The 121,429-nt window shown below is 37.8% G+C and overlaps 3 protein-coding genes across 8 annotated transcripts; 2 read left to right on the top strand and 1 right to left on the bottom strand.

The window, feature by feature from the left end:
* The first annotated feature begins 5,033 nt into the window (after nt 1–5,033).
* On the top strand, nt 5,034–23,808 carry RNF8 (ring finger protein 8). Of its 4 annotated transcripts, none has more exons than XM_087965636.1 (8): nt 5,034–5,130; nt 8,876–9,004; nt 11,838–12,572; nt 15,441–15,503; nt 16,748–16,837; nt 17,146–17,253; nt 20,001–20,205; nt 22,480–23,808. In XM_087965636.1, exons 1-8 carry the CDS (start codon nt 5,050–5,052, stop codon nt 22,686–22,688), a joined length of 1,620 nt encoding a protein of 539 aa, XP_087821762.1. In that variant the 5' UTR covers nt 5,034–5,049; the 3' UTR covers nt 22,689–23,808. The 4 variants fall into 4 exon arrangements, with proteins under 4 accessions (XP_087821762.1, XP_087821773.1, XP_026537083.1 ...); XM_087965647.1 differs by having other exon boundaries at nt 20,001–20,212; XM_026681298.2 differs by having other exon boundaries at nt 5,034–5,179.
* Nucleotides 23,809–31,684: 7,876 nt separating this feature from the next.
* On the top strand, nt 31,685–72,488 carry CMTR1 (cap methyltransferase 1). Its single transcript, XM_026681328.2, has 24 exons — nt 31,685–31,870; nt 34,157–34,294; nt 37,312–37,466; nt 40,700–40,858; nt 41,199–41,291; nt 46,079–46,150; nt 49,866–49,960; nt 50,042–50,114; nt 50,319–50,517; nt 50,789–50,907; nt 52,320–52,416; nt 53,173–53,305; nt 54,268–54,447; nt 55,867–55,923; nt 56,744–56,801; nt 58,251–58,319; nt 58,868–59,002; nt 59,488–59,610; nt 60,881–60,972; nt 61,311–61,379; nt 62,563–62,610; nt 63,675–63,787; nt 64,465–64,573; nt 70,007–72,488. The coding sequence occupies exons 2-24, from the start codon at nt 34,162–34,164 to the stop codon at nt 70,137–70,139; spliced, it is 2,514 nt and encodes an 837-aa protein (XP_026537113.1). The 5' UTR covers nt 31,685–31,870; nt 34,157–34,161; the 3' UTR covers nt 70,140–72,488.
* CCDC167 (coiled-coil domain containing 167) lies at nt 57,070–99,431 on the bottom strand. 3 transcript variants are annotated; one of them, XM_087965609.1, is made up of 4 exons: nt 99,216–99,424; nt 84,239–84,333; nt 80,679–80,731; nt 57,070–57,422 (listed from the first exon to the last, which is right to left on the bottom strand). In XM_087965609.1, exons 1-4 carry the CDS (start codon nt 99,285–99,287, stop codon nt 57,163–57,165), a joined length of 480 nt encoding a protein of 159 aa, XP_087821735.1. In that variant the 5' UTR covers nt 99,288–99,424; the 3' UTR covers nt 57,070–57,162. The 3 variants fall into 3 exon arrangements, with proteins under 3 accessions (XP_087821735.1, XP_087821740.1, XP_026537132.1); XM_087965614.1 differs by lacking the exon at nt 57,070–57,422 and adding an exon at nt 68,241–72,635; XM_026681347.2 differs by lacking the exon at nt 57,070–57,422 and adding an exon at nt 72,937–74,658 and having other exon boundaries at nt 99,216–99,431.
* Between the last annotated feature and the right edge of the window lie 21,998 nt (nt 99,432–121,429).

Raw genomic sequence — 121,429 nt, 5'->3', positions numbered from 1 at the left:
GGCAGTTTGAATTGCTTTCATTGCATTTCAGATTCCCAGAGGTTGTTGGGAAGAGCTGCTGGCTGCTTGTGAGGGAGGCAGATAGTGAGTACAAAGGAGAAAAATAGTGGCCCATGTGCCGTATAACTATAAACCAGAAATACCAATAATACATTCAGGGTTAGTGCGCTTGAGATTGTGATTTTGTTTTATTTCAAAATGACCGGATTAGTTCAGTGTAATACTGATTTTACAGCTGTCTTTTGCAGTACTCTTTTCAAATCTGTATACTGTCCTCTTTGTAAAAAAATTACCAGTCTACATGGACAGATTACTTAGCTAGAATCTCTAATCTGTGCTCTCCAAGCAGAAATTAGGTGCCCAATCCAGCCATCTATTGAGCTGCCGTGCTATTAGCTCCCACTACCACAAAGATCCTACAGGAAAAGGGCAGTATGGACAACTATGGGATCTGGCAGGGTGAGATCTGTGGACCATAAACACAAAGCTTTTGCTGTGTCCCAGCATAACAGATACAGTGCCCTTGCTGACCTTAATAGGGACACTAAAGTGACAGGTCAAGGTAGTTGTGATAATGATAACTCAAATAAGCTGGGGATCATGGTCCTAGAAGAAGAACTTACTTTGGAAAGGAGAAAGTGTGAATCAGGTATTACGCACCAGTCACACAAGAAGAGCAAGGCATCCATAAAGAGAAGCCACCTTCTGGTTGGGGACTCAGTTGTAAGGGATGTAAATTTAGGAAAGGATATGGAGGTTTTGAAAGAGGTCAGGTGTCTACCAGGTGCTACTGCCAGCAGGGACAAGAAGCGTATTCTTAAGATAGTCAAGAATGCCAGCAAGGGCTGTGATGTTGATGCTATTATACATCTTGGTACAAATGATCTCTCCCAGAAGGATGTACTTTCTGTTCAAAAAGATTTCCAGAGCTTGGGATATTAGTAATATGGGCTATAGGCTTATCTTTTCAGTTTCTACCAGTATACAAGGAACAAAAAGGGAAAGGGCAGAGTGTAGTGGAGTTTAATGTGTGGCTAAAGGAGTGGTGTAAAAGGGAAGGCTTTGGTTTTATTAGTCATGATGTCTGCAGCTGGTCCAATGAAAAACTGTACAAAAGAGATGGTTTGCATCCATCAAAGAAAGGGACTGAGTTACTTGGCATTAAATTCACAGATTTCCTGGATAAACATTTAAATTGAACAACAGGGACAGAGAATTAATGGATATAGAACACTTCTGTCCCCAGCAACCTAAAATTAATAAGGATACCAGTGCATGCAAAATAGATATTTGTGCAGGTAAGATTATCAACGTTGCTGTCAACCAAAACCAAGCATTTAATAGTGAGTGCCATACCATGTGCATTAATCAAACAGGTGGCAAGAAAGTAGGGGCAGGCAGGCACAACACAGGTTATGTAGACAGTAAACACAGCGTCCGACATAAAGATCTCAAGTGCCTATATACAAATGCAGTCTGGGGAACAAACAGGGTGAACTTGAACTACAAATACATGAAGGTAGATATGATATAGTTGGAATAACAGAAACTTGGTGGGATGAAACCCATGATTGGAACATACTGGTAGAAGGATACAAACTATTCAAAAAACCCAGACCCCATAAAAGAGGAGGTGGAGTTGCATTGTATGTAAAGGACCACTATATTGCTAGAGAAATGCATGAAACCAAAGATGAAAACCTCCTAGAATGCATATGGGTCAATATAAAAGAACAAAAAGAATGACTTGGCCATAGGTGTATGTTATAAGCCATCCAATCAAGCAGAAACAATAGATGTTCTTTTTGCCAACCAACTAACAAACATATGCAGGAAACACACAACAATAGTAATGGGGGAGTTCAATTATCCTGATATCAATTGGAAAACTAATTCTGCACTAAGTGAGAAATCAAATAAATTCCTAACCAACCTAACTGACAACTTTGTTGTCCAAAAGGTAGAGGATGGAATTAGAGGGACAGCCATATTGGACTTAATTCTTACAAACAGAGAAGAAGTGATAGAGGGAGTTGAAACTGCAGGAACCTTGGGTGAGAGTAACCATGTCATACTAGAATTCAGCATAACACAAACACAAGCAACAGAACATAATGACACCAGAGTCTTGGATTTTAAAAGAGCTGATTTCAATAAACTCAGAGAGAACTTGGGAAAGATTCCATGGATGAAAATCCTAAAGGGGAAAACAACTCAAGAATCTTGGGAAACTCCAAAAAGTACTATCATAAAAGCTCAGACCAGCACAATATCACTGAGAAAGAAAAACAAGAAACCCAAGAAGAAACCAGCATGGCTACACAAAGATCTCTCTGGTAAATTGAAAGAAAAAAAAAGACAAGTACAAAAAATGGATAGCCAGAATCTGCAAAAACGAAGTCAGGAAAGCAAAGGCTCAGAATGAAGAAAGACTTGCAACTAAAGTCAAAGATAATAAAAAAAGTTTCTTCCAACATATAAATAACAAGAAAAAATAATCAAGGAAATAGTTGGTCCACTAAAGAGAGAAGACGGCAAGGAAGTAACAGGCAACAGAGAGAAAGCAGAACTGCTTAACTCATTTTTGCATCGGTCTTCACGCAAAAAGAAACTATAGTTCAACCCACCAAAAACATAACTCTAAAAGACAGACCAGAAATAAAGTTAAAATAAGCAAAAATAATAATAATAAGAGAACACCTGTCTGATCTTGATGAAAACAAATCACCGGGGCCTGATGGATTACATCCCAGAGTTTTAAAGGAGCTGGCAGAGGTCATCACAGAACCACTGCACCATATCTTTAGAAAATCCTGGAGCACCGAGGAACTACCAGAGGACTGGAAAAGAGCTGATGTGGTTCCCATCTTCAAAAAAGGAAAAAAACCAAAACAAACCCAGGAAACTATAGACCAATCAACCTAACATTAATACTAGGAAGATACTGGAAAAGATAATAAAAAACCAGATCTGCTAACATCTAGAAAGAAGTAAAGTAATAATTAGCAGTCAGTACAGGTTTGTTAAGAACAGATCATGCCAAACCAATCTTATTTCATTCTTCAACAAAGTGACTAAATTAGTAGACTAGCTACAAAAAAGTGGAATAGATAGCACCACCACTAGATGGACTTGCAACTGGCTGACAAACCGTACTCAACGAGTAGTCCTTAATGCATCCAAGTCTACATGGAGGGGGGTAAGCAGTGGGAATAGTCAACAAGTGTGTGTACATGCAGCTCAATTTGTGCAAGCAGTGTGCACGCATGTCCATCACTCACGCAAATGGAGCGTGCTTGCATATGCTTGCCCATTGTGCAAGCGGGGATGAGCATGTGTGCACATGCTCACCATATCTGCAGCTTGGTTGCAAATAATTCATGGCTCATTAGTGGGCTGCAACCCCGTGACCCAGAGGTTGGGCCCCCTTGCTGTGAACCACTTAGAGAGGGCATACATCTAAGTGCTATTGCCTATTCTGTTGTATTCTCTACTCTATCCTCATTATTGGAAGAATATTATTGTTGAAGTAGAACTGCACTGTTTAATCAATTAAAAATGCTAACAGAAAGCTCCAATTATTCAGAAATTTTCTTCTCTTTTGTCAATTCTATATTCAAGATGCAGAATCAAAGAATGTCTTCTATAAAGCTATAATTACTATAAAAGCTATAAACCACAAAATGTGGTTTGGTTGGCTATGGCTTCACATACTATACAAATCCAACCAATATATTTTCATTTATAGCTTATTTTATTCATTGAAACTTAGCCAATGGTAAGTACTCAGTATTCAGTACTGAATAGACAAGACAAACTAGGATTTAGCATGGATGTAGCATGAACAGTGTCTTTCACACAAATAAATGGTTCTTTTAAAATTACCAGCTGCTAGTTAAAGTATGGTAGGTGTGCAAAGAATTTGAGTGTCCTGATCCAAGTTGGGGTGTCTCTGCATGGAAAGCAGTTGGTGTATTTAGGAGCAAAAAATCTGCTCCTTAAAGGTAGCTTCAAATGGGGTACACAACTCATACATTTTTAAAGAAAAGGTGGAGCTTTGGTGAAAGTGTGGTGTTTGAGTGTGTTCTTTATTCTGGTGATTGTGGGGTTCCTCTGTGAATCAGGTTTAATTAACTCTATTTGCATTTACAGACCTTCTTTGGTGTGTGTATTAAGTCTGGGTAACTTATTTGGTGGTTCAAGGAAGTTTGAGTAAATGAATTTCTCCTGTTTGCTATAAAACTCTCCATATAGGCATAGTATTTCAAAATAAGGAAGAAGCATCTCTTTCAAAAATATTGTTTTTTATGCAGACATGCTTAACTGATGTCAAATGTTCAATTTTGTGACTCTGCTATCTAAAATAAAGAAACCCCAAACAGGAAAAAATAATTTTTGAGCGCTTTTGAATATAATGAACACAAGGTGCTTCATCGGTTAAAATTAATTTAATTACGTGAACTTCAGCTTATGATGAAATTGTCAAATATGTTACTGAAGGAATTTGGGTATCTTTGGAAGGGGGTGGTCTGGAGTCTGGACTAAATATACTTCTTTTCATACCCGCTGAATTCCGAGTCTGTTTTCATACGTGCCTGGAGGACAAAGAGATTTCTTGCAGGCATTGTCTTAATCCTACGTTAACTTCAGCAAGAAAAGTAAATAAAAGGCAACAATTTTTAAATCCACTCGAAAGGATAAAAGTAAGAAAGTTTGCGATTGTTTGCAAAAGCGTTATTGCGCCCAAAGACCAGCAATTGCGGCAAAAATGCCCCCTTCCCGGTAAAAACGCAGCGCCCAATCAGCCCACCAGGGGTCAATTGGCTTTGTGATATACGGCTGACGAATCAGCTAAACGCAACAACAGCGCTCGCGGCTGTTTCCGGATATCGATTAATCCGGCCTGCCAACTTTTGCCGCTTTGGGTACCATCTTTGTGGGGGGCGGCTGAAGGCGGCGAGACGTTGATTTCTCTGCCCGACGTTAGGAGGAGCAGGGCCCGTTCGGCTCAAATCGAGCGATTGCTTCTGCCTGTAAGTGGCGCGGGCCATGAAAGATGGCGGAGTGTTTTGGCGGCGACGACGAGATTTCTCGTCCCTCAGGATGGCTGGGGCAAGCTTGGTGCCTGAGGCGAGTTGGCATGAATGAAGAGTGGCTGCTGCTGGAGGATGGGAGCGAGGTGAGAGGGCCAAAAGCCTTTTCTCTCGACCAGGGCTTGAGGGTCGAGGGGGGGACGGCGAAAAGAGGCAGAAAAAGGCCCTCCCGCGCCCCCTGGCAGCGGCTTAGGAATTACATCCGTGGGGTGTCTGTGCTCCCGGGAACCTGCTAGCTTTTTCTTTTTTAAAAAAATATATATTAAGTGGTCCGCGTTGAGGATCAGTGCGTGAAAACCCACCTGGCTGCGTTAAGCGAATTTTACAATCTGGAACAGCTAGCGGGGATCTTGGGGGAGGGGGGGGAAACCCCTGTGCCAGAGTAACCTATGACAGTGACTACTATTGAGAGGATGCTGCAAATAAGTGTTTTTTGAAACCTGGCAACTTTAAGATGTGTGGACTTCAAGTTCCAGAATTCTCCAGCCAGCAGGTATGGAAGTTGTCAAGTTGACATCATGGAAGTTGTCAAGTTTCAAAAACACCTCTCCTCGATTTCAAGCAAGCCTTTGGTAAGGTCTTTCATAAATTTACAGTGACCAAATGCTCTTTATTGTAAAGGACAGTGCTCTCTTATTTCTGAGAGCTGTCCTTTCAATTCATTTAATTACATTCTTGGTTTTGATCTTGGATTTTCTCTTGTAAAGCAAAGTTTGAGGCATAAAACATTACTTTTTTTTAAAATCCTCATAAACAGTTTTCAGATTTGCCACCTTCCCCACCACCTTTTTTTTTTTTTTAAGGTTTGCCCCTTTAGTTTGGGCAAGAAAATGTGTCACATCACTCATAATGTATCCTTGTGGGCAGGATGATAAAAATGGGGGTTGGATGGTACTGCTGTCCCAATGGATTTACAGATGGTGGGACAGCTGGTATCCAAAGGGTGTCCACAAATGTTTCTGCCCTGTATCTTCATAAATGACCTAGAAGATGGAGTGGTGGGGTTGTTTATTGCATACACATTATACTCAACTTTGAGGGAAGAAGACGTTGTAGAGCACTGCACACCAGAACATAAGAACAGTTTCCCCCTGAAAGCTATCATTCTGCTAAGCAAATAATTCCCTCAACATTGTGCAACTATTTACAAAGTCTGCACTACTATTACTGTTAATGTTCTCATCACTCCACCCATCCCCTCTCACTTGTGATCGTAGGACTGTAACTTTGTCGCTTGTATCCTTACATTTATATTGACTGTTTCCTGGTATGATTTGATTGCTGATTGTACCCTATGACTATCATTAAGTGTTGTACCTTATGATTCTTGATTTTTAACTAATGTATCTTTTCTTTTATGTATACTGAGAGTATTTACACCAAGACAAATTTCTTGTGTGTCCAGTCACATTTGGCCAATAAAGAATTCTATTCTATTCTATTCTATTCTATTCTATTCTATTCTATTCTATTCTATTCTATTCTATTCTATACAAGGATAGGAGGATTTCCTAATACAGGTGGTCCTCAACTTACAACCATTCATTTAGTGATTGTTCGAAGTTATAACGGCACTGAAAAAAGTGACTTATGACTGTTTTTCACACTTAACAACCGTTGCAGCATCCCCTGATCACATGATCAGAATTTGGACACTTGGCAACACTTCTATAATGTATTTATGATGGTTGTAGTGATCACTTTTTGCACTTTCTGATGAGCAGAGTCAATGGGGAGGCCAGGTTCATTTAATAACTGTGGCCAGAAAGGGCATAAAATGGAGCAAAGCTCAATAACTGTCTTGCTTAGCAATGGAAATGTTGAGCTCAATTGTGGTCGTAATTTGAGGACTACCTGTATCTTCCAGGACAAAAATCACACTTTGAAACGATACTAAAAGATTTCATATTTAGCCTATGGAAAGATAAAATGCATAAGTATAGGAATATGGGATCCTAATCTGATCCTTCTTCTAGGGGTGTACTCATCATCAGTGGAACCGAGTCCATCCATGTTACTTGTGATCACCATCATCTCTTTCCTTCCACCTTTCCCAGCATTAGAGTCTTCTCCAGGAAGTTAGGCTTTCATATTCACGAGAGACTTTAAGCGCATGCGTAACACAAACAAAGCACATACAAACACAAACAAGGCTCACTTGAACATAGCCAGCTTTCTAAGCCCTGTTTCTTGATCAGAGATTCATGAAATTTCTTTTTTTAGCTATCAGGATCCATGACTTAAAACAAAAAAGGACAACCCTACTGAATTTGTATCTGTCTATGAGGCTAACTGTTTATTGTAAAACATCTCTCTCTCTCTCGCTAAACAAACAGATGTTGTTTCATGTAAGGGCAGCCAGTGTTACTTTTCAAATTATGTTAATAATTACACAATGCAGTACTTTTTGGCTGCTTCAGGTATGATGAGTAGAGATCATTTGTATGGTAGCTTAAGTTGGATGAGTAACACGTACACCATGTGGGATTCTTCAACACCATTTTTTATAACCCAAAGAATTCCCATATCAATAAAATTATTATTTTGCATAAAAAAGACGTTTAAGGTTCTATATATCTCCTCATAGCTAAGCAGAACTGAAAATGACTCCTCAGTCTCCTGCTAGCCACTCAGGAGTTGGAAATCTCGGCATAGCCAGTTTTTGTATACTGGTTATGAAGGAGTGCAAATAACTGCTTCAAATGGGGTGAAATTAATTATTTTATTTTACTCAAAATAATTTTATGCATGTTTTATTAATTAATTTACTTATTTATTAAATGTATTTGCTGCCCATCTTTCAAACAACTCTGGGTGGCTTACAGCTTAATAAACATTAAAAATATTAAAATCATCAAATATAAAATGACAAAATAGACAAAATAAAACCATTAACGCAAGATGGAAAAGGAGGGAACTGGATATACAGGGGGCGGGGGAAGGTTGGATTAGTTTTTAATTAGTCAATCACCTCCAATGTAAACTCCCATTGGGACTCTGGCCATCTGGCAGAAGCAAGTTTTAACGCTCTTATAAAAATTAGGAGGGTGGGAGCCAATCTCACCTCGGGGTAAAATATTCCAAAGGCAGGAGCCAAAGCAGAGAAGTGTATATAAAGAATATCTCTTTTGGTATTCCATTTAGCTAAATTAAGGTTTCATTTTGAGATATGCATATAATTATCTTACTTTTAAAGTTCTTCTAAACTATGATTATAATTAAAGTAGAAATGATTCGTAAAAGTGTGATTTTTAATTTTTTTTTGTTTTGGAATATATATATATATATATATATATATATATATATATATACATACATACATACATACATACATACATACATACACATATACATATATACATACATACATACATACATACATACATACATACATACATATATATCATCAAAGTGAGCAGAATCAAATTTTTCAGTCCTTTTGCTGAGCAATATTTGTTAAGTGTAATATATATATATATATATATATATATATATATATATATATATATATATATATATATATATATATATATATATATATATATATATATATATATACATACATACATACATACATACATACAGGGGACTGAAAAATTTGATTCTGCTCACTTTGATGATATAATCACATTACTAGCCATGCCCCCTGTAACCTTGTAAAGGGTGCATTTTTAAAAGTGAAAATGTCCCATATCCTTAAAAAAAAAAGTTGTCCCCTTTCTGGTTTACAATAATTAATTAAATTACAATTTAAAAAACATCTTGTCTATTTCTTTGCTTAGGTAACTTTAGGTCGAGGAGGTGGTGTCACTTACCAGCTGTCCTCAAAATCCTGTCCACTGATGATCTCTCGGAATCATTGCATTTTCAAGCAAAATGCCAATGGCCAGTGGACCGTGATGGATAACAAGGTAAATTAATCAGAAATGAAAGATGCTGAATGTGGAAACCAGTTTGAAAAAATGACCTGGGAAGCCATATGTTTTAATGATAGAAATATATATTCATTTTGTAGGCAATTTTTGAAAATGAAGCAGTTTTTGGAACCTAGCCTGCTGAAAGTTTTAAAAAAACCCACAGATTCAGGAACTTTGTGAAAATGTCATCCAGAATGCAATATTATTATGTTTTACAGTATACTTTAAATTTATCGTCTGAATTGGGGATTGGCAAGATGGTAAGGGCATTTTAAATTTCATCAATTTTAGTTAGTATGGTCAATGATAACAGACGGTGGCAACTGCAGTCTGTTAACCTCTGAAGGGCTATTTGTAGCTCACTTGTTAGCTGAAGAATTGATGAAGGTATTTAATAGACAATAACTAAAGGTTGATGTGAATGGAAGGCCCCTTATTACTTAATTTCTTTGCTTGGTTGGATCATACTCCCAGCTGACACATGATTAAATTTCATGTTGTTTAGGAGACCCCTGTTGTCTTATAAAATGTTGGGGAACAATCAGGGGAATTGGGAAGGTCTAATGCACAAGAGATCATTCCTATCTTATGTATTATCTAGTAACATTCTTCAAATAAACCTGAGTGTCAGCTGTTTTTCCCACCTTAGAGCTTGGGGATATAGCTGAAAATAAGTTGATAAACACAGTTGGGGTTTCACTTAGCAACTGCGTCTTTTAAAGACAAATGTCTGTTTAATAAAAACCAAAACAGTCCCAATTTCTTTGCTAAACGAGGACTACTTATATATGAATCTAGCCTTTAGGAGATTTTTTTTTTCAAATTGTTATGGCAGTACCATATTTTTTCCATATAAAAGAATATGTTTAAAGTCATCAACAATAAAAACCACCCATGCATTGTTTAATAGAATATTATACTAAACATTATGATGAAGGCAATAAAATAAAAACATACAATGGGATGAACTGTTTTGATTTCACTAATAAATTTTGGCCACTTCCTCTTGAAGTGGACGTGGAGTTTTCCTGTGTACTATTTTGTGTTATAAGTCGCCTCGGCACTGATATCTAAAACAGATATTCTATAATCTTTTTAAAGATTTATACTATACCGAATGATTTTTTTAAAAAAAGAAATTATTTTGTCATCCATTAACTCAGCCATAGTATTTTCCAGATAATGGAAGCAATTTGATAGCCAGTTTACTGTAGAGATGGTGACTTTAGGAACAATTAATCAATTATAATGTATTTTGCTGGGCTTCTGCTTTCTATTAAGTACTACTTCAACCCAAGTAATTAATGTTTTGCTGCATTCACTGCCTAGAATATTTGTTGGCTAGTGGGTTTTTGGTCACCTCCAGATATTATACAACAGGCATTTCCACTGAACTGTTTTTGAAACCATTTTGCAGAAATTTGCTAGAATTTTTTTTTTATCTCAGAGCTAATGTTCAGATTTTGTAATAGTTATAAGACAATCTCCTGTATTTTCAAAGCAAAAAGGGTGCTCACATTGCAGCACTGGTCAAAAGGGCTCCGCAGAGATTATACTACCCGAGACTTCTCAGAAAACAACTACTGAATGAAAAACTGCTGGTGACCTTCTACCGCTGCACCATAGAGAGTATTTTAGCATATTGCACCTCTGTATGGTTTGCCAATTGCACAGTGGCAGATAGGAAAGCACTCCAGAGGGTTAACGTCATTACCCAGAAGATCATTGGTTGCCCTCTCCCCTCTTTGGAAGCGCTTTATAGCTCCCACTGCCTAAAGAAAGTTCAAAACATTCTCAAAGATCCATCTCATCCTGGGAAACCTTTTTTTTAATTATTACCATCTGGTGGACGGTACAGAATAATAAAAACAAGGACAAATAGGTTGAAAAACAGCTTCTATCCCAGGGCAGTAGCTCTTTTGAATTCTGCTGTATAGTGTAGTATTGGTGTGGTTTCAGGGATTTTCGGTTCAATGTGTGGAGGATGAAGGATGTGTGTTTGTGTTTATCTTCATGGTCATGGTCATGATGTGCACTGAAGATGGTGTTTGATTTCATTGTACGAGGTGCAATGACAATAAAGTAAACTAACTAACTAACTAACTATCTCTGTAACTGTGATGTTATAGTAGACAGAAGTCACGTCTACATATTTGAAGCACCCTATGTATAGAATCAAACTTGTAAATTAACTGTATTTTGTCTTGCAGTGAAGATGCCTATATGTTAACACTGCCTTCCTCTGAAGCCGCACTCATTGCGAGTGGGAATGATCCAGTATGATTTCCTTGACCAAATAGTTAAGATTCCCAAGACATTAGATGCAATAGCTGTTAAAACAGCTTGCATTACATAATCAGAACCTGATGCTAGAATTTTTTTGAGATTTCAATCTTGGTAGCAGATTTCTGTTAGGCACTTTTGCTTCTAGTAGAAGTATACAGTATTGACAACTCACGGCAGACAACTTCTTGTTGCCAACTCGCCACGGCCATCTCATCATGGCCTATTTGCTGTGGCCAACTTACCAAGTTGGCTGTGGCAAGTTGACTGTGGCAAGTTGGCTGTGGCGAATTGTCATAAACCTATACAAGAGGCTGGTAAAGAGTATTATACTGCATCTGGTTATTAATTAGCTAATTAGAAGCTATGCTAAATAAATCACTTTATTAAATAAATAAATACATTCCTTAATAGCCATATTAAATCTGCTTATCCACTGGATTACTTTTAGTTTGGATCACTTTTTTTCATTTTTTTTTCTGTTTTTCTCCATAAATTCTCCATATTTCTTTTTTTTTAAATGTTTTTTTTTAATTTGTTATAGAGCCTAAATGGTGTCTGGCTGAACTGTGAACGCATTGACCCTTCAAGGGCCTATATTTTACAAGAGGGGGACTTTATCCAATTAGGTGTGCCTTTAAAACACAAAGAAACTGCTGAGTATGAATATGCACTGATAAAGGAAGAAAGGAAGATAATTAGCCCATTTTTGGCACAGAAACATGAACAGGTGACAGAGAAAGTAAAAGACAGAAGTAAACGAAAAATTAGCTTGGAGGAATCAGAGATATCTGGAGCCGAAGGGCCTTCCCATTCTAGATCCAAGAGAGATCGAATATCCTCTGATAATGACTCTTTGGGAAAATCTCAGAAAGGCAGTATCGATCTGTCTAAACCACCCACGGAAAACACAGAAACCATAGTACTGCTGTCATCAAAACCAAGTAAAAAGGAGAAGAAGAAAAACCACTGTAACTCTGTTCAGCCTGATCAAGTATTTCTCATCTCTAAGGAACAAAACACACCAAGTCTGGAACAGTCTTGGAACAGTTTGGAACAAGTAATAAAAACTCTGGAAGACATGACAAAGCTCAAAGCCAAAGTGCAGGAGAAACAGAGAGCAGTCTTGACTGTAAAACAAAAACCCAAATTTGCTCCAAAAGAGATTCAAGTATTGGAGCAGGAGCTGCAACAACTGCAAGAACAGTTATGTACGGAGCAGCAGCAGCAGCAGCAACAAGTAGATCAGTTGGAGAAAACTTTCTGTAATGAACTACAGGTAGGTATAACCATGATAAGCTTTCATTTATCTTTTAAAATAGTCAAGCTTTAGGTGAACCTAAACTAGGGGGGGCACTGCAATGTACTTGGAAAATGCCAGTATTTAGGGTAGAGTATTCTAATAAAGGTAACATTTGTGGACTTCTGAAAAAGGTAACTTTTTGGTAAAGTTAGTTACATCTTCTATAATTTTTAACTTTTTAAACCTATTTTATGCATAACCTGCTGTCTTTTGTGGTGCAGTACCAGCACTTCATTCAAAGAAAGAATACATCCTTTGGCTTCCTAAAAAATGATCATCCCTAACATGAATGACCAGAGGGAGGGAAAGGTCAGCCTTTTTAATATTGGCAAATCTTTTCAGATTTTTAGTCACTGTCACACAATTTCAGTGATCCTCTCCTTTCTCCACAGAAATTGAAAATGTGAAAAGTTTCCTCTCTCCATAGGTTTTGCAAATTTCAGTCTTGGGCAATATGACGATCCTAAGGAATTCTAGTATGCTTAGTTTTAAAAATTAGAATTTGAGGGACTAATGGGTGCCACTATGGGAAATGATGTAGTTCCCTGGGGTGTTTTTCAAGAATAAAACAGCATTTTTATTTTTTATCTTTTATTCTTGTTTAAAATATAGTTTTAAATTACAAAGAACCCTCCTTTAAAATAAAAGAGTAATTTCATTTGATGAAAAATAAATATTTAATAAATATTTAATATTAATGGAATATATATTCTGATTACTGGCTTTAGTTCTCCAGGGTAGTTCTACCTGTTACTTCTTGGGGGAGAAATTTTGTAACATATTTTAAATTGCATGTTTTCAATAAACAACACTTTAAAAACACTTTTGGAAAAGGTAACATATATTAATATACACTGCTCAAAAAAAAAAGGGAACACTTAAACAACACAATGTAACTCCAAGTCAATCACACTTCTGTGAAATCAAACTGTCCACTTAGGTAGCAACACTGATTGACAATCAATTTCACATGCTGTTGTGCAAATGGAATAGACAACAGATGGAAAGCATAGGCAGTTAGCAAGACACCCCCAATAAAGGAGTGGTTCTGCAGGTGGTGACCACAGACCACTTCTCAGTTGCTTTCTGGCTGATGGTTTGGTCACTTTTGAATGCTGGCGATGCTTTCACTCTAGTGGTAGCATGAGATGGAGTCTACTATCCACACAAGTGGCTCAGGTAGTGCAGCTCATCCAGGATGGCACATCAATGCGAGCTGCTGTGTCTGTCAGCGTAGTGTCCAGAGCATGGAGGCACTACCAGGAGACAGGCCAGTACATCAGGAGACGTGGAGGAGGGTGTAGGAGGGCAACAACCCAGCATAAGGACCGCTACCTCCGCCTTTGTGCAAAGAGGGACATTAGGAGCACTGCCAGAGTCCTGCAAAATGACCTCCAGAGGGCCACAAATGTGCATGTGGCTGCTCAAATGGTCAGAAACAGACTCCATGAGGGTAGTATGAGGGCCCGATGTCCACAGGTGGGGGTTGTGCTTACAGCCCAACACGGTGCAGGACGTTTGACATTTGTCAGAGAACACCAAGATTGGCAAATTCACCACTGGAGCCCTGTGCTCTTCACAGATGAAAGCAGGTTCACACTGAGCACATGTGACAGACATGACAGGGTCTGGAGACGCCGTGGAGAACGTTCTGCTGTCTGCAACATCCTCCAGCATGACCGGTTTGGCAGTGGGTCAGTAATAGTGTGGGGTGGCATTTCTTTAGGGGGCCGCACAGCCCTCCATGTGCTCGCCAGAGGTAACCTGACTGCCATTAGGTACTGAGATGAGATCCTCAGACCCCTTGTGCGGTTGGCCCTGGGTTCCTCCTAATGCACAACAATGCTAGACCTCATGTGGCTGGAGTGTGTCAGCAGTTCCTGCAAGACAACGACATTGATGCTATGGACTGGCCCGCCCGTTCCCCAGACCTGAATCCAATTGAGCACATCTGGGACATCATGTCTCGCTCCATCCACCAACACCACGTTGCACCACAGACTGTCCAGGAGTTGGGGGATGCTTTAGTCCAGGTGTGGGAGGAGATCCCTCAGGAGACCATCTGCCACCTCATCAGGAGCATGCCCAGGCACTGTAGGGAGGTCATACAGGCACGTGGAGGCCACACACACTACTGAGCCTCATTTTGACTTGTTTTAAGGACATTACATCAAAGTTGGATCAGCCTGTAGTGTTTTTTTCCACTTTAATTTTGAGTGTAACTCCAAATCCAGACCTCCATGGGTTGCTAAATTTGATTTCCATTGATAATTTTTGCCTGATTTTGTTGTCAGCGCATTCAACTATGTAATGAACAAAGTATTTAATAAGAATATTTCATTCATTCAGATCTAGGATGTCTTATTTTTGTGTTCCCTTTATTTTTTTGAGCAGTGTAGAAAAAATCAATAGCAGCTATTAGGTTCAAGTGTTTTCAGCTGAAGATGTTTTTTTTTTTTCCTTCTGGTATGATAAAAACTATTGATGTTTCACTGCTTTATCTGTTTCTTTAAATTTGTTATTTGGAGGGTGGAAGAGAGAGGGTTAGGATTAGGGTTAGCCTTAAAAGAGAACAAAAGAGCATTCTGAACATTCAACAATAGAGGCATTCACGTTAAAAGTACAGTATAGTGTTTAATAGGATATACACTTGATTGCCAAAAATGAAGATAATTTTTCAGAATTTATTTATATTTTAAAATTTTAGTTTTCACAACCTGTAATGATCCTCTGTTGCATTTTTTAAGTATATGGAGAAAAAACTTTGTACATGATATCCAGCAAACTGACATTCGTTTTTTAAATATTTTTTTCTGCTCGTGATTCATATTGTGATTCATGTAGAAAGCAAACAAAGAACATGGAGAAGAAAGACTGAAAGACCAACTTGCTCAGATTCTACTACAGGTAATTTTGGAGATTTTTATGTTTTTAATCACTTAAAAGAGAAAACCTAGTTATTAGATTCATAGAAATCTTTTCATTTCCCCATGGAGCTGGTTTTATTTTGTTCTATTTTATGTTCTGTTTATCCCTTCTGTATTTACTCAGGATTTTGCTTTCTTTGTGGCCAGCTCCATCTTTTCCCTGGGCCAATCTAACTGAATTTGGCATTCCTATGCTATTTGTATCCTTAAAAGGATTTTTGGCCTTATTTTCATAAAAATATTCATATATCTCCACCACATGATTATGGGCCTTAGTTTGTTGATCAAAAATTGAAAATATAATTAAATACCTTTGTTTTGCCACAAATTCATTTCTGAAGCTACTATGGTCACTTGTAGTTTCTCCAGGGAGCGACTGCATCTTGTAGTTATAGTTGCTTCATCCACCTGATATCCAGACCAATTATCTTGCCCTACTAAAGAAACTAGTTCCTGATATCTATAATTCTGTGTTGAAGTTTTAATACTGTATTTCATAGGCCTGACTGTCAACAAGTTGTGAATTTTCCATTGTTTTGACAGCCTATTTGATAGTTGTCCAGAATTCATCCTGTTTTGTTTTTTATATTTATTTCTTTTCCATCTCCATATTGCCTCCTGTTGGTTTCCTATCAAGTTTGTGTTTTTCCTGAACTTTATATAATTAAGAGATAACAGCGATGTGACCACTGATAAATTGCTAGGACATTAGTTGTGTATCTTGGTGTAGTGTAAGTCATTATAGTGTTGGCTTCTCCTTTAGATGAAGGTAGCCAACTTCTTGTTGTTCTTGCTTAAAATTTATATTCTATATTTTATTTATTCATCGTTCATCTTTTAACAACTTTTTACATGAAGACTTCTTAAATAAAGAATATATATACATAGATGGCAAGGAGGGCAGAATGATGAAAGCAAAGGGACCTAGCCCTTTTGTGTGTGTGTCTTGTGGCATTACTTACATATACAAAAAGGGTGGCGGTTTGCAACACAACACTGCAATAATATTTTCATCATTTTGTCTAGTGCGTATTTTTAAAGTTAATAGCTCTGTGTTATCATAGACTTCTACTTTTTTAGTGTTTTATAGTTTGATAATCGTGTATAGGTGAATATTTGTACATTTTATGGAACACATTCAGAAGAGTTGAATTTTCATGGCAACCAGCTTCAGAGATATTAATTTGAATGCCAATACTGTTTTTGTTTGCTTTTAATTTTTAGCATCAGGCCCTGATGGAAGAACTGAATCGTAATAAGAAAGATTTTGAAGAAATAATTAAAGCCAAGGATAGGGAATTGAAAGAAACCAAGGTATGAGTAGACCCTATGAACATATGGAAAATGGATAGTGCAGACATTCTACAATCCTCTTTTAAATGCCTATAAAATTTCTTCAGGAAGCTCCTGTCTTCCTTTTCACTGACACAGTGTTAACTACCCTCATTTTTTCCTTTCTATGTTTAAATATGGTTGTGGATTGAAAAGCAGTATTTTAACTTACCATATTGGCAAAATTTATATTTCTGAATACACGATATTTCATCGTAAGAAGCATGTTGTCCCTTTCCTAGTTTCAGCAATGGCATTCCTAGTGTTTTTATATTCTGTCTTGGCCATAGGAGGAGAAGGAGAAAGCAAGGGCACAAAAAGAGGAGGCACTGAGCCATATGAACGATGTGTTGGAGAATGAGCTGCAGTGTACAATTTGCTCTGAACACTTTATTGAGGTAAGATAAATATTATTGTTTTGTTCAAAAGAGAAAATTTTAGAGCAAAGTGCAGATTTGTTCTTCGTATTTTTAGGAAAACCATGGGGGAAGATTAAAGCTTAAAACTTTCTGTGGAGAAAGCTTAAATAAGTTACAAAAGATTTTATAAAAAGATTTTTTAAAATGTAGACTAGGGCTACTGGAGCATATCCGATCAATTTATTTAGCAACAGTCAATGAAAAAGTCAATTGAGGCAAACATGAAGAATATCAGAAATAGATAAAACATTTTTTTGAGGTGCCTTTCTTTGCTTTGCCCTGTCTTTCCAGGTTAGACACATGGATACTTGTGAGTGTGTTTTTCAGGTGGTGACATACAGATCATTGAATCTCCATTTCCCTATTGCTACCCCCTCTAGTAATCATACTTATCTGTATAATCCTTCTAGATTATTTTCTTTTGGGATTTTAATGACTTGGCTGAGATACCTGTTTCCTCCTCAGTATTAATTATTTCAGATTTTTTTAAAGTTCTGGTTTATCAAGAGAAAAATGTGTGGGACATAATAGCTGTCTGTCAAGGCAGAATTGTTCCAGAAAACAAGACAAGAAAAAGTGGATTTCAGTTTTTTAAAAAATATTTTTTTGTTGAACATCAAAAAGAATCCTCTTGGAAAGAAACCTGGAAAGGTTGGGACAGAGCCTGAACAGTTATTTGACAGAGATACTTAGTAGTTTGTATACTGGGCAAGGGGGTGGCTAAATGATTTCTAAGGCTCTTTCCAATGCTTACATTCTATGATTTAGAACTTAACATATTAATACATATAATATATATTACATATATAATATAATTTTGGGGTCTAAATGATAGGAGAATAGCAGCCAGTTCAGACTTGACCTCTGTGAGGTGCATCATACAAAAAGCATATCAGTGAGGAGATCTGTCCAATGACTTCTGCCAAGGACTGGTTTCAAGGACAGGCCCACATCTAGTGGTATCCAATCCAAGGAAGTAAATTTAAGCTAGACATTAGGAGGTAGTTCCTCATAAGCCTTTGGAAGTGATTCCAAACTAAGTGGTGATTTCTGCTTTACTGGAGGTTTTCAAATGGAGGCTGTTGCCCTTTTGAGACCTGTCTGTTTTCCCAGGCATGGGGGATAGATAATTAGCTGAGCCTAGGTTGGTTGGTTATTGGCCTTCTTGGATGCCATATATTATGTTTCTTTTATTTTTGATTATTGTTTTTACCTTGTTGGTTTCATATTGTTTTAATTTGTTAACCATCCAGAGTCACGTTTGTGAGGGGAATTGCTATTTATTTATTCAGTTTATATAGTCATCCATCTCACTTTTATATGACTCAAGCAGCTTAAAATAAAACAACTAAAACAATAATATAAAATGCACAATATAAAAGCAAATAAAAACAAAACCACATACCAGAAGGCATCCACACGGCCAGGAGATGGGCTTTAACCTACCTCGAGGGCCTCAGGCCTAGGGAGAAAGCCAAGTTTTTAAGGCCTTACAAAAGATCTGCAAGGATGGCACGAATACTAATCTCAAGGAGGAGGATGTTCCAAAGGGCAGATGTCACAGCAGAGAAGCCAGTTAATCATATGCCCTTCCTGCCAGCTCTGGTAGAACAGATACAAACAACTAGGGAGAAATGGTTCCACAAATAACCTAATCCTAGGCCATGAGGGGCTTTAAAGGTGATAACCAGCACCTTCAATTGCATCCGGAAGCATACCAGAAGCCAATGCAGCTCGTGAAGTAGTGGTATCCCATGCACCGAATGACTGGAACCAACAACTGCCCACGTTGCTGCATTTTGCTCTAATTGAATACTCTTCAAGGGCAGCTCCATGTCAACTGAATTGCAGTAGTCTGATCTGGAGGTTACGGGAGCATGAGTGTCTGTGATTAGGGTCCCCTAGTCCAGGAACAGGAGCAACTAACACACAACCCTAAGCTGTGAAAAGATCTTCCAAGCCATGGCTGCCATCTGTTCTTTGAGCAGGAGCCGTGAGTCCAGGAGAACCCCAGATTGCACAGTGAATCTGTCTGGGCAATGCCATCCATCCAAACCCAAAGATGGAAGATCCCTGGAACCAGAAGGTCCAAAAACATAGTCCTACTTGGTCTTTCTTGAATTGAAGTAAAGATTGTTGTGCCCAATCCAGGCCCTCAGCGCTTCTAGAATCCCTTAGAAAGTAAATTAAGCTGGAAGTGATTTAATACTATATGATGCTGTTTTTAAAACACTGCCCCGTTTTATAACTTTTCTTGCCACATTTATTAAATGAACCACTGTAGTTGTTAAATTAGCAACATGGTTGTTAAGTGAATCTGGTTTCCCCAATGACTTTGCTTGTCAGAAGGTTGCAAAGGGGGATCACGTCATCCCAGGACACTGCAACTGTCATAAATGAGAGTCAGTTGTCAAGTATCTGAATGTAAATCACATGACCATGGGGATGCTGCAGAGGTCATAAGTCACTTTTTTTTAATGCTGTTGAAACTTTGAACGGTCAGTAAATGAACTTTTGTAAGTCAAGGCCCATCTGTACTGTGGAAGAAATGTGACAAAATCTGTTATACTGCACAGTGGAAATATGCAGAATTACCTTGGTAAGTGCCGGGTTTATATTTAAACAGTTCTGTTTTATACAATTAATTCTTCCCTGAGATAAACTGATGAGCAAAAGAAGGGCCTTCTATAAAGTGGCACTTTTCTTGTGTTCTTGTTTTTATACAGGCTGTTACTCTGAATTGTGCACATAGCTTCTGCTCCCATTGCATTGATGAATGGATGAAACGTAAGGTGGAGTGTCCAATATGTAGAGGGACAATATTATCCAAGACTCGGTCACTGGTTCTGGACAACTGTATTGACAGGATGGTGGAAAACTTGGATGCTGAGACAAAGCACCGGCGCCTGTCCCTTATCCAAGAGAGAAAAGGTGAGAGGTGGGTCCTCCATTCTTAGCAATTGAAATTTTTTTGACAGTAGCTTATTTTAGGGAGTAATTTAGAAATGTATCAGTAGCAAGCGAAACGTACTTCTATAGTTTAATTTTATTCCTGATGAAATCTCTTTACCTGCTTTTCTACTAGAGTTTCAGGATTGAATTGTGCTCAGATTTGAAAGGAGAACAATACAGCAAATTTGCCAGATATTTTACAAGTTGTACAGTTGCATAGGTTAACCCCCTATTCAATCCATATTGTTTAATACTAATGTGTGTGTTTGTGTGCGTGCCTGTGTGTGTATGTATGTATGTTTCTATCTCACTTTCTTCCATTATGGAATTAGAATATATAGCAATAGCACTTGGACTTATATACCACTTCACAGTGCTTTATAGCCCTCTAAGCAGTTTACAGAGTCAGCATGTTGCCCCCAACAATTTGGGTCCTCATTTTACCCACCTCAGACGGATGGAAGGTTGAGTCAACCTTGAGCCACTCAGAATTGAACTCTTGGAATGAGCAGTGAGTTAGCCTGCAATACTGCATTCTAACCACTGTGCCACCACGGCTCTTATATATGGTCTTCCATTACAAGGACTGACCAGATACAGTTCTGCTTTGCTGCAATAAGCTTGGGCTTCCAAGTGAACCAGGTCCTCAGGATCAGCTGATTGAAGTATCATGTTGCAAGTAAAGAAATGGTGTCTGTCGAGGAATCCAGTTTGCAGCTAAAATTTAGTGGTCTCTTTATTTTGGCCACTTTTTTGGGATATACAGTGATGAGATAATGGGTAGGCACATTTTGTAATAACTGATCTCTTTCCTTAATAGTCTCTTTGGAACAGTTGTGCCATTAAGTAGGATACATACATACATAAGTGTGTGTGTGTATGTGTGTGTGTTTGTGTATGTTTATGTTTATGTATATGTAGGGCAGTGAGCCCCAACCTAGTGTCTGAAGACCATTCACTGTCTGTGAGATTACTGAAAATGGTCCCTGATATAGGTGTTGGGCAGCTAGGATAAATAGTATATTGCTTGAAATGTTTAAAATCTTGACAATAGTTGACTTTTAGGAAACAAAGATGGTTCTAATTTTCCTGCCTTATATTAACATCAGGGTTTTCAGACTTTGTCCTTGTGCATTTAAAACAAAACTTCAAAAAATTATTGATCAAACATTATCAGTGTAGGGCAGGAAAAGTAGCACAAATGCTGTAGAACCATGAATACTGATATATTCATTAGGGAAGGGGTTTTAGCTGTGGGCTGTCAGACTCCTGAATGGAAAATAACCTTACAACATAGTATATGTAACTTGCAAGGCCGACACGACATGCAATAAGTTCACATGGTGCAATAGGGTTGTGTGTTTGTTGGTAGGATTCACTAGGTTAGGGATTTTCTGTCTTCACAGTGAATTGTATTGGGTTGGGGGGTTTCACGAAGGGAGGCTCAGCCAATCTCATTGTACACATGTTGTACTCTGATAATAAAGGTTTGAACTTTGGGTGTCAAACTCATGTTGGCATGGTGGCGTCACGTGATGTATCAGGACTCTTTTCCCCTTTGCTAAACGAGGCGTGGGCATGACCAGTGTGTGATGCATCCAGCTCGCAGGCTGGGAGTTTGACAGCCCTGCATTAAGGTATAAAATGTTATCAGCTGTAGGTTATAAAATATTAAAATTGGAATAAGCCCATAGGTATCTACATAGAAACATGAAACCTGTGCATATCTGAATACGTTTATTCATGAGATTAATAGATTTCTACTCTGATGTCTATATGTGACTTGAAATCCTAGTAGGACCCACCTCATCCTACAAATTTATCTACCTATGACTAGTGATTCTCAATCTGTGGTCTGAAGACCCCTTGAAAGCCATGTCACCATAAGAAGACTTGCAGAAATGTTATGATTTAAATCTTGAGTTAAATCTTGGGGGTCTATAGCAATAGTCCACGGCCACAAAAGGTATTTAAAGGAAGTCCTTTGTGAAGAAAAGGTTAAGAACCACTGGCTTTGACTATGGAAGTTCTCCAATTGGTATCTCTACAACATTGATTTAAGACGGCTGATGATGAAATGGCCTTGTGCAAAACTTCACTAGATATTTTTGTATGTAAGCTTGTGACAGAGATTTATTTGAAATAAGTTTTTAAAATTATATATAATTTTTGTATATTAAGGTATCTATATCAGCCTAAGTCATACAAACATTGTATATACTAATTACTGTATTTTTGTGTGTTTTATTGCAGGAAAGCAGATTGTTCCACCAAGCCCACCATCAGACAGTGAGAGCAGTAGTCTTACCTCTTCTTCAGACAGTGAGAGCAGTAGTCTTACCTCAACAATAGATAGTGAGAGTAGTAGCCTTCCATCTATGCATTCCCTTAGTAGTACTTTCACAAGCAGCTCTGAAAGTGATGATTATGAGGGTGACTACGATAGTCCCCATGTGATATGAAAATCTGCTCTGCATGCGTGCAGCTTTTTGGAATCTCCTCAAGACGGTTTCTGTGGGGGAAAAGGGTATTTGGAACAAAGAAGATGTCAAATTTTAAATTGTGGATTAAAGGAGCTTTGCAGGATCCTGTTCTTTTCTTCGTTGCATATATGGGTATCTTAACCTCCAAAAGTCCAAATTTTCAATTGTATGACCCATTTGTCACACTGGACTCATGGTGATTAACCCTTGTCTGTTCTTGCTATGAAAACTAGGGCTATGCAAACCTATTTGAAAGATGCTTCACAGCATAAAGGAATGTGTATTGAAAAAGTCCTGTTCTGAATCAGTCAAGCTGCTAATGTATTTTTCTCCACGCTCTTTCTTTTCTACAGTCAAGTGAAAAGAACAGGAACAGCTTCCAGAGCAAATGCATGAACCTGGCAAAACATAGCTGTTTATTGATTAGAAGAGTAGGGCTTCATACATGCTTCTCTGTGTTAATGAAGCAGATTTCTTTCAAAGGTTTTCATAGCTTGAATAAAAATTGTGAATGAGAATGCACAAGCTTGAATATCACAAATTTGAATGTTCTCTCAGTAACTTTAACAATGACAGTTGGTCAATTGAAATGTATACTATGATGTGACAGCAGTTTATATATATATCTAATGGTTCATAAGAAGAATAAGAATGGTAGCATCAGTTATAACTTTAAAACATGTTAATTTAACATGATAATTGTTAAAGTTTGCAGGAAGTGTACTGTGTTTTTCATAAAAGGATCTAAATTGTTTTCCTCAATTTCTGTTGCCAGAATAAAGTGAAATTTATTCAAAACTTTGTGGGAGGGGAAAGTAACTACTCAGGATACCTTGAGATTACAGTGAAGAAAATCACCTGAAAAAGCAGAGTGAAGAAAGGAAGATGGAAGATCACACAATATCAGTGTTCTATCAGTGTTCTAGAATTTTATTGTTATAAGTGTAAAAGACCCATGTTCCAGGCTTTGCATTCAATCCATCAAGCAATTGACTATGCCTTCTTTTTTGTTTTGGTATTACTTGAAGATATTGTTTTATTTATTAATTAAGGTGCAAGATATAAAAAAGAAATAATCTTTTATTTCTTTGTTTATGAATTTTTGTACAGTCAATGCAGTCTATCTATTTTGGTTTTAACAAGAATGATTAATTTTACACTTTAATAACGACTTTGCAAATGTAAATGTTAAGTATCATTACAAGCAATGGTAAGCAGCCTTAATAGTTGTCAATACATTACTGCAGCAAAACTCTTATGTGACAAGGTCCTATTCAGACTATTCAGCCCAGAATTTATTGGTGGAGTTACAGCCAAGTGAAAAAAGTTAAGTACACCCCCTTTGAAATGTTTGACTTTTTCAACATATTTCAATATTTAATCTTCATTTTAACAATATTGATAAAGTAAGTATACTTGTACATTTGTCACCTCAAATACCTAAAATTAGGTTTAGGTTACCAGATCTGGTGCAAATGATTAGAATACTGTTAGAGAAGATTTGGGAGGAACTTGCCTTATTAAAACCTGAGACATTTGGTTTGCTTTACTCTTAGTTGCTGAAGTGTGTGATATCACAGGTCTATTTCAAAAGATATCCCTGAAACCTTCAGAAAGAAAAAGATAATTGTCTATGACTCTGGAAAGAGATTTAGAAAGCTTGCCAGAAAATTGGATTTTAATCACTGCACTTTATAGAACAGGGCTGTCAAACTCCCGGCTTGCGGGCCAGTTAAGTCATGCACTCCTGGTTTAGCAAAGGGGAAAAATGTCCTGATACGTCATGTGGCGCTGCCATGATGTGAGTTTAACATCCCTGGTATAGAAGATCATCTACTAATGGAGAAGATTTCAAACAAGTGCCAACTTACCCAGACGAGGCTGTCCCATCAAGTTCAGCCCAAGAGTAGAACACAAGTTGCTGAAAGAAGTTTCTAAGAACCTAAAATTTCTACTGCTGATATCAAAATGCACAAGCTGCACAAATTAGATCTATATGGAAGGTGCATCAATAGGAAACCTTTGCTGTTCAGAATGAACATCAAGGCAAGATTAAAGTTTGCTCATGAACATCTAGGCAAAGACCAGGACTTCTGGAACAATCTTCTGAACAGAAGAGGTAAAGATAGATATTTGGTCACAGTACCCGAAAACATGTTTAGTGAAAACCTAATGTATCACCAAAAGTACCTATACCAACTGTAAAGCATGATGGTGGAAATTTAATTAGAGTTAGGGTGTGATTTGCTGGATCAGGGCCTGGGTAATTCACCATCATAGAATCTACTATAAATTCTTTATTGCATCAATGGGCCTTTAAGGATAATGTAATGTTTGAAGCGTAAGCCTCAACTAGAAGTGAACCTGCAACATGATAATGAACATATCAAGGAATAGCTGAAGGGAAAATAGAGGGTTCTGGGATGGTCAAGACAAAAGTTGGACCTGAGGTGCTGTGGGGCAATTTGAGATGCATGCAAGAAGCCCCTCAAACATTGTGTAGCTGAAAAAATTCTGAATGGAAGAATGGGAAAATATTCCTCCCAGATATCAGAGCTGCTAGGCAGTTATAAGAAATATATATTTGAGGTTGTTTCTGCAAATGGGGGAAGAACCAGGTATTAGAGCCAAAGGAGTGCTTTTTCCACAGAAGGAAATTGTATTTTTTGTGGAATAATTATAGTCAAATTTTCATAGTTTTTTTGTTCATCACCTTTATTGTTTGAAGATAAAATATCAATATGTCAATATAAGTAGTATTTAAAAGTTTATAAATCATTTTTGAATTTTCAATAGTTCTGCATAAATATTACCTAAAATTTAATATGTTCTCCACACAAGTCCTAATACTAGATAGAAGCAACCTAGTTAAATGAGTAAAAATATTATATATGCTCAAAGGTCCTTTTTCAAGAGGCAATTAGATTTTCTTTGTTTTTCCTTGAAGATATTTCGCTTTTTATCCAAGAAACTTCTTTAGTCCAATTATTTTTATGATGGTTTTTAGTGTTAATTCTTGGTCAGAAGAGTGTTCTGCAAACAAATTTTTAGAAGGAAGTTCCATCTATCAAACTTTGAAAGGATGTTATTTATTGTTACCATCATACTTGATCTAAGAGTGGGATCTATACTTTGCCATTAAAGTTGGTGTTCTATACTTTTTCTCTTTAAGTTTTTCTATCTGACCATTATGTCCCAAAGTAGGTAAGGTAAGAATTCCTTTCTTAATGCAAATACTGAAAATAAAAAATTGTGCTGTACAAAGGACATTTCCAATTTAGAACACCTCATAATGCTCAACCAGATATATTTTGTTACTGATGCTGCATTTCCATTCAGTTTTCAGCCCCAGAAAGCAGGGTAGATGGCTGCCATGCATGTTTAATGAAAAAGGGTACAATGCAAATAGAATGATAAGTAATAAGCAAATGGAATAAGGAAATAACAGGAAAAGAGATGAAAACCCATGTGACAACTTCAGTAGTACATTTCCATTCTAACTAGTAGATTTATGTGAACATTCTAATATGAATGACAAAATCTTAAATGAAGCATTTGAAAAACAATTATTTTCTCTCTGACCTCTATCCAAATTTAATATACCGTATATACTCGAGTATAAGTCGACCCGAATATAAGCCGAGGCACCTAATTTTACACAAAAAAACTGGGAAAACTTATTGACTCGAGTATAAGCCGAGGGTGGGAAATGCAGCAGCTACTGGTAAATTTCAAAAATATAAATAATTAATTTGGGAAACGATCTCACTATCATGAAAGGTTTAATTGATTCACTAACCCAAAAGAAGAAGATGATGATGACAGCGGGAGGCAGGAGTCACTCTCTTCCCCTCCCTCGGAGGCCCCCTGAGTCAGGAGTCGCTACCGCCGGCGCGGCCCCAGTCCCGCGTCGCCTCTGGAAGGGAAAGGCAAAAAGGAAGAGCCGCGGCAGTGCTTTGCAATAGCAGCAGCGGCACCGGAGGCTCAGGCTCAGCGGCTCCTGGTTTTGCCCCACCCTTCCCAAGGCAACGCGGGACCGGAGCCGCACTGGCGGCAGCAACTCCCGACAGGCTGGGGCTCAGCTGGACACCTGAGCGGAGATGTAGGGAGAAGGCAAAAGCGACGGAAGATCCTTCAGGGAAACTGAGGGGAGACTCACCCTTGGTCCAGATGAGCCCCTTCCCGCCCTAAGGAAGCAGAGGCAGCCAGCAAGGGCAGGCAAGCCCTGCTTCACAGACTCCGTCCGTCCTCACTCCCAACCACCAAAAGCCACGAAGTCCCCAATCGCGCAGCCCAGAATTGCCCTCCCTCAGGGGCAGCAACGACGCCCGGTTTTCCCGAGACAGGAAGCTCCGCCGTGCAATGAAAGCGCCCTGGCTCTAGGCTCAGAAAACAACGCGAGCCAAGGTCGCTTCGGCTCCGCTCGGCTTCTCCAACATCCGGCACCGCCCTGTTCTATGTGCCGGGCCCGGCAAGTCCGAGCAGCCAGCGCGTGGAGCAGGGCGGTGCCGGAGATCGTTGGCTGCCTCTTTCGCAGCACGGGAGGCCTCCCCCGGCTGGCCAGCTGCTCTCCTCCTTCTCTGCCTGTTTGTTCTGTGTGACCGAGGAGGAGGAGACCGGCCGGCTGGTTGGGGAGGCTTTCTGCGCCCGAAGGAGGCGGCTGCTGGTGTCCGGCTTTGCTCCGTTTCTCCGATGGTCCGGCGCGGCCCTGTTCTTTACTTGGGCAGCCAGCGCCCGCAACGGCGCCACGGCGGCAACAGGCAGTTCTGCCCGGGCTCCGCTCAGGTGTCGGCTGGGGCTGTTGGGAGTTGCTGCCGCCGGTCGCGCCCCAGTCCCGTGTCGCCTCGGGGAAGGGAAAGGCAAAAAGCGCTTTGCCTTTCCCTTCCCGGCGCGGACGGGCGGGCACCGCGAGCTCCCGCGCAACATCCCAAGCCGGAAGAAGGCAAAAAGCGCTTTGCCTTTCCCTTCCCGAGGCGGCGGGACTGGGGCCGCACCGGCGGCAGCAACTCCCAACAGCGCTTTGCCTTTCCCTTTCCGTTGCGGGTGCCCGGCTGCCCAAGTAAAGAACAGGGCCGCGCCGGAGAAGCGGAGCAAAGCCGGACACCAACAGCCGCCTCCTCGGCGCAGAAAGCCTCCCCAACCAGCCAGCCGGTTTCCTCCTCCTCGGTCACAGAGAACAAACAGGCAGAGAAGGAGGAGAGCAGCTGGCCAGCCGGGGAGGCCTCTGTGCTGCGAAAGAGGCAGCCAGCGATCTCCGGCCTGCCCTGCTCCACGCGCTGGCTGCTCGGACTTGCCGGGCCCGGCACATAGAACAGGGCGGTGCCGGATGTTGGAGAAGCCGAGCGGGCAGGCGACCTCGGCTCGCGTTGTTTTCTGAGCCTAGAGCCAGGGCGCTTTCATTGCACGGCGGAGCTTCTTGTCTCGGGAAAACCGGGCGTCGTTGCTGCCCCCTGAGGGAGGGCGATTCTGGCTGCGCGATTGGGGGACTTCGTGGCTTTGGGTGGGTGGGAGTGAGGACGGACGGAGTCTGTGAAGCGGGCTTGCCTGCCCTTGCTGGCTGCCTCTGCTTCCTTAGGGGTGGGGAAGGGGCTCATCTGGATCAAGGGTGAGTCTCCCCTCAGTTTCCCCTGAAGGATCTTCCGTCGCTTTTGCCTTCTCCCTACATCTTCCCTCTGTTAAATCCCCCACACACACACACTTATTTTCGGGCGGATAGATTTCGTGTCTGAGCATTCTCACATGACGGTGGGTCTTTCCCCCCCCTAAAAACAGTTAAAAAAAGAAAAAATATATCCTCATGCAAGAACTTTTCTGCTTCCGATTACCCCCATGCTTAAAAGTTGCAAAGGAAACACGGAAGCAGGGAAGCGCCTGCCCAGCTCCGGAGCTCCACACCATTTTTTTTTTTCAGAGGGGAATCTGACTCGAGTATAAGCCGAGGGGGATTTTTTCAGCACAAAAAATGGGCTGAAAAACTCGGCTTATACTCGAGTATATACGGTACTTTGTATTTATGATTCAACTTTACTTAATATCTTTGCTTATATGAATTATGTTATACTCTGCAAACTTTAGTTGCTTCATAGCATTTTAAAATGTTTTTAAACAATATTTTTATGATTGTGGTCCAGAAAACCTTAATCCAGAGCAATTTAGAGTTCACTTTAAAAGTAGAAGAAATAGCTTATAGTCAGAAAAAGGTGTGTACTGCTATCAGAATCAATAAAATAGAAAAGCAACAAAGGAAAAATTACAATCACTTAAAATGTCCCGATGTTTGAAAGTGTAAAATGTTTTCAAAACAGTATAAGAACTATTTCCAAGCCAGGGGCTATGCTTAAGAGTTTTGTTGGGCTAAGAATGGCAGGGCAAGGGTGATCATGTAAGCAGGCAAGGCTATATCACAGTGATTTAAAGAAATGAGAAAAATGGGGTATAAAGTGGTTAATATTTGTATTACATTGTTCTGAGTACACTGTTTTCATATACTGTACTTTTTTTTAAATGACAGGAAACTATTTCACTGATTTTTGGCAACTCAAGAAATGATTGCTAAATTCTGGTAATATAGATAAAAGGGGTTGTTAGTGGCCTAAGTGCTGACTGAAAGGACCTTCTATAAATATCTTGAGCAAGGTGGTTCTTTATTAAAAGACCACTGATATGGGAAAACTCTTCTTTGCTGCTATGTACTGTATCTCTGTTCTAAAGATGGGAGTATTTTAGTTTAAGAAGGGCTCTTAGTGAAAACTGTTTAGAAGCAGGCAACTTGATAGAAAAGCAGGGGATCCCCAAGACAGGCTGGAAAGGGCTCTAAAGAACAAAAATGGCACCTTAAATTGGATTTGGAAGCAGACTTGAGCATAAACCCATGAAGACGTAAAATTGTTAAAAGTATGGCCCTAGTGAATTGTCCCATCAGCATCCTCCTGTCTTTTGCTTTGCTTTGAATCAGCTGTAGCTTCCAAAGTGTCTTTGGTGTCCTCACATACAACATACTAAGGCAATATATTATAATATATAATATATATAATATATATAAATGAATATAATTCAGATGCTATCAGAACAGTTCACTGTTGCCATAGTACCTCTTGTTGCCTTGAAACTCAAGCACCCTGAATTTATGTGGAGCTGAAGACTTACTCCCCAAATCTGGGAGAGAAAAACTTTTATTTTTGCAAAGGGGCTTTATTTGACCACCGAAAAATACAAATCACCAAGTAAACCAGATACAGCTAAAATCATGTAAGGGGGATGTCAAGTAGTTATTATAGGGGACAGAAGCAAATGATACCTACAAACAATGTATGTGCTACTTTAGAAAGCAGATGATCAGACATCGATTACATGTGAGAACTGAACACACTGACTCTAGACAAAATTTCACAAGTAGCAAATTTATATGAGTGATGTTACTTCCCTGCAAGGTTTGTATGTTTCTTAAAACTTGTAAGAGTATTCAAGGGCTTCCAGAATCTGCTCCCTCTGGTTAGTTGCTGAAAAGGCTAATGTAAAAGATAGAAATGGTGTCAGGTGTCAAATGGTGTCAAAGGAGAAAAAAAATATTTCCTGAACTTCAAAATGAGATATGGATGCCATGCTAAAATGCTAATATCACCTTTATTAAAAAGTTAATATGCCTAAACTTCCAAGTAACAATATGATGGGTACCTATAATTTCAGTTTGATTAATTATCATACCCTCTGAATGTTAGAGAATATAATTCTTTATTGGCCAAGTGTGATTGGACACACAAGGAGTTTGTCTTTGGTGCATATGCTCTCAGTGTATATAAAAAGAAAAAAACCACATTCATCAAGAATCATAAGATACAACAGTGATAGTCATAGGTTACTAAATAAGCAATCAAAAGAATATAAATCAAAGATACAAGCAACAAGGTTATAATCATAAGTAGGAGGAGATAGGTAATAGGAAGGATGAGAATAATAATAATAGCAATACAGTCTTAGTAAATAGTTTGAAATAAATAGTTGTGGAAATTAGTTGTTGATGGCAGAGTGATGGCATTCAGGAAAACATAGCAGAATGATGGCATTCAGGAAAACGTGGCAGAGTGATGGCATTTGGGGAAAAACACACTTGTGTCTAGTTCTGGTGTGCCCTTAGCATCGTTTTGAGGGTAGAAGTTGAAACAATTTATGTCCAGGATGTGAGGGGTCTGTAGATATTTTCACAGCCCTGTTTGACTCGTGCAGTATACAATGAAAGGCAGGTTGATAACAATTTTTCTGCAGTTCTAATTATCCCTTGAAATCTGCATCTGTCTTGTTTGGTTGCAGAATCAAACCAGAGTTATAGAGGTGGAGATGACAGACTCAATAATTCCTCTGTAGAACTGTATCAGCAGCTCCTTGGGCAGTTTAAGCTTTCTGAGTTAGCGCAGAAAGCACATTCTTTGTTATGCTTTTTTGATGACCTTTTTGATATTAGGTGTCCATTTTAAGTCTTGATATATGATAGAACCTAGAAACTTGAAGGTCTGTACAATTTTTTTCCAAGGCGATGGATGGTGTTTTTTTTAAAAACCCCAATGTTACTATTTAATTACTTGAATTATTTATCTATTACAATGGAACACCCCACACAGTGATTCCCATCCATATAGTTACATCTAAATCCCCAAGTTTAAAATTAATGCCTCGCTCGGTGTCATAAAACGGAGAGAATTAGTAGCTGTTGGAAAACAGAGAAAAATGCCCTAACTTGCCTCATCCGTAGACTACAGAAATTGACAAGTATACCGACAGTAACTTAACAAAATAAAGCTATTAGTTTTCGCTCGCCAACTCGGCTGCCTCCGGAAACTGGAATAAAGCTCGGGCTCAGTTCTAACCGCCCGCCAGTAGGGGCGCCACTTCCAGCCGCGCCTGCCCCAACCTCCGTTTTTTTCCCTCGTCCTTGCTTTGCGTCATCAGTTCGCGCTTGCTCAGAGGAAGAACCCGCCCCAGAGAAGCTGCCGGGAAACGAAAGTGAATTGTGGCGGAGTATATAGAGTTGGAGCGGAGGGGTGGGGGGTGTTAGGCTGCCGTTCCTCCTACCAAGCCCAGCCGCACCTGTGGACAGCTCCGAGCCCTGTTCTTCCTTGCTCTTCCTCTTTGTTCCGGCCTGAGGCAGAGCCCCCTTCCCCACCCTTGTGAGTGTCGCAGACAAAGGCCCGGGGAGGAAAAGCGAGCGAGTGAGCGAGGCAGCCAGCCGAGGAAGGCGAGGGCTGGCGGCGCACGGCCGGTTCCTCCGGTCGCCCTTCTTGTTTTCTCTCCCAAGGCGCTGGTCGGTTCGTTCCCGCCACACAAGAGGATCCCTCGCCTCTGCGTGCTTCTATGCCCGTTATAAGCATGGCGATGACCTTTTCCCACCGCAGTCGCCCCGCATGTTTGCCCCTCGTCTCTCCCTCCTCTTTAGTTTGCCTTCATCGCCTCGCCTTTCTCTTCGCCTCCACCCGAGCTTTTGGGGCCTCTCTTGTTAAATTAGCCTGGGATCTAAACTTGTACTTCCCAAAAAAATTAGATTATTTTGGACTCATTGGTGTTTTGTTGTTGAGGCTCACCTGCTTTCAAGATTGCCCATTTTGAGTTTGCCTGTAAAACTTTTTTTCAGCCACGTTTTGCTCCCGAAGTTTCACCCTGTGGCTTCCCTATTCCATTTTTGCTCTGTGTATAAAGTGCTGCTTATTTGTTTATTCTTTTATGTCTGATTTCTTCAGTAAAGGCATTCCTTCCCTCTCTTCTTGCAAAATTGTCTTAAATATTTTTTATACCTCAGGAACTGATATCCCAATTAAAATTATTTCTTTATAATTCTGAGTATATTTAAAAAAAAATGACTGTCCCTCCAGTTTACACTTTAATGTTTCTATTGGGAGGTTAGGTGTGGCGTTGAGGTCAAACAGCATCAGAATAAAGTTTTGATATTATATTCCATTATTCTGGAAAATACAGCAATGTATTCTAGCAAATTTTTATATGTTTCAAAGTTAATAAAAGTCAGATCTCTCTTGCTCATTTTTTCTATTATATTGTACTGAAATAAGGCCTTTTGAATGAAATGAGACTTGAATTTGTTATATAAAACTGGACTACAGAGGAGTTAAATGTTGAGCCATTCTCTGAATTGACCCTAACTCTAACCCTAACCAGACTACATACTGTAATTGGCAGGTGTTCATCTGATTCTCACTGTAATTGGATTTTTTTTCTTTTAAGAGTCTTATGTAATTTATTTCTGTGTGGATGAATATAATGGAATTCATCTTCTTTAATAAGAAAATACAATAGTTTGTTTCACCTCTCTTGTATCTAGGAATGTATATAATGTAGGAGATACTAAACTTTTCCTAGATATTGTTACCAAAAGAATAAAAATGTAAGAATTCTTCACTTAGTATCCAGCTGCAACAGGCAGCTGTAAATTTCATGCAAAAATATTTTTGGATACCTCTATTGGCATTAATGTGTCTTTGTGTTTATGAAATCAGCCTTTTAATATTTAGGTTTTTTTAATGCTTCAACTTTTTTTTAGAAACTAGTTTTTTTGGTACAAGTTTTTAATTGACTAATTTTTAGTCAATTCCATTGTATAAATGAGGCACGTGAAAATATGTATGATTCTAGTCTCAAATGTACTGTTTTTATTTAATTTTTAATTATGATACAATACGATCAGAGAAAGAAAAAAAATAGGTGTTGTATATCAGTTTGAAAGCTGGATTCAATATTAAAGTAAACCAGTATTAATTTAAATATTGGACAGCTGTGTCCTATGATTCAATTTATAAATCATAAAAATACTCTGATGTTAGGATACATTTACTAAATTTTGTGTATGATATGAACTCACTTTTTAGATTACAATCTAAAGATAGTTTTCAGACTTACCTGAATTTTCCATCAAATTCAGTTAGTTTTGATAATTTATGCTTTCCAATAAAAAGCATACTATAATGAATTTTAAAGGGTCTTAACATGTACATGTTGAATTCAGTATATTTTGTAAGAAAGTAAGTTTTAATCATTTAGTAAAAAATGAAAATGATTATGATTAGAAAGAAACAAAGTGGTGGCATCTGACTAAATAGGCTTACTATTTTAACGTTTTACCTTGTTAAAATACTCAGAAGAAGTAACATTTTATTGAAATAAGTGAAATATTTTTTAAAAGATAACTAATGTGTTAAAAGGAAACAAAAATGTTTTGGAAGGTAATTGTGAAGCCTATTCAGACCTGTTTTATTTGAAAACAGACAGTGGGTAAAGCTTTATTTTTCCTTTTCTACTCTCTTTCAAATGAATTTAAAATGCACAGAGGCACTCCAATTTTCTATGTAAAATATTTACAAAAAGATTGGAAACTAGAATATTCTATTGTCTTAGAATTATGTGATCTATATGAATTTGTTGGTAAAATATAGTCTATTTTCTGACAGTAAAAATGAAGAGAAGAACAGACCCTGAATATGGCAGCCCACAGAAAAGGCAGAAAAAAAGGATAGAAGAGTTGGGTCTGACTCTCAGTTCCACATCAGATGATGAAACCCAACTTAATAGTAACCATGCAACTCAAGGTACTCATTGAAGCAATCATTACATAAATTCCTGAAGCTTTCAATCATCTTGGGAACGTTGTATGATGGAAAATGCAACTATGATAATTTTAAAACTCCCATGCTCAAACATTTATCTCTAACTTTGTTGCATTGAATTTATAGCAATCTCTCTGTACTGTTCTTAGTTGAATTGTTATTAATGAGAACACTGTAATAAAAACTATGAAGTATCAGGGTTGTGAATCAGAAGGTAGTGGAATGTTTTAGCCTAGCCCAGCATCCAGTCACAGCTAACTGCACAAACGCGAGAAAACCGACTGACAGGTTCCAAAAATCAAGACATGCTGAGCTTCCTCTAAGCGGTTTCCTTTATTATTCGTTGCCTATATACAGAAATCTTGCCAAACTAAAATAGATTACTTGCACCATTAAACATATACTCTGAGAATTCCTAGGGAAGAGCTGTGTTAATTCTTTCCCCCTACACTAAGTATTTAAACTTCACTGCCTTTTGCTCCTCTGAAATCAATTCCCTTCAAACTAAAATAGTGTAAAATAGATGTTTTTAGCTTGTGCAATCTAAGGATATTGACAGATATATGGAAAAATGAGGCCAGCTACGTATTCTTTGGATCCTTGTGCAGTCTGAATTTAGCAATCAGTTAAGTCTTTGCTGTCTGTATATACCTTAATCCAGGGATGTCAAACTCTATTTCATTGAGGGCCGCATCAGGGTTGTGTTTGACCTTGGGGGGCCGGGGTGTGTGTGGCCATCATTCATGTTGGAGTCGCCTGCAGTGGCCTGAGCACTGTGCCAGTGAAAATGGACTTCGGAGCTCTGTTTTCAGCTGGCACGGTCTCCTGCAATCCTCTGCCAGTGAAAACGGAGCTCTGTTTTCACTGGCAGAGGCACCGTGGGCTGGTCCTTCACTGTTTTCAAGGCGGTCCCGTGGGCCAGATCTAAGCACCCTTTGGGCTGGATCCAGCCCCTGGGCCTTCAGTTTGACACCCTGTCTTAAAAGAATAGATTGTAAAAAATAGATCATAAATATATAAGTGAGGGGTAATATTGTCCCATTGGCTTTAAAGGAGATGAAGACAAATTCAGTGGCTTTGAAAAACTAGTTTGATATCTGATTTGTAATTTTAAGCCAGACTCAGAATGAATAGTTGCTTATAAATCTCAAGCTGTCTGGAAAGGATTTATCCATTTATTTATCTTAATTCCAATTTGACTTTCGAGTTGGATTTGGGAATGAAAGCTATTTTGGTGGATAATATTGCTGTTATTGTATCACTCTTGGCTGCAAAGATGCTGTGCAAAAGAGAACAGTTAAAAAGAATTGATATACAACTAAAACCTTCAAGTCTGAGTGATTGTTTATAAGCTTCAATTGAGTGAAACGGCATCACAGGGCAACAATTTTGAAATGGCATACCTCAAATGGACTAACTTATAGAAGGCATCCAAAATCCAGGATCTAAGACTCTTATGGGATTGAAATTTGGCAAAATATATCAGCTTCACTGCTACTACATGGCTGTGTCACTGTGGTCAGTTACAGTCATGTGCTTGTCTTATCCAATGCTCCTTTTCTACAAGGAAAGTCAATGGGAAAGCTGGTAGGAAGTCATAAGTCGTTCCAGCTGCCATTGCTTTTTTACCTTTGGTCAGTCTGATTCTGTTTAGATAAGAAAATATACAATAACCTGACAGGTCACGAGTTGTCTAGTCAATCATAAAATGACTAAATCCCAAAGACATTAAAAGTACAGACATCTAAAGCAAAGTTCATTTTTAAACGGTCACCTGAAATGGTAGTTGTTTTGTCCTACATCTATCTGTTTTTAGTTGCTGAAAACAGCCTGGAATTAGGAGCTGTCACCATGTCAGCTTTCTTTCTGCCCATCACATGTTAATATTTAGACTAGGAACAGGACTGTTATGTACTGAATGGATTGGATGGTTTTGAGGAGAAAAAACATTTTAAAATATTTAAATTATTAAAAACATTAAGACTAATAGACATCAACACCTTAAGCTGGGATGCTTGGACATGGATAAGTTCTCTTGACATATCAATGGTTTCCCATACTGTTTGTTATTGTATTCTGTGGTACCTCTCTTAGCTTTTGGAATGCCTAAAGGTTATTCATTAGCAATACCCACTGTTGTTAAACATCTACATGAAACAACTAAGGAGAGTAATGAGAAATATGAATGTTAAGTTAATTTGGGAGAAAAATCTGAGGAATAGCAGGGAATGGGAATGTTTGTAAATAGCTAGAATTCTGACTCAATAGTAATGCTAGTTTAAGTCGCTCATTTGTTTTTGCTTAACTTGTACTAGTAATAAAAAGGTAAACCCAAATCAGGATAGCCTTCTGAACCAGAACACTTAATTTGCTCTCAGTTTAGTCCTTCTCCTAAAAAGTTAGGTCATTACTAACCATGGCTTGTTAGATTTGTACATAATGCTAAACCATGACTGAAACTGGCTACCCCCTCTAGCAGAAGGACTAACAGTGAGAGCACTCAGACATGCACCACCATAAAATCCATACGTTATCAATATATTACTTGATGTGATTTTGTAATCAACTAATTTTTAGTATTGTTTTATTATAATACAGTTCCACTACAGAAATTAGCTGTTATGTGATCCTGTTTCAAAAGGAGACTGTGGCTAAAGAGTCACTTTCTCACATTTTCTCTATTCAAAAAGATCATTCCTGGTTGATGATTCTTAATCTTCAAGTGTTTGGAAACAGAGAAAAGATGTATCCTAAGATGTGCATGTTCCAGATTCCATAGCTATGTATTAGGGCACCTAGTGTGAATGCAGTTGATATCAACTTCAGAATATGACATTTTGGAAATCTAAAATTTCAGAGAACTGCTGCCCAATATTGGGACAGTATTTGATAAATGATTTTATAAATTTGATAAATGATAGCCTATGTTCCTAGATTATGACTAATATATGTTGTGGTGCTGATTCTTGAAGCTTTTATTTCTTCTGTTTGGTTTTCAGATTCTTCCGCCACAAGCAGCAGCGAATCTGATAGTGAGAACAGTGGGAGGCGACCTGCTCTTAGCACTTTCAGCAATAAATTCAGTGCAGATTCCCTTGTGGAGGGCACATCTTCCCGCTACGCTATGTACAACAGTGTGTCCCAGAAGCTCATGGTGGGTCAGAGTACCTCTTACTGTGTAGGATCTGTCAGCTTGGTCCTGAGAGTACAACTAGAGTGTATCATTCTTCATTTGTTAGGGTATCTTTGGATCCATTGATTCCTGATTTTCAACACTACTAAGACACATGTTTATATTCTTGGAATGTCACAGTAACGTAATAGCCTCTTAATGGAGCTTCCTTAATCTTCTGTCATTTAGTTATATGTTGCTGGTCTTTCCCTGATTTTCTTACATCTTCAACCACCACAGAGTCTGCAATCGGTAGCATATCAGGACTAAAATATTTTAAGCTTCTATTATTCAGAACCTAGTAGTTATCCTTTTCTGATTATCTCCAGGAACTAGCAGTTTGATATGAGCGCATTTGTTTTCACATTCAAGCATTTTGAGACTTGGTGCAATCCCTGTGGAATAAGCTTCTAGTTCCATTATACAGATAGTCCTCAATTTATGACCACATTTGAACCCAAAATTTACGTTGCTAAGTGAGAACTTTGTTAAGTGAGTTGTGCCCTGTTTTCTGACTTTTCTGGCCATGTTTATTAAGTGAATCACTACAGTTGCTAAGTTAGTAACATGGTTGTTAAATGAATTAAACTTTCCCATTGACTTTGCTTGTCAGAAGGTCACAAAAGGGGGATCACATGACTCTGGGACACAGCAATCGTCATAAATGTGAGTCAGTTGTCAAGCATCCGAATGTAAATCACGTAACCCTGGGGATGCTGCAATGGTCATAAGTGTGAAAAAAATGGTCATAAATCACTTTTCCAGTGCTGTTGTAATTTCAAACAGTTATTAAGTGAACTGTTATAAGTCAAGGGCTACCTGTACTTGAAGTGTAATAAGGGGATTTCTAATGAATTCAGAATTTTCTTTTTTCAGTTCAGCACACTGAACTGGCTTCCCTTTCATATTTTTTTGCCCTAATTTTCAAATATTTTAAATTGATTTGTTGCTTAATTTGTTGGGTTGTTTTATAATATTTAAATTAATTTTTGAAAATTATATTTTTTAGATATTATAGAACTTATTTATCTTTTACATAGACTGTACGTCATCCTTTAAAAGGATGCCTTATAACCAAAATATGTGCATTAAAAAAGTTTTTAAAAGCAAAGCATAATTGAGGGCTTAGGAGCAAGATTACTTTGGATAGGATTTTTAGTAGCTCAGGAGAAAATTAAGTGATAATCTTGAACATCTATGTGCTACGTACATTATCAGTATGTATTTAACTCTGTATATTAATATTCAAGGGAGCATGGATTAGACACGAACTGAGTTTAGCTGTATGATTTTAATATTTTAATTAGTAGTGTCGTCTTTTACAAACTAAACGATTACAGAACAATCTGAATGATAGAAGTACAGATGCATTCCTAGTTCAGCGAATCCTTGAAGATAAATGAAATACCTTATTTTAGGACCTTTGGCAATGTATTTCCTATAAATATGCATGCCTGTATGTAACACATTTTTATATATGTATGTGGTGCCTGAAAATATGTGTATTTACATGACCTTTTTGAAATATAGGATATTTCCTTTTAGGCAAGTACTAAAAACCTTAAGTGCAAAACAAGTCTGTTTTATGAGAAAGTCAGATGTGATATTTCAAACATTACAAAAAGTAATATTTTCATACTAAATGTAGTATATTTTTAATAAATATTTTAGTGTGTTAGGCACGTCTGTGTTGATAATTGGTAGAAAATGAGCCCTGAACTTCCGAAAAGCCATAGTTACTTTGCATCTTCGATATAATCACTGTGTTTAAAAAGCTAGGGTTTAGTCAGGGGAACAGCTTTATTAGGATGCTTTATGCAAATTGGGATTTGTACAGTCATGGTTGCTTAAACAAACTAGAATGAGTCTTTGAAGATGAACAAAGAAATAATAGTTTTCTTTTATTTTTTTCTCTCCTGGTAGTATCAAAGTGTTTTCGTTAACTGTAAATGATGGTTTTACTTGTCTTTGTGAATATTTTCTTGTTATGGTATAATTTTGTTAAAAAATATATATATTAAAAATATTGATCCAAGGAAGTACATCAGATTTCCAGTGTTTTAATGTAGTAAATCTGGCAGCTAACAGCACACATGTACATAAGAAATTAGGTTTTACTATTATCTTGAGAAAAATGGGCAACAAAGCAATAAAGCTACATTAGTAGTAGTTGTTAAATACTGTTTTATAATGTTTCCAATTTCCTCAGAAAATTATCATTGGAGATGACAAACGTAGCATTGATTTCATATGTACTATTTGATTACAACCTTGCCAACATAATGTTTGATGAACATAGTGCAGTTTAAATATGGATAGAGTTAGAGATTTGGATTTTCTGGAAGATTTTGAATTGGAAAATTTGAATCTGGAAAATGTTCTTACTGAAATGACTATGATTTAAATTAGCACATTCATTTTCAGTTTCATAATCGGCAAAAATATTTGAGCTACATTATTTGATGTAAAAAATTAGCATTAGCTTATTTCACTGAGGTGTGACTGTTACAGTTCGAGAAACGAAAAGCTTTAATATAGGAAGAAAATATATTTTTCATTGAAACTAAGGTTGGACAATAGGCAAATCAAATAGAATGCAATAAATTCACCTGAAATGGAAAGTCACCCTATTTGTATCTCTCTGGACCATAGCATTATTTGTTTTAATTATTTCTTGATTACTTTTTGAAATAGATTTAAAAGGATTTTTCAGTTTGCGAAACACTCATTTGTGAGTATGTTTATAGGGTGGTAGCTGAGTCTGTGTATTTGTTAGGGTTTTAGAAGATAGTTCTGGATTTTATATAGGATGTGGGTCTTTATGGTCCCTTACACAAAATGGCCATTTTGTTCTTTATGTGTGATTTGACATATGGAAGTCATATTGTCATCTCTCTGGATAAAAATATTGTGTTCAAGAAGAAACTCAGCACTGAAGGAAGACAAGTGAACATAGTTAAATGAAGATGCCTCACAAATATAGTAAGAAATAACTTATGTGTTCTCTGCAGGTTGCTTATTTGTAATAGATTTATTTCATCAATTTTTTTCCTGCTTCATTTTCTAGATACTATTTTCCTCTTGGTTAATTTGAATATATTTGAAAGGAGAATCTGGAAATCTTCTGTAAAATACATATTTTTAATCAGGCAGACCAGTGCTCTTTGCTGAAAAGTAGCAGAAGGATATAAACTAACTTTTCTATTATCTTGTAGGCTAAAATGGGCTTTCGAGAAGGTGAAGGTCTTGGCAAATATGGCCAGGGAAGGCAAGAGATTGTGGAGACCTCACAGCAAAAAGGAAGACGTGGATTGGGACTCATTCTGAAAGGATTTGATGGAGAGATGAACATCAACTGGCAAGATGAGCCAGAGGTAATTACATTTCCTTTCAGTCTCCTGATATTCTGTTCTCAGAATGTCCTATTGTGAAGAGGTGTGATAGATATTTTCCTTTGCACTACTGACTCAGGTAAGGTTCATTTTAAAAGTCCTCATTGAAGGATTTACTGTCTGAAATCAGACACTAATTTCTATTCTTGCATGAGAAGAATGTTTCGATACCTATAATAATAGTAAGAAATTACTCTGATTCTCTCCGAGCATTTTAGTAAAAATTGGATTGCGGTTGGTTTTCTGATATATGAGTGTACACTGAGCCAGATTTATTATACTTATAGGCTCTCTTTTGAAACCACCTTTCTCTTGTGCACAGGCTAGTGCTTATGAGCAAGTGGACTGGTGCCCAGAATGTACCACAGAAATTCCAGATGCTGAAGAAATGAAGGATTGGATGACGATCGGAAAGGTATTGTACAACAAAGGAAATAATCCCCGCCAAATCTTTATTGTTGATGTCTACTGAAAGACAAAGTAAAAATATTGTAGATAAAGAGATTTATAATAGATAACAGATAATCAGAGTTGGAAGGGACCTTATAGATCATCTAGTCCAACCTCCCGCCCAAGCGGGAGACCCTACACCATTTCTGACAAATGGCAGTCCAATCTCTTCTTGAAAGTCTCAAGTGATGGCGCTCCCACAATTTCCAAGGGCAAGCTGTTCCATTGGTTGATTGTTCTCACTGTCAGAAAGTTTCTCCTTATTTCCAGGTTAAATCTCTCCTTGTTCAGTTTCCATCCATTATTCCTTGTCTGGCCTACAGGCGCTTTAGAAAATAGCTTGACCCCTTCCTTCCTGTTGCAGCCCCTCAAATATTGGAAGACTGCTATCATGTCTCCCCTGGTCCTTCTCTTCACTAGACTAGCCAAGCCCAGTTCCTGTAACCGTTCTTCATATGCCTCAGTCTCCAATCCCTAATCATCCTGGTTGATCTTCTCTGTACTTTTTTTAGAGTCTCAACATCTTTTTTATAATGTGGTGACCAAAACTGGATATGTACTCTAGGTGTGGTCTTACTAAGGCTTTATAGAATGGTATTAGTACCTCACTTGATCTCGATTGTATTCCTTTGTTAATGCAATTTAACAGTAGGATTGCATTAGCTTTTTTTTGGCTGCTGCTGCACACTGCTGGCTCATATTTAGCTGGTTGTCCACTAAGACTGCCAAGATCCTTCTCACAGTTATAAATCAGAAGTAATAAAAAAGTTCTAAGAAAGAGAAAATATGTTAATGTATTATGAAGATTGTTGAATAGGGACTGCAAAATTGCTAGAACACTTACAATACACACATGCTAAAATATTTATTTTTTGGTTCAATGATTTTTTTTTAAACTACTGAAAGATCACTTGAGATAAAGAAATGGATCTGCTGAAAAGCATAGCCCTAGGAATAAAAGAGTGATAGATAAATGGATAATTTGTATTAATTTTGATCAATGACAACATAGCATGAGTGTAAATTTCTTTACTTGCTTAGATAAACAAAAAAATAAATGCTGAATTGGTTAAGAGTGAAGAAGTGTTAGTTAAAATAAAAAAAAGTGGCCAAGTATGCTAAAAGATACCTCAGGTGGAAAATTATAGTCTTAAACTTCACCTAATGAATTAAAGTTTTATTAAATTTAATTGAAACTATGAAAGCATATTAAAATAATAAATTTAATAACTTTAAATTTAAGTAGAATATCTTGACCTTTTTAACCTTTTAATACAGTTACTGACTTACACTTCACATTTTAGTACATGATTTTAATGAAATCCTATTTAAATGAATTTCCACTGAAGGTTCCCCCTCGTATTTTAATTCTATTCTTTCGGGGTGTCGTACGTAGTTCCATTTTTATTTTTACATCTAGTTCATGTTTGCGAAGTGAACTTTGTAGCCATTGGACTGAGAATCCATAAGGCCTGGAAAGCAAGTATAATTCTTTAAGGTTATTTTATGAAAAGTATCTGTAAAAACAAAATTGTTTTATTTTCTTATGTGCCAAAGAAGCCTTGTGGATATTTTTTGTGTGGCTGGGATACATATTCATGCATTTTGCTTGGGAGGCCCTTCTCAGCTTGTACTCCCTGTGAAATAAGCAGGTTGATGCACTTGAGTGTGTGACTGGCTGGCCTTGTTTGTCAGTTTCAAATTATATAATAGTGCCTCTTCACTCCTCTGATTACTGTATTTGTGAAAGCTTGAATAATTTGACAAGCTGTTTAAACACAACAATAGGAAATTACATTTGCTCCAGTGATGTTCCCATTTTTTAGAATTGCCATTTGTCTGTCTGGCATAGACCACTGCTCTTCAATATTTACATGTTCTAAAAAGTGGCAGCGTAGCTAAGAATGTAAGCAATAGCAGAGAGATGAATAGTTTTTTTCCCCCTCCATTGGATATTGGCATATTGTTAAAAGATGTGCTGACTACTGCTGAGATACTATATTCTTAGGGGAGTTCATATAAGCTTGCTTTCTCCATGTTGCTCAGACTAAAAATATACCAGTGAATGCAGGATATGAAGAGCAGGGGAGGGCTGGCACTTCCAAATTGGGAGTTGTATTATAGTGCAGCCTTTTTAGTATGGTTGAAGGAATGGGTGAATTTAACCAATAAGAGAATATTATTCTTAGAAGGCCATGACTTGCAGAGAGGGTGGCATGCTTTTTTATGGGATGTAGGGAAAACTAGCCAGAAATATTTTCACAGACACCTAATCAGAGACTCATTATTAACTAATAATTGGAAGAAAATACGGAAAAAACACTATTTAAAAATACCAATTTGGATTTCAACAATGGAGGCGATGATTCACCCAAATAATCTGGATATCACTAAAATGATTAAATATAAGGACCTTATTGGATACGCAAGGAAATTTGAAATCGTGGCAAGAACTTCAAGATCGGGGACTAAAAATTGATCAGTGGGCATATCTTCAAATTCAAAGTAGATATAAACAGGACAAGAAAGAATTTGGAATTAACAATAAACTCCAGCAATTAGATAAAATTTTATTAGGATCAGGCAAAAAAAATATAACAAAATTTTATAATTATTTATTAGAAGTAGAAGAAGAAATTGTAAAAGGGAACATGATAGCCTGGAGTAGGAATATAGGACGTAGCATCACCATAACAGAATGGGGAAAGGTCTGGGGTAGAAATAATAAAATTACAAAATCGGTAGCATATAAAGAAAATGCCTATAAAATGTTTTATAGATGGCAGCTTCCTCCTTCGAGATTAAGTGAAGATGCACCCCAATATGAGTCTGAATTGCTGGAAATGCAAAAATAAAGAGGGAACTCTTTTCCATTTGTGGTGGTCCTGTACAGAAGCTCAAAAATATTGGCAGAAAATTAGAAATTGGCTGGAAGAAATGACAAGAGAACAGATCGAATTCAAACCAGAGTCCTTTCTGTTAGGGATCTTTGATAAACAAATATCGAAAAAAGTGAAATATATAATAATACACATTTTGACAGCGGCCAGATTGGCTTTTGCACAAAGTTGGAAGCAGCCTCATGTTCCATCAGAGGAGATGATTATTCAAAAAATGTCAAGTTGTGCAGAAATGGACAAATTAACCTTGGCATTAAAAAATAAAGACACTTCAATATACTACAGCAGCTGGAACTGCTGGTACAAATGGATAGACCAAAGATAGACTTCACACTAAAAGGCAAAAGAGGATAGGATAGATCCATAGTAGTGATACACAGATATATGTAAGGATTTGGTGTGTGTATATGGCATAAAATAAGGATAAAAAAGAGGTCTTACAAACTGTTGAAGATGAGAATGTTTTTAATTGTTTTCTTTTTTTTCTTCAATTTTCTTCTTCCTTCTTTTTCTCTCTTTCATTTATGTATGTGTTGTTGGTTTGTTTTAATTTTAAAATCAATAAAATTTATACACACACACACACACACACACCAGTGAATGGATCTTACAGTGAATGGGTCTGTCATTGTTCATATACTGAAAAATACAGTTAAGATAGACTCCTTGTTCCCATATCTGTAAGTTCCATATTTCCTATTATAAGGAAATAAATGATGATGATGAAGAAGAAGAAGATAATGAAAACGATGTATTAAAACTATATGCTGCCCAACTCCCCAAAAGTCTTGGAGATGTAGATATAGACTATTAGTATTGTGTCTGTAAAGAGTTTTTACTATAAGATAGAACAATGGGCTTGAATTTCAGCTGTCTATGCATTGATCTTGGTATAAAATGAATATTTTGTCAGCCTTGTGTATGTTAGATGAATCTATGTAAAGTCTTAATAAATTGTCCATGTTGCTCTCAGAATTCCATGGAGTAGAATTTTGAGACCATACCAGGGAAGGGGCTTTGCAGGTGGAATAAGGAACGCTTCTATTCCAATTCAGCTGCTATAAGTCATTGTGTTGTTGTGAAATTACTAATAGGATATGAAACTTTAAAAATATACTTTTTAAGAGTCAGCTTCATACATGGACATTTTCAATTAGCAAAGATAATTTTAGAGTATCATAAGATTCCCTGCTCCCTGCCCCACAAAGCTTTACTTTTTTGTATCCATTTATCCCAAAAGTTTGGGCTCCCCATGATGGTTTTTATAGGAAGATTGTTTGTGAGATTAAGCATCTCTTTCTGATCATGTGCTGCAAAATCAGGAACAGGCCAATGCACTGATGGTGATGAGGTTGTGAGACTACGTCAGGGTGAGGCAGGGCTTCCTTTCCTCATGCTGAATGGCTGAACATTTCTTATTTGCAAGCACTCCAAACTCCCCAGGGCCTAAAATGTGTACATTGTCTTAATGGGTTTTACATTATTTGTAAATTGTTCTTTCACTGTTTTGGTTCAGTCTTAAATTTTATTAACAATATCATATCCTTTTAGAAAAAGGTGATGATATTATTAGGGCTCTGTAATGATTCAGATTTAAACGGGAAACGATGATTCATGCAAGTTGCATCACTGGTTAAAGAAGGGAGTATCTTCTCCTGGGCTTAGGCTGCTGCTGCCAGAAATCCTGGGAAGAGAAACATTTGATATAAGAAGCACCGTCAAATACAATGTGCAGGTCCTTCAGTTCTGAAATCACATTTTCTTCTTTTGAGTTGGGATTGTTACACAGTCTTGGACTTAAGACAAATGCATTGCATATATTGATTCATTTCCCCCACATTTTGTTTTATAGAGGAAACTGGCGATTGATGATGAAACGGAATTCTGTGGAAAAGAACTCATACACCGCATGCTCCAATGCAAGGTGAGTTTTATCTCCTGGAACCACAACGGGCCTGTCAGTAAAAGGAGAAATACCAGTGCAATGCAAAAACAGAAAAATCTGAGGGCTGATGGTTTTGAGACATTTAGAAAAGAGTAGCTTCCAGTAACATGAAGGCTTAAGTAGCTCCCCTATGTAGTTCCTCTCCCCCTTTTCTACTGTGTGTTAATAATCAGACTGAAATTTGGATGAGTTGTTTTAGAGGAACAATCTTAAACTTACCTATGTTTCAGCATAGTTTCCACCCTGAAAATGGAGTAATTATGCTAACAAACAGAATATATGAATTGTCTTACCCTCTTTGAATGAAGCTGGTTTGACTTTTACAGAAGAATGCATTCGGTCAGTGAAATCTCTTGAGGATGGCACTCTGATAATGTTGAAGTGGGTGCTCCTAAAGAAGAGTTTGGACCAGTCTAAACATAGAGCAGGGATATCACTAAGATGTTACCATGTGGAAACCTGAGGGGGGCCACTCAAGCACTATTCGTAGTAGTGTTGCCAACTGCTGCTGACCCAGAATGGGGGTTTCCAATGCCATGCAGACTGCCCATCTTTCCCTACACCACTTCTATGATGGCATAATAAATTTTGTCCCCAGAGTAACTATCCCAAAGATTGTCTATATGTACTTTCTGAGCTAGAGATAGTGGATCTCTGTGAATTCTTTGAGAAAAATGTGCAGAACAGGATTATTTGTCATTTTACTTTCCATCAGCAGTCCTGTCCTATTTTTGAATAATATATTTTCAAAGGAGAGCTGCTTCTTTGTAATGACTATATCTAAATCACATAATTGTGTGCAACCAACTTCTCTCCTGCTGATCTTGGATCTCATACAATAATTATTCTCTGCCACTGTCATCACCATACTGGAGCTTCAAGGAGTGCACTGTGTGATCTAGATCAAGAAAGGGGATTATCATCTTGCAGACCAGTTTTAGCCATTTCAAATACCGTATTTATCGTATAACACGCACTTTTTCCCCCTGAAAATAGGGGGCAAATGATGTATGCGTGTTATACGCCCGATATATGTTAAGAAGCCAGCGGAGGCCGGGCGGTGCGGGCGGAGGCCGGGCGGTGCGAGCAGAGGGCATTATTTTGCATTATTTACCTCAGGGGTCCTCAACCACCGGGCGCGGACCGGTACGAACCGTGGAGCACTCTCTACCGGGCCGCAAAGAATTTTTTTTAAAAAATGGCGGCTTTCTTCACCTTCGGTGAATGCTGCTGGGATCGGGGATCAAGGACACAAATGAAAGAAGGGAGGGAGGAAGCAACGAAGCCTGTCCTTCTCTCTGGGTCAGCTCTCTCAGTCGCTCTCTCGCTCCTCCACCAGCACAGGAAGAAACTGCTTCAAAGAAGCGGGGGAGGCTTTCCTGTCGCCGCAGCTTCCCTGAAGCGCCCGTTTCTCCCCACCCCACCCCGTCCGCCCGCCCGCAGTGCTCCGTTCTGCCTGCCTGCCTGCCTTCGTTAATGGTTGAATCGGAACAGCTTCGGCTGAGTAAAAGAGGCGAATAGTTATTATTCTCAGCCGAAGCTGCTCCCAAACAACCAGAAACTAAGGCAGGCAGGCAGGCAGGCAGAATGGGACACTGTGGATTGAAGCGCGCGCGCGGGTGGGAGTGGGGGTGAAACGGGCGCTGAATAGCTGCGGCGACAGGAAAAGCCCCGCTTCTTTTGAAGCAGTTTCTCCTTGGATGGTGGAGCAGCGAGAGAGCCAGCGCTCCTCTTCTCTTCTCCCCCGGTCCTTGCAAAAATTTCTGCTTGAAACCGGTCCCTGGTACAAAAAGGTTGGGGACCACTGATTTACCTTATAAGTGGTAATAATATTAATAAAAAAAAGTTCTGAGCTACCCTTATTTTGCTTCAAAGTTTTTATTTAGAAATTTAATTTTTTTTCCTGAAATTTCCCTCTTAAAATGAAGATGCGTGTTATACGCCTGTGCGTGTTATACGCCGATAAATACGATACTTGGTCATGCCATTCAGACTCTGAAAATCCAGGTGGTCGTCCAGCTTTTCATGAAATCTTCAGATAGCGATTATTTGCTTGAGCAACATCTTGATCTGCTCCAGGGTACCACAGGAATATATGTCAAATTTATCCTGCAGTGCCTCCAAAAGTATTGTCTATACTCGAAGCTGAAAAGTGCACATTTTATCTCATCAAGATAGAACTCTTGGGCTATTTCATTTTCACCTGAAGGCCTGAGCATAGATCCTATCAAGGTTCAAGTAGACCAAGTAACAAAGTAATAAAGCTCTCACATGATGAAGAAGATGTGCAGTGGTTCCTAGATTTTGCAAACTTCTTTTACAAGTTTATTTCTGCTTTCTCACATATCATTACTCCCTTCTCTGGGCTACTGTGAAACAAAGAGCCATTCCAATAAGGTTTTCCAATAACAAGATGCTTGTATCTGTACTCCTTCAGCACCCAGACCCCAGGATAAAAATAGTATAAAATGCTATCTTTATAGTGCCTGCCCCTAACATTGCTCTTGCAGGTCACAACACCAACTCAGTCATCTCTGCTCTGCTCCTTTTACTTTGGGAGGTTAACTGCAGATGAAATCCGTGACACCATATTGGAAGAGATGCTCATTCTCAAGAGTGCTTTCAAGGTTTGGAAGTAACATCTGAAGGCACACAGTGTATCCAATACACACCAGAACTTGGAGAACCTGGAGCAACTATGCACAGCCTGGCAACTCAGTTATTGCCAGGCTTGATGGTCTGTTTTAGTCTCATGCCTCAACTTTGTGATCTATGTGTCCCAGCCCCATGCGAATGGGAAGATGCCTTGTCCAGGCTCTCAAGTGATGGAGCAGATGCCCTTCACAGCCACAATTTTTCAGCTAGAAAACTTTGCAGCTATTTTGGAGTCACTTCCCTGACAGCACACATTTGAAACCTGCAGGGAAGAAACCATTTCACTCTGGCTCAGTTTTAGCACACCAGTGCAACCTGGACCAGTCCAAGATACCTCTATTTAAGTCTGAGGATGGCTTCTTGCATTATCATGGTCACCCTTATTTGCCTTTGGTGGAATTATGAGAGGAAATGCTACATTTGGCACACAAGACAGCTGTGGCAGGACATTTTGGATTTATAAGACCCTAGGTCTAATCATCCAGGATATTTGGTAGTTGTGTACCAAATTTGAGGTGTACATGTAACTACCTGCCATTTTGTAGGCCTCCACTGTCAAGCAGTGTCATCTCTGAAAGTTGATGAGATCCGGCTATGGAAGAAAAACCTGCTTTTTTGAGGTTGCACATGAAAATTGGCAGCATGATACAATGGGCCATTTTTGTTCCTGGCACACTCCTCACTAGCAAGCGTCCCCTTCCATAACACACCCATCCTGTCTTTCATAGCTTCCCCCCTGACCCCAGCCCTGGTTTCCTTGCCTACTTATGCACCCTCTTAGTGCTCTGCTCTTTTTTTCTGTTATTGTAGCCAATCTCAAAGTATTTTTAGCAATTATCTGGAGTTGAATTTTCTTTGGCCTTGTCTACTTAATGAAGCTTGCATTCTGATTAAAGAATGGTTTAATTGTTCCATTGCTAATTGTTCCCCCCTAATTGGGTTCTGTAAAGTAAAATAAAGTTCCAAGTATGGAATAGCAAAATGTTCTATTTAAGTGTCCTTTCCCATTTAGATTAGATTTTCTAATTTCTTTCTGCAGACTGTTTTTGATGTGCTGGATGGAGTGGAGATGCGCCGAGCTCGTACAAGATCCAATCCCTATGAGATGATCCGCGGAGCCTTCTTCCTAAACAGGTCAGAGAATAGAGTACACTTTGGGACATATCTGGTCAGTTAAGGGCAAACTCTTAACAAGTGCCCATCTTACACTTACAGAGCTGCAATGAAGATGGCAAACATAGATTATGTCTTCGACCACATGTTTACAAACCCAAAGGATTCTCGTGGGGTGAGGGTTTTCATTTATTTGTGTATCTCTGGTGCCTTTTCAGAATGGGAAAAGTGAGTAGGAAAATCTTTAGAGCTTTATTGAAATTGATAGTTGATTAAGCACCTCAGAAACTAAGCAATTTAACAGATTGATATCAGCAACTATTTACTTGGGAGATTGATTTAGTTGCGGTGATTGAATTTTTATCTTTTCTGTTTGCAGAAACCACTAATTAAAGAGAGTTCTGCTGAACTGCTGTATTTTGCTGATGTATGTGCTGGCCCTGGTGGTTTCTCAGAATATGTCCTCTGGAGGAAGAAGTGGCATGCAAAAGGTTTTGGGATGACCTTAAAAGGACCAAACGATTTCAAATTGGAGGATTTCTATGCCGCATCTAGTGAGCTTTTTGAGCCTTACTATGGTAAGCACACAAATCGTTTTCATTTTAGAAAATACTACCCTCAGTGGATGCATGGTTTTCTGCAAGAACATTAATTATCTAAGAATAGGAAAAACCGGCAGTATTGGGATAAGAAAAATGCCTTTCCTTTTACTAAACAACCTTCTAAAATACTTCCTGCTGAAAGTTAGGTAATTAATTTTTTAAAACAGGTTTTTTAAAAAAACGATTCTTTGTAAGTACAGTATTAATGTATGTGATTCAAAATCAAAATCCTTGTTTTCCCACTTAGGTGAAGGGGGTGTTGAGGGAGATGGCGACATCACCCGTCCTGAGAACATATCTGCCTTTCAGCAGTTTGTGCTGGACAACACAGATCAGAAGGGGGTGCATTTCTTAATGGCCGATGGGGTACGTCGTTTTTCTCTTTTCCTTTTATCCTGTGGGCATTATCTGCAGCTTCTCTTTCATAGCATGCTATGACATGCAGTCAAATTAGGAAAATAATCATAATGCTAGCTTTCCTTTGCAGCTACTTCATGGATCATTCTGTTTTATCCTGGAACTGGATTAATGAACTGTGTGGAAATGAAAAATGTGTGTGTGTGTGTAGGCACACACATGTTCACTGAATGTCACCAAATTATTTGTTACAGATGTCCTTGAGAAACTTAACACTTCAATGTAACTATATTGCTGATCTTGTTGAGTGTAGATACCAAAACTTTATTTGCAGTTAATAAACCATATTTTTATGTCTTAAGTGAAGCAAAACACTTCAAAAAATATGTTTTGTTCAAGAGAAGGACATTTTGTGAAAGGTCTGAGATATAGTTGACAAATTTTATCTAGCTGCTATAATTACCTTTGAATTGAACTTGATTCCCGGGATTATATGGACAACTGTGCATAGTCAATCTATCCCAGAGGGATATGCCTTTATTTAATAACGCATCAAACTCTGGAATCAAGAGCCTGTGAAACTCAATGAAAAGTCAATTATCATTTTCCCATTAATGTCCAATTTCCAAAGGACTCTCTAGAGGTAACAGGAATCTGAACTCCATTCTTTTCTTTTCCATAAATGCCTCAAGTGTACAAGACCTGAGTGCTGCTGCCCTCCGTCAGAATAACCTTGGCCATTGACCTAGTCATCGAAAACCAAAACAATAGACTAGCAGTGGTTCCTTAAAAATTATTATAAAATAACCCCTGATCTACATATGGGCAGCAACTCCCAGAATGTTCAGTGAGTATTGCCAATAGGATTATACAGAAAAATGAGGTGAAATTATCCTTTATGCCAGCATGCCAGCAACTGGGCTGTGCAAACAAGCAAAGCCCCCTCTGTGGGATGCAGGCAGCATGCAAAACTATACCCTCTCCGGTCCGCGGAAAAACCTTTCTCCATGGAACGGGTCCCTGCTGCCCAAAAGGTGGGGGGGGGGGGCACTGCTTTAGACAGATGATGCCTATCAGCTTGCAAACAGAGAGAAGATACTTCACTACTGCTTTTATTTTATCTTGTCTCCCTCCTCCCCAAATCTACATATCTCAGTTGTAATTTGGTGCTATAATAATTGAAGGGAGCAGAAAGGCAACAAGCATATTCTTCTGTGGTTGGTGTTGGTAAGAGATAGATGAAAGAGTGGCAGCAATGTTTTGCCCGGCCAAGGTGAAGCTTGGCACTCCAGAGAAGGACAGATTAGTACTGATGGTTGGATTGGTTGGAAGATAGCACTAAAAAACCTGAAGAGCGTTTATTTTTTAATCATATAGATGGTGATATTAAACCATTATGCATTTAACTTTGTGCGTTTCAGGGCTTCTCAGTAGAAGGACAGGAAAACATCCAAGAGATCCTAAGCAAGCAGCTGACACTTTGTCAATTCCTCACAGGACTCTCTGTTATACGGACAGGTGCTGTCCCATTTTGCCTTACCTTTATATTTTATCCTCCTCTGTGATTTTGGTGTTAGATATTCTCCAGTCTGTCTTGTCTTTCTCTGTTTATGAAGCATTTCCTTTGAAAATATTTATGCAAGTTTTGGACTATAAGTGACAAGGTTCTCCAGTTTGGGCTGTTTTTGTTTTTTTATTTTATTTTTTGTCATTGTGAATTGCTGTTTTTAAAATGTATTTAGATATATGCAGATATTCTTGTAGGAGGATAATAGAGGCCTTTATAGTAATAGTGTTACATGGATGTATTGTGGTGTGTCCATAACTACTTATGCCCTTGCAAGCTGGACAATTTGTAGCTTCTGAATGCGTTCAAAGGTAGCCCCATGTAGAGTCCATTGCAGTAATCTGAATAAGATATGCCTGAACAGGCTTTCATGAAACAAGAAAGAGCACAATTAGAATTAGATGGATTTGTGCAGTCATGGCCATGATTGGTCACCAGATCATCAAGTTCTTCACAGTTTAGTTTTTCAAGATGTCTGTTGGTAAGGCTTTACTGCTATGATAAATTATGTAGCTAATAAAGCTTGGGACAGAATGAGAAAACATACACTTGGTTCTTTGATGAGCACAGATTCATTAAGGAGCTACAGCCAAAGCATTCTGTCTTGGTTTCATTTATGTTTCAGAAAGATAAACTCAATTTCTGGATGGAAAGATAGAATATAAAGTAATATGCATTTTTCCCTTTTGATTGTTTTTTTTCTCCAGGAGGGCACTTTATCTGCAAAACCTTTGACTTATTCACACCATTCAGTGTTGGCCTTGTGTATTTGTTGTATTGCTGCTTTGAATGTGTATCAATCTTCAAACCTGTGACAAGCCGTCCTGCCAATTCAGAAAGGTGAGATGTGAGAAATGCGAAGACAATCGGCTTGAATGAGGAAACAGTGATAAAAGATTTGATGTAGTTGCAATCTTGACACATGTTTTATGACTGATTTTGGTTGTGAATTTCCCATTCTTGGAATCAGAGAAAGAGAAAGAACCATACAAGATAGTTGGGGGAAGGCAAAGGGCACTGGATAAAAATTTGTTCTGTTTGTTACCAGACTATGTTTGATCTTTTCTTTTTGCTTTTTTAACACACACACACACACACACACACACATTTGTTTTAAGTTTTCGCGGGTACTTACATGTATGTTATTCAGCTTTGTTCGGGTATTTTCCCATGTCATCGTAGTTGTGCTTTTGTTGTAGCAACGTTTAGGCCGAATCTCATCTGCCATCATCAGGCTTCAGAATATATATATATTCTTCAGATGGACACAATACAGAAGCCTGATGATGGCAGATGAGATTCTGCTAACGTTGCTACAACTTTAAAAGAACTACAATGACGTGGGAAAATACCAGAATCTCATCTGCCATCATCAGGCTTCAGAATATATATATATGTGTGTGTGTGTGTGTGTGTGTGTATATATTAATTAGTAATCATTTAGGAAATGTTTGAATTAGCTACAATAGCTTAATATTGGTGGCATATTAAAGTATGAATGGGACAAAGCTACTATAATCAACAATTAATAGAGCTCACAGTTAGTTCCTGCAGTTTCTTTTCTGTCACCTGCAAATAGTTTGGAAAAATAGCAATGTCAGGGAAAGCCTTGGATGATTCTGGAGCTATTGTCCTTCAAAAACCCTAGACTACAAGAAATACCTTTCTAATAGCATGATTTATGTTTCTTCAGAAACATATATGCATGAGTTTCCCTTATAATCTAGCAAAAGGTATTAGTCATTTTGCAAAAACCTCAAACCCACACAGAACAAGGAAGAAAGTCTTTTGTGCCTCTACAGGTATGTGATATGCCGTGGCTTAAAAGCTGGAATCGAAGAAGTGAGAGACTATCTTTTCACAGTGAACATCAAAATCAACCAACTACGCAACTCTGACCAAGATGTTAATCTTGTTGTTCCTTTGGAAGTAATCAGAGGCGATCATGATTTCTATGACTACATGATCCGCTCAAATGAAAGGTGAGTTAATACATTGAGAGAGAGAAAAACATATCTGCAGGAAAAATAAAGGATTTGCCTTTGGATAGTGGCACTCTTTTTGTTAGTGATTTTACCAAGTTATTTTTACTATCTGAAAATTATCAATTACTTCACTGAATATCTTTTTAAATTTAATGGTTTGCATAAGACCCTACCTTATAAGATACTTTTTTTTCTTTTTTCATCCATGTGTTTATTGTTAAAATACTGAAATCCAGAGCGGAGAAAAGCAAATAATAAAATGCAAAGAAAGTGAGGAAAGGAATATGATACGAAGAAGACTATGAATTTTAAAACATAGTGAAAAAAGATAAACACTTTTTAATTACATATTCTCCCATCCCCTTCTATTTATAACCCTAACTGCTGGCCATGAATTAAATAGTAGAACTTTACACCAAGCATTAGTAGATGTTAGTTTCTGTTGGAGCCCTGAAACCATATTCCAGGTATCCAGATCTGCTTTGCTTTGTGACATTTTGTATATAAGGAAGCCCTCCTGCCTGAATAGTTGAACTTCTATTGTAAATATATACTTTCAATTGCAGCATTTTCTCCAATTTTAGTCTTCCATTCTGATATCATAGGCAAGAGTTTCCAAGACTCATACTTTTTTTCTTAAACCAAAGAAGCTAAGTCATTGTGTATGTTTGGCAAATGGCAAGTGGTGAAATAGAATATTATATCCAATTCCTTATCTACTGAGGCCAGGCTATCCCAAGTTTTTGGGAGGCCAATTGTGTCCCCTATTCTGCAGTGAGTTAGTGCACGCTTGAAAACGATTTGAAAGAACTACTTCAAACACCCCTCTGTACTATGAGAATAGACACTTCATTTTTCTATTCTTCTGTGTTAAAGTAGCCAAGACTTCTTTCGTGCTTCTGCGATATCCGAAAGAGAGGTTCTATTTTAATGAATAACAGTGAAGTGCTACTATTTTGCTGCCTGAAGCATTGGTTTCAGATTTTGGGAGGGGTAGGCATCCCTGTTGTGCAAATGAAACAAACAAAATGTTAAAAAGTTATGATATTTATGTAGTTCAGGGGTATCCAAACTTGACAGCTTTAAGACTTGTGGACTTCAACTCCCAGAATTCCTCCTCCAGTCATGTTTGCTCAGGAATTCTGGGAGTTGAAGTCCACAAGTCACACCTATTTAAAATGTGCAGTAATATTATAGATTAGATGCAGTGAAAAATATAATGAGCAAAAAGTGTAAATGAAATGCTCTTCAATTTCTAACAGTACTAGTGCGATATAATTCATTATAATGTGGTACAAATCTACATGTTTTATTTGTGTTCTGCCTCTTTATTTTTTAATCCATATTTTGATTCATAAGACTTCCATTTAACAAGTTACTCTGAATGCTCTAGAATAGACCTGTTTTCTCTTGCAGATTCTGTGCTGTTCAGATTAAAGCCCTGGCCAAAATTCGTGCCTTTGTTCAAGACACGTAAGTAGATTTGATATTTTCCAAGTGTTCTACAAAACTATAGTTAAGGATTTTACTGAAAATTAATGTGTAGATTATTTGAGATCCATAGCTAGTCTCATGAATATAATCTTCATTTGTAGTGGTAAGATACAAATTTAGCCATGATATCATTACATGATATCATGATCTTTACATGATCATTACATTACATTACATTAGAGTAAATTTAGTAGGATTTTATTATCTTTCAAGTCACTGGGCCCTACCTAGTGTGTTGTCACTAAATTTGTCCTATTGATTTTCCTTCGGTAGAAGCAGTGTTTTTTATGGCCCAAATCTGTAATATGGTAGGTTGGCTTTTTCTTATTTGAGCTACTATAGATTGATTTTTTTTCAAAAGCAGGAATGCCATATTAGTAGGGAAACAAGTTTATATGTGAGGAAGCCTTGGGTTTCAAAAACTTCAGGTAGTCCTCAAATTACAACCATAATGAAATCTGCCGATCGTTGTCGTAAGTCATGATGGTTATAAAATGTGGCTGTAGATCAGTCGTGTGTGTGTGTGTGTGAGACTGTTGGAAGTTTGAATCTGGGTTGTAAATAGCACCAAGGTAGGTCTGTTGTAACTTTGGCTGCTAATGCAACCGTTGTAAATTGAGGACACCTGTATTGTTTTTTTTTGTGTGTGTATTATCTATTCATAAGGTCACCCAATTCAAGCAATGTGACTCAATGACTAGATGAATGGATAGTAATAAGTTATCATTGAGTAGGTGGGGTAAAAAGAATCTCAAGCATCTTTCTGGTGGAAGATTTAGACCCTTTTATATTCTTTTAGGACTTTGAATGAACCACGACAGGCTGATATCCGAAAAGAATGCCTCCGACTTTGGGGGGTGAGTAAGACAAAGAAGCAAAATATTACACCCACCATATTTTGTGGCTCTCAACTTTCTTGATATAAGAACTAGGATTCTACTCTCCAAATAAGAACATCATATATTCTCTGCCAGAAAAGATGATTTTGTCTTTAGAAGGTCAAGAGGTATGACTCTTCACAACCAATTGAGTCAGTTTTAGTAACATTGCAGGTACAAATTGACCTAGTCTGGTATTATTTATGATTTTCTTAAACTAGCTGTATTGTCTTCATCTAATTGACACAATCCTCCTTAATGTGTCTGAAACACAGCTGAAAATTACTATTTTACAGATGAAGTCTCATCATTTTACCAGTTATTCTTCTTTTCACTGCTATCACTGCAGAGAAGACTTGGGATGATAACATTTAATCTCTGAATTGAAAATCCTGCTTCTTCCTCGGATGGCAGCTTGTTCTGCTAGTTTCTGTGAGAGTAAGAGAAACCCAGTTCTGTTCATAAAAAACACAGAACCTGGAGATTGCAATTTCTTGTTCCTGGAGCTCTGGTGAGATGGGCATTCATTGTTGAGGAAGAAATACTGCTGACTGGTCCAGTTGACTGGAAGGATGAAGGAGAGAGTTGGAATATATATCCCTTGTTTTTAGGAGAAAGGAAACAAGAATAAAATTGCTATCTCAATTATCCCATTATTATAATCACAACAAAACTTTTGGCATCCTGAATGATGCAGGTATTATGATAACAGTGTTGTATAGTGTCATTGATCTATAAAAATATAATTATAAGCGAGGAATACAGTGTTTTCTTGAGTAATTATCCCAAAGTTAAAAAAAAAATCTTGATATTGTGATATCTCCAAATAGAGAATTTGCAAGCATCTCTGAAACATTTTAGGTTTGGAATCTTTTATATAAGGGTATTTTGTCAAGTATAAATAAATATTCATTGAAATTACAGAGTAGATAATGCAGCAGAATTAAATATAATTTATTGCTAATAGTTGAAGGGAACCAATAGATTCATTGCAGGTTGGTTTCTCTGCATGGTTCTTGGATTTGGGGGATTTTTATTGCAGCATGTTTTATAGGCTAATAATGTATGGTATGAAAAGTATTTTAGTGATTTGAAAAGGAACTCTTATTTTCATTTATGTTTAAATGAATTGCCTAATTCTTTTGGATAATTTGCAGGCATGGACAAAGGCCACACAGGTAGCTTATTATAACAGAAAATCCCCATTGTTCTTTGTGTGGGATTCATGAAGGAGGAGGATTGAGAAGATAAAAAATATAGGTAGAAAAAGAATATCTGATTTAACAATAATATCTACTAGAATAAAATTGTCTGATATTTTTTCTTTATAGTAAAATGCCTTGTTTTTTTCCCCTTGCTTAATATAAAAATCAGGATAATGTAGGCAATTTATCATTTTAAACTAACTAAATTTTTAAATCTTTCTAGATTCCAGACCAAGCCCGAATTGCTCCATTCTCTTCTGATCCCTTGTCCAAATTCTATGAACTAACTCAGGTAAGAATTTTTTCCCTATTTAGTGAGATATTCAGCCGACATTCGTGCCCTTTATGGTGCCATTCATAGAAAGCAAAGATTAAAAAAAATCTGGCCAGACTTAATGCTGTTTGGTTAACATTCTTGTAAAGCTGCTGGCTTGAAATGCACTGTGAAAAGCTCTCACTTAAATACTATGGTTAGATGCAATGACTTGAGCCTTTTCTAAAACTATAGGAAAAGGAAAATATAAAGAGGGAACAAGCTTCATGGAAGTACTTTATGCTAAGATAGGTAGGCTGATAAGCTTTTATCGTGCTGATAGGCTCTGAAGGGGGCACATTGTGCTATTTCAGTACATAAAGCATAGTCATGTATTTTAATGGCAGTTGTAGATTTAGCCCTTTACTTTCTTCAACTTAGTCTCTTTCAGATACTCTCATTATGCTTGGTCAGCTTGCTCAGTAGACGTGACTGATGAAAGTTACAGATCAGATCTCTGGAGGTCACCATATTGAAATAAATCATGGAATTCTCTTTCTTTCTGTCTCTTTCAATTTTTGCTTTAGGGTACTAACGTAGAGATCTTTAGTTATAAATCAACTCCTCTCAACTCGAAAACTTTGCACAAAATTCGACCAGTGCTGGACTACAGATGCATGGTATCGGGAAGTGATGATCAGAAGTTCCTTTTATCATTAGGGGTATGTGATAATTAAGCATATTGGTTAATATCAGTAGGTGAAATAGTATATTTTGGAATTTGTTTAGATTAGGCATATTTTTCTTTCTGGCTGTCCAGGTGGTCGCCAGGAGTCAACACAAACAAAGTTACCCAGATGATAGTTTGACTGGTGGTCCTTGTCATTTTGAAGATAAATGAAAACTTTGTTTCATAAATTGATGAAAAGCCTCTTCTTATTTGATCAATGTTTTGTTATAATAATTAATATTTCTTATGTGAAATTAAATCACATTTTTGGGAATAGTTAGAGAGGCTTGTTAAGTAAACTGAACGTTTATTTTCTTTCCTAATAACATCCCTTTCATATCTTTCTTAAAACATCATCCTAGTTTGGATGTACATTTCTTTCACCTGTTATACTACAAACTGCTTGAGAGCATGTTGTTTCTTCGGTGTATTGCTTCTGCCTCTAATCTGGCTACCTCCTTTATTGCTTATATGCAGAAGTCTCACATATACACTTGGCTTGGTCACCAATCGGATCGCTGGACCAAACTGGAACTAAAGATAGAACTGCCACGGGACACACTTCTTTGTGTGGAAATTGTTCCTGAGCTGAAAGGAGAGGTCGGTGACCTTCAGAGATGTTTTTCCCCAAAATGTTTTTGCCCTGTTTCCTTCCCTGAACAAATGTGATGGATGAAAAGATAGGGGAGAGAGAGAGAAAAGGCATAGTTCCTAACCAGTCTTTCTGCTGGTCCCATTTATAACCACTGTGCAGCTCCCAGTAAATTGTCCCTCAGGATATGTAGCCCTTAATAGAAAAAAAGATTGCTTATGTTTAGCTAGGAGTTTCTCAGCCTCAGCAATTTTAAGATGCATAGACTGCTGGGAACTAAGGGAGCTGAAATCCACACATCTAAAAGTTGCTGAAGTGGAGAAACACTGGCCGAAAACAGGTGGACTAACTGTGGACACAATAGCAAAAAAGTAATGACATTGTTTCCACTACTTTGATATAGGAAAAACGCATAAAGCCCGTAGTATAATCCCTAAAATAAGCATCACTTAGTTGAAAAACGGAGGGAGTCTCAGAGAAAAGCTCCGTGATGTATCTTATCTCTAGGCCAAACAGGTGAGGCAGTTGAAGTGTTGACCCAGTGGTTGAACAGATTCAGATCGCATACTTCCAAGGCAGAGTGGTTTTGCTTTTGCAGGCATGATAATTCGAGAAAAACGATTTCATTGGCTCTAAAAGTGTCTGTAAATCCAAAGCCACACCATAAAATAAAACATCAATAAAAGGAAAAAAAAAACCAAGAATATATAAGAGCCAGTCAGAAGATAAAATTACTTTTGGCCTCCAGAGAAGGTAGTGGAGAGAAATTGATAGGGGCATCTTTTGATTAAAAAAATGTGCTGTTTAATCTCACTGAAATAAATAGATTGAATGCAAGTAGATCTCACTTACCAACTGGCTCCTATAGCAACTGTTAACAGTTATGACATTGATGGAAAATATGACCAATCCTTGCAGTTATGAATTTTGCAGGTCGGTAAAGAAAAAAAAATAACAACCCCAAAGTGAGATTAAGTACAGTTTCACTTAATGACTGAATTTCGGATCCCAATTTACTGCAATCTCTTCTGAGTATCTTCCAGCTGAACTAAAGTCTCCCCAACGTTCTGCCTTAAAATCTGCATAGTGGTACAAATTTAAAAAAAGACAAAAATTTAGATTCAGCCGCCCCCCAGTTGCTAAAAAAAGTGAGATGGGTGACATATAGGTTTAATAAATAAACTCTGGCCAGTCACAAGGACTACCACTCTACGCAGCTATGCATAATTTTTGCAAGGAGTAGCAGTTTGAGATGTTCCTAATTCCCTTTCTTTCTAGGGCAAAGCCCGGCGAAAAATCCATGCCATTCACATCTTGGATGCTTTGGTGCTGAATGGCAGTGATGTTAGAGAACAGCATTTCAATCAGCGGTAAGTTAGAGTTTGGGTAGACCATTGCATAAATATTTTTGTGAGATAATGGGGCTGCTTTTAACTTTTCATCTGCATTGTTCAAGACAGTTCTTCAGATCAATATTAGAAGCAAACCTTTGTGTTTTCTTTTTGTCCACTTTATCAAAGGAGACATGCCTGTAGGAAAGAAGACTAGGTAACTGCTAATCACCTTTCTTCAGAAGAGGCCTGAATTATTAAATCCAATCATTTTTTTATGTTTGTTTTGGGAGACACTGCAGAAAATTCTCATATAAGTTTTACTAATTGTCATTTCCAATACCGTACCATGTATAAACCTCTTTTTCTGATTGCAGAATTCAGCTTGCAGAAAAGTTTGTGAAAGCTGTCTCTAAACCTAGCCGCCCAGATATGAGCCCCATCAGGTGAACAATCTTTTTGGATTCTTGGCTTTGAGGTTATGAGGATGAAGTATAATGAACAGAGTTTTGATGTTTTCTATTGCTATTGGACAATGACAAAGGGTACAAGTGGGGTTGGCCTGTGAGAAGGTTTTTTTCAGTTCACTTTGGGAGGACTTTCATGTCGGGAATAAACTGGAAGAAAGACTGAAGACACAGTCTATATAAATTCCATGGCAAAGTGGAAGGCTAGATGGAGGCCACAGCCTGTTCATCACTAAGAGCAACTTTAGAAGCAGATTATATAAAGTAAAGCTTTTTAAAGAAAGCATATTTGGTGTAGTGGTTAAAACATTAGGCTTGAAGCTGGGTGAGTTCCACTTTAGACACAAAGCCAGCTGCATGACCTTGGATAAGTCCCTCTCTCTCGGTCCCAGAAAGCAGGCAGTGCAAACTATTTCTGAAAAATCTTTGCCAAGGACACTACAGGAATGCATCAAGACACTTGCAGTCCCCACTGACCCCAAAGCATCTCCCCCAAAAGCAAGCCCATTTGTTGCGGGATCGCCATCCCTTGAGACTTTCAAGAGATTGGACTCCCATCTGTCAGAAATGGTGTAGGGTCTCCTGCTTGGGCAGGGGGTTGGACTAGATGACCTACAAGGTCCCTTCCAACTCTGATTATCTGTTATCTGATGTCTATTTAGCATGTACTATATAATGTTGGAACAGACTTTCAAAAGCCAGCTTTAATTTTCTCTACACAAATAATTCTGCATTTTTCTGTCTAGTCACAATTTATGGCAGGTTAACTTTGTTTCATGCTCAGCAGAATGGTTTGACTTTGCTATCTGGAATTACCAAGTGGATTGGTGTTTTTGCTGTCCAGAATTTTTTAGATCTATAGATTCAATTCTATAATGATCTTGAGAATGAAACAATATTTAAAAGTTATGTTCAGTTACTCTTTGTGGTACATTATATATTGTATTTTTTAGTCTTTTTCAATCTTTTCTCTTTAATAACGAAGGCTGCAGTTTCTCTCCTTTTTTTGTGGGGTCATCATACAGTTAAAGGGCAAGGTATTAAAAATATTCAGCAAAAGTTCCATAGCTTCTTCCCAACTCTGTCTAGAAGGGGGTTATAGGAAATATAGATACAATTAAGGGTTGGAGCTTACATATTCAGCTTACTGATTTTCCCACAGAGTGAAGGAAGTTTACAGACTAGAGGATATGGAAAAGATCTTTCTGAGGTAAGTTCTCAGCATTTTTTTTAACGTAATTTAATTTGCAGATTGAAAACTCAGAATTCTGTTACTATTTGGAAAAGCAGTACTATTACGTTCTGATTGATCAAACTGTAAAAAAAAAGAAAAGGTATAGAGTGTATATTGGAAGGAAAATCATTTATTCCTTGTTGTCAAATCAATAGGGTTAAAAAAAAAACCCACGGTATTGTATGTCACTCTTGCCTAAAACAAGAGTGGGATAGATGCTTACCTATTGAAAAAAATGTCTGTTCTTTGTTTTTTTAAAAATCAGTTTAATCTGGATGTGGTCATACTTAGGGCTAAAAAATCATTCATCAACATTCCTCATCACTTTACCTATTATAAGCTATGAATTTCTCTTATGGCAGAGATTCATGGAAGAATTTGACTTTAGTTCCCCTCACAGTTTTTATGCTTATTATACTTTATAATATTCGGAGTCCCTCAGTACCCTCTTTCAAAGCCTTTGCAGGCATTCTGCCAATCTCCAATGAATGTAACGGTCTCAAGGTTCTACTAATCTCTGGAAATGGATGAAAAAGTTATTTCCTCAAACTTCACACTTCAAATTATGGATGGATGTTGGGATTTCTATTGGGTCTGCAGTTCTTGAGGCTTCAGACTACACACCAGCAGCCATGTTTTACGACGGGGTTTCATGTTGAACTTGGAAGGTGCCTCATAATGTTAGGGCCTAGATTCCAATTCTTTGAGGAGAGTAGAATTCTACCTTTAAAAAAGAAATGGGTACCAAGCTTCATCCAAAAATTGTGGACCCACCCACCTTATGATTTCTTCATCTTTACAGCATCTGTCTGAGATAAATCACTATTTGTGTGAGAGAGAGCTAAGGTGTTGAATTAATTTGCCTGACGCTGAACTTGTATTGAACGAGAATTTAAACTAGTTCTCTTTGTCCACTTGGACAAAGTCAAATCATATTGACTGTCAGAGCTTATGTGATTCTTACAGTTTATGCAAAGATACTGATTGTTTCTCATTCTTATTCTCTCTTTTTTTTCCTCTTCACATGTTTATAAACTTAGGTTAGAAATGAAGGTTATCAAGAGCTCAGGTGGAATCTCACAGCTATCGTACACTGGCCGTGATGACAGGCATTTTGTCCCTTTTGGATTGTACATCGTTCGGACTGTCAGCGGTAAATCAATTTCGACTCATGCAAAGTCTGATATAATAGTCAAGCCTGAGGCCTGGAATTTGAGCATATGTAGTTGGGTCAATGTCACGTGTGTGTGTGTGTGTGTGTGTGTGTGTGTGTGTGTGTAGGATGTTGAGAAAATTAAGTAAGGACACTTTTTATTACTTTTGCTTTATAGAATGAGAAAAAACAAACATGGATTTCCTTGATTTGTTGCCCCCTTGTTATGTTTTAATGTCTTTTCTTCCTAGCCGAGGTGGTAGAAAATTTATAGAAAATGTTAAGAGGCCGAGGGATAACTTCTTGGATTCTTCTGTTTATTTTCTTGAAAAGAACTTTAAAATACTGAAAGAAGTTTGCTGTAATTAGCTTCTTCACATGCTATTTGTGTTCCTTGCCAGCCATCAAAACCACCTCACAACCTTTTAGTTCAAAGCAGGGTTGCTTATGAATTTTAAAAAAATAAAGTACTATACTGCGATTATTGTGTGGTTGCTGTTCTACGGAAATTACCTATTTTTCTGTTTTGAAGTTCTTATGCTGCATTAGCCAAACAACAGTTTATCTGTTAAGTTGTTTGCTAAGAATGGTACAAAGGAACAATACAATTAGAAATTTTGATGTGTCTCTTTCTTCTCTTTCATTTTTTGATTCCATCTTCTTGGTTTTCTTCAAAGACCCCTGGACGATGGCATTCAGCAAAACCTCTAACAAAAAGTTTTTCTACAATAAGACAACACAGCATGCCACATACGAACTGCCTCCAGAGTCTGTAGCACCGTTTCAGTGAGTATTGAATTTGCAAAAAGTAGCAATTCATCCAGGAGGGGAAAGCTAGATGCAGTGTCACATTAGAACTTTTTATTTATTTATTTCCCCTTCTGTTCTGTAATGTTTGTACTAATTTCTAAAAACAATGAAAGCAAATAAAAACCCATGAGACAATTCTGAACCAATATGCTTTCCAAAGTATTGCATTCCTTTCTGACCAAATTTGTTTCGTCTGATAAGCCCTGATGAAATATTTTAGATTCCGGCACTTGGATCCTGATTCTTGTCAGCTTTCATCCTGTTATGACAGGAAAAAGGGTGAAACGGAATTCACATGGGAACTGAGGGAATTTATTTCTCACAAACATTGCACACATTAAATGTAATTTAGATCACTTTATATAACAGAATGGGTTTTTTTTTTGGCACCTTCAGAATATAGTTATGCTAACATTTCTTTAGCTTCTTCAAAGAATGATGACTCTTAGGTTCTTATTGAAATTGGTGAAACTTTACAAGGTTGAAATATTAGCATTTAAAGAGTGGGAAACCAGAAGTTGGTTTCCAAGTGTAAGAATAGTCCAAGGAAGACATTTAATACTACCGACAGTGGTTGGGAATTCTGGATGCTTATAATATCTTTAAACAGCAAATAAAAAATATTGAAATCATATAAGCAAAAGTAGAGACATGCATTATGAATTCATTATTCCAAGCAAAGGGGTTTTTCTGTGGTGGGTCCTGCAGACTAACTTGCTGGTCAAAGAGAGTGAGTTACGAATTTGAAGTCCTCAGACTTTAAGAGAGAAGTAAGAAGACAGTTCATTATGGTTCGTTTCTAATTTTTTTAATGAGCTGTAGCAACTCTCTTTGGTTTATAGGTCCAGATGCTAGTTTGTTGTATATTTTACCACCTACTGCATTTGCTATTTGCGTTTGCATCAACTTTTTTCAGTTAAACTCTTTATAGCATTTATAAATAAAACTCCATTTAAATTTTGTTTATAATTTATAATGAGCTTACATTATATTTTAATTCATAGCTCTTCTTTTCTGTGCTTTTACAATAATTCTTCCTTTTATCAAAGAACCATCTTGGATGTCTGAGCTTTTTTTGTAGTTGCAAATGACTTTCTACATCTGATGACACATTAAAGATATTTTGCAGGCAACCTTGTGAAGTACAGCTTGCTTTACAGCTTGCACATTTTGCAGATTGCTTTGTTCAGTCTGTATTTTGTAAATGGATATAGGATGTCTCTTTCCCTACTTGATTAAATGAAATTCGTCATTTCATTATATTTTTTTTAGAAAAATTCCTTCCCCGGATCAGTACTTGAGAGGAGTTCACTCAGGACACAATTCTATCAGTCAAGGAAGAAACGAATTCTAACAACCAATCTAATCCTTTATGATCTTAGATTTGTGGAGTTTCTATAGCCTTCAATCAGCTTCAGTCTTTCTGTTTTGTATTTTTTTTGGGGAAAAAAATCTTGTTTTGATTTACTTGCCTGAGATTCTTTTGAGATGACAGTCTTTGATCTTGTGGACTTCCTTTAAATTTGCAGCTGCTTTCTGTAAGAAATATGCTCAACTGTTCACTTTCCTCTGCCAAGTTTTTATGCCATAAAGGAAGTCTGGATTTTCTTTTTCCTGTCAGCTAGAGATGTACAGATTTATTTCTCAGAGATGCTTTTCTCATTCATAGTTTTCTGACTTTCTGTCTAATTTTTCTTCCATTTTCTCATTCTGCAACTTCAGGGTTTTCTCTGGATCTCTCACGTGAATTTCTGTAAGAACTTAATAACAACTTTTTCCCTCCATTTTCTCAAAATAGTCTAAGCAATTGTACTAGCGCCTAATTTGTAACATTTCTCATCTCTTCCTTACCATTCTTTGTCATTCTACCCACTTATGTGTCCATGCCAGGGACAGAAAATCTTTTAGTCGATATTTGCACTTTTGAAATTTTGAGAACATGGTGAGGGCGCGCTTCTAAAATTGCTATTATTTTCAAGTGGGAATGGAGATAGATTGCCATCCTGGTTATGGATATTCACAAAACTTTCACTTATTTGCCATCTTATTTTGTGCTATCACTTCTAGGTTTCTGTCACACTTTCTGCCATGTAGAAAGTGCAGATTCGTGTGCTTTCAAGCAGAACAGTGAGCTGCCGCCACCACTTTTTTTTTTTGCAGATTCAGATGCACTTTTTCCAATAAACATTCTAAAGATTAATGCTTATCTTTGCAACATTGCAGCTTCCCATTTTTTAAATTAAAAGAATATTGGGGGAAAAAAACCATTTAAAGGGATAACTGGATGGATGGAGAACATTTCATTCTTACTTTAGTTTCTCTTTTTAATGAAGGTGAAATACAGTTCTCACATCCAAGACTGCCAACATTTGTGATCTCCCCAATTTGTTTCTAGTTTTTCTCTTTCAGTGATGAGTTTTGACAGATATTGTGAATCCTTTGAGCTTCTTTTCTGTGCTCTCTAAGCACAGTAAATAATGTTGTGTACAAACTTTCTTTTTTCTTTTATCATCACACCGAATACTTTTCCTGACAGTATTTCACTGGGAGAAGGAAGCTTCTTCAGTCCTGGTATTTTTATATTTATTCTAAGTGTGATTTTAGTAACGGATGCATTTCATTACCATGTGAGCTTTAGTGTGTTTATAATTAGACACTGATATATGTTCTTGACACAATGTTTCAAGTCCAGTAATCAATCTCTTAAATACTGTAACTAAATAGACTGTGAATATTAAATGCTAGTAATTGTTGGACCTGGCTGTTACATTTCTTGCTATGAAGAAATATATTTCATGCTTGGTTTTTATCAATTTGTCCGCAGTCTCAAATCAAGAAGAGAATCTCAGCTCTGGAGTACTTATTCAACAAGATGATTTAAAATAAGGGACAGGTGTGCCTACATGAGCACACAACTTTTTGTTTTTAAGTTTTTAAATATGTATAAAATGTTCTGCATTTACAGTTTCTTTTATCTAGAAAATTGCTATAGTTCCTACTGCATTTGTTTTGCCAAATCTTTCTGTTTGAACCATTTTATATATTCTTGGGAGTTTACTTCATTTCCCTTGCCAGATGTTTGAACATTCTCAATTTCTATGTTTGGGCTGTCATCCCATCCATCTATGTTGAATCTTGATATACAAATAAAACAGTTTCTGGGATTTTATCTTCTATGTCTACGTTTGGGTGTCTGCAGTAGCAGTCCTGATTCTGCAGAATATTTGATCTAGGTGATGTTAGGCATTTAATTCAGGCACTGGAGTAAAGACAAAAAAATCTCCATCTTTGATCAGATACTGACTTTCTAGTGCTCTGAGTCTGCAAATCCATCTTAATTGTTTCTTTTATTTTTTTGTTTTATTTTTCTTATATGTATCCATTTCATGTATTCATAACTATGTTTATACTTATACCTTATACCTGTTATCTTATAATTGCTTGACGAAATAAATAAATAAAATAGACATTCCCACTTTGCAGTTGTTGGCAGATTTCCTCTCCCTTCCTTGCTAACTATGGACTTTCATAGGGAAATAGAAAGATAACGCCCCCAAATAAATTAATTAAGTCAGTCTAGTTGTGTGAAACCATAGGAGGTAAGTGTCAACATCCAGCTCAAGAATCCAAATAAAACCCCATGTTTATTCCGTTTCTGGAGTCTTACTGTTTATTGAATACACCGCATAGTCATGTCGAAGCAAAACTAACTCTGAAGTTCCCAGACACCAGTTCATAGAATTAGATGATAATTTCCCCATCCAAACCCCCAAGTTCTCACGTAATCCATGTAAACAAGTTCATTTTGTTATGGGAATAGTCTACTTCAACTCCACCCGTCATGATGTCCTTGAAAAGGTTTAAGGCTCTCACTGTCTTCAGTAGAATTATAGAGGTTTCACTTCTCCAACTAACCCATTCTAAAACAACACCTCTCCCCCATTCTAATGGCAAGTTGAAATGAAGAGGCACATAACTGCCAAAGTTTCACTCTTGACATGCTGACCCACCAAAAGAATGGATCTGGAAATGTATAAAAACATATAAACATATATTGATTAGGATTTTAATTACCTAATCTTTTCCCTTACTGGGGTCATTCAGGGTATCTAGAATGGAGATGCTGGAAAGGCCATGGTATAGGTAATGCAACCTAACATAGTTCCTAGTCATACTTCTGATTGGTTCATTTCCCTGCCCCTGGTTTTTAGAGTTGGTTGCTGTGTCCATAAAAGCTGAAGAGGTGAGGGTTTCATAAATTCCTTGGAGATAAATTTCTGTTTCCTTTATTTCAGAGACTATTCTCTGCCGTATATTTGCTTGTATTCAGGTTTTTTAAAGAAAGAATAAAAATAATACGAATAATCTATAATTCTGTTTTTCCAACCTTCTTTCTTTTTCCTTTACTATCATTAATCCATTATAGCTGCTTAGGAACAAGTTGATTAAGTTTAGGGATTGTCTTGGTCTTAATAATATAATTTTAGTAAACTAACCAAATGTCAGAATGAGAAATAATCTAATTTGTGAAGTTATACACAGAATTTCTACGCTTTTGATACTTTCTCAGATTTAAAAATGGCTAGATGAGTTCTTGGATGAGTTTCTTGCATGTGTTTCATTACCCTAACTAGGTAACATCAGCAGTCATTAGCATTGGTGATGTTACCTAGATTGGGTAATGAAACGTCTGCAAGAAAACAAGCTCAGCACCAAAGACTCCTCATGTCAACCCTGAGGTACAAATATTCTCCTTTATTAATATGGCTAGATACCATTAAGCATATATAATTTCTTTCTTTTTGAAAATAATTGTACACCATGTCAAAAGCCTATAAAAAGAGCCTCAGTGTGATATAAATGTTAAATTCTTTTGGATCAGAACATCGGGTTTCAGATGAGCATTTTTATATTTCAGGTCCCCTGCTACACGATATTTAACATATTATCATTTGCTTATTGTGATAGGTGTTGCTGTGCTTATGAAAACAATAATTCTATAAGTGAGTCAACTCTCATAATAATCATTAAATAATTATGCTGATTTAAACTAATACAGTCCATGATTACTTGGCTCAGGGACATGCATTTGCCCCGATACTTTTGATAAATTAGAAATGTTCATGATTGGGGGTCTTTAGACCTGCAATTAGTGTCAATGGTATTTTGTTAGATTAGGATCAAGGAGACCCATAGTTATGAAGGTTCCAGTGGTGACTTGCATGCCATTCATTATCTTTCAGCCCAACCCGTTGCTTATAGTTGTTGCTAGGATAAATTGAATGACCATATACTACCCTATCATGCTGGAAAGGATGTCTATAAATCTACCAATGAAATAAATGCCTTCATTTATTTCTTCATCAGTTGGGCCAAATATTTACACTGTTTTGTCTCTTTTGCATGCAGCATTTGTTACTTTTGTCGCCTCTTCTGGAAATGGGATGATGGTAAAATGCACGACTCTCAGAAAAAAGAAGATTCAGAGAAACTATCGAAAGAAACTGTTCTATCCTTCATCAGACAACATTTCACCCTGTGATTACTGTCTCATCACATTTTAGGGTTTGGGGAATGACCCAGGTATGGAATAGTCAGCAGGGAGCTATGGAGAAAAACACTTTTCAGAGTGGTTCGTTTGGATGATAAGGACTCAGTCCAAGAGAAATAGAAGAAAGCTTTGGATTGGAAACCATGCAGTATATAAGGACCTGCTTCCTGGCCACATTAAGACTTAAGCAGTGCACGTTCTTCTGAATGGATCATCACTGGATCTTCTAGGGCTTCCCTCCCCCGGACATCTGAGCTCTACTAGTAGGCAACAAAAGAAGAGGATGCACTGAACACGTGGCATTTTGTAAAATGGAAGGCCAGACAACTTTTGACAAAACTATTTAAAGGAGAACAGAAAAATGAATATAGTAATCTTTCTTGTTCCTTTCTCTGTGAATCCACTGGGAAGCATACTTGGTTTTTGTAATTTGGCTTGTAGATGCAGCCTAGAGATTTTTGAGAGTTCAGGTCTAAGCAGGAAGGCAACAGACAAGGTAGAGTTTTTGAATTAGTAATTTAGGTATACTTGCTGTCAACATAACTCGTGATTCTCATCGAAGTTGGATTTTCATGCTTCTATGCAAGTAAATATATTACGCTTTTTCTCACTCTCCACCTTCAAATATGGCAGTCCAAGTATTTTCCTCTCTGAATTCTATACCCAGTACTTTCCCTTCAGAAAGTAGATTTGCAATGTAGAGAATTGGCTTTAGAGGAACTATATAAATTAGATCCACTGAAAAAGCTGCATACTTCTAAAGAGAGCATCTTTTGGCCTTCAGAAACTTAAAACTGAACCGTTGCACACATTGGCAGGAAGATATTGACTTTGTAATTGAGTGAGCAGTGCCTGGGTTGTGTCTTAAAAGAAACGTGACTGTCCTGTAAGTGAAGGCATCAGCCAAGTCTCAGCTCCTAAAGAAAATGATCAAAAATGGATTTGATGTGGGAAAGTTTCTCCATAGATTTTCTCCATTAAAGTTGACTAGCACAGGAGACATTTTAAATTCTACACACTGTAGAGATGGACAAAATATGTGAATTCAAGATGTTTTGAAATTGAAAGAATTGTTCTGTTTAGAATGGTTGTTCTTACTAGAACTGTTCAAGTCTCAAAACGAATTTTGCTTCAAGTTTGAAATAGTTTTATGCTTATAATGGGATGTTACAGAACACTTTTAGAATGTTTGAAACCAGTTTTGAACTCACAATATTTTGAATTCAGAATGTTTGCACACTGCCAGTAAATCTTAATCTTAGCTAAAATAAATAGTTCTAGCTTTCAGAGACACTTCAAGAATAGTATAGGTTAATACTGCACTTTAGCAATAGCAGTTAGGTAGTTAAATTTCCACCATCTCATGCCATCTTATTTCTAGATTCCTGTATTGAAAAAAATATCAGGAAGAATGGAAATTTAAAACTCCCGATTTCTCTCAAAGGCTGAAGTATACAAAAGCACTTAATATTGGAGATTCAGTTCTGAGATTTGCTAAATCTTTTTGAGAATTCCAAAACAAAGATTTAGCTTTTAAGATTCTTTTGGGAAGAATGGGCCATGTTTCAAAACAAATTGCCTTCCCATACAATTGTTTGCCTCAGCAGACTAGAGGGTAAAACAGCAAATTGAGTGTTTATTTGCAATAGGAAATGACAACGATTAAATAATCTCTGACATCTACAGTTCAGTGTTGGTTTTAAAATAATTTGATGACTTTGTCACTTTTTCCCTAACTATCATGATGCAACTAGTAGGTCAAAGAGTCATTTTGTTTTAAATACAACATGTTATCAATTTTTCAGGTTATATTTCTAGTTAAGCTTTTTGCAAGTTATAATATTTCAGAAGGAAGATTTCATTGCAAGATTGATTTTAGTTTGTTATTAAAGAGTGATTGGTAGATTAGTTTGTATATGGAGTCTCAGTGGTACACAGATTATCTGCCTTCACTTTATTCACTTTGGCTGTAACTAGAGGCCCTGGTTTGTGGCCTTCTCCTAGGAAAACTATTTAAGGGATTTAAAAATCTTACAAGAGTGTGTGCCTAGAAACCTTAAAACAAAATTTATACCAGTCCTGAAAAATGACTTCATGTTGATTCAGAGCCCAAATGTCCAGAATACAAAGAGAAAATTAGAAAGATTTGATCAGTGGATAATTCAACTTGTTCTTGTTTGTTCTCTTACTGGTCTGTGAAAGGTTTAGGTGAGGGGAAGGAGGTAAAAATGTCTTGCTGAAAGAAATGTTTACAGTGTGTATTCTCTGAACTCATGTATCAGTTGTGATGATTTCTTGTCCGTTCTTTGCATTGCCAATACAATCCTTATAATTTAGAAATGTGTTTTCTTTTTGGCTTAAACATTCCAGCTCTGTGATACATCCTGGGCTGAGGAAGAACAGGTTTTGGCACCACTTGACTCTGGAGCTCACTGAGTGACTTTACGTCTGCCACTGTTTTAGCCCAACCTGCTTCATAGGGTAGATCTGGGGATAACATTAGGAAACAGAAAAACTGTTTTAAAAGCTTAAATTTGGGGCAAAAAATATGTGTTTCCCTTATAGAACCAAAACCACATCAGAAAATAAGGCAGCTTCTGTGTAACATCACTAGAGTATTTCAATCTGTAGTAGTCAAATTTTAGGAAATGCAGTTGATAGAAGACTATAGAAAATAGGCCATTTTCTATTTGCAATATATAAATACATCAACATAGTTTTCCTATCTATAATTTGTAGAGTGATTGCAGAAAAGAGACATATTCGTGAATTGTCCCAAAGGGGACTGTTTTCTTACAAAATTAGAACATTTTTATTTTTATTTTTGTGGACAATCGGAGTATACAGTTGGAATATACAGAGATTTGAAATAAATGCCCACTGCACTACGAGCAAAGCAGCTCTCCTCAAAGCTTTGAATTACCACGTCCTTCGGAAGCCTCACATGACTCCTTAAAAGTTATCTGAAGGTCTGTTTATGCACAGCCACTTGGGCCTGCATGCAGAATAATTGAAGAGTAGGGCAGCTTTTTTAGCACTTCAAGCATGGACAGACTTTCTGAAATAGTTATTTTGCTTTGTGCAACTCTTTTGATATTTAAGTAAACCTTTTGGATTTTATCTTCAAAATGCTTGATTACATTGTTAGGGAGGCTGCTTGAAGAGTGATAGTTAACTTTGATGAATTGATGACTCTTTAAAGCTGTGGTATCTTTTTAAGGTTTAAACAGAAGATTGAAAAATAGGCTGCTTTAATATACAGAGAAGGGCTCAGATCATGTCAAGTCTGAAGCACTTTTTTCAAGTCATTTCTAAAATGTGCAGTCCTAACATTTAAATTATGTTAAAGAAAAAGGATTTAAACACACACATAGGCAATTTATTTGCAAGGAAGTAAGAACAGAATTTGTTTTCTTACTGAAAACAGCAAAGTTCAAAGGTGATTTATATATGTTTCTTGGATAGAGAGATGTAACTGAATCACAGACACAAAAGGAGGGAGCCATGGTTATATTGCCAAAGCAGAAAACAAAAGGAGCGAGGTTTGAGCGCATTTTTGAAGCAGAAACTAAAAGGAGTGTATTTCCAAAGCAAAACAAAGCAGCTTGACAGCATTAGAATGCCTTCTTCCTTGAACAACTGAGGTGCTAATAGGTACTGCTAATAGGTACTGAACTTGAGGCATAGTTGCAGTCAGGAAAATGTCAAGTCAATTAACTGTAGCATGGTGAAAAACTTAAAAGTCAAGAAAGGAAGGAAAATTACAAAGCATTCCTGATAAAGAATTGATGGGAGACCTGACCGGGGAGAATGGAAAGGAAAAAAGGGGTTTTTTTTTTGGAAAAGGGAAGCACATATATTGTTAAATTTCTGCATTTTATTTCAGTTCAAAATGCAAATACTAATAATCACTTGGATTGATGGTATAGGCAAAGTTATATAGTAACTTCTTCCCTTAAAAAATTAATACAGTTTGATAAAAGTACTCAACTGGCTCACAAAATACAATTAGTAGTCAGCTGGCTTACAAAACGATGTGAATTAAAAACATTTTTAACATGACTAAAGACTTAATGAAAGACATAGAAGCCTCTATAAAGATATATTGCCTGCCATTAAAAAAAATACAGTAGCCCCAGCTCAGTCTCTGAAGGCTATTCTACAATCAGGGTGCAACTAACCTGCCCCCCATAATCCCGTTCCCTAGCCATCAGCTGGAAGGTCCAACTCAGCCCGCCCTTTGTCCTTGGTTAATTTTCTATTGAAGTTCTTTGTGAGGACTATCCTAAGATGGTCCAAGTTGCAGAGCATGTTGGTATGGAAAGCTGATCTTACCCTTGGCACAAATTTGGGAAGGGAGGTAGAATCATCACGGTCTATAGTAATTAGATTTCAGCACCTAAATGTTACATGGTCCAGCAGGTGTAAATAACAAACACTAAGAGTATGATGGCTGCTGAAAGCGCTACAGTCTTCCGATTCTCATGACGAAGCATTTTGAGTTCTTTCTCTGGGGGGGGAAAAAAAGTAGCACATTGTAAAGATATTACAGACTTCTCAAAATAAAATGTAATTTGTTTCAAATATTAAGGTTCTCTGTCTTAAGCCTTTTGCAGTATTACTAAACTGGATAACATTAGGATTTTAGGTGTTAAGCTCCATATAGCAGGACAATAAAAGAGGCATGATTTTGGGGGGAGAGAGAAAGTTACCGCATCCGCTGCAGTTGTAGAACTTGGAGAACAAAGGCCATTTAAACATTTCTTAAGTAACAAGTTTCACTTGTCTTTGGAGTATCATTAATGTTCTATTCTTTCTCCATATTATAATTTCCTATTATAGTTTTCTTTTTCTGTCATGTATTCTGCACATGGGTAAATTTTCCATGGCACTTGACTTATAACAACATGAATAGGGCTCAGCATGAAACCTAGAGTCTTATTCTAAATATTGTGAGCTTTTAGTTTATTATATACTGTGTGTCTGACTGGTATCTTACATACTGCTCTCAAAAGATGAACAAGGTTAATCAACTGTATTTCATGAAAGGAAATCTCAAGATGTTCAGAGTATCTTTATATAATTAAAGCTGGAATACTGACAATACATTTAGCTTGTGGCTTCTGCTTAATGCTTTTAAGATTAAGTAGAGAACAGAGTTTTTTAAAAATAAAATAAAATGTATTTTAATTTAAGCCATTACATGATTTAAAAAAGACGATTGATGGTAGGATTACTCTGATTTACACAGAATATGTCTTTACATATTCACAGGGTTGAAATTTCAAACGGTTAAAATGTATTTTTTAGGGCAGCAACTTAGGGGATAGGAGTAGAATAACAAATGATTAAGGTGCCCACCCCCCCTCAAATTTAAAGCATTTAAACCTTTGAGCAAAGCGTTTTAGGGTTACCAATAGAATGGCACGAAACACCTAAAGACTTAACAATTAAACATGATTTTTGACCTCATTCCTACATCAGCATTTTACCTACTTATATGCCACAAAATATCTTGAGTAGGAAGAAAAAAGTTACTTCAAAAGGAATTATTGTAGGGAGGTGGTTGATTGAATTGTGCAGGCTGATCTATATAATCTCGGTTATGAGGGCTTGCCACAGGGGTAAAAGAAATCCCACTTTATAGTAATGGTGCTAGATTCCATTCTGTATATTCAGAGTTCCTCAGAGGAAGGGTGACATACAAATGTAATAAAAAAGCTACTTTAAAATGAAGTCAAAGGCTATTCTACTTCTGCACTATATCGTTTTCATATATCTATTTTCTGCTGTTATATAGCAATCAAGCCCATTCAGAGCCCATTTCAGTGCTTTTGTAATTTCTGGGAGAGGTCAGAGTTTGGGGATGGCTTATTTGACAACAGAATCATTGTTACTGACTGCACTGGCAGAAGAGGTCAGTGCGGTTCAACCTGGGACTGCCAGAGGAGTATGATTTTAATGGGAAGTCTTGGGTGTTAATATAACAGCTCAGGCAGATGTCCCTTTGTATTTGCCAGCTCCTTAAGGGAGGTAGCTTTAGTGAGAGGAGCTCAGTGCATTAAAACATGGGCAAAAGGTCTCTAGCCCTTGGCTGAATGGCAGCTCCAGATTTATTCTGGGATGCTTTCTCCTTGTTCTCCAAAGCTTTTGAATGCTGACTCTTTCACAATGTAGTATTGATTGTGGGCATGAAAATACTGCAAATTAATTGTTAGGGGGGAAAAACCCAATCCCGAACCATACCTAGGTGATATTGCAGCAAGGAGGTTATTAATTTTCTTTGTGTGTTTTTTTAAAAAGCCTTCATACAGTATATATTTACTATTAATTGGGTAGCTTCAGCATGGACCAGGGCTATTTGCCTTCCTAAGTAGTCAGTTCCACAGATGAGCAAAAAGAGACAAAGTTACCTATAAAACAAGCAGTGCAAAGAAAGCAAAGGAAAGCATAGGAAAGATTAAATATTTATTTTGGAAATTTACAGAAATCCAAGGAAGCTTTTATTTAATATGGGCATGATAAAAAACAAAGATCACAAAATTGTACTGTAAATGAATTTAGAACCATGAATATGTGGAACAATAGTAAAAAAGATTTTAAAAAGTACAGTTCAACTACTGTTATTTAGAAAATCTTGAATGTAAAGTTAATTGGGCCCTAGAAAATAATTGCTAACGACCATTACCATGTAGTTGTCTAAAATCATACACAAGATGAGGCAGACAAAATGCCCCATATTTTGTAATTCAGATTTTTAATCACTAATGAATTTTCATGGAGACTACAGACATTTACAAATATGGATGCTATTTTCAGATTATAAAATGTAATCTTATGTATTGAAAAAGATTTTCAAATACAGAACGTGAAAAATATAGTGAAATTTTCAATATTCCAGCAGGTGGCAGTGCAACCTAAATAGCCAAGGAGAGATTGTAGGAAAACACAATTATCCATTAGGACCTTTCCATACAGCAAAGAATAGCAAGAATTAAGGCAGTATTTACTCTGTCAAAGGTACTAGCCCAGAGCTGCATCTATGGAGGAGCAAAACAACAAAACAAAACAATAGGTCTGGAAACTAATTTGCTGCTTCTGATCTTTTTTTATTTTTTTAAACACACTCATTTTTCTTTGCCTAATTTTCAATACTTGGGTCACTGGGAAAATGCAGCTGTTGCTCAATTAGCAATGCATTTTACAATTAAATTTGCTGATTTACCATGATAAACATCTGACCAATACAGTCTGTGTGCTCGTGTGTGTATACACGAACACAAGTTAAAAAATGGCTGAACCTTTCGAGTATTCTTTCCAGCTGTAGGCAATGTTAACTAGTCTGTGCCCTTCTGAAATGCAAAAAAAAAGAAAAACCAATTCCTGGCATGATGACGCCTTGTGTCAGCGCTCTTCCCCGCGAATGCCTTTGAACTGAATTCTGGACTCCAATGCTGTTCTTTGATAATTTCCTGCTACAGAGAAACACTTTGGAAGAAGGGAGATATTTTGATTCTTCACAGCAACTACTGACTGTGAATTCCTTTGCAGGAGTTCTGAGACTTTTCAGTTTCTTCCCAATTAGGCTGTATTGACTTTATCTTTGTACTGCTTGCTGCTGTCGCAGCCAATTACTCAACTCTGTCTCCAATCACCTTTTGATCCTAAGATATTGTGCTCCTTTCTGGGGCAGGAGATTTTAAGATACAGTCTTGATACAAACTAAAGTTTTAGTTTAGCCAGGTGCTGGGAACCTACAGCCCTCCTGAATGCAACTGAAGTAGAGCTCTCAAGCAATGCCATACAGCGGGCCAATGATGAGGAATGCACTAAATTACATTTACCCATCTGGGGATCCACAACCTGTAAAAGATAGCTCCTCTTCAACCAAAAAGATTTACCCTAATGACTTCTTTTCTATCCGGAGTCTCCACAAATGAAAACATGAACACAATTTTTGAAGAGTCGTGCCCTTATTTTATCAGAAGACTATTCTAGTTATGCTTTTTAATGTTTTATGCAGAACCTAACGTAAGCGCCACAGGGCATCCTGTCACCACAGGGCATCCAGAATTGGGAAGACTCATCACTGCTTCTATTTATAGTTCTTTATGCTGGACAAATCAAAGGTGACAGAAGTGTATCCTGTACAAACCAGATATCACTAAACAACCATTTTTCCTTTCGTTGAACAAAAGGAGTGCCAAGATATGATAAGACTATTTTGTACTCTCTTTAGTATAAAGAAGACCTAATGCAGGATTTCTTTGCAGTGAACATAATTTAGCTTCTGAAGATAGTCTTTCTCAAGATAGGTTAATGTCCTTAACTTGTAGAAAGCTTTATTAAAATCAACAATTCTCTTCAGTTGTATTTTTAGAGCACATGTACTTATTTCTGATATGGAACTAAAATCACTTCACTACAGAAGAGGTCACGTACATCTGGTGGCACATATTATTTCAGATATTGAAGTGTCAAATTAAATTTGTCCTGCACAACTACTCAGAAATGCATTTTAAGTCTGCCCTGGAGCAGTGTAAAAAAAAAAAGGAAGAACCAAATAAACGAGACAGATAAAAAGCACCTGTTTCAAATATCATAATACTTAAAATCCAAGTATCTAAGTACCATTTAATTTCAGTAGCTTGGTCATTTTCAAATCTATAGTAGGAGGGTTTATACCTGTTCAGACAGCTTTAAGAAGTATTGGAAAGTGCTTGGCCCATTTGTTCATGTAGCACTTTGTTAGGTATATAGGTGGAGATAAGGGGCCTTTTCTCTGCTATAGCTGGTGTGCCAGTTCTTTCTGGAGCATGAGGCACAGGCAGGCAATATCTGGAGGCTATTATCACCTCTACAGTTTAATGCTGCCTGGAGCTGCTTTTGAAGGCCACCTGGAAGCTGTAATTAATGCAAAATGCAAGTCCCACATGCTGCTGGATGACAGCCTTCGGTGCTGCATACAGAAGCATTGAGGTTTGTGGGCACTGCAATGGCTCCAATGTGCTTCAAAGTATTGGTTTTAAACCCTGCGGATCTTTCTGGCTTAGCACCTGCAGGGCCTTCAGATATATTTGTCTTGAGCTGGGATATTGAGGGCCCTCTCTCCTCCCCATGAGATGTGGGGAGGGCAAGAGCATGGTGTTTATCAGTATTCCATTCCTATTAAACACTCTATCCATAGAGACACTGATGGCATTCTTTCTGATTATATTTAAAAGCACAGTCAAAACGGTCTATATGGAGATATTTTAATAAGTAATTTTAAGTGATATTACTGAGGATTTTCAAACAAATGGTGATTATTTGTTGGAATACTGGGACAGATTTTGTATCTTGTTTTTTGTGATTATAAATTGTGTGTGTATTCTTGTAAGCCTTTGAAAGTCCATAGAGACTCACTAGTATACAAATAAGAACAGATGATCTTCAATTCTGCTACTGGGACACAAAACATAGTGTTTTCTCTTTAAATAAATCCAAATGAGAAAGAAATCGCTTCACGTCTCAATCTTAGTAGTCCTGAGAAGTCAATTTTCTAAATTAGGAGATATGCATTTTATTTATATTTATTTAAATTATTAGTTTTGTACATTGCTCTGGATAGAAAGACAATCAAATTTAAAATGTAATAAAGCCATTTTTAAACAACATTGATGCTCCTGACTTTTAACACTTATAATGGCTCATTGTAAATAAAACAGACTTACACTCTGCCTAAATTAAAATGAGCTTGAATTTCTTGGCAAGGGAGTCTCATAGGTGGAGCAATGCTGTAGAAAAGGTTCTAGATCACAGTATCAAACTTGATCGTGTCACGTGACATATTGTGACTTTTTTTGCCCTTGCAGAGCCAGGGTGGGCGTGGCCTGCGCAAGACGCATCTTGCCTGCGGGCCGCCAGTTTGACAGGCCTTTCCTAAATCAAGAATCTACTCTTAATGTTGGGACACACAGCATGGCCAGTGAATATCAGAGGTTACGTAGGTATTTCAGTTACAGTAACTTAAAACAGTTGTTTTCTGCGAGAACAGGCAGAAACCACAAACTGTCTTCTCTCACTTCTTCACTGACTTGTGCTATATATGCTGACAAACCTCCTTATCTGCCTCTGCACCTACGAATTAAATGGAGGGACCTCTTGAACCTTCCAAATGTGTAAAAAAAACCATTTTAATGGTCTCTTCTGCACCTTTCTGGATTGTAGTTTTTATTTACTTGCCGTTCTTTTTTGAAAAATTAGCTACACAGAAGTGTAGCCAGTCAGATATATGACCACTGTCACAAAGTGTGAGGTTTCTAATGGATCAAGGAATTTGTAAACTGTTCAAAACACATTTATACTACTACTATTAAAAAACCTCTGTTTCTATCTCAGGCAACTTTGAATGATTTTTTTAAGTTTCAGAAGAAATTACCTTAATGACTTGGTATCCTCCAGTAATTCTTGGCTAGGAATTCTGGTGGGTGACATCCATGCTATCTGAAGAACACCATAATATGAAAACTTACTGCATACATGTCTTACCATAAATTTCGGCCTTGGTTTCTAGCATGTTTTTTTCTTTTTCCAGTGATTCTCTGCAAGGAAATGGGAAAGACAGATACTTATTAAAAAAATAAAGGTTTCTGGGCCCACAAAGATCTAGTTAGCTTCTATAATGGCAGACGAGATGACAACCTACTTATATTACTTCAGTTTTCTGGAAGATGGTCATATGAACATCATAAGTGTTCCTCTGAACATGCCTGCATTTTGCTATGTTAATTTTCCTGCACACATTTTTTTTTTAAAATAAGTCTTATGATTCCTTCTCTGATTTGGAAGTGACATAATTGACTTGTGAATTGTTAAAGTATGTGCTATATGTAACAATTAAACTCTAGTTTGTTCATCTCCTTAAAAGAGTTTTTACAAAGCCATGGAAATGGGACAATGAAATTCTCTTAAAGAAAAAAAATGGTCCTGTTCTCTCATTTTTAAACTCTTGGCTGCTTTTACAACATGTAAAATTAAACTTGTAATTTTTGTGCATGTTAGTGAGATGCTACACATATTTTAATTTTGCTTCATTTTTATAAAACTTGTAGCTAAGTAAAAAAATTCAATTTCAAAAAAAGAAGGAATAAATCTTTATATTGTTATCAGAAAATTAATCCATAGTTTAAAGTATGAGAACAAAACAAACATCTGAAAATAGTATCTCTAGCAACAGTTCCATTACAATACAGAAAACACATTATAACACAGAAAACATAGCAGCACTGGTGTAGTTGGAAATAAATATACACTAGCTATTTGTTTGCCAGTTCCAAATAAGCTCTCTAGTATAGTTAGGAAAGGCAGTAAGCACAATAAAGTTTGTCCCTAGAGAATAAAACAAGAGCCAGAGTGAAAATGGTGCCCAACTAGATTACAGAGTGAATTAGGGGCAGAGTGCAGGATAAAGTTATATTGGAAAAGCAAAAGCAGGGCTCTTAGAAGTGAAGCTCAAGAAACAAAGCAGACAAATTCAGACAATTCTAGAATTACTAAGTGTCTAATATATATATATATAAATCTTAAGATGAAAAGTAATTTGAGAATTAGAATGAACCCCAATTTTGTAATCCATATGCCTTCTAAAGTGGGTGTCATAGGAGGATTAAATTACTTGTGATGGCTGTGACTGTTTTCAGTATCACCAAATGTCCCTGAATAAAATTGTTGAGGAAGACTAATTCTGTAACTTTCCCACAATCAGGAAAGCGGAGATAAGAATAAAGCCTTTAGTCCAATCCCACAGAATATTTCATCATGGTGCAGCTACCTCTCAATGTTTGCTACTGCCAAAAGCCATCATCTATTCTGAGATCTGAATGATAATGGGCAATTTCATCCTGTCACATCCTTTAATGTCAATACTTTGTGGAGAGGAAGCCCACAGTGCCAGCAGCTGTTTCCTTGCCCTAATATAAGAAATGACACCAGAAAGTGACTCTGAGGTGACAAGATGCTACTGGTACAATAAAAAGCCAGGGAATAACTACGAACAGAATAGCTTCTGCTTGGACTGACAGGACTTTAAATCTCTAAAATTACTGAGGACCAATTAATTTACTTTTATTGCTTTTCTTCTTTAAAAGTAGCACAAACTTAATGAAGCATTTGTTCAGTTTGGGGCACTTTAGGACAGATATATTGTAAATAAATTGGCACAGGTTCAGGGGAAGGTAATAGACATGGTAAAAAAATTATGCCTAAATAGAAAAGGAGTAATTGGGCTTGTTTATTTAGGTGAATAGGAACCTCAATAAGCAATCTCTAGACACCTTATATGGAGGAAAGGAAAATTGTTTTCTGCTGATTTAGAAGGCAAAATTATGCCTAGTGGGCTTTAAGGTATAGGAAGGTTAATTTGGGGGGAATGTCAGGGGAATTTTTATACAAATAAAATATTTTTGAAAAGGAAAAATATATGTCAGGGAAGTTCTAGCTTTGGATTATTTCCCTTTAACTCTATGGTTTATGTAACATAATCAAGTTTTATTACACTTAGAGGAAATGAAGTGCTGCAAAATTTGAAATTCTAGGCAGCTGAAGGGCAGAAGCCATTTTAAATGACTTCCAAGTATTAATGGGAAGAAAACATCTCTGCAGCAGAAAGATGGTTCCAAAGGGAATTGTGAGGAAAAAAGTAGCATGGCTGAAAGTGCTCCTCTGCATTGGAAAGAGCAGTACTAAAGTAGCCCACTCCTGACCTTCCCAAAGCTGAATTGTGCTAATTTCTCCCCCCCTCCTCATACCCCTCAGGAGAAAAAGATGTCAGTATTATTATGTCCTGGCTTTTCCAGAAAGCCAAATGAAGGAGCTTTGCTGGTGAACTAACTGGCAAAAGCCCATTCACAGGCATTCATTAACTGTATCTCAGCCAGCTAACTGGCCACATCCAGGTCTTCTGACAGGCATAACAGCATACACAGCTGGCTGGTTTAATTATACCTCAGCTTTTTCAAGAATAGACTGACGTCCCTAATCAACAAGGTTACTTCCATCTTGCCCCACCTATACCTTCAGCACAGAAAAAGGAAAGGTAACCTACAGATTATATGGGTCAGAGGGACAACAGAAGGAAGGATGGCAATGGGATAAGGAACTGGGAAGCAACATCTGGGCAACTTCAGCAACACCAAGCGATAACTGACATCCAGCTTCATAGGACCAACAGCCACAATAAGATCCCAACTTAGAGCTTAGTCTGGCAGTGCAGCTCGATGCTCTGCTCTCAGTTTGGTCCCAAGCTTGGCAACAACTTTGCTCTGCAGCTTGATATACTCAAGGAACCACCAAGCTGAAGCTGCACAAAATCTCCAGTGTGTGCAAAAATTGTAGCGGGAGACAAAGATTGTATCCCATTTTAACCTATGAGAAGGTACAAAGGCAGAGTACATTAAGATCTGGTTATCAGCTCATTAGAATTTGGAGGGCAAAGTGAACAGTATACAGCCAGAGTAGAAATCTTGCATTGGGAATTGACTGTATTGACTGTTTCGTAGTATGATTTGATTGCTTATTTGTACCCTATGACTATATTAAATGTATCTTATGATTCTTGACGAATGTATCTTTTCTTTTTATGTACACTGAGAGCATATGCACCAAGACAAATTCCTTGTGTGCCTAATCACACTTGGCCAATAAAGAATTCATTCATTCATTGGGAATATGCACCAAGACAAATTCCTTGTGTGTCTAATCACACTTGGCCAATAAAGAATTCATTCATTCATTGGGAATGTGTGGAGTATAATACAATGTTGTGTAAACCTGTGAAGTCTCCAGTCATAACAAAATCAATCTCCACAGAAACATTTAAACGACCTATCAGAAATTCAAAGTATAAAGCAACGTTTCCCAATAAAGAGGATTCAATGAAGTATTTCTGCCTCTTTCTCTATATTCAATATACTCATTTTAAAAAGAAATGAGAAGCTCATTTTTATCTCTGCTTGATCCAGAAAAGCACACAATAATCAAACCAATATATTGCAAGACCCACAGATACAAGCAGTTAGAAGACACCCAAGACAAGTTCTACTAGGTAGTACCTTCGTGCAGATGTTAGTTCTTCTCTGCGTAGCTTAAAATCCACCTCTTCCAAGGCTTGCCTGCAAAGCGTCAACTTGTCTTCTAGGCTCTCTACCTAAAATACATTCAACAAGCAGGAATGACAAGGTGTTTATTTCACTGATGTCCATTCTATTAAGCAGCAACACTTGACCAGAGAGTGACCTTCAAATTTTCTGGGCAAAACAGACAAAGCCTCTGGATTGAAACCATCATCCTTACCAATAAGGCAGAGAACATTGAGTGAGCCCGTAACTTTCTGTTCTACCACCTCTATGTCAAAGTGCACTTCCCATGTTTATTATTAAGTTGATTCATTCGTGTGGGGTAATTTTATTAAAATTAAAAATTCTGTGAAACATTCCAGAGATATAACATCTGATTTTCACAGATGGGGAAATGTGACAGAAACAAACAAAAATACTGGTTATAGGTAGTCCTTGCAACCATTTGTTTAATTACTGTTTGAAGTTACGACAGCTCTCAAAAAAGTGATGTACAACCATTCCTCGCACTTATGACCATCACAGCATCCCCATGATAATGTGATCAAAGTTTGTGGGGTTGGCAACCAGCATGTATTTGACAGTTGCAGCATCCTGTAGTCATGTGATTGTCATTTGTGACCTTCCCAGATCTGACAAGCAAATGCAACGGGGTAGCCAGATTTGCTTAACGATCACAAGATTGACTTAACAGCAGTGATCTGCTTAACCATGGCAAAAAGGTCATAAAATTGGGCATGGCTCATTTAACAACCACTTCACTTAGCAACAAGAAATTCTGGTCTCAAATGGTCATAATGGAAGACTTGGCAGTGTTTAAATAAGTTCAATTGGTTTTCTAGTGGAACTCCACTATGACTGCAAAGTCAGATTGGGATCAATCCAGCATCAATGTTATGATTTCAACCCCTGAAATTAAACATTCCAAGAGTCACTGACTGAAATTAAATTTGGGACAAATTTCAAATAGAATTAAGCTGGGGTTAACATTAAACTGTCCAGTTCTCCAGCTTTAGTTTTATATACCAGCAACCGAATACATTTCTTCTTCTGACTAAATTATCAGGTAATTCAAGTTTGAGCATTGGATGCCTCTCCAGTAATTGTTTAGTCCAATTCTTCATGAATAATAAGCTATTTGATCAGAAATTTATGGAAATTGTGAATCAAAAAATATAGAAATTGGGCATATAAATCAAGCAAGGTCACACATTACTAGTTCTAAGTAATGAACTAGTAATATGTGATTAGTTAGTAATGAGCTAACTAATAAAGGCTAAATTGCTAGGGATAAGAGGATGGGAAAAAGGGTTCCAGTGTTCCAACGACCTTGTGTAGAGACTGCCGAGTTCCTATTGCCATTAACTATGGAAATAATAAATGATATAATTACTTAGAGAAAGTGGTACAAGATCAGTAATCTTTTCAGGAAAGTTACATACAGGTAGTCCTTGACTTACAACCACAATAGAGAACAGAATTTCCTTTGTTAAGCAAGGTGGTTGTTAAGTGAATTGAACCTAATTTTATCACCTTTTTTGTCACGGTTATTAAGTGAATTGCACAGTTAAATAAATCTGGCTTTTCCATTGACTTTGCTTGTCAGAAGCTGGATTGCAAATGATCATGTGACTGCAACTATGATACATTCATGCTGGCTGCCAAGTGCCTGAATTTTGATCAGATAATCATAGAGAAGTTGTGGCAGTCATAAATGCAAGGACTGGTTGTAAATCATTCCTTCGGCAAGGTTGTTAATTTGAGCAGTTGCTACATGGTGGCAAGTCAAGGACTACCTATAGGTGCTACAAATCCTCTCAAATTTGGAAATCAAAGCTCAGGGCCAAAAAGAATATTTGCATTCCAAGGACTATTTTACATAATGCATATCTACAGTTATGAAAACAGAGAAAACCATCCTTTCAGATAAGTCTTAATCTGGGTAAGAGTATTAAAGCATAAAATAATGCATAGCTGATATGGATGCACATCTGGATCTCCACCAGTTCTTCACTTCTGCTCTCCAGATGTTTGGGGATTAAAACACTCAGAACAATTTGTGCATTCAGCTTCTCAGTCCACAATTTTTGGAGCAAAATAAATACTTCTGCTTCTTGAAGCTGATAATATGTGCATATTTTCCTACAAGGAAATAATTAATAAGAAAACTCCCATGATATTGTTGTTACATGTTACAATATATATGTATGGAATATAACATATTCATTAAATAACATACAGGCGGACCAACCTGTGATTGTTGATATACTTTTTGTGTTCAACTGCTTGGACTTTCCCCCCCACTGAAATAAGATATTACCTTTACTGCTTTTTTACATCTTCAGGCAGCCATGTCTTCAAAATAAAAAGCTGACATTGGAAGAGGCCCAGGGACTTGCCCCAGGTGGAGCAGGCAAATTAACTTGGGCAATTCTATGTCTCAAGTGGATACTTTTAACTGATGTGATCATCTTGTATTCAGCTGGAGTTGTGGCAGGAAGCAACTGCTGGCTGCTTAAGATAGTCATCTAATTAGTCTGCTAATTTATTTTTCAGTAAAGTGGAAAGACAAGAGAGGGAGAGGAACAGCTGAAGCAGGCTGCATAGGCAATCAAGGTTTTTGAAGAGGGAAAGAATGTTTCAGAACAGAAGTCACGCCAAAGGGAAAGGAGCTCTAGGGATTCTCATTGGTTTGGAGCCCAAGGTAAACCACTGTTTTTGTAATTCTGGGTACAAGAAAATATGGTCTTTGCTAGCAAGAAGACTATCGACTTTCAAACTACTGTCCATCTAGCCATGCAGAGTGCACACATTCAGACAAATGTTTTGCTCTTTCTCTTTTTTTATTTAGTTCTGTGCTCTGCGCTATAGTCTGAAAACTGGATGTGTTCTCTCTCCAGAAACTAGTCCCTTCCTTTGCAGGAGGAATAGAAAGAGCCCTTGGCATGATGAGAAGATAATAAAAATGGCTGACAAATTCATGCCAGCTTCCTTTCCAATTCCCCCTTTCGTAAGGCGCTTCGCCTATGCACCCAGAAGTCAAGGGAGAGAGTGATTGTTCACCTGGTCAGCCTCACCCATTAGCCTGATGAGATACATGGAATTGGGAGAACTGCCAGACATTTCCTACCACAACCCATATCCCTTCCACAAGTAATATTTGGAAATCAATTCTACTGATCCCTGGTTAATCAGTTTATGGGTTAATTCTGGGCTAATTAGCAATTCTCACTCTGCTGTGGGAAAGAAAGCAATGTTAGCCTCAGGCAAGGGACAGGAGAGAAAAACAGGTGGGGGATTAATTTATGCCAAGAAAAGCAGGCTGCTATGGAAAAAAAAATAACCCTCTTTCCTTGTACATCTAACAACGGGCGACAAAATACATCAATTGATATGCTGTTATGTAAAGTACTGCTGTTTAGCAACAATAATGGTAGGAGCAGAAATCTTCAAGGTGCCACTAGCCTTTGCTTTTGCTGCAAAAGGCAAATAGACTACAAAGAATAATTATTCAGGATAATACCAAAGGTTCAGCTAGTCCAGCTTTCTTCTTGCTCAAATGATCAAGTACTTATGGAAAGCACACAAACATAAGGGAAAGAACTACTCCTGCTGTTCTTGCTGCTTAGCAACCAGCACTGAGTGTCATCATATCTAATAGATCTTTAAAGACCCTTTCTGCACAAATTTGACCATGCTACCACAAATTTTCCAGTTCTGAAGGCAGATGTGGTTCTCAGATGTATGTGATTTCTGTGGCTATTATGAGAATTCATATGGATTTAATTTAATATGTACTTAATTCCCATCATCTGTAAGAGCTACTTTGGAGGAGGTGTGAGATCCAAAGAAAAGATGAAGAATTTTTTCTTAAACTGGCACGCTCCGGTGGACTACCAGACTAATGACCCCCAGGCACACAGTCCTTCTCTCTGAGTTCAAGGTCCTAGCAATGCTACTGTCTTCTTCAGTTGCATGCTTTTCTGAACCCCTCACGACTCCAGAAGTTCCCAAGCTCAGTCATGAGACATGGACATATTCTGATTAGCAAATCCCTTCTCATTTTACCCCCTTTTTTCCCCCTCCAGAATCTTCTGAAGGGAATGGAGGACCCTATTTACTGCTTACTCCTCCTTACCCAATTAGCTTTTTTCCCTTTAGAATAAATGCAGCAACGCCATGAACTTTTTTTGAAATACGTATTTAGACATGTATTCAGATACAATGACCACTTCTGAAATTTGGATTCCCTTGAGTGATCTTGCAACAATTGCCCCAAAAGATAAGCTGGACCTGCAAAGGAGAAAGAATTCATAGCCCCAAGAGACGTACAGTGTCCACTTAATGCCGATATTAATTTATACTATCTCTGGTAAAAAGACCAAGAATCGGACATCACAATTGAGGAATGACCATTTGAACATGTGATCAAATCATTCTGAGATTCCAAAATAAACAACTTTTCTAATGAATTAATAAAAAGCACTGTTCCTTGCACAAAGGCCATGAAAAGATTTTAAGAAAAGCTTTTTCAAAACTTTGTTAATTAAGTGAGATATTTGATAAAGGAATTTTATCACTGGCATTTAACGTGGCTTATATTAGAACTGTACCAAAAGTAGACAAGGATCATACTCAGTGTGCTAATTAGCACCCTACGTTATGATAATGATAAAAAGATTTTAATATTAGTGTCACCAAATAATTTATTTATTAACATTAAACACATTTATATGGCCACTCAACCCATGGCGACTCCGGGCAGCTTACACCATTAAAATTCTGCAATATAAAAAACGGTTAACCCTTTTCTTAACCTAATCAGAACTATAGAATGTAATGCCTAATAAAAAAGATTCAACACTTTTTTCCTCATGCTAAATTGACTTTATGGGGAAAACTTTAAAAATTGGGAAATTTTTTGATATGGAAAAATTGACTGGAAGCAAGGATACTGACTTTGGATCAATTGGTAGAGGATGAAGTTGAATTTTTTTACTCTATGCTAATATCCACCAGGTGTAACCCAATGACAAATTTACAGTTAGCAACATTGTTTAGAGCAGCAGCATTTCCAGCTTCTTTTTTGTTTTATTAATATATTACATAAAAATTCCATTTAAATCGAACAGTGTGTTGTCTGGGTACAATTATTTTTAGGCAATCATAATCAAGGTGTTTACAATAACATGCATCACAATATTAATACTATAGTAACAATATTTTATTTGTCCATTTTAACAAATTTCCATTTTAACACTTACCCTTTTTTACTCTATGCTAAGGGACAAATATCCACCAGCTGTAACCCAATGACAAATTTACAGTTATATTTGTTAACAACATTGTTTGAAGCAGCAACTTTTTCAGCTTCTGAGACATGTGAACAACTTATTAAATAATTAAAACTAGAAGAGCGGAGCTGACCTCACGGTGAAACAGGGTGCTTTCACAAGGCTCTGTGCTAAGCTGCTGAATTCCCCTGGTAGGAGGTGTAATTGGACTCAATTGGACCCAAGCCACCTTGGAGAGGTAGTGGAAATAGAGGGGAAATTCCATTGATCACAAGAAGTCAGCAAACTCCTTGTTCGATCTGGAAAAATCCCTCAAACTGGCAGGGGAAAAAGACGGCCATTAAACTGGCCAGACTGAGGATGTGTCAGCTCTAATGAAAGAGCAAGGAAGAAGATAAGTGGATAACAATGTGGTTGATCTGGGTGACATATTTTCAACTTTCCAACTTCTGTTGAGGAATTTGCCCCAGAAATTAACTTTTACTTTTAAATGAGACTCTAAAAGGGAAGAGGTGGCCATTAATCACTCCTCAAGAATGGCAGCGACTAAGTGGCTGACAGATGTGAAGGAATGAGAAGAGAGTGCTTTTAAGAAATATATTTTAAAATGATTGAGATCCTGGGCTGATTGTGGACATTTTGCCTGATTTCTAGAGTGCATTTAAGATTATTATTATTATTTTGAATATTGGAAACTTTCAAAAGTGAATCTTAGACATTCTGAAAATGGGTGACATTCTTGAAGTGAAACTATGACAGTGGAGACACAGAGTAAGGGTGCCATCTACTAGTGGAATCTGAGGCCGGGAGGAAAACAACCTTGAATTTCCTTGGGAAAAGTGAATTGTTTGTGTTTGCCTGGAACTGAACTGATAAGCCAGACTTGTTGCTGACTTATACAATGAACACTAGCAAACTGTTTATATTTGACACTTGGAAGGTACAGAAAACTTGTGACTGAAACTCTGAATCTGTGTGGATTATAAATACGCTGGGCAGTGTGAAACTTGGATTTATTTTGAAGCTAAGTGGATGGTCTTTTGGACAGCTGGAGAGGATCATTTATAACTATTGGGGTTATATATAGAACTGCCAGTCCCAATCATGATCAGTAAATGAGGACTTACTTTTCAGGCAAAACCATTTGTGATTAGAATGCTGAGGATACCCAAATTATGAGTGGAGAGTCAGAAATGATGATATTCTCTGTTGGTCCCAACTGTGTGGAATATCCTTTCAACGGAAGTCAGACTAGCATGAAATCTGATAGCTTACCATAAAGCTGCCAAAGCAGAGCCTTTGCAATGCTGGGTTGGCACTATCAAGTAATTGTATAATTACTATTGGGATTTTATTCTTACTTCTGTTATGCTGTGCTGTTTTAACCATTTGTTTTGATATCCTTTATGAATGCTTATTTTCATTTGGTTATAGGGTTATGTTAATACATTAAATAAACAAATGATCACGATACATGGACAAAGCTGATATCAAGAATTTACTTTCATATAAAATCAAGACAAAGGATAGGGGGCCATGGTGGCTCACGTGGTAAGACGCTGGGCCTGCGCACCACTGAGGTTGGCAGCTCGGCGGTTTGATTCCCGTGAGCGAATAAACCATGTAGGGACAAGAAAGGCATCTCCCCCGAATGCCTACTGGCATTCAGACATCCCGCAGGTAAAGATAACACCACCCAAAAAAATCCTTTCACAGAGACAAGCAGCCACCTCGGTGATCCCTGGCTAACACGTGCCATATGCTAAATAAATAAATAAAAGGATCTGTCCAAAGCCAGTAGGAAAAAAAAAACACATTTCTATTCTCTAACACAGGAGAACCAGTTTGGTGTAGTGGTTCAAACATCAGGCTAGAAACCGAGAGACAGTGAATTCTAGTTGCACTTTAGATACAAAGCTAACTGAGTGATCTTGGACCAGTCATTCTGTCATAGCCCTGGGAAACAGCCAACAGCAAACCATGTGCAAAATCTTACCCAGAAAACTGCAGGGACTTGTTCAGGCAGTCACCAGGAGTCAAAGCCGACTTGATTGCACCAAAAACAAAACAAAACAAAAATCCCCTCCAATATATACCTTTGTGACTTATACACCAATACACCAGCTATACAATGTATTATTAAACCAGTTCCTTCAAAAAGGAAGATTTTTTTTTAACTGAAAACGTAACTGTGTTTCTTGTGAAATTCATAGTTGTGAAATTTAAGCATATAGAAAAGAAGTTATCTGTTCAGGATAGTCAAGATTTAGTTCTCTATACTGTCATTCATGTATAAGGAAAGCATTAATGTATTTCATTCAGATGTATTACTTTTTGCTAGGACTACAGGGAACTGAACTAACTTAAAATAGCAAATCCTGTAATGACAATCACATACGTTTAACACTCTAAAGGAAAATACACTGGGAAAGAATTGGGGATTTATAATTTCCTTGTTGAAGGACAGCAATTTTAGATTGGACCAATGACAGGCCAGAAGTTCCATAGGACACAATGGATGTTAGTTTGACTATGTATATCAAAGGTGGTAATCACACAATTACATGACTTATAAATTAATATGTTTACCCTCTTCTAAACTATTGGAGAGTTGAAACAACCAATAGTATACAAGAATTTACAAGATTTTGATCCAGTTTCACAAGGGAGAAATTTGCCTTTGTAGAACATTGCAACTTACATGCTCTGTTGAAACAGATAGGTGATCCTCCTGTTCACAGCCTTTTGCTAGTCAAGGAGGTCATTGGAAGGGGCAGTCAAACCTCTAGTAAATAGTTCATACAATAGAGTTGACTATCTAGTCCAGTCCTCCTGCTGGCAGAAGGTAATTTAACTTCAAACAACATGTATGTTTGGTGTTAAATTTAATTCCCTCAGGTTTTAATGGTTGATTAATTCCATTGGGGAGTTTGAGATGCTTATTTAACCCTCTCTTATCCATGTCATGTGAACAACATTACTTCAATATCTACTTCATCTTATGACTGCAGTGAAGTATTAATTCATACAGATAGTATCTTACAATGTAGCCAAAGAAACCAGCATAAATGTTTGAAATAAACATATATTCTTATGTTTATAGGGAAATTGTAGCAAAAGTTGAAAATGTCAACTATTATTTAACTGTTCAACAGTACAAAAGAAGATATAACTACCCCAAGAAGGCAACAATTTAAAATTAAGCAAAAGGGTACCAAAACAAAAAAACAAATAAAAACCCAGAAGTAAAAGCAGGGAAGAAAATGGGTTCCTGCTACAAATTCAGATTTTTAATTTTATGTATATTTTAAACCTTTTTTTGGACTTCCCTTTACGTGTTCTAATTGAAATCATCTGCTGAGAAATATGTGCTATACTTCTGTAATCAGCAGAGCCCTAGGTAGGTCTAGTAAAAATAGGAGAAAACTGCTAAACGTTACTCACCATAAGATCTGAAATTAATCATATATTTTGAGTCAAAATGCTATATTGCCAACATGTAACAGCCTCCAAATGCCACTTCGTGCTTGACTGTATATGTTGTTTAAGTGTCAGCCCACTTCCAATTGTATTACTTATATTTTTGTTTCATTGTCTTTTCATCAAAATACATTTCACTGTATTTACTAATAACTTTCTCCAAAGTATTGTTAATAAGCAAATAGGGATCATAGCTTTCCCAAAAAAATCTTAAAATTTTGTCTAAACATCATAATTTGAATTAATGATGCCAAACTGTCACCCTTCACATTGACTGCACTACAAATTCCCATCAGTGGGGCTAATATAGTTTATGGTGGTTTGGGTTTATAAAAGCTGATGTCTACAACTGGACATTACTCAAAAAAGTAATGTATTCTTTTTGGTCAGTGCAAACATACACTGGTATTAAAGAATGAGTAGGAGTCCCTTGAAAGCGGAAGAATCCCTCTGATGTAGACATCAAATGATACCTTGATGAATACATTAGTTGAAGAATAATTTATGGGTGAATAAATTATTACTGCATCCCCACAATTCATGAAAAAGATACAGCTCTTTTAATGAGTTGTAGAAAGGTGTTTCATTTGTGCTTCTGCATATTCCAAAATTCCTCTTCTGAAATTTATCAGGGGTACCACATATCCCCATTAGATTGATTCCAGGAATGATGTGGCTACAACTCCTAGAATTCCTTTACATTGGAAGAGTTTCCGAAGGTATCATCTGCCATCATCCCTAACCCATGAAAGTGGTATCTGGGAATGATGAAAGCTGCAGTTCAAACATACTGAGAATATTATTGAAATAGATTGGTTGTTGGTTAGGCTGCTGTTTAAAAATGATTATATATATATATATATATATGGCCTTCAGCTTTGTTCGGGTATTTTCCCACGTCATTATAGTTGTGCTTTTAAAGTTGTAGCAACGTTTCAGCAGAATCTCATCTGCCATCATCAGGCTTCTGTATTGTGTCCGTCTGTGAGTCAGACTTTTACAGTGGTTTCAGATTTAAATTTGGGGCAGCCTATTGCTGTGCCAGAATGGTTTTTCTTCATCCTGATTGGTTGGGAGTCTTGGTCTGTGTTTATTGGTCTCGGAGTTTGCTGTGTTCTGCTTGATTGGTGTCTCTAATATCTTCTGTCTGTTTTTGGCTCTTTTGTATCTTGATTGGCTGGCAGCATTGTGTTACTTTATTGGAGGTCTTTAGTGCAGCTTGGCTTCGGGTAAATGGACGGCTATCATTAGTTAGGAAGCTGGGTTTCATCTGGGTGCCTGGTTGGGATGTGTTTGAGCTGGAGGTATCAGGGCGATCTGTTTGTGCCCAGGTGTTTGCCTGGCTTGTGGTGTGGAGATTTTTTGTTTGTGAGTGCAGGCTTCCAAATGATTGACAGCCTGGTGGAATCATCTCTTCTGTTCATGCTTTCTGGTCTTTTTCAATCTCTATGGCTTCTCTGATGATTCTGTGGCTGGAATTTTCTATAGTGGCTAGGGTTTTGGTGCCATTGAAGTTGATGCTATGACCTGTGGCTTCCATGTGTTGGACTAGTGAGGAAGTGTGTTCCAGCTTTTTGACTGCATTTTTGTGTTCATCCAGGCGGGTGCTTATTCTTCTATTGGTCTGTCCAATGTATGTGGGCATGATGCACAGGGGACTTCGTATATGCCTTGGTTTTCCAGGTTAGGGATGATGGCAGATGATACCTTCGGAAACTCTTCCAATGTAAAGGAATTCTAGGAGTTGTAGCCACATCATTCCTGGAATCAATCTAATGGGGATATGTGGTACCCCTGATAAATTTCAGAAGAGGAATTTTGGAATATGCAGAATTTTGGAATATGTCTTTGGGGTTTGACCTGGAAAACCAAGGCATATACGAAGTCCCCTGTGCATCATGCCCGGCCACATACATTGGACAGACCAATAGAAGAATAAGCACCCGCCTAGATGAACACAAAAATGCAGTCAAAAAGCTGGAACACACTTCCTCACTAGTCCAACACATGGAAGCCACAGGTCATAGCATCAACTTCAATGGCACCAAAACCCTAGCCACTATAGAAAATTCCAGCCACAGAATCATCAGAGAAGCCATAGAGATTGAAAAAGACCAGAAAGCATGAACAGAAGAGATGATTCCACCAGGCTGTCAATCATTTGGAAGCCTGCACTCACAAACAAAAATCTCCACACCACAAGCCAGGCAAACACCTGGGCACAAACAGATCGCCCTGATACCTCCAGCTCAAACACATCCCAACCAGGCACCCAGATGAAACCCAGCTTCCTAACTAATGATAGCCGTCATTTACCCGGCCAAGCTGCACTAAAGACCTCCAATAAAGTAACACAATGCTGCCAGCCAATCAAGATACAAAAGAGCCAAAAACAGACAGAAGATATTAGAGACACCAATCAAGCAGAACACAGCAAACTCCGAGACCAATAAACACAGACCAAGACTCCCAACCAATCAGGATGAAGAAAACATTCTGGCACAGCAATAGGCTGCCCAAATTTAAATCTGAAACCACTGTAAAAGTCTGACTCACAGACGGACACAATACAGAAGCCTGATGATGGCAGATGAGATTCTGCTGAAACGTTGCAACTTTAAAAACACAACTATAATGACGTGAAAATACCGAACAAAGCTGAAGGCCATACATGTAAGTACCGAAACTTAAGAATATATATATATATATATATATATATATATATATATATATATATATATATATATATATATATAAAGGGTTTCTCCCGCGTAAAATTGGAAATAATATTAATAATAATAAAATACTTCCAATTTTACGCGGGAGAAAACCCGAATAACCAAAGATCCACATACAAATACCCGCGAAAACCTCAGAAAACACACACACACACATATATATATATTTCAAACCAACATTCTAATTCAATGAAGCTATCAAGCTTGCTATTAGAGGGAATGATGATTCTGGGATTACTGTGAGATATAACTTTCTGGATGCATGAACTAAGAATGACTCTGATAGTTCATTGGGAATTGATTAATCATGTTCAGATTCTTAAAAGCTTTTTGTTTATACAGATTCCACTCAATATTTATGATGTGTTTAATAAATTGTTCATATAGACATCCTTTTTACCACTATGTGCAAAAAGAATGAGTAGGAGTCCCTTGAAAGCGGAAGAATCCCTCTGATGTAGACATCAAATGATACTATGTGCTAAAGGGATTAGAATTCATACTATTGTTATCAGCAGGATACTGGGGATGGAAAGAGTTAATAATAATAAAAAGTTTGTTCAATGATTTAAACAAGATTTCTATGCAACAAAGGAAAACATTTGCCTGTATTATTGAGAACCAAAGCTACTGCAAAACAGGCTGTGTCACTTTCATTAGTGAAGCTTGAAACCTTACGTTCTCATTTCAGGGTTTCCCATTTGTGAACATTTGGTAGCTCTGCTCAGATCAGCAAGTTCTTTTGATTAAATCAACATATCACGGCCTCTCACTGAAGCAAGTTTTTAAAAGCTCAAAAGAAATGCAGCAGCCAGGTGAAGATTTTACAACACAGGGTAGAAATGCCAGTGAGTTGACTCTTGAAACTGTAAATGTCAGTAGTGGGAATGGTTGCTGGAAATGTGGAAAAAGCAGAATCTTCTGGTTTAAAAATCATTTTTATATCCTGAATTCTAAGTCAAGACTGGAGGAAGAAATGTGATTGAAACAAACATAGCAAGGAAAAAAGAATAACAGTGTGCACAGGGGCTCCACATGTTTCGTCACAAGGGAGTTGATTTTGATGTTGAGTCTACCTCCACACAACAAATAATGCATAGGAATCCACGTTTTATTTCCATCCTTGTCTCAGACATGCATTGACATTTAACATTTGAATATACAAAGGAAATATGGAAATAAAAGCAAATGGTCTAACTACCCGAGGAAGAATGCCCAGGAAGCTTTTATGAATTCTCCTCTTATCTGCCCCCATATAAAGTTCTCTAAGCCAATAATCTTCCCAGATCAAACAAAAAATAAAATTGCATACTCATAATTATAAAGAAGAAAGCAATATATACGTGGGTTCTAACCTAAACTTTATTTTTCAAAACTGGATAAAATGTAAATTTATACAAAAATGGAACTAATGAAATAATTTTACAAGCCATGGTAATTCCCATAGGTTAACATATTTAATTCTTATTTTATTACCCCAAAATGGTGAAATGGACTATACTGTTCCTTATGGAATAGAAATAAACAACTTGGGGATCAGATAGAATGGACCTAGTTATTTTTTTATGATTTTCAGAAAGGCTTAGCATGAGAAAAATAAAAAAATAAATTGATACCTCTCCCCTGCTACAATCTGAAACCAAATAGTTCATTCTGATATCCATGCTATTGCAAATATCAATTACGTTCCTCTTCAGGTTCATCATCTCTAGCTTACAGGAATTCACTTGCAGCTTTTCCAAAGTGGGTTGTTCAGTATGTCCAATAAGTAATGCTGCATCATTATCAGAACTAAACTGGAATTCTTGATTCTCACCCAAAATTGTTGCTAATTCCTACACTGTACAATTATTACCAAAGAAGTGTTTTATTCTCCTACTTTAACACCATCAATTAAAGTAATACAGTAACGCAGGAAACAAACTTCAGAAGGTCACAAACTAGTAAGAATGTTATATCTTTTGTAATGTTGTATTTAAACAAAAATAAGCCCCATTAAGTTTACATCGAAGCCACTGCACTGAATTATAATCTTCAATTTATAATGACCACAATATGTAGAAATTAAATGGTCTTCTAAATGTTGTTCAACTACAAGCATGACAAATAGTTATCCTGATTGGGATAAAGTGAGCCAAAAAGCCACGGTTAGGCAACCTAAATCCATAAAACTGATTAATTGCCTATTCCTGTTGGGATAGATAAATGGAATCCATGTTTTGTCTTCCAAGTATCTTTACTGACTTGTTTTATTCTTCATTCATATTATGGCTTTACACTGTTTTAATTGTATTGCAATTTTTTTATAACTGTTTTGAATGTGTTATTTAAAAAGGAATTATCCATTTCAAAACAAAGGTAATTCCTCCATTAGTATTTCAAATGGCAGATGAAACTGGAAGTTATTAGACACGTACCTATATTAATTCTATTTTATTACATGCGGCTATGCTAGAATAAATTAAAACGGGACTGTGTGTTTTAGGAAATCCAGGAACAGTCTCAGCATGTTGTGTGAACCAATGGCTTACTTTCCTTGGCATGGGTTGCAGTGTGAATGCGTTAAGTGTATTTTCCTAGCTGAGCCCAGAAGGAGGAGTGTTGTATCAGTCTTTTTGTTTTAATCCACCCTTCCCCAAAGGGTGTGTTTCTGAAAATGCTGTTATTCTTCAATCTGCTCATCTATAACAGGAGTCTTCAAACTTGGCAAGTTTAAGACTTGTGGACTTCAACTCCCAGAATCCCTGAGCTAACATGACTGGAGGAGGGATTCTGGGAGTTGAAGTCCACAAGTCTTAAAGCTGTCAAGTTTGAAGAACAGAATAACAGAGTTGGAAGGGACCTTGGAGGTCTTCTAGTCCAACCCCCTGCCTAGGCAGGAAACCCTATACCATTTCAGACAAATGGTTGTCCAATCTCTTTTTGAAAAGGAAAAGGTTTATTTCCTTTTTTTAAAAAAAAAAAAAGAGAGCCCTGGAACTACTGCTGGAAATGTGACATATCAAGCTGGGTTATTCAAAGGGTCAAATTCACTGGCAAGAGTTTTGTACTCCAGGCTTTTCTTTCTTTATAAAAAGTGGGGAGGATAAAATCTGGAGAGAGAGAGAGAAAAATCACACACATATATATTTCTTTTCATTCAATTATTCAAATACTTGATTTGAGTCATGACATTTGATTTCAGCTCTCAAGAAAGGGTTGGTAATGTGGCAGGGGGGAGTCGTGGCAGGCTTCCTCAGCTTACACGCCTATACAGCCAATACCCCGCAGCTAATTCTCACAGGGTCTCTCTTCTGTTGTCCCTTCAGGCCTTTGGGTACACAATTCGCCTCCCCTCATTGACCCTTTAATAAGGCCGCAGCCAGGTCCTCCATCTTTGCTCCGTGCATCCCCGGGGTCGTCTTCTATCTAGTTGCCAAGGCAGCGGGCCGCTCTCCTCACCTGCTGAGCTATGCTCAAACCCTCTGCTTTCTCAACCATTTTCCTCCCTCCGCGAGGTCCGTGTTGGCTCATCTGAACGACAGGGCTCCTCTCTTCGCCGGATCTTTTCAGACGCCAGGTGCTGACGTAGGATCCCGTCGGGTGAGGGAAGCCTAGGCTTTGACAGCCGCCGCAGCCATCTTTGTCACGGGCGACGCTGCCCTCTCTTCTTGCCCGGGCCCCTCTGTGTTCGAGGGGGGCGTGGCTGTCCCCACAGAAGCATCAGGAACGGCCATTGCAACGCTGCGGGCTGTATTAGGCGATTGTTGATGTTCTGTAGCCTTTTTTTTTTTTTTTGCATTTAAGTCGCTTGAAAATAAAATCATTACAAAATCCGTCGGGGTGTGGGCATGCATTTTTGTTATCGGTTTTGTTATTTAGCTGGCGTCTCCTCCCGATAGTCCCGTTCGTGGCTCTTAAAATTGGAACGCTTTTAAAAGTCGTGGGGTGCTCTTTTGCCAAGCTATAATTATGAAGTGTTGTGGTCGGCTGTCCTAAAATTGTGGAATACGGGGTAATCATTAGGATACATATAAGTTTTATATAGCCTGCAAAAGAATTTTTCAAATGTGGTTGGATCGTCAGGAACATATTCCTTCGTGTTGCTCCCAAATAATGCATTATTAAAACAAGGAAGGAATGTTGTAAAAAATGGGGCAATATAACCAGAAGATGCAATTAAATGAAATAATGTCTGAAGCAGATGTACTAGAGATAAATGACATTGTTTAAGAATTGTTACCCCCTAATAAGACCAAAAACGATAACAACCACATTCCATTATCCATTTAAAGCCAAAAATCTGGACAGCATCTGAAAGACACATTTCCTAGCCAGACAAACTGCCCAAATACCCTTAGGATTTAGGGTCATCCATGTGAGGTTTAGTTCTTGGTTAACTATAGTGTGGTGAATTGCTGTCTTGATCTGTCTTTGGAAATTACAGGTAGTCCTTGATTTACAACAGTTCATTTACTGACAGCTCATGTACTGACAGCTACAACAGCATTGAAAAAAGACGAGAGACCATCCAGCACGTGGCAACCGGCGCAAAGTGACCAGCGAGATGGCCAGCAGCACCCCCATGGTTACATGATGAAAATTCAGATATTTGGCAACTGACTCATATTTCTGACAGTTGTGGTGTCCTGAGATCATGTGATCACCTTTTGGAACCTACTCAGATTCACTTTCCAACGGTGTTACTAACTTAACAACAACGGTGATTCACTTAACTGTGGCGAGAAAGGTTGTAAAATGGGGCAAAATTATTTAACAAATATCTCACATAGCAATAAAAACGTTGGACTCATTTGTGGTCGTAAGTCAAGGACTATACTTACAATTCTTTCATGGGCATTCCAATTTTTAAAAAAATCTCCTTATCTGTTATCTTCTACATCTCTAAGCCTTTGGTGTAAGCATCTTTTCTAGTCTTCCATTTACTGGCATTATATGCTTCAAATATGTGAGTGTATTGTTAAGGAAACAACGTCAGGATTCCGGCAGTTACCCCCATTTGTTAACTCATGAGTTGACAAACAACTAAGACTGATTGATTGGCTGTTGTTTTAGATCAGGGGTGTAAAACTCAATTTCATTGAGGACCGCATCAGGGTTGTGTTTGACCTGGGGGGCGGCAAGGTGGGCGTGGCGAGGGTGGGCATGGCTAGCTCAACATTACTCATGTTGAGGGCGCCTGTGTGAGCTCCCGAGATCTATTTTCGGTTGCAATGGCCTCCTGCAACCCTCTGCCAGAGAAAACTGCAACCCTCTCCAGAGCTCAGGAGGATTGCACAAACTCTGTTTTTGGCTTTGACAGCCTCCTTCAACCCTCTGTTTTCACTGGCAGAGGCACCATAGGCCAGTCCTTCACTATTTCTAGGGTGGCCCCACATGCCAGATCTAAGCACCCTGTGGGTTGGATCTGCCCACTTGAGTTTGACACCTCTGTTTTAGATGGTAACTTTATTTTATTTTATTTTATTTTATTTATTTATTTATTTTTGTTAATTGCTTACAAGATAATAGGTATAAGTAAAAACATAGTTATGAATACATGGATGCATATAAGAAAAATAAATAAAAGAAGAAACAATAGGAGAGGGATGGTAGGCATGTTGGTGCGCTTATGCACGCCCCCTACAGACCTCTTAGGAAAGGGGTGTTTCTATAATTGATGATTTTAATGTTTTTTTAAATAAGTTAATGCTTTTGTTGTTAGCCAGCCAGTGTCATTTGATATGAAAGGGCAACAAATAAATTTCATAAATAAATAAAAATTCGCATATTTGGTTGATGCATTGGTATAAAATGATAAACGTCAATATCTGTTAGTCTTGCATGGTAGTCTATACAAAAGACATATCCAGGAGTACTTGTTCTATCTTTATGTATTATAAGGTTACATTAACGGAATCTTGCAAGTCCGAAAGTACATTTCCCCCTTATTCCCAGGAAACTAGGCAGGTTCTACATCCACATTCCTCCTTCAGATTCAGCTATTGCTTGTCTGACCATTGACTAGTTTGCATCTCTTCCTCCTGTCTTCAAAGGTAATTTCCAGATATCATTACAATATTCCAGGAATTTAAGACTTTGTGTAGGACATGGAAGTAAAATAACAGCATGCAAGATATAAATTATTCTTTATAGAATTCAAGTATTAACTGGATCAGTATGGATGAAATGTTATGACCATTGATGGGTCAGCTATACAGTACAGTCATTTCAGTTCTATTACATTTTATTAACAGTGTGGCAAGGTGAATGGATAAACAATAAGAGAACAATGTGAGATTGGGCTTGAAAATGAACTCCAAACATTGTCAATGTGCAAGCCAGCCCTTACAAGAAACAGGTTTGCATTAAAATTCTTTTTTTAAAAAAATGAAAAAAATCTCTTCATGTTTGTGTTTTCGGCTCTTTGCCTTTAATATGTACTACATGCATCTCTCCCCTGCGACCAGTGCAACACAGAATTTTAATCGAATATTTATTAAAAGAAAAGCAAATTCACAACATCTTTCTGCAGATTTCTTATATTTCTAGCAGCCTAGAAACTCTCAAAATTATGGGTCTTATAATTAAACTAGACAGGTAAGTACCTCTGGTATACTGGGAAATCTATCCAAAACAAGACAAGCTGCCACTAAAATACAATCATCTTGTGTTCTTGGGCAGAACTTAATCATCTGTTATAACAGACGGGCCAAAGTAGTCTGAAATGAAAATAAAGTAATGGTATTGCTTAAGAAAAAAAAGGGAAGGATATTTTGGCAAAGTGAACGCGAATCAAATTATTGGTTTCATATAACCAGAAAAGCTATTGAAACATTATTCTGATTAACATCTCATTAATATGTAAATACACACATTACTGAGTACCACTATTATGCATTTATTGGTGTTTTTAAAAATGCACCTTGGGGATTTTTTTTTTCTTTATCCAGCAAATACCTTCTATAAATACTTCTTTCTCTCTGTTCCATAGAATTTTTCATTATAACAAATCTTACATGCTTTGCCTTGCATTGGAATCTGTTTTTCTTTATTTCCTAGATCTCATTAACAGATAGTCCTTGACATATGACTGTAATGGAGCCTGCTCATTATGGTCGTGTGTCCTGAAGATTGTCCTGTGTTTGACCCAATTTTATGGATTTTTTTGCAATGGTTGTTAAGCAACTGCGGCAGTCATTAACTGAACCAATGTTTGGCTGTGGGCACAGTTTTGCCAAAAACTGGAAGTAAATGCCAGAGGTGGTTTTTTTTTGGCAAAGCTGGCATAAAACATGGTCACATAACTATATGATGCTGCAAACAGCCGTAAATGTTGCTGTGTACTCTAAGTTTGGTCACCAGACTAAGAAGGAGACCTGGCCATTGGCAGTTTGGAGCCAGGTCCTAAGTCATATTTTTAGGGTCTGCCATAACTTTGCATGGCAGCCAATTGTAAGCCAAGGACTACTTATACATCTGCCTTCCTCAGTCTGGCTTCCACTAAGTGCCTGCCAGTACAGCTGTTCTCATCTCAGAAAGCATAACAGTTGACCTTGAGGGTCCTTATCAACTTTCTTCTTTTTCTTTTGCTCCATATCAATCTAGACCAGGGGTCTCCAACCTTGGCAACTTTAAGCCTTGGTGGATTTCAACTCCCAGAATTCCCCAGCCACCAAGGCTTAAAGTTGCCAAGGTTGGAGACCCCTGGTCTAGACCTCATTTCTAATAGACTCCCCGCCCCCATAGCATTCTTTTCATTTCCTAGACAAAGGTTCAAACATGAAAATCCCAATAATGTTTAACTGAGATGTTAATTGCAAAGGTTAGCTGAGATGGTTAACGAATCCTTGCCTAGTAAAAAAAGCATTTTTAATGCAGATAACATCAGCTGGAGAGGGTGAATATTGCTAGAAAGAAATTTCATTCTTTCCTCCCTTGTGTTCCTAAGAAAAATCACTCTGAGAATGCATCGAGCAAAAATAGCCCACTAGCTGTGACGATGGATGTTCCAGCTAATACTGGTTTTGAAAGATTTTTAAGATCCAAGCCAAGCTGTTGAAATAAGTATTAAACAATTCATCCTTCTTGCTTGTATGTTCCTAGGAATCCCCCCCCCCTTTATAGTATTATTCACATTCTTAAAAGTGCATATCTAAATTAAAAGATGTATTTAAGATAGTGTCTTGTTTGCTCTTTTACTATTTGTTTTGTTTCACTCTTTCTTTTATGTCTGCTCCTCTCAGTGAACGTAACAATAATACATAAGGCCTATTAGTTCACTCACTAAAAGGTTTCTTATATATATTAGATTTACAACTTTGTGCAAATCATGAAACTGTTTTGTCTTACCAATTTGCCAAACCACTTCTTGGATTCAGGTTCATGAAACACTGACTTTTTGAAATACACTGTTTAAATGAATAATGCTGTGCCATGTTTCTGGCTTTATGTGTACTATATCATGCATCGAAGTGTTCCTTCCATAAATCTCTTCTCCTATTCATAAAAAAATCAGTAACCACGATTCTGACTTGGACCATTATATTAATCTTAGAATAGGAGATGAATGAGTGAACAAGTCTGAGGCAGAAAACAACCTGCATGTGATGACCCAGGGTGGGATACAAAATAAACACAGTCACAAAAATAGGTGAAGCCCCTTTTATTCCTTCACTTTGCTTCAAAGCTCCAAATATCCTTGACTGGAGATAAAAAAAACTCCCCCACAAGCAGTTATGAAAAGGAGGAAATGCTGTTTAAACTAAAAATGCCTATAAATTATAAAGAGTAAAAACAACACAAACCACACTGAAGCAATTAAGGGAACCAGGCAAGATAAGGGCTTGAACACGTCCACAGATATCGGAACACACACTGGGAAGGACGCCAAACTCAGAGAGGAATGACAGACTAGAGATATTTCCACGCTTTGTTTCCAGCACTGGCCCATATGCATATCCGTCCTTTTAACCAGTTCTCACAGCTGCAGCCCATGAAGAAGATCAAGGCCCTTTCCTCCCCCGTAGACCACACCATTCATGTCTCTCCCTTATCCTCTCCTCCCTGTGTGCCCTAGAATGGAGAGGGGATGGGCCTGGGTCTTCCTCTGACTGCCCAGCTGGCCTCTGTTCTTCCCCAGCTGCGTCCACAACCTCTGGAGCCACACTTCCCTTCCCTGTCAGCTGTTCCTCCTCTCCCTTGGAGTCTTCTCCAACCGGGGCATGACACTGCAGTTGTGATTCTTTTCATGCTTGATTAAGAATGCCATTGAAGAGTAGGATTTTAAGGGGTTCAGGTTGGATTGGATATAGAGCAGCTGCAGAGGTCTCCCCCCTTTTTTGGCTGCTGTCTGCTTAATAAATTATGAGAACTAGGAGCATTATTTCAGTCCAGTTATTTTTGGGAAATTCACTAGGTTCTACATTAAAACCAAACTGGGATTGCAACGGTTATTTTAAAGTATATATACAAAGAAGGAGTTTTGCTTCAGATCTACTCTTGTTTAGGTCATAGTTTTTAATAGGGCAAACCATCCATCAATTCCGTAGCAACAAATGACTGCCTTAGAAAAGTCAGTATTGATTCGGTGGTGATGGAGTTTCTGTACTGTCACTAGTAAAAGCGTACGTGTTGTCCTCTTCTTGACAGGTTGAGGCTGAAAAAAGTGGGAGTATCTGGTATTCCTTCAAAGTGCTGCATCTAATAACTTATTATTAATTGGTCCACCCTCAAGGATTGATGGACCTGCAAGGATTGATGGATCTACAAGGGTTGATGGACCTGCAAGAGGCAACTTGGGGTTGTTCCTGATAGTCTGCTGCATGGTCTGGCGAAGGCTTTTAGTCATCGCTTGGAACAAGAGGGTGGCTGAGGCCCTGGATCAGATTGCCCTCAAGTGATCTCTCCCTTCCCTCTCTGTGGATCCTGGCACTTTCCGTGATTTACAGAAGAGCTGAAACTGAGAAGAGATGTCTACAGTGCTGCTGGAAGTCAGTGAGGGATGAACTTGACTGAACACAGGTGAGAGCTGCTATTAAGGCCTGCTTTGTGGCAGTTAGGGTGCTGAAGCGATAACATTTTCTGTGGCTTATTGCATCAATGGATTGCTACCTATTGTTCCAAGTGACCTGAGCCTTTCTGAGCACGGGTGTGGAACTGGGAGATTTCCTTACAAGGCCACATGAAAGAGTTTTCAGAGCACCTGTTGGACAAAATTGTTCAAATTTGTTCCCAATGCCAGCCTTGGAGCAAATCTTATGAAGATATCCAGAACACGGCCTTATCCAGTTATATGGGAACAGTTTGAACCTATTTGGCCTGAGGAAATGGAGAGGATCCTTATGACTGTGAGCATAGCCCTGTGCTCTTTAGACTCATGCCCTTCCTGGTTAGCCAATGCTACCCTAGGGGTGATATGGAAGTAGGTTAGTGTGGCGGTGAATTCATTCTTGAGAGAGGGTGTCTGTTGTCCCTTTACCTCTTAAGAAGGCATTGGTCTGACCCCTGCTCCTAGAGAAGCCATTGTTTGATCCCACCATACTGGACAACTTTCAACCAGTATTCAACCTCCCCCTTTTTAGGGAAAGTTGAAAGAAGATGGTCATACAGCAGCTTCAATGGATTCTGGAGGAAGTGAATTATTTGGACCCTTTCAGTCAGGATTCAGGCTTAAACACGGGACAGAAGCAACGTTGCTCATGTTTTTGGATGATCTCTGATGGGAGCAGGATGGGAATAGTACAGCCATTCCGATTTAATATTAACCATGGTGGATTGGCTTTGTGGATTAGGAGTGGATGACACTGTATTTGCTGGTTCACTTCTTATGGGGCTAATACCAGACAATGTTGATCAGGTCCCACTCTTGGCCCTTATTGATATCCCAAGGTTTAATGCTCTCTTCATCCCTCTTTAACATCTACATGAAACAACTGGAGGAGCTCATCTGTCACATGAGATGAGGAATCATCAATATGCTGATGCTACTTCAAGTGTACCTCATCGCTCCTGGTGAACTAAGTGATGCTGATGATATTCTGTTCCAACACCTGGAAGCTATGAGGGTCTGGATGGGGAATAACTGGCTTCAGCTGAAAGCTAGCAAAACTGTGTGGCTTTTGGTTTTAGGGCTGTTGGAAAATACTTAGGCAGGGAGGGAGGGAGGAATCAAGCAGGGATTCAGCCTTGAATTGTTGTGCAGATGCAAGAGATCCAGGACTAATCCTGATTAAGTTCCATGGAATCGTATCCACCTGTTCCCAAGGGAAGGCAAGCAGACTGAAGAATTCTTGTATTATAGGCAGAATACAATAAAGTTGTTACCATGGATTCTACATGGATCTGATCATTGGCAGATGACAAGAACCTTCTGATTCTGGTATGGGGTTGCATTGCCCCAAAGAGACCCAATATGCAATCTGTGGGTCCTTCTAGACTCATGATTCTTGTTCAAGGACAGTCATGGCCAGGAAGGCCTTTGGGCAACTTTGCATTTTTTATCAGTTGCACCCTGGATTCCTGGATTGTGACACTCTATTCCCTAATAAAGCATCCTATGGATCAGATTATCAAAAGTCTGTTGATTCATTTTTATGTACTTCTCACACTAGAAGAAAGGATACTTTTGTTCTCAGAGCTGCATTGGTTACCAGTTTGCTTCCGGTACACTTTAAGAATGCTAGTTTTTAATTTTAAGGCCCTATATGGCATGAGGCCAGTGTTATGTTTGGAGGAGTGGGCGGAATAACGGAGACAAGGCATCGGGTAGTGACACAACTCTTTAATAGTGACTTCAGAACAGAGCAATTAACTTGGGCAGCAGCAGCTCTTTTATAGAGCTGATTGCCGCCGCAATAACCAATGAGAAACGAGTTTAACCGCACTTAGTCTTCCCAATCCGGGACGCGACCGCTGTCAGCCAGTCAGGTTAGCCGAAGGCAGCCAATCATGATCGCTTACTTGCGGACCAATCCGAACTGCAGGTTTACGAGCCTACGGTTGGAGCGAAGCTTGAAGAGTTTTTAATAATGAGTTTATTTAGTTAGTTCGTAACAGCCAGATTATTTGAGTGAGTGCCCCTCCCCATTTACTTTTACCCATCCCTTCAGCTCTAGCAGGACAGGCATGTTATGGATCCTGTCTGCTAAGAAATAACCTTTATTTAAAAAAAAATAACTTTGAGTTATAAACAAGAAATATAAGTTAAGGAATTCCATCTAATATGTCCCAGGAGATTAACTTTTTCTGCTGTACAGCCACACTGGTTCCCCCCACCCGAACATCATCCCCTTTGATGGAGATTAAGTTAGCCCCCACTTATGGCCTTTTGTAAAGCAATAGCAAGAGCAAAACTATTTAAACTTACATAATGCTTCATAGTGCTTTTTGGCACTCTCTAAGCAGTTTACAGAGTCAGCGTATTGCCCCCAACAATCTTGAGTCCTCATTTTACTGACCTTGGAGTCAGAAGGATGGAAGGCTGAGTCTACTTTGAGCCGGTCAGGATCAAAGTCCAGGTTGTGGGTAGAGTTTTTCTGCAATACTGCATTCTAACTACTGTACCACCAGGACTTCTAACATTTTTTAAGGGTAACAGAGACCTTTAACTGGTTTTATATTCTGTTTTAATACTTGATTTTATTTAATACTTGATTTTATTGTATACCTCCCAAACTCACCTTGAATGAAATCAGTGATCTCTCTCTCTCTCTCTCTCTCTCTCTCTCTCTCACACACACACACACACACACAAACTCTCTCTCTCACACACACAAAATTATAATTGTCATAGGGCACCATGTTGGGAAAGATCTACTGATCTAGCCCAATATTTCCACTAATGGCTGTCTCCTGGAGAAGAACATGGTTCCTGTGTTACAAATATATGTTTTAATGTCCAATTCCCTGCTCATCCCAACGATGAACTGATAAATAAGGTGGAGGTTTGGTTTTTTCTTGCTTTTGTACTATAGAACAACAATCACTTTTTGCCTTGCTTCTTGAATAATAGCTTGCAATCCTGACTGCCCATGCAATAGCTTCAAACCCTGTATTTAAAAATGTGAACTACAATCCCTTAGGTATTGACCATAGACTCTTTCAGTGGCTAGAATTTTACCCAAGTTAATTGGAGCTAGTTAAATAAACAAGGAAAGATGTGAACAAGAGAATGCCAAGGAACACACACAGACACAGACACACACACAGACACACACACAGAGCCTTGGCACCAATTTGAGGAGAATATTCTGCCTGATCGTTGACTTTGTAGAAGCAGAATTCATTTTAAGAAAGGAAGGAAAACAAATTGATCATTAATCTTATTAAGAGTAGAAATAAGCTATTCCACAGGACTCCTTATGCTTACTATTTTTAAAAAATTGTGAAGTCACTTATGCATAAATCTGGCAATGTTATTGCAAAATTGTTGTATTCTATTATTATCTGTGTTATGCTCTTATCTTGCTTGAGGTCTGGTTTGTGGCAATTTTACCACATGTAGACAAAATTACAACCCTGGCAAAGCATGTTAGTGTAGCAATTAGTAAGAATGCCCTATGAGGCTGTTTCTTATGGGTAAGCACTGCTTTTTAGCATTTATTTCTCCTACATTTCTTGGTTTCACTGCTGCTAATGTCTTATTTCTTCAGTCAGTTGATGTTTGGCTTTTTATTCAAAGAAATATGGAACATCACCTGGATGGAGGTGCCCAGTGTGCCATCTTCTGATGGGTCATCTCACCATTCAATTGTCACAGTATAATTTTGGGGCAAATAGCCTATATTCATGTTTTGTGGAAGAATGTTTTGTGTTTCCATTTGTTTGCAGAACAGTCCTCAATAGCGCAAAGGGCCTTGGAGCAATGCGATCCTGTGATTGCTGGTGGTAGGAAATGAAATATTATGCCCAATCATGCTGAATGGTTTCTATAAAACTCTCCTTGCAATGCCTCACATTTTCTTCAGAGAACTGAGGCAGGTATCTGTCTGTCTGTCTGTCTATTTTATATACATCCATCCACTCATCTACCCACCCATCCATTCATCCATCCATCCATCTCTTTGGAGAAATGGTCTCATCCTAATGCACTTGCTCATCAGATCTCTCTTAAAACAAAGAATATTTTGATAGGAATGTGTGAAGCAGTTGCTGCTCCTCTAATAATGAAATCAATGAATTAATCCCAATAGAATTTTAGCAGAAAAATAGTGATAGAGAAATGAATGGGGATAATATGCTCAGTATGCATATTGAGGAGTTTTAACAGGAGTAGTAAAACAGGTGTGTGTCTGAGTGTGTGCATTGAGAAGAAACATTAAGTGGTTTGATCCAACTCCTTCCAACAATGTTGTACATGAGGGTTCTTCTCTAGTTTCTAGATGCATATCTGCTGAATGTATTGTATGCTGGAAAAGCAAGTGTGTATTTCAGTGCAGGCTAGCTGGCTATTAGTAGGATATTTCCTGCACTAAAGGAAGGTAATATCCAATATAGATTGGAAATAGGAAGAAGGAAGCCAGGGTCAGATTTTATTTTTTTAATATTGAAGCTTACTTGGTGACTCTAATCCAGAGGTCTCCAAATTTGGCAACTTTAAGACTTGTGGACTTCAACTCCCAGAATTCTCCAGCCAGCTGGCTGGAGAATTCTGGGAATTGAAGTCCACAAGTCTTAAAGTTGCCAAGTTGGGAACCCCTGCTCTAATCCAATCACTGGGTCTCAAGATAAGCTACCTCGTGGAGCTATGTGAATAATCTGGCCAAAAGATATTGGGTGCTATGATCCTGACCCCTCGGAAGTTGTGTGAGAGGCCATATAAATACACATATATCAGCTTAATATATTAGCCATTTTGAATCAGCCACCTGCAATCATCTATAACCAGTTAGCCCTATTCATAGATAATTTAACAGAATGAGTGCAAAAATGGTTTTTGTTTTGGTTTTTTTGGCAGAGTTGGATATAAAATATACTTGCATTTGCAATATGTTTCACCCATGGCCACACAGAAAACATTAAATGGATGCTGTGACTATGGAAATGGCAGAAAATGACACCGGGTTAGACGGTGCAAAACTGGACAACACTCTCTCCCAAGCCCACTTATCTGGGTGAGATAAACATACAGAAATCCTTGAACTCACTACCTGATTTGCCTCGATATCACCTTCCATGCTTCCACTTTGACAGCTGTGTGCAGGTTTTAGGAACAGCTTGAGATTAGAGAATTAATTAGAATTAAATTAATTCATACACGCACCATGAGGCTGCCTGATTCCACAAAGTGAGCAATTCTCTTAAGAGGTATTTCTGTAGACAGGGCTGATGTTCATTACACTTGTCAACACCTCTCATTTTGATGGAAGTTTTGCTTCTTTCATCCTTGGAGTTTGTGACAGGGACTGGAACTCAATCACTTGAAAAGGTATGTGATAGTGATGCTTTCTGTGCATTGGGGGACAAGATGAGATGTAATCATTTCAGGAAAGAAAAAGAAAAAGAAACACTTATAATTATTATGCCTTCGGCTCTGTGTGTAACTCAAACTTATTTATGGAGGGTGAATATTAATTTCAGCTGCTGGGAAGAAACATCTGGATCCTTCACAACAACTATGTCAGCACCTTCAGAAAGACTTTCAATCTCCAAATGGTCATAATGAGAAACAGAAACTGAGAGGAAGCTGCTGTTAAAATGATGTATGAATGTTCTGCTCAATATGGCTTTTCTGCGAGAATTACAAATGTGAGTAATGTAAATAATATTCTTTGGCTAGAAACAGAGTAAGGATCCCTTGAGGTACTTGAGTCACTTCAGCATTAAAAATGCAGGAGAAAATTACATTCAACTTCACTTGTGCCATGTGCAGAGGGTCTAAAGTTTCAGGCCTCTCTAAGCTTAATAAATTTGCAGTAACTGTTATAGTCGGTTCAAAAGAAGAGGCTGTATATGGGTATGAAGAAGCCCTTATAGCAAGGTTCAGAGTATCAGAAGATATACCCAGAGCTGCTCTAACAGTGATCATATCTTTCTTTTGGGGCTATTAACAGACAGACAGAGAAGTCTGTTCAAAGCTCTGTAATATTGAAGGCTCAATTTCAATTTTCCCCTTCCATACAGAGGTGTCAAGGGGAGTCCTATCTGAAACAGGCCTATTAATCTACTTATTCAAAAGATACCAGACTCTTGTATATCCTATGTATTGTTGATTTCTTTTCTTAATATTAATACTTTATATTTTCAGCTTATATGAATGGCAACTAAACAGGCAAAACTTTATAATCTGTACTATTTTAGACAGTGGGATGCATACATCGATATTAAAAAGTGAGAATCTGAGTAAAAAGCTGTAGCTTAACCATCATATGCTAGTTTTGTATGTAGTTTTGTCAACCACAAAGTTGCACCTGCAGTTTGCAATGATATAGTCCAGACAGAGTTTCACTTCACTTGGTCATCAACTATAGTCCGTGTGAACCAAATCCTTAAGTATTTTGTGACAGTCATAGAGGAAAACAGGAGAATCAAGAAAGGGGAGGTCTCAGCACACCGAAGCCTCTATCAACACAAACCTCTCTGCGATCCATGATGGCTCTTATATTTTCTAAATAGGGCCGAGTAATTACATCCTTCCAGGCCTTTGCTGAGCTCTGTGGGAATGCCTGGTTCACTGTTTCCAGCTGCCTCTGATGAAGAAGTTAGTGGGGAGCCTGAAATTGTATATTTCCCCTGATATCATTTTTCTAGCTCTAGACGTCTACAACCCAGAATGATCAACAGCGACAAACGTGCTTGAAAATGGGAAACTGACAATGCATCTTAATGTCCTGCAGCCCAGAAAGCCGATATCCACTTTGCTCATGGACACAAACAGAGTTTTAAATGAGTGGAGAAAATCCTGCCGCTAGCACTTTCTCAGAGACCTAACGAATCCTCCCCTACTTTCCCTTGAGGCTGCAGCTACTACAAAATAAAATATGCAAATCATTAGCCAAACCCAGGTTCAGCCACTATCTAGCTAACCTGATTCTTGATTAGTTCTTTTGTGACCTCATTGTGTTTACCAGAATAAGCTTTTTTTAAGTATAAATAGATCAATATGTTCATAGATGATGGATCTAATGCACACTGCCTATTGCCTGGATGTTCCTTATCTCATCCTCTCCATGTAGTATGCTAACTAAAATCTATTCTAGCACCCATTTGCTGGGAGACAGCGTAGTCTCCTGAATTTTTTATAGCTTCACTTAGGTTGGAGACAATCCAAAAGTCAAGCAATGTGCTGTATCTCCAGTCACCTTGCTAGTCAGCACAGATTGCAGGACAATGGGACTGTCTGAATCCTGATTGCCTGCAGGGCACTAAATTACTGCTCTTATGCCCCAATTTGCAATACAATATTACTCTTTGATACAGTACCTGTCTTTGTCTGTCTGCATAGCGGCAAGGGCTGTATGCATTATTTACCAACCTAGGCACAGTTCTGCAGTTGCTGCAGTTTCCTGCTGCACAAATAGAACTGGAAAGTGGGTTTGAAATAAAAGAAAATAGGATACGGCAAATTGGCATCACATCTCCAATGAAAAATAGTGCTGGGTTGAGTTTGAGGTTGACTGTATCAAGCTGGACGTTTCAGCCACTGAAACACTGAATGTCATACTGAATCCCCAGCAGATGTTCCCCCCTTCAACTATTTCCTTCTGGAGCAGGATTGTTGAAGTTCAATGACAAGCAATTATTTCTAATTCCTGTAGTTATTTGGACATACCGTACCTTTGCAATGCTTCATGTTTATATAATTCAAAATCTGGGAAACTTGTGACTACAGTATATTGTACGTATTCTAATTTAAGAAGAAGCTATAAAACTGTATGAATCCACATACGGGAATAAAAGAATGGGGCTTGCATTACAACGCTCTGTCATTGTGCTGATTTTGACACACACATACGCCTCATTCCTCCACAGCCTATGCATGAAATATTATCCAGAGAATATAAGATATGGTTTGGCTCCACTGAAGTCAAAGCTACTTAGGCACACTTAAGCACTTTAAATCATGTTGATTTCAATGGAACATAATTGATTTAATTTTTCTATGATTTATGCCTGGTATATTAGAGATGACAATTGCAAACTGTATACACCATCTGTTTTGCCTCCTTCCTTAGTAAATTGGGACATATGAGATTAAACTTTTTCTGTGGGATAGGGATAACACTTTAGGTCGGGGTGGGATTCAAATTTTTTAACAACCAGTTCTGTGGCCATGGCTTAGTTGGTGGGTGTGGCTTGGTGGTCATGTGACTGGGTGGACATGGTTTGGAGGTCATGTTGCTGGCTGGGCATGGCCAATTTAACATCACTCACATCGAGGCACACATCTCTTTGCATGGCCTCTCGTGACTGTGGGGATGCTGCAACAGTCGTAAGTGTGAAAAATGGCCATAAGTCACTTTTTTCAGTGCCATTGTAACTTTGAAAGGTCACTCCACACAAGCAAAGTACCAGCAAAGGAGGAAAAACAAATCCTCTAGAGACGTTCCTGAGACAGGAAGTCCAGTCCTGCCAAGAATGTAATAAAGGTTAATGGAGAGGCAGTTTCTGTAAGCAACACCAGAATGTTTCCTTCCTGCCTTCTTTACAGGATTAGCCCAGTAATTTCTTCTAACAACCGGTTCTCCGGATTGCTTAGAATTTTAACAACCGGTTCTAGCGAATAGGTGCGAACTGGTAGAATCCCACCCCTGCTTTAGGTCTACTATCTTCAAAGTTTTTGAAGAGTGTCTTCAAACATTTTACCCTATATGGGCTGGTTCCAGTATGCTGTATGGATCACCCATTCCCATACTAACATCCTAGTTTTCTTAGATCACTCTGGGACATTCGATTCTGTCACATTTTCTAGCTGTGTGGCATCAGAGTCTCCTCCAGATCAAAGTGACAGATTGTGCTTTGATTTGTCTCAGGTCTTTGAAAACCCAACTGATCATATTATGTGGCATTTATGTGCTTCATCTTTTCAACGGACTCTACTATCTTAGGCAACGTTGACACTGCAACACCAGAGATAGCCAATCTTACTGCTTTTGAGGGCCACCCTCAATTGTATATAGTTGGTTGGGAGCTACATGCCATGGTTCAGTGTCAGGAGTGGGATGAAGCAAATTTAAGGAAGAGCCAGAAAAATATTTATTTTACGTATTTTTGAAAGTTATATAGTTAAAACTTTTTCCACCTATAGCAGGAAATAGCTGAACATGCTGTTCTGACACCCTCCATTTTTATCTCTCTATTGCATTGCACTTTTTCTCTACCTGCAGCTGGTTGCCAAGAAAGGAACAGATCACTCTTGCTGAAGGTTTCGGTTATTAACACGCAAGTGATTGAAGAGATAAAGGCAAGGGTTGCAGCAAAACCTTTATTCTAAGTAATTAAATTAATTAACACCAACATTTCTCACTTTGGATTTTTCTGCAAAGTGAACTTTTAGCTGTTTTGTCATTAAACAGGAAGATATATAATTTCAGATATAATGCTACCATCAAGGAAACATAAGTTCTGATTTCTATACAGTTAGAATATATATATATATATATATATATATATATATATATATATATATATATATATATATATATATATATATATATATATATATATATATATATATATATATATATATATATATTCTTAAGTTTTCGTGGGTACTTACATGTATGGCATTCAGCTTTGTTCGGGTATTTTCCCATGTCATTGTAGTTGTGCTTTTAAAGTTGTAGCAACGTTTCGGCAGAATCTCATCTGCCATCATCAGGCTTCTGTATAGTGTTCATCTGGAAAACATATATATATATATATATATATTAATATTATGCAGACCTTTTGGGTGTGACATAATTCACTGTTTCTTAGAAAATAAAGGCAATTTGGATAAGGACCTGTCATTTAAAATGGAGAAGTGATGAAAAGACAAACTCTACCCATGTCCAGTAGGAGTCAATGAGTGTTGCATACTGGCGCAATGAAAATATCATAGTATCTGAACAACATCTAGATATGACATAATAGTATTTTATTTCTAGACAAATGATTCATTAATGTCTACCCACACCAATACTAAACAGCACCAGTTCGATTGGAGCAACACAAAAATCATTGGCTATGCTACCACCCATCACGCTTGTGAGTTCATCGAAGCCCGGCATTCCACAAGCAATTTCATCAACAGACTTACAACTAGCTTATGAACCCCTCAGATTTCAAATCAACCGCACAGCCAACCAGAGTGCACTGACCCTCAAACAACCCACACAACCCACACAACAGCAGTTCACCTCCCAATGACCCACACCAGATGTAATCTCCTTATCACAAGACCCAAAACAAGACCTTCAACTGAGACACCCACACCTGAAGCTGTTATACACAGAAGAACACTGACATTCCTTAAACTCAGCTGAAGATGTTATCTAAACATTCAGAAACCAACCCACAAGCTCGGAGAATGAACCTTCACCCTCATAAACGTGGAATATGAATTAACTATTCCTTCTTATCCCCATTGATTCAGAGATCATCATGCTTTGAATACTTAGTCCAAAATGAAAGTGAAACAATATAGAGAAAATGGATTGATGCACACCCACTCCATGATTGCAGATGGAATCTTATATCTTTCATTGCACAGCTCTCAAAATGGATATTTTTGTTGTATGTAGCTGCTCTCAGCTGGCTGGTCATTTTTTAGGGTACATTGTTTCATCTGTCTCTTATATTATCAGCCAATGTATTTGCATTCCAGAAAGAAAGTCCACATTGTCTCCATGCAGATTTTTCAGTTTTTAACTGGTTCCCTTCTCTATTCATTAAACTGGTCATTTATGATTGACAGTTTCTAAAACATAAAGAATCCATCCAAATATAAAATAAAATATGAAGAAAGTAAAAAAGAAGAAGAAAGAAGTATCTAGAGTTCAGGCAGCTTTGTCAATTGTGCTTAGAATGCAATTCACAGATCAGATAATATTTCCTCAGTAGGTAATTGTCAGGGGATAGGAGTGAGGAATTGAGGCATAGTTAATATTACTGTAGAGAGCCTTAAAATTTGAATTGTTTGGCACTTCGGTCAACTATACGATGGTTTTCTGACCCCAGACTATGCTGGTGGGATGCACTTGCTTTGTCTCCAGCCGATTTTCTTGGCTCAGACTGGTTCCATTATTATTTTGCCTTAGGAAGCAGATTGCAGGCTGCTGTTCCAACTCATCCCCAAAAGCAGCCCTTAAAAGAAACGGTTTTCTGATCGAAATACTCCATTTCAATTGTTTCAGAGACTCATCGGGAGCAATGCGGGCACCTTGCAGGTGAAGTTGTATGTGCAAAGAAGTTGCAGGTGTAGTTGCCTCTGCCCCTGCTTTCTTCTGCCATCTGCACTGCTTTTGTGCCACGGTGTGCCTTTTTGGGTGACCTCTCCTCTTCCTTCTGCTCTCTTGATCCATGAAAAATAAATGGCAAGCATAAATCTCCTTCTGGAGCCACAGTCTGCTCACGAAGACAAAAAGGCTTTTCTTCCTCTGTCCTGATGCATTTGTGGCCTTTTGCACTTTTGCCTGCAACACAGGGCACGGCTAATTTTCACCAGAAGATTGATTTCCCAGCATCCGCAGTTTTCTACTTACATTTGCATATTTTAGAGTTTCCCCTGCTTTTTATTATTAATCGAGATGGTTTATGCATTATTTTTGTAGATGAAATACCTTCTCTTTCAAAATGGGAGCTGCTTTATAGCAGGATTCAGCATTAGAAAGGTTGGTTTCCCCACTCCAAGCAAAAACAACTAAAAAATAAGAACTGTTTCCTTTCTTCTTATATTGCAGCCGCAACATACAGTACAGTATTCTTGTTTAAGCACAGTGGTTAGAAAAACAACCCCTTAAGTGCTGAAACTTGGTTGCCAGGCTCTATGGAGCAACCCAGGACAGATGTCAACACTGTATTGTTTATTTTATTTAAATATATTGCCTATTTTACTATTACCCCACAGGCAGTTATCTGTTCCAAAAGGACACCAAAGCACACACTCTGCTAGAGAGGAATTCCTTGAAGATAGGCTCCAGCACGTGTCCAAAAGCTTGGAACAATAAACCTCTGGGCCCGGTGACTGACCCAAACTGGATCCTGCAACATTATCCTGGGACATGTATAATTGCCTTCATTTGTGAGCTCCAAAAGGCTATAAAATGAAACAATTTTAAAATACAAGGCAAAGCTTTAAAGCAGATGTAGGGACCTCAATGTCTTTCTGCTGGACACTGTGGAAAAAGGTGAAGGTTAATCTTTGGGGAGCTATTTTTCCCAGTGGATCCTGAATTTTGGCAAATGCCCTCCCATTTAAAGCAATGCTCTTCCTGAGACCATCATCTGTGAACTATCCTTAAATATCACAATTCGATTCTTACTATGTTAAAGAGCACCTGATTATGACATCGAACATGTAAACAAGCTAAATACATTACTAACATGGGCTGCATCCTGCCCATACCCTTTTATCTTTCTTGGTGATTTCAATCTACCTCATATTGACTGGACCCTAAATGATTGTACAACTGAAATCATACACACAACCTTCTACAATGCTATTACAAATCTGGGACTGGAACAACTAGTAACCAACAACACTAGACTAAACAACTGCCTCGATCTCATCTTCTGCAATAGTTTGAATTTAATTTACGGAATACAAACTAAAGAACCCTTTTCCAGTAGTGACCACAATATGATTGACTTTTGTCTCAAAAATCACCACAATGATGTAATCCCCAATTGTAACTTCAAAAAAGGCAACTATGATCTTATAGACAACGATCTCTCATCCCTTGATTGGCAATCTCTATTCACTGGATGCAATACTGTTGAAGACCATTACAACATATTTTTACTTGAAGTCAAAAGAGTCATCAAACTATATGTACCAACAACAACTCCCAAAACAAAACAAAAAAGCAGATTACCCATAACAATAAGGAAACTTCAATCCAAAAAGAGATCACTCTGGCGGAAAAACAAATCTGGTCACGTTGCCAATTTCAAAAACCGATACAAAAATTTATGCCACCAGATAAAGACCGAATGCACCAATTATCACATTAAACAAGAGGAAAACCTTCTAAGCACCAATTCCACCCGTGCTTTTTACAATTTTGTAAACAACAAACTAAAGACTCAAGGTCCATCCCTCCCATGATAGGACCTGATGGTAAAGACTGCAACGACGACACCATTAAAGCCAACATCTTTAACACATTCTTCGGCTCAGTATTTGTAAACAGCAATGGATCATGCCCAGTATTTCCTAGCCGTACCACAGATAACAACAATGATCTAATACATATCGATTTCACAGAAGACAATGTTGAAAAAGCACTACGCAATCTAAAACCATCCCTATCTATTGGACCGGATGGAATATGTGCCTACTTCTTAAAAAAGCTATCCACTGCCATAGCCAAACCTCTAAGCATAATCTTTGAAAAATCTTTCAGGACCAGCTCCTTGCCTAACCTATGGTCACAAGCCACAGTCATCCCCATCTTCAAAAAGGGAGACCCAAGCCTAGTTGAAAATTACAGGCCAATCTCCTTATGCTACGTCACCTGTAAAGTCATGGAATCAATTATTAACCAATCCATCATCCTCCACTTAGAGACAAATAACCTACTCTCCAATAAACAATTTGGTTTCAGAAAAAAACTATCCTGTAATCTGCAACTCTTACACTGCAAAAACATATGGACGACACAACTCGACCAGGGCAAAGCAATAGACGCAATCTACATAGACTTCTGTAAAGCCTTTGATTCAGTGGTACACGACAAACTACTCCTAAAAATAAAATCCTATGGTATCTCTGGACAACTGAATAACTGGATAGAAGCATTCCTGGCAAACAGACAACAAATGGTCAAAATTGGGAGCGTCCTATCAAATCCAGTACCTGTCAATAGTGGTGTCCCCCAAGGCAGTGTTCTAGGACCAACTCTCTTCATACTCTACATAAATGACCTCTGTGATCATATAAAGAGCAATTACGTTCTCTTCGCTGATGATGTAAAGCTGTTCAATACCACAGACAATACTGCTACCCTACAAAAAGATCTTGACTGTGTATCAGAATGGTCAAACAAATGGCAACTTCAAATCTCAACAAATAAATGCTCTGTCTTACATATTGGCAAAAAAAATCAGAAAATAAAATACAAGCTGAATAGTCAAGATCTTGTTGATGACCCAAGCTCTGTAAAGGACCTTGGAATACTCACCTCTAATGATCTAAGTGCTAGAGCCCACTGCAACTACATAGCCAAAAAGGCATTAAGAGTTGTTAACCTAATCCTACGTAGCTTTTTCTCTGGTAATATCACACTACTAACCAGAGCATACAAAACATTTGCTAGACCAATACTTGAATACAGTTCATCAGTCTGGAACCCACATTATGAATCTGATATTAGCACAATTGAGAAAGTCCAGAAATATTTCACAAGAAGAGTTCTCCACTCCTCTACTCGTTGTAGAATACCTTATGCCACCAGACTTGAAATTCTAGAACTAGAAAACCTTGAATTACGCTGTCTTCGGTCTGACTTAAACATGGTATATAAAATCATTGCAATGTCCTACCTGTCAATGAATACTTCAGCTTCAACCATAACAATAACAACACAAGAGCACACAATAGATACCATAACAACACAAGAGCACACAATAGATACAAACTCAAAGTTAACCGCACCAAACTTGATTGCAGGAAATACAACTTCAGCAATAGAGTGGTCAATGTCTGGAATACTCTACCCGACTCTGTAGTTTCTTCCCCAAACCCCAAAAACTTTAACCTTAGACTGTCTACTATTGACCTCACCCCTTTCCTAAGAGGTCTGTAAGGGGCGTGCATAAGCGCACCAACGTGCCTACCGTCCCTGTCCTATTGTTTCTCTTATTCTTTTATTTTTCTTATATGTACCCATTTCATGTATTCACAACTATGTATACACTTATACTTATTATCTTGTAAACAATTGGCAAATCAAATAAATAAATAAATAAATAAATAAATAAATTATTGGAATCCCAATCAGAGACATTTTGGAGAAAAAGAAAGCTTCAGGTCAGTTCAAATCTCTTCCCATCTCTTCAGTGGAACAAGCCATTTGAAAGCTTATCGTTTCCAGAAACCATGCTGGGAGGCTGCCTTGCTGGCAGAGCTGCTTTCTGCTGATGAAGTCATCCCCTTCCTATTCCCTCTCCATGGGTCTACAGAGGAGATTAAAGTGCTCTGCCAGTTGTCTAAAATCAAGCTATGCATTCAGTCTATAAAACTAGTAACATAATGAAAGGCAGCGTCTTGTTATAAATTATATAAAGAGCAGCAATCTTTGGCCATAAGGATCATTTTATGTCTTCGGCAATTCTTCTACTTTCGCCACTTTCGAACTTTAAGATTTTTGATAACTTATATGCAGCCTTGAGAAATGTTTTGTATACGGCGGGGCCAAAGCAAAATATCATTTTACCAAGTAGCCAAAAGAATGACAATAAATATATTCATAGCTAAGATATTTTTTTTATTAATGAGAAAAATGTACTTTGATTTTTATCTGGACCATTAATTT

This window comes from Notechis scutatus, chromosome 1 (genome assembly GCF_049901735.1).
Source record: "Notechis scutatus isolate UNSWTSFEM ecotype Mainland chromosome 1, rNotScu1.2, whole genome shotgun sequence".
Classification (NCBI taxonomy): domain Eukaryota; kingdom Metazoa; phylum Chordata; class Lepidosauria; order Squamata; family Elapidae; genus Notechis; species Notechis scutatus.
The sequence above is the reverse complement of the archived record's forward strand: the minus strand, read 5'-3'. Positions and strand labels throughout refer to the sequence as shown.

Bases quoted from the DNA above. Each gene is read 5' to 3' on its own strand.
- RNF8 (XM_026681298.2), top strand. From the start codon at position 5,057: ATGGCGGAGTGTTTTGGCGGCGACGACGAGATTTCTCGTCCCTCAGGA. The intron at 9,005-11,837 runs GTAAATTAATCA...AATTTGTTATAG, and splicing joins GGACCGTGATGGATAACAAG to AGCCTAAATGGTGTCTGGCT. The intron at 20,206-22,479 runs GTGAGAGGTGGG...GTTTTATTGCAG, and splicing joins CCTTATCCAAGAGAGAAAAG to GAAAGCAGATTGTTCCACCA.
- CMTR1 (XM_026681328.2), top strand. From the start codon at position 34,162: ATGAAGAGAAGAACAGACCCTGAATATGGCAGCCCACAGAAAAGGCAG. The intron at 56,802-58,250 runs GTGAGTAAGACA...AAATCTTTCTAG, and splicing joins AATGCCTCCGACTTTGGGGG to ATTCCAGACCAAGCCCGAAT. The intron at 60,973-61,310 runs GTAAGTTAGAGT...TTCTGATTGCAG, and splicing joins GAACAGCATTTCAATCAGCG to AATTCAGCTTGCAGAAAAGT.
- CCDC167 (XM_087965609.1), bottom strand. From the start codon at position 99,287: ATGAGCCAACACGGACCTCGCGGAGGGAGGAAAATGGTTGAGAAAGCA. The intron at 84,334-99,215 runs GTGAGGAGAGCG...AATGTATTTTAG, and splicing joins GTTTGAGCATAGCTCAGCAG to GTAGAGAGCCTAGAAGACAA. The intron at 80,732-84,238 runs GTACTACCTAGT...ATTTCCTTGCAG, and splicing joins GAACTAACATCTGCACGAAG to AGAATCACTGGAAAAAGAAA.